Genomic DNA, 144179 nt, shown 5'->3' with positions numbered 1-144179 from the left:
AAAACAACTTCCCTGAGCAATTTAATGAAACAATAAATAAAAACACAGAATTACAAAGAAGTAAATAAAATATGAAGATGTTATTTACTTATAGCAGTCTTCATTTGCTTAAAAAGTTTTCCCAGAGCAACTGAGTAAAGAAATCAAATATGTAAGACACCAATATATTAATTAAAGATTTTTAACTTGGATATTACCTGCCATTCAAGGAGTAACTAGACATTAAATTTCCTTAGTCAAAGTTTTTTTAAATTAATCATTTAATTTAAATTCTGCCCTTCCCAACAAAGGCTCATAGTTAAGGTTTGTACGATGTAAATAAATGTATGCCTAATGTGTTTAAGCTAGCCCTAGGAATACTTGGATGAAATGGTAAAGCACATATTTGCCATAAATCAAATTTACCCAAGTATTTCAAGTCACATCTTCATCAGTCCTTTAACCTACAAACAAAGTAATATTTTTAAAAAGGTTAATGGCTTTAGATAATACTGTTTCAGGTCAAACCTTAGTCACCTTAGTTCGCTCCACTGAAACAAATGGGATGAGTTGTTAAGTGATCAGCATTTGACCCTTTCATATTCTACTCTGAAGAAGATATTTGAAATTGGAAAATGTAGTTAGCACTGAAAAGGATCAAAAGTATGACCTTACCTCTGAGCTTTTATGCCTCACTAGATACCCCTTGTACCAATCTAAAATTAAAACACAAAACAGTAAAACAAAACAAAACAAACACTGGCCTTAGTCACACAAAGTCCTCTATTTAGACATTCTGATTACATGCAATACGAATACGAATATTGGAAAGTACCACATAGGATGTCAAAAAATTAAATACAGCAATGGGAAAATATATAGATTTGCCTGGCAAAAGACCCCTGTAAAAGAACCTCCACTGGTACGAATCTAGGCCACTATCTACAAGTCTTAACAGAAGAACTGCATGCTAAATCATTAAATTTAAGTATAAATGGGGACAGATTATCTGTTTATGTAGAAATTGAAACATTAAAAACGTTTAGACACTGATCTCTGTACCTGAAAGTCTCAATCCCAGAAGTACAGGAATAGTATCATAGTTTTATTAATTATATATAAAGCTGTGACCACTTGACCAAAAGATTTCACTCCAAAAACAAAACACTACTGTGAGTTTTAACTTGACTGACAATAAAAGCTGCTCCTCTTCTCTTGGGAGTGGCCTTTCTTGTAGTCATGTAATAGAAAACCACAGTTCTTACACTCAACAAAAATTGCTAAATGTGTCAAATGAAAGATGATAAAATTAAAAGCTGTTTAGCTAATAGTTCACTTGGCCTTTTCACACGTTAAAGATGAAAGGCAAACAGGAAGAAAATCCAAAGGAAGGTAAAACAGCAAGCAGAGCCTATACACTAACCTATCAAGAAAAAAAGGTGTTTTTTTTTAAACAGTTAATAATCAATAGAAGCCAATAGGTATTTAAAATGCATAAAAGCAATAAATATGTAGTAATGCATAAATGGGAGAGCTTTGTAACAGAATATCTTACCATTTATGAGATGACCAGGGATCCTTGTTTTCTCTGATTTAAAACAATCCCCAATTTTTGGTTTAGAAAAAGTAACCCCAAATCCACATTTTTCCATGATTAAAATGAAACACCACTAATATATACATATTTATATAGCAGTTTATATAAATATAGATTTTTTTTTAATCAGAGAAAACCAGGATCCCTGGAGATGACACCAGAATTTCATATCAGATTTTTACCAAGATTCATATACAAAGAGGAATTTGATAACTTTAGGCCTGACCAGGTAACCTCAGTTTGGTAGGCAACTATAGAAATCTCAGAGGCTTTGATAATTCTATAGAGTATAACTCAAGAAGGTTGCATATGTATAGATCAAAAACTTTTCATCAGCTCCAGCACAGCTTAAAGAGGGATTTTGAACAGCTTAGCACAAGCAATAAATTCAGCTTTGTATGGTTCCGCTAAATTCTATTTTTATGTTCTTCCTTGGCCTCTTCCCATCCTATATAGTTGTAACTACCAACTTGGACAGGCAGTCTACTCATAATACATTTGTCTGTTTGAAGCAGCATATTTGGTGTTAATGAAGTGTGACTGCTTTTAATTTGGGCCATCAATGATTAGCGTATGATCATAGACATTATTTGGCATGGTTAAGTGGGTTGAGGCACATTGACTTCTAGAGTGCTTCCTCCAAGACAGCTTGTTCCGTCTTTCTGAAACATTGATTTGACAAATATTGTGTATGATGCAGTTCCATGCAGCAAGTGATTTCTCTAGCATATTCAGGGCATGTCTACACAAGACACTTACTGTGCATTAGCCTAATACCACTGCACAGTAGCATGGCAGTTAAAAACCATGCTAATAGCCTACTGTACAATGTTACTAGACTAATGCATGGTAAGCTTCACAAAAAACCATGTGCTGGTTCTACTGTGCAGTAATTTTAGTTACTGTGCATTTAGTTAATACATTATTTAGAAAGTACTAAACTAAATGTGCAGTATCTAAGGTGCAATAATGCATGTATAGACACACCCACTGTGACTTAATTACTGCTTATATATATCATCTAGAAGTGTACTTCTAAGAAGTTAGAAATAGGTCAGTAGTCAGTCTCCAAGAGAATTTTTCTTCCAGCTCATCATAGGATGCCTGCATGGGACCAGCTACCTCGATTATTTCTGCCTTGAGTGAGTGCTTTCCAAGAAAATGACATGCCCTTAAACACCTCTGATAAAGTCTCTACAAGAATGACTATGTTATAAACCAAAACAAACAAATTTAAATTAACTTTGTGTACAGTGGTGTTTAACTGCGTTTTGGCCTTTTGATGCTACATCAACAAAATGAACATGTTATTGGTTTTAAAAGATCTAGAAATATAGGGACAGCACTTGTATCTTGCTGACTTTCAGGACACTTAGAGTTTGATAAACAGCAGTATAAAGGGAAAAGAAGTTAAACAATCCTTCTCTCTGGGCCTGGTTAAACTGGTAAGTTTGCAAAATGAAACTTCTGAGGAGTGAATCAATTTTCTCACCCTCTTTCTCTCTCCCTCACCTTATGCATGAGCTGTAAATATAGATGTGCAGATATCACATTTGTATACAGAGAGAGAGCGAGAGAGAGTGAGAGAGAGAGAGAGAGAGAGAGAGGTGATTTAGCCTCGGCTACCTGGTAGGTTTTAGGTAGCATTTGTTTATTCACTCTGCAACTCATGTAATGAAGACAAATGTCCAATGAGCACTCTTTATGTTTGTTCCATATCTAATGGTCACTGTCTGAGGGTCAAATAGAAAACAGCTTACTTAAAATGGAGATTTAAGTCATTAATTTAATGAAATATTTTTAAAGTAATAAAGTTACTTATAAAAATAAACAGGCGCTTATTTTTTTTATGTAACACAGGCAAAAAGTAAAAAATTCATGATGCTAATAATGATACAAATGTCAAGTATTTATGCAAGTTATTAAGCAAGTACTTACCATCACAGGACTCCAATATATGGACTACATCACCAATCTGGAGGGTTAACTGTGGTACTCCAGTACCTTTAAAATTGTATATGGCTGTAAAGGACAAGCAGGTAAACAATTCAGGTAGAGTCAATCTTTCAACATGGAAAAATTATCTGTATTTGTTAAGGCTTTCAAACCAGATGAAAAGACAGACAAAGGAAGAAGAAAAATTATAAGCAGTATGATGGAATCATGACTCAATGAAAGGATTTTTTCATGTTAGCTAAATCTGAATCCAGTCTCAAACAAAAAACAAAAGGTAACAGTAAAAAACCTTCATTCTATACATTGTCAAAAAATATCTGAATTAACTAGAATTGAATTTCAAAGAAATAGTATTTGGGTTGTGATGAGCCCAATTCAGGCAGACATTTAAGCACTTGATTAATTTCTATCTTTCTGTGCTAGTATTTTTTTTTTTTGCCACCCATAAATATACCTATAAATACACAGGCAAACAAGGTTCTTTGGGTAAATGTTATATCTTTTGTTAGACCAAGTAAATAGTTGGAAAAATTGCTGTTTGCAAGCTTTCAAACACAAACACCCTTCTTCAGGCATAGGGAGAGCTTGTTGGTTCTCCTGGATGGAATAGAAGCCAATATACAAATGCAGGTCTGTGAAAATGCAAATGCAAATGAGGATCAGAGGCAATGGGAGACAATAGGTGCAAGACCGGTAGGTGGAGTGGGGTAAAGAAGGGAATATTGATCTGGTGATAGAATGTGGTTGGTAAAATGTACAGAGGTTACCTGTGTTTATCAGCTGGTGGGTAGGTTATAAGGTGCCATAAATCCAATATCTATATTTAGTCCATGATTTTTTGTATCCAGTAGATTTATGAAGTGAACTTTGTAGACTCATCTACAAGAGGTGTTTTGTAAATTCCCTTTGAGGATTAGAATTGAGAGTTTGGACAGAGAGTGGATGTCTTGTGAAAAATGTGCACCCACAGGTAATCAGGTATTTTTTGTCTTTGATAGATTTTCAGGGTGTGTTCATTCAGGTATGCAGCTGTTGTCTGGTTTCTCCTACATATTTTCCATCAGGGCATTTAGTGCACTGGATGAGATGTTACTAAATTTCTGGAGGTGTGGGTGTAAGAGCCACAAATGGTGATGGTTCTGTTGTGGGGTGTAGTTATTGTGCGAGTGGCTGAGAAATGTAATACATCTCATCCAGTGCTCTGATAGAAAATACATAAGGGAAACCACAGGGATCAAAGCATTTAGCCTGAGTTTACTAATTCTGCCAACTTCATTTTTTTTTCTTAGGTAAGAAGTACGATCTTAAAGCAAGAAGATGTTTAATACAGGATGCGGAACATCTGAAAGTTGCTGTTTTAGGTTGTGGAATATGTTAGCACACAATACATGATTCTAAGAATCATCTAACTAGAAGCAACTCATCTAAACAAGGTTCAAAACCAGAGAAAACAAGCTAAGAGGCAGAACATTATTCAAGAAAGTTACAGAACTCTGCTTAAACCACTTGTTCATAGTATTTAAGGGCTGTGGCAGGCAGGATGTGGGCAGGATAAGCATTTTGTTTTGATATACACTAATCTTGGGGATGAAAATCATGTGCTAAATACTTTGTAAGCAAGTAGTTAAGTAACTAAGCCAAACTGTGATATGTTCAATAGCTGTAATGTGAAAATTATATCAACATAAATTCTACAGTAAGTGTTTATTCTATAATTTCTCATCTGCAATTAAGATATACATACACTACTCAACAGATGCTTTTTTGTTCCATTCTCTTCTCCTACCAATAAAACATGAACTCCAGACATTTACTATGGGGTAACAATGGCCCAGAACGTACTTCCTCTTCAGCATACTTAGCTGCCTTTCCCTCCCATTTTTATCCTGTTTGAATCCATAGCAGAAAGGAATTGCATGCTTCTGTCCGGTTAACACATAACATTTATGTTGCCACTGGAAAGTATATTCTTTAATAAAAGATGGATTTTTAAAAATAAATGTGATTCTTTTCATTTTTCTGTTGAATGCATTTTCCTTTTTATTTTATAGTTTATTTAAATTTTAAATTATAACCCACAATACTGCCACTTAACTTTAGTTTAATCTGTTAATATCATTTACCTTTTAAAAAATAGTAATCAATTAGTATGTTTATTGACAATGTTTTAAGAACTCAAGTGAGTCACAGCTACGGTCCATCTAGCCCATTACTGGGCTATGCTGGAGACACAGGGTTGCAGGTTTCTGCGACTACAGCTCACATGAAGCCCACATGAAGCAGATAGTGTGCAAGTCACCACATGGCAAAGCGCCCTGCAAGCAGCTGGACACCATGGCAGCCCACAACAGTGCACCTACCACGAGTGATATAAATAAGTTGCACAACTTTCAGCCTGGTACCATGGTACAAGATCTGGTGCTCCCAGAAGTTGACAGAGCTGCTGATCTGCAAGCTGTTCTTCTAGCACCTGGTGTGCAAGATCGTACTTCAAAATGGACCTGTACTTTCAGAGCTCAGCCATCATGGCACTGCAGGAGGCCAGTGGAGCTTACTTTGTGGGGCTCTTCAAGGACACCAACCTGTGTCCCATCTATACCGGGTGAAACCATTATGCCCAAGGGCATCCAGCTGGCCTGCCACAGCCTGGGGAACTGCAGTATCTCCCATCTTGAGCACTAGGAAAGAACTAATTGAGCTGTTTCCAACAATGGCAAAGTGGAAGTAGGGACAGAGCTGAACCAGGTATCTCAAGAGTAATCTATCCCCTATTCAATGTCCTCCCTGGCATCCACCATTTAGTTTAGAGATGACAGTGGAAACATCTCCAACTATCCTGTTCAATAGCCTCTAATAGATGCATCTTCCAGGATTTTATTCAGGCCCTTTTTTAACCTAGGTATGCTACGCAATGAACTCCACAAGTTAACTATGCATTGCATTAAAAAAGTACTTTCCCTTGTTAATTTTGAAACCTATCACCTACTAATTTCAACTCACTTATTACAAATGTTTCTTTTGTTTAAATAAATGAGACATTTCCTTTGTTTAATGAGGTCAATGAAAACATTTCCCACCAGATATCTGATAGGTCAAAAATATTTAAAGGAATTCTAGTTTTGTGCATTGCAATCAGGTCCAAATGCATCTTGACACAATTGTTAGTAAGAAATAATCCAGTAAATAAAAAGTATCATTAATTTCATAAAGTAATACAATTTAAAAATTAAAAATAGTTAAAACAAACATATGGATACAGTATATCTCTCCAGTTAACAAAAGCTAATAAATGTAAATATATTTAGTTGTAAATCAACACTTTCTAATATCAGCATTTCTTTTAGAAGAAAACTAAACAGTATAAATGCAAATGAGATGTAAATTAAACTGCTGACTTAAAAATAATTTGGATTTAAATCAGCCTATGCTTTTTCTTGCAATTGTGTATGTAGAAACCCAGGCTCAGGTATCCAATACTTATTCTATGCTATAATCCATTTGATGTCCTCATTTATCACTTCAACCATGTCCCTCCCTGAAAACTTCTCATTTGTTTCCACATAGTTCTTAGCTTCCAAGATCTGTTAGTTGCAGACATTTCCAAATCTGTAGAAAATGACTATATCTGTCCAGGCTACTCAACATGAAACTGAAGTTTCTTCCCCAAGTAGCTCAAAAAGTTACTAATTGGTCCTAGAATGATGCACAATGTGTAACAAAAATATTAAGTGAAAAATATTTCTGTTTTATTTTTAATTGCTTTCTTCTTCTTCTTTTTGGTCTTCTTTTTAACATTGCAGCCCTGAGGATCATCTTACATTTTGGGGCAGGATTAGTAAAACATCTTCTACCTGTGACACTGTCAATGCAGGGAAGTATATTGTACAATGAAGTTTCCCAAGGGTAACACAAACATTTCAACAGATACAAGACTTCTAGATGGCATAGGTGCTGAGTATGTGGGGGCCTGAGGGCCCTGGCCCCCCTCAGGAAAAGTGCTGTCAGCTCAAAGATGTAAAATTTCCCATTTGCCCATCATCTTAAGCTCCCCTCTCCGCTAACCCTGGCAAAAATAACAATTGGCATCTATGCATAGGTGCCCAGTCTGTCAAAATGTACCCACACTAAGCCTTATGACAAGTTCACTTGTATGAAAATATACAACCTATTTCTGAAACTTCTTCTGGAGCTGAACAGTTATGCCAACAAAGTTACTTGGTCTTTCACTGATACTGCCATTGCCATACAAATCTATTGTCTTTGTAACTCATGAAGCCTAAACAAAACATCAATGTTTATGCATACCATATGAACCTGAGGTTTAACTTTTTACTATATTTCTCCTTAGATGAAAAAGCAATTCACTACACCAGTTTTGCTTCTCACCTGACTGTTCTTCCCAACATTGAGAAAGAGACAGAGAGAGAGTAAGTACACATGCTGACAAACATTAAGAATTACCATTTGAGAATAAATAAAAAAAAGGAGAAAATATCAGATATACAAAGTATTATAAGGAAAGTAACAATTAATTAATGAATATTTGTAAAGGAGCAATTAAAATTGTAACACTATAAGCACACATGTTTATAAACTATAGATTTATACATAGCTGCTGCTAATGGTAATTCATGGGTCTTATTATAGCCATCTGTTCAAACCAGAATATAAATGGCTAGTCTTCATGCAACGTGTACATGAAGTCCTACTCTCCCTCCCTGCCCCTCCATCCTACTAAATGGGTTTGTACTGATCAGAGAATTTTGGCATCCTCATAACTCACTTGCTATCTTTGATTAGCATCTCCTGGACAAAAGGAAAGCAGTGGATATCACTTTTCTGGACTTTAAAAAAGCCTTTGACCTTATGTCCCATGATGTCCTCATGGTAAAATTGGAAAACGGAAGCCTTGAATAACCTACAGTCCAATGGCTGGGGAAATGGCTCCAAAGTCAGACGCAAAGAGCGGTAGTTGATGGAACCAAATCACTACTGGTAGTGACTAGTGCCCCCTTCTCGGGCCTGTATGTCTTTAAAATGTCTGGCGTCAGAAGTGAACTGGCTAACTGGGGTAGCATTGGACATAGTCTTTCTGGACTTTCGGAAGGCCTTCGACACTGTCTCTCACCCTGTTCTCATTAAAAAAACTGAGGGACTGTGGTGTCGACACCTACACAGTCAAATGGGTTGCCAACTGGCTGGAGGGCCGCACCCAGAGAGTGGTGATGGATGGGTCATTTTCCACCTGGAGGGATGTGGGCAGGGGGGTTCTGCAAGGCTCGGTCCTTGGGCCTGGACTGTTCAACATCTTCATCAGTGATTTGCGTGAGGGGGTAAAAAGCACCCTGTTCAAATTTGCTGATGACACTAAGATATGGGGGGGGGTGAGGGCATGCTGGAAGGAAGGAAAAGGCGACAAGCAGACTTAGACAGGTTACAGGGGTGGGCGGATGAGAATAGGATGGGATTCAACACTGACAAGTGCAAGGTGCTGCACCTGGGGAGGAAGAACCAGCACCATACCTGCAGGCTGGGGAACTCCCTTCTTGTCAGTGCAGAGGCAGAAAAGGATCTTGGAGTCATCACTGATGTCAAGATGAACATGGGCCGGCAGTGTGGGGAGGCAGTCAGGAAGGCCAACTGCACCTTGCCATGCATCCACAGATGCATCTCAAGCAGATCCTCCCCCTCTATGCGACACTGGTCAGGCCGCAGCTGGAGTACTGCATCCAGTTCTGGGTGCTGCACTTCAAGAGGGATGTGGACAACATGGAAAGGGTCCAGAGGAGGGCCACTCACACGATCAGGGGGCAGCAGGGCAGGCCCTACAAGGAGAGGCTACAGGACCTGAACCTGTTCAGCCTCCACAAGAGAAGACTGAGGGGGGATCTAGTGGCCTGTTACAAACTAGTCAGAGGGGACCAGCAGGCACTGGGGGAGTCCCTGTTCCCCCAAGCACCTCCAGGAGTGACTAGGAATAACTGTCACAAGCTGGCAGAGGGTAAATTCAGATTAGGCATTAGAAGTCACTACTTCACGGTCAGGGCGGCTAGGATCTGGAATCAACTTCCAAGAGAAGTAGTGCTGGCTTCTACCCTGGGGGTCTTTAAGACAAGGCTAGCCAATCACCTTGCTGGGGTCGTTTGACCCCAGTACTCTTTCCTGCCATGGCAGGAGGTTGGACTTGATGATCTGCTCAGGTCCCTTCTGACCCTACTAACTATGAAACTATGACACCAAACTATGGGGAAGAGTGTCCGTGCTTGAGGATAGGCTGGTGATCGAGGCCAATCTAGATAGGCTCACAAAGTGGGTGGATGAAAACCTGAATGGCATTCAACACAGAAAAATGCAAGGTGCTCCACCTTGGGGAACAAACCCACATCAATCTTATAGGATTGGCAGTGATACACTTGCTAGCACCATGACCAAAAGAAACTTGGGGGTCATGATTGACCACAAGATGAACATGAGCCACCAATGTGATACCGCAGCTGGCAAAGCAGACAAAACTCTGGCTTGCAACTACTGATGTATCTCAAGCAAGACCCAGGAAGTCTTCTTCCCACTGTACTCTGCCTTGGTGAGGCCGCAGCTGGAGTACTGTGTCCAATTCCAGGCTTCACAATTCAGAAAGGATGTGGAGAAGCTTGAGAGAGAGTCCAGATGAGAGCCATGCACATGATCAGAGGGCAAGATAGCTGGCCTTATGAAGAGAGGCTGAGAGCCATGGGACTCTTCAGCCTGGAGAAGCATAGGCTCAGGGGTGATTTGATGGCTGCCTGTAAGTACATAAGGGGTGTACATCAGGATCTGGGGAATGTCTGTTCACCAGGGCACCCCAAGGGTAGAAAAGGTCCAACAGTCACAAACTCCTAGAAGACTGTTTTAGGCTGGACATAAGGCAAAACTTCTTGACCGTCCATGTCCAACCACCCTTCAGAGGTGGTGCAAGCACCTACTCTGGAAGCTTCCAAGAAACATTTGGATGTCTATCTTGCTGGGATCCTTTGACCCTAGCTGACTTCTTGCCCCTTGGGCAAGGGCTAGACTGATGATCTTCTGAGGTCCCTTCTAGCCCTAATGGCTATGAAATCTATTATTATAATCTCACCTATATTTTCTGTGTCCTATAAATATGAAGAGAGAATCATGTTTTTAAAAAGATACCTCAGAACTTAAACCATTTCAATACTCCAAATAAAATGAAATTTCACTCCTACAGTTTTTTTTAGTGTTGGAAGTTTAATTGCTCCTTTCTAAATATTCATTCATTCTTACTTTCCTTATAAATAACGTATATCTCTGCTTCTGATGTTTTCTCCTTTTTCATTTGTTCTCAAATGGTAATTTTTACTGTTTGTCAGCATTCCATTCCATTTATCATATAGCAGCTCTGTTATATACTAGTTCCAAAATCTATTGTATTTTGCTTTCTGCATGCTCTCCAGAAAGTATATTATGCTGATCTTGATAAAAAAAAACCCAGCAAGGTTATGGTATGCATTGTTCCTGTATCGTATCCAAAGTGCTGTGAACCAGAAGATACCAATGCTTGTTTCTGGTCATGTCACTACTTTAAAAAATTGGGAGGAGAGAAAAGGTATGGTAAAGAAAAAGGAGGCAAGGGGAGAGGGAGGGAGATTCCGAAGAAGAATCAATAGAAGACAGGAAGCAGAGTTAAGGTACAGCTTACAGTGTTATAAACAAAGCTTAAAACTAGACTTGCTAAATACTTCCAAAGGGGAGGACTCAGTATCTTGTATGCCATTACCTGATGTAAAGTGTAAAATAATCTGCATTCATATTCTTTGACATGGATCTTGGCAATTTTGGATGAATATACTGCTCATGTATTTTTTTTCTTTTGTCAAAACTATTCATTAAAGTTAATGTTACTGAACAGTTTCAGTGAAAAATATGCTAAATTCACAAAGCAGAAGGAGAGAATACAGTAGTTCACCCATTGTACCCATTAGTCTGGGCAGTCATCTAAGATAGTGGGGTCCAGGTTCAATTCTATCTTCTTTCTGAGGATATTCAAAGGCTACTATCTTCTGTAAGACTTTCCTCACTCTCATGTTGTAAGGTATTCTGGAGAGAGTATTCTTAAATGTCTCTTACTGGCCCATTCCTCTTTACGTGTAGTAATCAACTATTCATTGTGGGGAGGGGGAAGGGTGGAATCTACAGCCTAGCAGTTAGGACATTGACCTTACAGGTAGGAAATCTGCTTTCCAGTTCCTGCTCTGATGAATTTTTAGGTAATCCTTGACAAATGGATTTGTCAACACAAGTGATTATGAGCATCCTGCCACAGAATAACCTATAGGGTAATGTCTTTTATATTCTCCTAGAAGGTGACAGCTGCAGGCTCAAATCCTCTCATGCAAGGAGGGATTTTAACGTCATTTTCCTATTTCCAGATGAGTACCTTCCTTAGTGGGCTATTGGGTAGAAAGTGTACACAGATATAATCAGCTTCTCTTTTGTATTCTGAATGGCTTATATAGCTGTCCCTTTTGTGGTTAAAACTGCTGCAATTGTAATTGAACAAATGCTTGCCAGTCAAACCAGAAATTTTGCTTGAAACCAATTAAAAATCAGAAGTGCGTATGTGCACCACATACACCCATGCTCATTAAATGCTATGTATTTTTTTTTAAATGCACAGATAAAGTAACAACATTGAAAACAGTCACTATGAGCTAGGATTAATACCAATTACCTTTCACCCTTAACTAAAAATAAATGAATCATCCATTCATGTTCTGAATAGTGTTGCCTCATTTTAATTGCTTCCTTTAGTACCAGTTAATAACTTAGAACATACCCAGCAACTGTCAAAGGAAGTGGCTCAACTACACAAATGAAAAAAAAACAAACCATAACTAAATGAGTAAGTGGAAATCTACAGATAAAACCAATTCCTTTTAAAAGTTTTGATTGTCTTGTTTATGAAGAATTTATATTAAGAGTTTAAAACCTAAATGCAATAAAATATTTCATGGTATAAATAGAACTGAACCCCAAGTAAGTTTGCAAAAAGTATAAAATTCATCACTGAATGAGGAATGGAAATATAGAGAAAACAATTCTAAATATCTTACTCAATTTAACAGGCAAATCCAACAACTTAATAAGTTAATAAGCCCAGTTATTCAAGGAGGTACAGTTCACAGCAACCAGTCAAATGTTAATGCACCATACCACCCAGTTTTCCAATTATTAACTGAACAGTTAAAGTGTTTATTTAGCACAGTGGTTCTCAAAATCATAGGCTCAAGACACCCCTCAGGAAATGCTAGCTCTTGGTTTTCACTCATTTTTTTAATACAGAAACATGATAGAGGAATTATTCTGTTGCAAACAACTCAAAAAGACCAGAACAGGTCAAAATGGTTTTAATATTATTGATTTCTATCTAATATCTCTGGCTTTATCCTGTAAATCACATTTGCACACCTAACAGTCCTATCATTGCGCGATACCCCATAGCACCCTCAAATGGACCTTAGGAACTCCGCAGTGCTGTGGCACCCTGACTGAGAATTATTGGTTTAGCTATTTGTACTGGCCATGATAAAGAAGTGAGACCTGTATATTATGCTGATCTTGATAAAAAAGATAAAGAGTAGATAAAATAATACATGTGCAGCCACCATAAAACTTAGGGTGTCAGTGTAAATAACACTAAGTGAATGAGATATGAGCAAGAAAGCATGGTCTAAATATAGGCCACATGTTTAAACAAGTCATTTTTGAAGTAGGAGCACAGCTGCCACCAGTTCCTCAGCCAGTGAAATATGAAAAAAAAAACAACCCTGCTCTCAAGGCCCCTCTATAAACCCTTCACCTCAGTCTGCTCCTGAAGACTTGTTTCATAATGAGGGTTCCTTGCAGCTGACTAAGTCTTCCGTATTGTGGGAACAGCATTCCAGAAAAGGGTGTTTCAGCCTTACGACCCCTTTGGCACTTGTTCAGGGAGACTACCTAAGTAACTCAGTGGCAATTCAGGATCAGTAACAGGCATCTGTTAGATACCCACGGCTGCTGAAGGTTGAAAGAAACTACTTCATTACTGTAACCTTTTACCAGTGCTCCTCAACCCAAACCTCCAATATGCATACAGATTAATAAACTCAAATTGTGCCAATCTACCACCCAGGGTGGAAGCAGGGGAGGAAGGTGAGGGGGGAAATCAATCCCCCAATTATTCTGTAAGCTGCTAAGTACCCTCAAATGTTTACTGACTTTAATGGGAGTTGAAGGCACATTTTATTAGCTCAATCAGGCTGCAAGCCAGTAGTGAATGCCAGCTTTAATGCTGACCAACAGAAAGTTCATTCAGTCACAGGTCAGAAACACAGAAGAAATATATTTAAACTTTTTCTCTAAGAATCTCTTTGCTGTAGTTTTTGTTTAAGTCAGTCTCTCCTGCTTTTCAGATCAAATGTCATCTGTAGTGCCTGCCATTTCATCTTATGTCCTAAATTATTTGTCCTATTTGCTTTTTGCTGGTTTGATTTCTTTGCCCTCGCAAATGCAGAATTACCAAGGTACGATTCAAGCTCAGTACCTTGTGAAGTCTGTATTGGATTTACTGCCATGTTCTAATGAATAACTTGAGCAAGACTTGTGTTTGTTTTTGCACTAAAATACTGGTATCGTCTCACCAAACAGTCCTGTTGGAGAAACAAGACATATTAAAAACCTCTTGCTAGCCTGTATTTTTCAAAAGCTTCTCAAATGACTAAGCTATCACGTGGGAAGCCTGAAATTTGAACCTGGAAAACTATGCATTTTGTTATTTACCATTTCTCTCTCATAACATTTATCCAAGCTACTTAAAATGCAGATCTACTCTTAGGAATGCTAATATAAAATTGTACCTTCTAACTTGAGAGGCCACCACCTTACTTATAAGCATCAGTCCTATCTAATCATTAAGGACAAAAATAATATTTGGATCTTTTATTATCATTTGCCATGTGAATAGCATGCACTGAATTCTGCTCCCTTCTGCTCACCAGAAGCAGCATTATTAACTCCGATTTATTTAACCATGACTATTGCAAAGCGTGAAAGGCACAGCGCCAGCATATGACACTAAAAATCCCTTTGAATTCTCTACTCCTGGGCTTTGCTTTTCCACCATAATGGAATTTTATTGAGTTATATAAGTTATATATCCTGTGCAACTGCGGTGAAAATACTATGTTTCCAGTATGTCAGAGCTCAATTTGGCCTGTAGTTAGCAGTGTGGAAAAAAGGATAAAGACAGCTTGATTCTCATGTCAGAAGCTATAATTCGAAAGCTAGCAGATAAGCAAAAATTTCTCATTCTTAACTGATGGCCTTTTGAAGATCTACATGGTAATGCTTAGTCCCATTCTTAGGCAATTCTCAAAGTACAGCCATTTCATTACTAAGTTATTGTTTGCTTGTTTTTAACAGGGCACTCAAAAGTACGAACAAGAGTTATTTCTCAAAATGGAGCTGCAGCAGAACAACTTGATGTTGCACTGGTCTGTGTCAGCTCAGAATATAATGCAAGGCAGCTGTTACATGATTTAGGAATCCTAGATGAAGGGGTGAACACAAGAACTTCCACTCAGTCATCAGTTTTATTGGCCCTGCTATACCCAGTAATCATTTTCTATGGTCTTCCTTACAGAATAGCATTCTATGTACAAACTACTTATGTAAATACAGAGCACTCATGCAGCAGTGATTTTATTATATGCCCTCAGCTTCAAGGGAAGAATGTTGCATTTGCCTCTTTTACTTCTACTGTTTTTATATAAATTCTACCTTTAACCTGGAAATCCAGGGGGAAAAAAGGCAGCTAAACATTTTCCTCAGACAGGATTCAATACTACCTCTCAGTTTACCATTAGAATTGTCTTCTACTGGATAAATGCAAAAGAAACAAGTACAGAAAGAAGTAAACATGTTGCCTAACTACTAATTAATATCTTTATATGTAATAACTGCAACTCTCTAGAACTAAGTCCAGACAGTCAGAAAGTGCAAGGCTGAATCGATTTAGTCTTTCAGGTTAGTCTAAGCTGCACACATTAAACTGAGAAACCATTGCGCAGACATTCACTTTTGATTCAGGAAATGCAGCCATATGCCTGCAGAGGCTCAGGCCAGAAATTGGAGGATGCTAGAGCTCTCTACTCAGGGCCAGGGAACATTAATCCCCCTCCTTGGCCCCAAACCCCAGCTGAGGTTTGCTGGGGGAGTAGGGTGCAGTCCCTGCTTGCCCTTGGCCCCCAATCCTTCTCTACTGGAGCAGATAGCACAGCCCAGCCCAGGGCTGGTAAGCATGTTAGGATGCTGGGGGAATATAACTTGAACCAGAAAGGCATTTGAGACAGAAGTTTCATAAACTGGCTTGACCCAAATCCATTACATCTGATACTGAATTCAACCAGGTTTATCTTAAACTAGTTTTAGCCATTTTGAAACTGGTTTTTGTGCACTGAACTTCTGTTCTGTTCTGTTCCAGGTTTAAATCAGTTTCTGATTATTTAAACCAGTTTATATGCAACTTCTGTCCCTAGCTCAACTGGGTGTTAATAAGTTCTCTCTCTCTAAACTGTACTCCTATATTAAAATCTTCACCAACATAAATGTGTTCAGAGCTAGGAAAGTCCCCAACACGTCTGAATGTGGTGTGGTCCTACTGAGGTGACAAAACGTATAACCTTCAGAGACTTTATTATCTATGCTAACTTCTCTTCCCTCTCAGATTACCATCTACTTTTTCCATTTTTAAGATATTCACCGACAGTCTGCTCACAAATTGGACCCCAGAATGGACTCTTTTCTTAGAAAGCACAAAAAATAACTTCCCATCTTCCAGAGCAATTCAGGCTATCATCTCCTACAGGGAGAATTCAGAATCACCAGTCCAAAATCCTCTACATTCTTCACCCAAAAGCTCAAATCAATTTCCCTGCCCTTCCCTACCCTATCAATAGCTAAGAATAAAAAGATGTTTTCTTGTGTCCACTTCAGACATCCTCATATTAGATTACAAGACCCTGTAACTAAATGTTCCCACCACCTCTGCACATCTCTTCAGTTTAATAGCCTGTCAATGTCAAAGAGGCATGGAAAGAAGCATATTGGCAGAGGTGAACAAGTCTGCTAAGACAGACCTTAAGCCAACACTGAAGTGAGAAACGTTGTTTGTTTTTAACAGGGCACTCAAAAACATGAACAAAGATTTTAAAGACCTTTAGTCTCAAAGCTGTGGAAAAAGCCCCAAAAGGGTTACTTATCTTACTACAGCAACCTCCAAAATTTGCTCTGCATAACTTCTCTAGATCTCTAATTATTTGTAAACCTGGAATGTCTTTGTAGCTCCAAAACTCAGTAATATTCATAGCAGAAAGTTATTTTTTCTTATTTTTCATGGATTATAAAAATGTACTAGAAAAAGGGTCCTATATTTAAGTACTCATATAATTGGTATTTTACTGTTGTTGGGAAATTCCTTTTGGGTGGTGATCTGTAGCTTTTGTAAACTCAAGTTCACTTCACCAGATGCTATCTTATTTAGATAGTCTATAAAAGTGTACATCTACCCTGTCTAACCTTAGACTAATATGGTTAACTACACCTCTATCTGTTTTTGCCCTATTTAGAAAATTTGATGCGTCTCTGGGTTATGACCTATATTTCTGGATCACAACATGATAAGGGGTATTAGATTGGAAAGCCATCTGAATTACATTCCTAGCACTACTCCTGATCTGCTGTTATGCGTAGAGTAACACTTCCATTTTTCCCATTAGAATAGTCAGTGTTGTTCAATAACAGTCCTCTAGGCCCATTCTGAAAGGAATGCTTGACATAATTTTCAATTTGAGAAATTCTAGGCTCATCTACATGTGCCATTAGTGTGCAGCAATAAACTCAAGCTTATGGCTCCTCAGTTTATTGCTCCTGGGAAGCACCCAGGCACACAGTTTACATGTGTGCCCAGACCACAGTACACAGAGCAGGGTTGCAACAGCCTCAGCTGGCAGGAGGTCCAGGGGGTCAGCCTGCCAGCCTAGGGCTGCTCCAGCCAGATTGAATGTGCTGCAGAAGGAATGGCTGGGGTACAAGGGTTCTTCAGTACAGGACTAGCCAGCAGGCAGCCCATGCCTGAAGCACTTTCATGCCCCAGCCAGCTGGGTCACTGTGCACTGCTGCATATGAAAAAATTCCACAGCAGGGTAGTACATAGTACTTGTATTTACAAGTACTACCCTGTTGCAGGGTTTATTAGTTTCATGTGCCATAATAGGGGTGTATGTATAGATGCTAAGACATTTACTGCACAGTTAGTGAGTCAACTTCACAGTAAAGTCTGATGTAGACGTTCCCACAGCTAGCTATGTTAGTCCGAAGTCGAGTAGAAAGAAGCGTAGATTTGTACCTTACAAGCTAACCAAAGTAGATATCTATATAACCTGACCTGAATTCAGACAGGGTTTCCCAATGTATTGAATTTCAAAATAGATTGCAACATCTGCTCTTTAGGAAGAATGCGCTTCAGCATTCTCCTATAGTTCATTGCTCAGTGGGTTAAACGTAAGACTAAGGTTTGACAGGGCATTTCTCTAACAATGGATATGAACCCATTTGACATCCAGGTGGGCATGCACAGCTACATGGTCTTTCTACTATGCTTTACTATTTTATGCCTTACATAGAAGGGTCACTATTTTACCCACACTAATGCAGAGAGGAATACAGTGTTTGCAAATTATCACCAAGGAAAAGCACTGAACAGCACGTGTTACTCTGTATTTAATAACTGACTGCCTTATTTATCAAATAAGTATGCTATACCTACCCACATTGCTGCTTCCAATGGCACAGTGTATTAAAGATGCAGGCAGTAGCCCAAGACATTCCTGCCCTCAGATGCTTTATATGTCCTTTATTATTATTATTCACAGTGCTAGTTTCTCATAGTCAAAGGCAACAGTTTGCTCCTTTGAACAAATTTCAAATATAGTCGAGTGCTAACTGATTCACTCTGTTCCTAATTTAAAGCAGGAAATGGATTTGAGATGTTGTGAAGTATTAAATAGCTACTTTCAAAATGTTTTTCTTCTGTTATCTTTATCATATTCATGCAATTACAATTACTGCCTGTGGCAGGGCGGTCCCTAGGAGTGCCGTGACCTCCCCTAGTGCCCTTGTCTGCCGTGCCAACCTGGGCCTTGAATGCACCCTCTATCTCGCCCGCCACATCTTTGATCTTATATTGTTAATGGGAGGCTGCCTTCCTGCCCTTCTTGGCACGGGGCCGGTCTTGCTACACCGGGATTCCATTCTGTTCCTTGTGCTGGTCCTCTCCCAGGGCCTACTCGATATGCTCGCCCCCTCTCCCAGGCCTGCTCAATATATGCGCCCTCCTTCTGGGGCCCCTCTCAGACTGCGCCCACCCCGGGGCCCCTCTCAGACTCCGCCCTTTTGCCCAGCCCGGGCTTCTCAATGGGCTTACTCCCCTCTTGGGGCTTCTCAATCACAGGCAGTGCGCAACTCAGGCCTGCCTCCCGTACATCCCGCGGTCACTCACACTCAGGCCTGTGCTTCACGCTTCCCACGGTCTCTATGCCTCAATAGGCTTGCTCCCCTCTCGGGGTTTCTCAATTACAGGCAGTGCCCGACTCGGGCCTGCCTCCCGTATGTCCCACAGTCACTCGCACTCAGGCCCATACTCGGGCCTGTGCTTACGCCACTCACGCGCTTGCCCGCACCGGGGCCTGTGCTTGCACTCCTCGCGCTCCTCACCCGCACCTCTCGCGCACCCGCCCACACTGGGGCCTTCTATGCCCGATTCAGGCTTCCTGTGCTCGCGCTCCTCGCCCGCACTCGGGCCTGTGCTCGCGCTCCTCACCCGCACTCGGGCCTGTGCTCACGCCTTTTGAGCGCCTGCCCACACTGGGGCCTTCTATGCCCGATTCGGCCTTCCTGTGCTTGCGCTCCTCGCGCCCCTCGCCTGCACTCGGGCCTGTGCTTGCATTCCTCGCGCTCCTCACCCACACTCGGGCCTGTGTTCGCACCTTTCGAGCACTCGCCCACACTTGGGCCTTCTATGCCTGACTCGGACTTCCCAAGGTTGGGGCTCAGGCGGCCTTAGCCTCACCTGGCCCCCAGACCCGCCTTCTCAGGCCTATGCCCCACTGGGGCTCTTCCCAATTGGGGCTCGTCCTGATATCGCCTCCGCTGGGCTGGGGTTGGGATACCCCACTAGCTCAGACTCACCTTCCTGGGCCTACACCCCACTGGGCTTCTGCCTCTACCGAGCTCTTCCCGAAGCTGCCCACACTGGGCTGGGGTCGGGACACCCCCACAACGCAGCACCCTCCGTGGTGCCAGGAACTTCCCCTCTACCGGGGAGCTCCCTTGAGGCCTCCTCCACCCCTATAGCCTCGCCCAGTCCTCCAGTGTAATAATCACAACAACCAAACCAAACAGAAACACAAGGCCCCTAGGCCATAACACAAATCTTAGGCCAACCTGGCTATCCTTCTCTCATCCCTGTCAGGGTCCTCTCCACCCTGTATCCGCACACTGCTGCACAACACTGCCCTGCTCACTCTGGCAGAGCTCTTACTCCTTAGGCTGCCAGAAGGGAACAGCTTCCTCTGTTTATAAAGGCCAGGCCAGGCCCTCCCCCCTGGCGGTCAGCTGACCCAATTAGTTGCTTTGGCAACTCATAGCTGTGCTGCCCTATTGAGTGGCAGCTAGGCCTATGTCACCACCATCAGTAGCAGGCTCCTTAGTGCCCTGCTACACACCATTATCTAGTAGCAGGCACCCTGGTGTCCTGCTACACTGCCTTACTGCACACTAAGTGCAATGAATGAATACTTAAAACTATTCTGATATGCCCTCTCCCCAGTGCTTAAATTAGGGTTTATGCCTATAAATAGACCAAGTCCTGGAACACCTTACACATGAGCAAGTTATCTCATTGATTTGAATGAGGTGACTCACATGACTGCTGCAAATATGATCAGCAGTATAAGTATCTGTTACTCATCTTTCTAATATGATGGGCTGCTGTTTGAATATCTAACCCAGTCATGAGGCCAAGTTCCAGATTCAAGAAGGAACTAACTGCAATATCTGGGAACAGTGATAAAGTAACAAACAGTGAGTTTCAAAATAGATGAAAAGATTTTCTGTAATTTTTAGAGGCAGTGTTAGTAACTTAGATTGACACGCAATAAAATGTAAATAGTAACTTACACTGTTCTATTACCTCCTGTATTAGAGCTGCCTAACAATTGATTTGGTCAATTTTAAATCATGTACTAAAAACATAACTAAATGCAGAAGACTAAATTAAAAAATACTTAAAGTGTTTCTCTTGACCAGGGTATTATTACTAAAACCAGAAGTCCCAGCTGAGTAAATTCTTTTAAAACAAAATATAGTAAAATTTGGTATAGTATAGTATTTTGTAAAATATAATAATTTGGTAAATTAGTCACTAAAATCTTAATCAGTGCACTGAACCCCTACCAGACTTTCATTCACTTCCATACAAAACACTTTGGATAATTCATCGTCTGTTAGTATAATCAGTCACTTCCAAATATATAGGATTACTCAGTCACACTGGAATTTGTTCTGATCTATGCCCTCTGCAGCACCTGCAAAGCCAGGGGCTGCTTTCTGAGTGTTGGACACTCTTCAGTTTTTCCTGGATGAATATGGCAGACAGTTCTATACAGTACATTAGTTCATAGTCTATTCTGGGGATGACTGCATGCATCTCTTTCAAAATAATATAATTTATATTTAGCAATAAGACATCGTTACTAATAATCAACTTGCAGTAATGTGTTAATTACATTACAGGTTCAAATTGTCAAGTTGTTAGTAATTCAATGCATTATGAAAAAAATTCCATAGATAAATGGTGTGACTTTGTTATGGCTTTATAAAGCATGAGTAAGCAGAAAAATGCTACAAATTCTACAAAAATATATACACACATTAAAAATTAGTAAAAATATGTCAGAGAAGCATATTTTTTTAACTACAGTAGATCTGGTAACCATACTAACCTTTCCTACTGATACTAAATTATTATACTAATTTGACCGGTCAAGGTGCTGAGATTTTGTACACTGCTTAATGTATATTTATTTCATCAGACAACCTTTGCTGAAGAAAACATTAAATTAGTATTTTTCATGTAAAAAATAAACTACTTATTTCCTACACTAAAAATCATGTTTCATACTATCGTTTCTGCTAGAAAACGGTGCTTACAAATATCAAATGGCTTCTCTAGTACAGGTGGAAAATACCAAGACGACTCTCATATCTGCTTTCAAATGCACATCATGGTTTCAAAAGAATTCAAAAACCACATGGGTAAGACATTAAAACTAGACACACTCAAAATTTGGAACAACATTTTTGTAGTTGTTCAAAAACCAGAACCTACTATCAAGCGAAGCAGCAGATTCTTCACCTTCACCAATACCAAATAGGTCTAGTAGTTATAATTTAATCAAACAAGTTACTGGGATCAGAGCATCAGAAACTTGCAGAAATATATTGAATTGTGTCTTATAGGGGAAGTTAGACTAGATGATCTAAACATCACTACTTTAGCATACAACAATCAAAGAATTAGCAGCTTTTATTTACAGTGATGAGAACTACATAGAAAAATCTAAGCACATAGAAACTACAACGTTATCTCTATAAATAAATGCAGACCCTTAGATATTTGTTTTAATTAATAATTTTTTTTTTAAATCACTCATATACACTAGAGTAATTTTAGGTCATACAACTGATCAGCAGCATATAAACTGAAATATAGCATCTTACACAAAACCAAATGTAACAAGCCAGATAATTTTGAATTTCTGTGTTCTGGCAAACAGCTTAATTGAAACATGTTTCTGCTTTGCAGCCATATAAGACTGAAACAGAAAAAAAAGTAATCTTAGTTCATTAGTTCTGCAGTGCTTTGAACTGGTACAGGATACTTAGATTATATCATTTTGCCACTTCTGTGCTTGGAAAATGAAAATTATCATTACTGGGAGAAATAATAATTTGTTTTTATTAATTTCCTAAAATAAATATTAAAGCTTAAACATTTAATTCCATATAATTAAACAGGTCCTATGATATGAACCACTAAGAATGCTTTTTAAATGAAACATTCCTTTTATATTGTAGTGGTAAGTTAGGGCTCCTGACTACCAAACAGCAGACTACATAATGAAATGAGAAAAACAAATCTTGTTAAAGTTAAATGAATGTTCTTAAGTCACTATACATTTTTCAGTGTTCTGTTTCAGTTCCTAATTTTCAACATTCTTGACACAGCACAGTTTAAGACAATGATGAACATCATGTTCATTCCAGAAAACTGTAGAAACTAGAGTTGGAAGAGACTACCCTTCCAGCCAACACAAGCTTGTAAAGGTATCTTATTTGTTGGAGCTTTTACAGTATCACTATTAACAAATGAGGCAGTTCATCAAGGTTCAAGAAAAAAAACCCTGTATTTAACCCTTACTCCCAGCCAGTGTCCCAATAGTTATGCTTTACTGAGTGCTGAAATGGGGAGGCACACTGGAGATCCAGCATTTCAGGACTGCCAATCTGATTCTAGCACTAATAGCAAAGAGTATGGTAAGAAAAAGTTCAACACAACATTAAACTGATACTCAGAAGATTCATGTCCTTTTTCCTAGGACTCATTAGCTGTTCTGTAACAAACTACTGTTTTCTCTTAAAGCCGTTGCAGTAATGCAGGGGAAGAGGGCTTGTTGAACTACAAAATACGTGCCCACATCCTGCTCTAAAGCTGAGCCGGGATAAAACTCAAATGGCAGCTACATGTTACGTACCCACACCATTCTTTTCCTTGTCAGTCTTGCGCCATCGCGCCATTGCATGTGTGCTGGCAGGCTCCAGAGGATGCCAGCTAACAGGAAAGCCACTGGACGTGAGCAGGAAACTGCAGGAGTCGTGTGAGGGAGGCACTTGGAAGCAAGAGCTGATTCCCACCCACAGTCACCGATGAAATAGGGGAGGCTGGTTGGTGCAGCTGCTACTGCTGTGTGCTTTGCTGCTGCTCTCACAGTTTCCTGCCTTCCTTCCTCTTTTTTAAAACTCAAACTGAGAAACTTATAGTCAGAAGTGTCATGTGGGGGGAGGGGACATCTGATTTGGGTACTTTCATAACATGACTGCAACAGTGACATTAATACAAGGACTATCAATCACGTATAACCAAACCCAAGACTCTCCCTCCCAGATCCCTTCCAACTCTATGACTGGTCCCATATAGGCGAGAACACTTGAGTGCAAAACCTGGTTAAAATATTAAAGCTGTTAATGATAACCATTTAAAATCTTGTACTGCAAGATTGAACATTTTCTTCCAAATGTTCCCAAATTGTGTTATAGCCTTAAACTCCTCCAACTGACTGAAACATTCTGGTATGTTTGCCTAGTTTATAAAATGAACTTTTATAAATTGTACACACATTCCAAGTTTCAAAGGTCCCTCCACTGTGGTAATTAAATGCTATGATTTTCATTGTAAAGCTGCAAAACCACAATTCTAGAAAAATACAGCATACCCCCTGTAGTTACAACATGATCTTACATGATTTGATCTTTAAAACATACATACAATTACCTCCCTTATAAAAAAAAGGCTCCCTTTAAAAAATTCATAAAAACACAATTATATACAAAGACATCATCAAGGTGGTCAAAATGAGCTTGGAGAACAAGAAATTAAGGTCATCATAAATAACGTCACCTTAACCCATATCTTGGGATTTTATTTTCTTTTTTAAAGGTAACTGAAATTGAATTGAATCTTTTAGATGAAATTCTCCCTCTTTTGCCTTTGCCCCCTCTCAAAGAATTTGATCTTTAGTGTCTGAGGATTACATCAAACACCTAAACTCCTCCAGCCCACTACCCTATGCTCCTTATCCATGTGGGCACCAATGACATGGCTTGGAACCCTCCCAGCTGGGTCATGAAGTGCTACAGGGATTTGGGAGAGGGGCTTAAGGGGTTGGGTGTGCAGGGTGTTTTCCTCAATCCTTCTGGTCTCTGGCTATGGGCTGAGGAGAGAGAGAAGGATCTAGGTAGTGAACCAAAGACTGCGGCGCAGGTGTCATCAGGAAGGCTTCAGGTTCCATTACCACAGTCTGCTCTTTAGTGAGAGAGGCAGCGAGCTGCTGGGAAGGGACAGCCTCCACTTCTCTCTGCTGGGGAAGAGGGTCTTCTCAGCCAGACTGGCTGACCTGCTCCACCAGGCTTTAGTGACTTTGGCAGACTAAGCCTGCCAAAGGACGGGCGAAATACTGCCACTGCTGTCCTGCTGAGCAACTTGCAAAGCCAGCAGGCCAAGGCACTCTAGGAAGCCCACCTCTGCCCCAGTCCTGGAACAACTGGTAGGCAAAGCAAGGGCCCCCAAGGGGACACTTGCATGCCTGTACATGAATCCCAGGAACTTGGGGAATAAACAAGAGGAACTTGTCCTCCTGCTCAACAAAAACAATTACAATGTCATAGGGATAATGGAGACCTGGTGGGACTCCATTCATGACTGGACCACAGGTATAGATGGCTATACCCTGTTCAGGAGGGATCGAGTGGACAAAAGGGGTGGGGGTGTAGCTCTCTATGTCAAGGAGAGCTACGCGTCCCTACAAGTCAACACTGGTGCCAGGGTAGATGACTAGAGACCCCCTGGGTTAAAATCCATGGGGAACATGGCACAGGGTATACAATGGTGGGAGTCTACTACAGACCTCCCTCTCAGAATCACAAGCTTGACTAGGAGCTCACCAGGGAATTGACTGAGGCCACACGCTCCTGGTCCATGGCTGTTATCAGAGACTTCAACTATCCAGACATCTCGTGGTTAGAGCGCTCGGCCAAATCCGAACGGTCACAAAACTTCCTCACATGTGTGGATGAGCTTTATCTGACGCAAGAAGTCTATGGGCCAACAAAAGGTAAAGCACTGCTAAACCTGGTACTGGCAACTGAGGACAACCTAATCAGTGACATAACAATTAAAGGGAAGCTGGGTTACAGCAACCACAAGCTGGTCACCGTCACCATCCACCAAAAAGCTGGCAAGTCAGTTAGCAGTACAGAGGTCCTCGACTTCAGGAGGGCTCTCTTTGACAAGCTCAGGAGCCTCACTGACAAGTCCCTAAGGCACCATGACCTCAAAGAGAGGGGAGTCCAGGAAGAGTGGTTGCTCCTCAAGGGGGCAATCCTAGATGCACAAGCTAAGCCTATTCCATCTCAGAGAAAAGGCAGCAAACGGGCACACCAGCCCCCTTGGATCAACAAGGAACTAGCGGTCCTCCTGCATCTAAAAAGAAAGACCTACAAAGGATGGAGTACAGGCTCCACCTCCAAGAAGGAATATACTGCACTGGTCTGGACCTGCGGGGAGCAAATCAGGAAAGCCAAGACTGCGATGGAACTCTAACTGGCTAAAAGTATCAAAGACGATAAAAAGTCCTTTTTCAGATATGTGGGGAGCCCGAGGCAAAGCAAGGGCAACATTGGACCCCTGCCAGAAGGGACAACTGACAACTGACGCCTGGGAAAAAGCCAACTTACTAAATGGATACTTTGCATCGATCTTTCACAAATACCATGGGATGCCACTGCCCATTACGGGACAGGGACACCCAGGTGAGGGAGATTCCTTGCCCTCCATCAATGCTGACCTCGTCAAGGAACACCTTGACAGGCTGGACATCTTCAAGTCAGCCGGCCCTGACAATTTACACCCCAGGGTACTCAGGGAGCTGGCCAGCATCATAGCTCAGCCCCTGGCATGGATCTTCGAGAGCTCCTGGTGCTCTGGTGAAGTGCCCGATGATTGGAAGAAGGCCAATGTGGTGCCTATCAAAAAAAGGGGAGGAAAGTGGTTCCGGCAAACTACAGACCCATCAGCCTGACCTCTATCCAGGGGAAGGTCTTACAAAAGATTATCAAAGAGGCCATTATTAATGGACTGGCCAATGGCAACATCCTGAAGGGATAGCCAGCATGGGTTTGTTGTGGGTAGGTTGTGTTTGACCAATCTCAATTCCTTTTACAAACAGGTGACCTATCACCTGGACAAGGGAGAAGAGATTGATGTCATATCTCGACTTCAAAAAAGCCTTCGATCTGGTATCCCATGATCACCTCTGGGCGAAACTGGTCAACTGCGGCCTCGGGTCCACCACGATCCGCTGGCTCAGGAATTGGCTCTGTGGTCTGACCCAGAGGGTGCTGGTTGATGGAAGTCAATCGTCATGGTGCTCTGTGACCAGTGGGATCCCTCAAGGCTCTGTTCTTGGACCCATATTGTTCAACATCTTCACTAACAATGTGGACATTGGAGTCAGAAGCTGACTGGCAGGGTTCGTCAATGATACGAAACTTTGGGGTAAAGGATCCACACCTGAGGACAGGGTAGGTAATCCAGGCTGATCTTGACAGGCGCAGGAAATGGGTGGATGAGAACCTGATGGTATTTAACACCAAAAAAAATGCAAGGTTATCCACTTTGGGAGGAAAAATCTGAAACATGCTTATAGGCTCAGCAGTGCTAGGCTGGTTAGCACTATGGACGAAAGGGACTGAGGGGTCATGACTGACCACAAGATGAACATGAGCCTTCAGTGTGATGCTGTGGCTAGTAAAGCAAGCAAAACGCTGGCTTGCAGCCATAGATGCTTCTCAAGCATATCCCAGGACGTCATTCCCCCATTGTACTCGGCCTTGGTGAGGTCACAGCTGGAGTACCGTGTCCAGTTTTGGGCTCCACAATTCAAAAAGCATGTAGAGAAGCTTGAGAGAGTCTGGAGAAGAGCCACACACATGACCAGAGGTCAGGAAAACAGGCCTTATGACAAGAGGCTGAGAGCTATGGGACTCTTCAGCCTGGAAAAGTGCAGGCTCAGGGGTGATCTGGTGGCCACCTATAAGTTTATAAGGGGTGCTGACCAGGATCTGGGGGAACGTTTGTTCACCAGAGAACCTCAAGGGATGACAAGGTTGAATGGTTATAAACTCCTGCAAGACCATTTCAGGCTGGACGTAAGGAAGAACTTCTTTACTGTCTGAGCCTCCAAGATCTGGAATAGCCTGCTGCTGGAGGTGGTTCAAGCACATACTTTGAATGCCTTCAAAAGAAATCTGGATGTTTTTCTTGCTGGGATCCTATGACCATAGCTGACTTCCTGCCCCTCAGTAAAGGGACTAGACTTGATGATCTTCCAAGGTCCCTTCCAGCTCTAATGTCTATGAAATCTATTAAATCAATTAGCATGTAACCAAAGAAGGGCATTTTCTTAAAAAATGGAAAACACTCATTACAAAAATAAACTATTATATTGCTTAGGGCCCTATAATTGAGGTCAAGTCAGTGCAAGATAGTTCAAGAGAAGAGAAGGGTGAGATGAGGTAAGAAGCGAAGAGTTAAATGCTGACAATCCTGGCAACTCAAATATTCATTTTATCCATGGACCAGATTGCCACTCCAAACTAACTTTGTTGCAGGCAATGTGATATAAACATTAAGGGTGCACCGACAGAGATTTTGGGGGCTGATTTTTAAGGAGGCATGTTGGCTGATATGGATCTGATTTCTAATACAGCCGTATCTAGCTTTTAAGTCTGTTGTGGCAGAAGGTGAGGGGGGAGGGAAGGGGTGTGGGGGGGGGCAGATCAACACCCCTTGGGGTGAGAGGAGTCAGGCTGGGGTTGGGGCACACACTGCCCAGCCAGGGCAGGACAGGATGGGAGTGGGACAGAGCTGTGGACAGAGATCGTGGGGATGGGGAGCAGATCCCACTACTACGTACACCCCAGGACTGCACGGGGGGGCATGTGACCCCTGATCTGCATGAGGCGGGGTGGGCTGCAGTTGCAGGCTGGAGCTGGGGGCTGCGCTGGACTCAGGGTGGTGCTGGGAGGGGAGCTATGGGGGGGTACAGAAAAATTAGGGAAGACTGCAGCCTTTCTGCAGTCCCCCTCCCAGCGCCACTGCTGCCCACCCCAAACACAACATGGCTTAGTCCCTGCCAGAAATAGCTCAGTGCAGCCCCTGGCCCCAGCCCTCAGCTGCTGCCTGCCCTGCCCCACGCAGACCTAGAGCCACATGCTCCCCCTGTGGCGGAATGCCGGGCTTGTGATTCCGGCACCGCTTGGGGAGCTGCAGGCTTTACGGAGTGGGTGAGCGCGCGGCTTGTGGGGCAGGATTGGAGGTAGCTTTATGACCGCCTTCGAGGTTCGCTGAGTTGGCGCAAGTAGGTGACTTAGAGTAAGTTGTTAGTTTTCTACAGTAAGTTTGTAGGATGTCTGTTGGTTCACAGGGTTCCGGAGTAAGCCGTTGCGTTCTAACCTGATGGGCTAGGTGCGGCTGCCAACTCCTTAAGTCCCAGAACTGGTCAACAGCTCATTGAGATAAGGTGTTAGTGGTAGAAGTTATTACAGAGTAGATATAAGGTAAAGTAAAAATTTGTTTTATTCACTCACCTGGCCTCACCCTCTTACGAATAAGAGGGGAGACTGGCTGGAACGAAGTTGCAGTAACTATAAGTATAGGAAACGTAGATATGCTGTCTAAGCTACAAAGAGAGGCAGTCAAGAGGTGGAGTCTCCAATGTTTCTTCAGTTACAGTATGCCGAATTCAAAGGGGGTCTGTTGGCCCACAGGTTTCACTAGCAAGCCCTTGCTTTCCACCCCTGGCGGGGTGGGTGCAGCTGCTCACTAGTTAGTCCTAGGGCTGGTCAACAGCTCATAAATGGGATGGTAGATACAAAACTGTAACACGGTGAATCGTTGTCGATTGTCGGATTTTTGAGGCCTTGGTTTTCGCTGGGATATGCCCAGGCGGAGACCTGAAGACTGGCTACAGGGTGATCGAGCCTGAAGGGTCGTCCAGTCATCGTCTCTGCTACTTCCTGCCTCTTTATCTCTTTTATAGATGTTGGTTGGATTGCCTCTGTGACACTAACTATGATATAAGCTAAGCATACAGGGATAGGATAGTTTCTTTTACATAATAGTTACTAGGTAGATTTTCTACATAAGTTTCATTTCTGCAGGAATGACACTTACAGATAAGAAATGAAACTTACAGAATACGCACGTGCAGCTTAATACAAGCATGGAAAAGTACAAAGTTTTCATTTTGATTAGAAGCCAAAACTACAAGGTCATATAAATGTGAGAGTGCCATGCGGCAGTTATACAGAAATAAAATAAGACATTTACACCCCCCTCCCCCATGCCCTCCCCAAGGTACATGCAGCAGCAGGAGCCACCCCCCCCCAAGCCCCACCAGTGAACTACAGCTCTGTCCCATGCCCTGCCCTGCTCCAGCTGGGCAACACCTACCCCAGCCCCTGCTCCTCTCCCTCCATCGCTGCAGGGGATGCTGATCCGCTATGCCCCATCCCTCCCCCCTCCCCATCCACCACAACAGACTTACCAGCTGTGTCCAGCTCTCCAATAGTGCAGGATTACAGACAAAAGAATCACTTCCTTTGACTTATATTAATATCAGCCCAGTATGCGATTGTTTCTTGGTAAGCAAGAGCATACTGTTGACACACATCTAGCTTGTGGTCACCATAACCATGATTTGTTTTCTGTTCCAATGAAACTCAGCCAGTTTTGTGTCAATTCGTTTTTGCATTTGATGTTCCTATCCTAACCACAAAACATTGCGCTCATTCTAACTGAATTCTTTTCAATCAATTTTGAACCATATTTCCCATTTGTCAAGGTGATTTTGAATCTTATTCCAACCCTCCAGGGTGGAGATGCAGATGTCAAGTGTCATGAACAAGTCTTTGGCATCTGTCTTAAATATTTGCTTGTGTTTTATAGTACTGATATGGTATGTTCAGTCTCATTGCAAAGCCCATTTTATGCTGTATCCACTTATGTCACTTACCACTGTACAGGTTACATTATATTGTCTGTACATATTTTTATAACTTTGGAGAGTTTACAGTTTTCTATGGCACCAGGGTCCCTGGGCCCTCCTCCAGATGCATCAGGGTCTGTCCCCAGTGCTTCTGGCCCCTAAGGGCATACCCTGCCACCACAAATGAACATGAGATCAGCATCCACTGATAAGTCCCTGCAATCTTGCCTCCAGGGCCCTTCGTCCTGCTTGGGACTTCTTGGTTCCCATCTGCCTGATAATTGTCTGGGAGGTGTGGCAGTTCCCTGCCGGGCCCCTGCCAGCTGTCTTGGAAGGCCCTTCTTTTGGGCCCCACCCCTTCCCAACTCAGCGTGACCTGAGGCTGGTTTGTCTGGGTCCCACCAGCCGGTGCTGCCCGTCTCTCACTATCCCTGTACTCTATAATTTCATAGTTTCATAGCTGGTAGGGTCGGAAGGGACTTGAGCTGATCATCAAGTCCGACCCCCTGCCATGGCAGGAAAGAGTACTGGGGTCAAATGACCCTGGCTAGGTGTTCCTCCAGCCTCCTTTTCAAGACCCCCAGGGGTCTTAGTTCCAGATCCTAGTCGCCCTGACAGTGAAGTAGTGCCTCCTGATATCTAGCCTGAATCTACCCTCTGCCAGCTTGCGACTGTTATTCCTAATCAGTCTTGGTAGTGCTCAGGGGAACAGGGAGTCCCAATGCCTGCTGGTCCCCCCTGACTAGTTCGTAAACGGCCACTAATCCTTCCTCAGCCTTCTCTTGTGGAGGCTGAACAGGTTCAGGTCCCTTAGCCTCTCCTCATAGGGCCTGCCCTGCTGGCCCCTGATCATGCGAGTGGCCCTCCTCTGAACCCTCTCCATGTTATCCACATCCCTCCTGAAGTGCAGCACCCAAAACTGGATGCAGTACTCCAACTGTGGCTGGACCAGTGTCACATAGAAGGGGAGGATCACCTCCTTGGACCTGCTTGAGATGCATCTGTGGATGCATAACAAGATATGGTTGGCCTTCCTGACTGCATCCCCACACTATCAGCCCATGTTAATTTTGGCATCAATAATGACTCCAAGATCCTTTTCTGTCTCTGCACTGATGAAAAGGGAGTTCCCCAGCCTGTAGGTATGGTGCTGGTTCTTCCTCCCCAGGTGCAGCACCCATCCTGTTCTCAGCATGCCCACTTCTCCCCACAACTTAGTGTCACTGATGAAAATGTTGAACAGTGCAGGCCTGAGGACTGAGCCCTGCAGAACCCCACTGCCCACATCCCTCCAGGTCGAATAAGACCCGTCCACCACCTCTCTCTGGGTGTGGCCCTCCAGCCAACTAGTGACCCATTTGACTGTGTAGGTGTCGATGCCACATTCCCCTAGTTTTTTAATGAGAATGGGGTGAAAGACAGTGTCAAAGGCCTCCCTGAAGTCCAGAAAGACTACGCCCACTGCTACACCTGCGTCTAAGGACTTGTGACCTGGTCATAGAAGGCCACGTTTGGTCTGACAGGACCTGCCTCTAATGAACCCGTGTTGGTTGCCCCTAAGCAAAATCTCCGCTGCTGGCCCATTGTGGATAATTCCAGGATAATACCAGGATATTTCTCTCAGAAAGCTTACCCAGTATCAAGGTAAGAAAGATTGACCTAAAGTTTCCTGGGTCCTCCTTCCTCTTTTTTTTGAAAATGGGAACCACATTGGTCCTTTTCCATGCCAGAGCACCATGAGTGCTCATGAAGCCATACCAGGAGTCCCACAATGACCTCAGCTAATTCCCTCAGCACTCTGGGGTGGAGATCATCAGGACCTGCTGATTTAAATACATCCAGTCCCTCCACAAGTTCCCTGACTAGGTCCTCACTGACCCTAGGCCTGGGTGCGCCTCCCCGGGTCCTATGGGGGTCCCGGTGAGGGGGGTGACCCAGTCCCTGCTCAGAAAATGGAGGCAAAGAAGTCATTAAATAGGTTAGCTTTGCTGTCTGGGGCGACGACCAGATTTCCTAGCGTGTCCTGCAGAGGCCCCACGTTACCCGGTATCTTCTTTTTACCCCCTATGTATTTAAAAAAGGACTTCTTGTCCTTGATCCAGGTAGCTAGTCCCAGTTCCATCTCCGCCTTGGCCCTCTGACCACTCCTATACTCCTGACTGCCCCCTACAGCCCTGAGCAACCAAGGTATAGTCCTCCCTGGTGATGGCCCCTCCCTTCCATTGGTTGTATGCCTCCTTTTTAGCTAGGAGACGTTCCCATATGCTTCTGGTGAGCCATGAGGGCTTTTGTGCCCTCTTGCCCCCTTTGATTCATGTTAGGATTACCTCTCTTTGGGTTTGGAAGATTGTCTCCTTAAGGACCGACTCCTCTTGGTCACCCGACTCCCCTCCCTTCTGGGACCTCAGTGCCTCCCCAACTATTCTCCTTACCTCATTGAAATCTGCCCTTCTGATGTCCAGGGCTGTTGCCTTGCTGCAGGCCTTTGCCACCTTGTGCTGGATGGTGAATTCCAGCAGGCGGTGATTGCTGTCGCTCAGTTGGTTGAGCACCTACAGACCCTTCACCAGGTCATCGTCCATGGCCAGGACCAGATCCAACAAGGTTTCTCCCCTGGTGGGGCTGTGCACCTCCTGGGTTAGATGGAGGTCCTGTATTTCAGCTAGGAACCTACGTGAGCTGTCAGACCTGGCTGACCGCTCTTCCCAGCAGATGTCTGGAAAGTTTAGGTCACCCATGATGACCATGTCCTTTGACCTAACTACCTCTGTGAGCTGACTTAAGAATTCCCGATCTAGCTCTTCCCCTTGGTAGGGTGGTCTGTAGTAGACCCCCACCGTTAAGTCCCTTTCCCCTTGACTTCCTTGTATTCTAACTGAGGGCACTTCAGTGTGCCCCTCCTCTGACCCAGTGCTACTCATTGAGGATGTGTATTTCTCCTTGATGTAGAGTGCCACACCCCCACCCTGTCCTATCCCTCCTATACAGCCTATAGCCCTCGATATTCACCGTCCAGTCATGCGTTGGGTCCCACCATGTTTTGGTAAGCCCGTTTCTGGGTTGGTGTTAGCTAGCAGGAAAGTAAGTTCCTCCTGCTTGTTCCCCATACTACGAGCATTAGTGCAGAGGCATTTGAGGACTCCTGAAGATGCATGCACTGGCCCCACTAATGTCAGTACTACCCAGGCCTCTGTTGCTTACTTGGGTATTTGTTCTGCTCGTCGTCAGTCTAGTCTGGGCTGTTCTTGTGGGTGACGCTTGGGTTAGTAGTCCAAGGCTTCCTCCACCCTCATCTTCCCTTCCCCCAATGAGCCTAATTTAAAGCCCGCCGGAGATCAGCCAACCTAGAAGAGAACACACGCTTACCTTTTGTGGAAAGGTGGAGCCCATCCCACCCCAGCTTTTCTCTCTGGGGAGGGTATTGATTGAGCTGGATTCTCTCCCTCACTACACTCCATGGCACTCCGTAATCCTCTGCCTCACATGGTGCCCAAGTGTCAGCAGACCCTCAGTGCCGCCCTCCACAGCATCTCCTGATTCTCCCCTTGCAGCCCCAACTGCCGATGCTGGCATCCCAGTGAGCTGCTTCTCCCCAGCAGCGCTCCCTAGTGTCCCTCTGCTTCTGGGGCTTGGTTTCCATGGGTCTACAGCTGGCATCTCCCTGCTGGTGCTTGGCTCTCCCTCTCCATTCCTGGGGCTTGTATTCCCTCCAGGTTTCCTGCTAATGTCTGTCTGCCAGTGCTCAGCTCTCTCCCTCTGGCCCCCCAGCCGAGTCTTCAGCTTCCTTTTTTAGCAACCCGCATACCCCCTCACCCTGCTGAATTGCAGGCTCAGGCAGCTCCGAAACTGCCGCGCCTACTATCCCCATCCCAGTGTCTCTCCCCAGCTGTCACTCCTTGCTGCACCTGTGGTGTGTATTGGAGCACATTGGGAGGAGCCATTGGGCGAGTTGGGGTGGGGAATTTCTCCTCCCCTCTCACAACTTGCTTAATGAAGTACTAAACTAAATGCACAGTAACTGTAGTTAGCACAGTAGCCTAATAACACTGTGCAGTACCTTATTAGCATGATTTTTGACTGGCACGCTAATGCACAGTGTTATCACTATCAGGCTACCGCACAATGAGCGTCTCGTGTAGATGCACCAATAGACCTGAAATATGAAAGTGGTAGATCTAGAACAACCAAATCCTAGACAAATTTGAACATTTTATGAAGATAGACCAAGTTGAAGCAGAGAATTTTGGAAGCTGAAAAGCAAATTAATAGTCCTTGCTATACAACATTCTCTTTAGTTAAACACATGCCTTATTACCTGAGAGATGTTTAGTCTACCTTTGATTTCTACTTGCCTTGTTAGTATTCCACAAAAAAATATATTTTCCTTTGCTTCCTTGCTGAAACTCCTGACCTCCTCATGGGACAACTGAGATGTGAATAGGGTATTTATATACAATTACTGCCTTTGGTGAAGAGCCAGGACAATTTTCAGGTGTAAGGGAAAAAAGCAAGCATGTCAGAAAAGCTAAAGCTATCCAGTTTACCATTATAAACCATAACTTGAATACAGAACTATTTCTCCCCTACTTACCGGCAAAATTCAGAGTGCCTTCATAATTCTCTGGGATAAGACTTTAAGATCAGCATTGATCCTAAAGATTTAGGAGCAGCACTGAAGTAGCAAGCAAAGCTGAGCACGAGTGGTGTGGACAAAGAACTAGAACAGGGGTAGGCAAAACACAGACAGCCCGCAAGCTGGATCCAGCTCACCAGTTGATTGCATGTGGCCCATAGCTGTCCCCGTGGTACTCCACATGATGCAAAGCCCCACCCACTCCGGCACCATGCTCCTGCCTGCATCCAGTGATGGCATCACCCCAGTCAGCATGCACAGCTTCCAGCAGGACTGTCTTCCACCCACTCAGCCACCTACAAAGTGGCTACTCATCACACCAGGTGAGTGGAGCAGGAGGAGGGTGGCTCAGAGGTGGACCCCTTTGGAAATTTCACATACTTTTGATTGATTCCAGTCATCTTTCCTGAATTCTTTAGACAGTCTGTGGCTCCCCAGGGATCTGTAGACCACAGGTTGAAAACCACTTTTATTAAGGAGTATCACAATCTGACAGACCAATAAACAGAGAAAATCACTAGTATAAATGTATGCATGATTCCTGAGACTTGAAAAGAAAAAATATGAGTGAGTGAATAAGGTGAAGATACTTATGGGATGCTTTGGGACAAAGTTATTTGTCTTTTGATGATTTAGTCCCACAGGTGGTAGAAGCTGGGATAATTGGTATTACAAGAAGATGTTTGCAAGAAGCAAGAGAAGAGATGCATTTTAGTAACAAGTGCAAGGCAACATTCCAGTTGAATTTTTATGGATATTTTCTGCATTTTGTCTTTCAGGCTATAGTTATTGGTTGGCGTGATTCATTTTGCTTCTGTAATAATTCTTTTTTCTCTTCTATTTACTTTATACATGGTCTGTGGTAAAGGCAACTTTCAGAGAAATTAATAACTATGGGCCTTCCTCTTCTGTGAAAGAGGTGACCTATAAATTTATAAAAACCATAGGGGTATGTCTCAAAAGCTGGCAAAACACTTCCTCCATTGGAGCTTTAAGTCCCTAGATTGAAAGAAAGAGAACCGAGGTTTACTGGACTAAGACATTACCCCAGGGACAAATATCTTAGTTCTTTTTCAGTGGTCAAGTCATATGATAGTGGAAAGACAGAGCTAAAGCCCAAGAGTATAAGCCACACTGGTTTGCAACACTCCCTAATAAACCTCATGGGAAAAGCTTAGTGTCTCAGAATGGGATTCAAAATGGCCTGCAAGGTAAGGAGAAGTGCTACCTAACCTACTAGAAAACACAGAAGAGACAAACTGGAATTGAAATTGTTTCCTCAGATTTCAGAAACCTACCTTGGCTTATACAGCAGTGCCTCTCTCAAACTGGAATTTCACAGATTTCATAGACATCAGGGCTGGAAGGGACCTCAGGAGACCATCGACTCCAGCCCCCTGCCCAAAGGGCAGGAAGTCAGCTGGGGTCATAGGATCCCAGCAAGATAAGCATCCAATTTACTCTTGAAGGTGTTCAATGTAGGTGCTTGAACGCTGGCAGGCTGTTCCAGACCTTGGGGTCTCGGACAGTAAAGAAATTCTTCCTTCTCTCCAGCCTGAAACGGTCTTGCAGGAGTTTGTGACCGTTCGACCTCGTCATCCCTTGGGGCGCTCTGGTGAACAAACGTTCCCCCAGGTCCTGGTGGTCACCCCTCATAAACTTATAGGTAGCCATCAGACCACCCCCGAGCCTACGATTTTCCAGGCTAAAGAGTCCCATATTTCTCAGCCTATCATCGTAAGATCTGTTTTCCTGACCTCTGATCATGCACGTGGCTCTCCTCTGGACTCTCTCAAGCTTCTCCACATCCTTTTTGAATTGTGGAGCCCAAAACTGGATGCAGTACTCCAGCTGCGGCCTCACCAAGGCTGAGTACAAGGGGAGAATGACGTCCCGGGATTTGCTCGAGAAGCATCTATGGATGCAAGCCAGCGTTTTGGTCGCTTTATTAGCCACAGCATCGCATTGCAGGCTCACGTTCATCTTGTGGTCAATGATGACCCCCAAGTCTCTTTCTTCTGTAGTGCTAGCCAGCATAGCACTGCCAAGCCTATAAGGATGCTGCAGGTTTTTCCTCCCAAGGTGGAGAACCTTGCATTTTTTGGTGTTAAATACCATGAGGTTCTCGTCTGCCCGTTTGCTGAGCTTGTCCAGGTCAGCCTGGATCACCCGCCTATCTTCTGGCGTGGATGCTTTGCCCCAAAGTTTGGTGTCATTGGCGAACTTGGCCAGTCTACTCCTGACTCCAATGTCCGCGTCATTAATGAAGATGTTGAACAGTATGAGTCCCAGGACAGAGCCTTGAGGGACCCCACTGGTCACAGGGCACCACGATAAGTGACTGCCATCAATTACAACCCTCTGGGTCTGACCACGGAGCCAATTTCCCAGCCAGCGGATTGTGGTGGAGCCAAGGCCACAACTGGCCAGTTTGGCCAAGAGGTGATCATGGGATACCAGATCAAAAGCTTTTTTGAAGTCAAGATATATGACAGGTGATAGGTCACCTGGTCATAGAAGGAAATGAGGTTGGTTAAACAAGACCTACCCGCAACAAACTCATGGTGGCTATCCCTTAGGATGTTAGCCTGGGCCAGTCCATCAAGGATGGCCTCCTTAATAAACTTTTCTAAGATCTTCCCCAGGATAGAAGTCAGGCTAATGGGCCTGAAGTTAGCCGGATCCACTCTCCTCCCTTTCTTGAAGATCGGCACCACATTGGCCTTCTTCCAGTCTTCAGGCACTACACCAGAGCGCCAGGAGTTTTCAAAGATCCGTGCCAGGGGCTGGGCTATGACGTTCGTCAGCTCCTTGAGTACCCTGGGGTGCAGATTGTCAGGGCCGGCTGACTTGAAGGTATCCAGCTTCTCAAGATGTTCCTTCACGAGGTCAGCATTTATGGAGGGTAGGGGATCCCCATCACCCGGATCTCCCTGTCCCATAGCAGGCATGGGCATCCCATGGGACTGACGAAAGACTGACACAAAGTACCTATTTAATAGGTTGGCTTTTTCCTGGGCGTCAGTTGTCAGTTGCCCCATCTGGTTTAGCAGGGGTCCAACATTGCCCTTGCTTTTCCTCCGGCTCCCCACATATCTGAAAAAGGACTTTTTGTTGTCCTTGATGCTTGAAGCTAGTTGGAGTTCAGTTGCAGCCTTGTCTTTCCTGGTTTGCTCCCTGCAGGACCGGACCAGCGCAGAATAATTCTCCTTGGAGGTGAATCCCATCATCCATCCTTTGTAGGCTTTCCTTTTTAGCCGCAGGATATCCGCTAGTTCCCTGGAGAGCCAGGAGGGCTGCTGTGCCTTCTTGCTGCCTTTCCTCCATGTTGGAATAGATTTAGCTTGTGCATTGAGGATCGCTTTCTTGAGAAGGAACCACTCTTCTTGAACTCCCATCTCCCTGGGGTCATGGTCCCTAAGGGCCTGACCGACAACGCTCTTGAGCGTGTCAAAGTTGGCTTTTCTAAAGTCAAGGACTTCTGTGTTGCTGACTGACTTGCCAGCTTTACGGCAGATGTTGAAGGTGATCAGCTTGTGGTCGCTGTCACTCAGCTTCCCATCGATCACTAGGTCGCCGATTAGGTTGTCCCCCATAGCCAGTACCAGGTCGAGCAGCGCTTTGCCTCTCGTTGGCCCATATACTTCTTGAGTCAGGTAGAGGTCATCCATGCACGAGAGAAAGCTTTGCGACTGCTCGGATTTTGCTGAGTGATCTTCCCACGAGATGTCCGGGTAATTGAAGTCACCCATGACAACCAAGGTCCTGGAGCACGCAGCCTCAGTCAGTTCCTGGGCGAACTCCTGGTCAAGCTCAGGACTTTGAGTGGGAGGTCTGTAGTAGACTCCCACCGTTGTGTCCCCGTGCCGTTTTTCCCATGAATTTTTACCCAGAGGGTCTTCAGCTGTCCATGCCGGTCGCCAACATCAGCTTGCAGGGACATGTGGCTTTCCTTCACATAGAGAGCTACACCCCCACCCCTTTTGTCAACACGATCCCTCCTGTACAGGGTATAGCCCTCTTTACCCGTGGTCCAGTCATAGGTGGAGTCCCACCAGGTCTCCGTTATCCCAATGACGTTATCATTCTTTGCACTGAGCAGGAGGATGAGCTCCTCCTGCTTGTTGCCCAGGCTCCTGGCATTAGTGTACAGGCAGGCAAGTGTGCCCTTGGGGGCTCTTGCCTTGCCCACAGATTGTGCCAGGGCTGGGGAAGGGGTGGGCTCCCTTAAGTGCCTTGGTCTGCTGGCTTTGCAAGGGTTGCTCAGTGGGCCAGCAGTGGCAGTAGTCCCCCCATCCCCCAGTCCCAAACCCTCTCCCAGGATTTGATGTCTTGCAAAAATAGGTAAGGAATCCATCAATTTCAGAGAACATGACTAGGATGTCAAAGGCCTTGCTTTTAAGGCCCTCCTCAATCTAATAGTTCAAGTCCATATCTCACACTTCTCAAGAGTGACTAGGGAGAGGGCAATTTGCAAGCAATTTGCCAGGGACAAGAGGAGGAAGAAAAAGAAGAGCCAGACAACAGGAAGTACATCCTGGTCCTGGAAGGTAAGTGAGCTTGGTCTGTTTGGTTGGGCAAGTTTGCATTTGTTTGGTTTGACGAGTGTTTGGTTGTTTGGGCTATATGCTCTGAGCAGGTGGTGAGTTCTGCTAGCTGAGCAATTGCTGTCTGTGTCTGATAAAAGCCCTAGTAAGGGGACAGAGCCAATCCAGGCCCAGGAGAATTCAAAAGGAGATCATCTGAGCTATCAGGAGCAAGCCGGACAGTTTGCAAGCACTTCATAGTAGGATTGTACAAAGCTTCAGTAGCTAATTCAATTCAGAGGAGATTTAGCCAGTTTCGGGGACCAAATCTCTGAATCCAAATAGACTCGAGAGATCAAATAAGAGCACCAAATTGATTTGGGGCATCCGAATTGCTTCGGAAAAGCTTTGGAAAAGCTTCAGTCTATTCGACCATAGACTAAACAAACATCCGACACAGCTGGTAAGTCTGCTAGAATTGGGGGAGTGGGGAAGGAAAGGTGGAGCCCGGCACCACTCAGGCCCAGCTCCCAAAGAGCGCACAGTGACCTACTGAGTCACGCTGCACCCATGCAATGTGACAACTGTATGCAGGTATCAAGCGGGGCAGGTGATCCCTATTGTCCCCCACTCTCCCACTACACCATGCTGCGTGGGGGGGGGGGGACTCTGCCACAAGTGCCCAGAGGCTGCTGCAGCTGGTGAGCACAGGGCTTTTCCCCCCCCCGCCCCCCCCCCCAAGTGCTGGGACTAGGTTGGGGCAGGGGCCGGGAAGGGCAGCCAGGGGGGGCTTCTCCCTTGGCTCTCCCCGCCTGGGGAGATGCAGGCACAGCCGGAGAAGCCGCAGGAAAACCCGCAGTCACTCAGCTGTGCCTGCCTCTACCTGGCCAATCCAAATTGCCAAATCTCTCTAAATCAGTGCCAAATCTTCCAACGCCAATTCAGCCAAATATACTCGGGATAGTGATCCAAATCAAATCACTGTCCACTGAATTGGCTGAATCTAAATCCAAATCAAATACTTCCCTATTCTCATAGTCCTACTTCACAGGTCCATTTGCCCCCCGCTCCCACCCCACTCTTTGAAGGGGAGTCTTTAATGTAAGATATTTCTTTAATTAAGAGTAACTAACCTAGATAATTTAACCTAAGTAGCTAAAATTCTGCAATTAGACCAATACAGAAGGCCCTTGTTTAATACTTAGCTATAATTAGGGCAGAGTTAAGCTAAACAGAAGGTCAACCCTTACATTTAAATCTTCAAGTCCAAGAGAAACATATAAATCAAAAGGTTTTTTAAAGGAGAAACTGAGTTTTAACACTTTTGAAAAATATGCAGGTAGAAGTCCAGCAGCAGGGTGAGGGCTACTCAGTTTATCACACTGAGCACAGCAGGTTTCATGCATGTGCACCCAGTGCAAGGAACATCTGGCTCCAAGAACGCAAGTACATTCTCTCAGAGTTCGGGTAGCAGCACTGGAGGTGCTCCAGGAGGCAGAGTTTCATAGAGGACACTTTCCCATCTCCGTTGTAGCTGGTCCCATGCTGCCAAGGAAGATGAGAACCTCAGGGATGGAAGGCATCAAGCTGGGAAGGAAGGAAACTATCCTTTAGAATGTAATATCAACTGGAAGGTGGGTCCAATGTCCTCTGACACCAAGGATACTCCTGCAAGGGAGAGAACCCTACAGGATAGGAGACAGGTGGTTGTAGTTGGCAATTCAATTATTAGCAGGGATCTGGGTTTTCCGTTTCCCATGGAAAACCCCACGCATTCCCTATTTTTATCCGAAAAAATGCAATTTCCCTTTTTAGCAGATTCTCCACTTTTGCAAAGAGCTCTTGCAGGCTGGCACAGCTCCAGCCTACAAGAGCCAATTGCAGAAAGGGTGGGAAACCCCCAGCCCTGCTCAGAGGTGGAGGGAGAGGGGAAAATGAAGGGTCTGAGCCTGAGTCAGCCAAGGCTGGGCTCGGGCTCATACTTGCCTTTCGCCACTGAAGTGTAGAGGTAAGTGGGGCTTGGGGACTGTGGAGCAGGGCTGGGGAAGATGGTTGGGGGCTGAGGGAGCTGCCAGCCCCAGGCAGCACACCACAGTCGGGAGCAGGGCCAGGGGGTGAGGGCAGGGGTGCAGCGCCAGGGGGTGAAGGCAAGGGTACCCCTCTGAAGGCAGCTTTGCGGGCAAGAGATGCACAACACTGTGTGATGGTGCCCGCCATGTGCAGGTTGCACACATGCCACCCAGCCAGCTACCCAGGGAAGGAGGAAGCTTGCATGCGGCTAGCTGCACAGCTCCGTGGCTGGTTCTGCAGTGGTGGTGAGGGATGGGGGCAGGGGTGGGGACTTGCACACAGCAGCCACTGCCTCTTACCCATGGGGCTGTGACGGCGGTGACGGCAGTGACAGCTGCTGACTACCCTGCACCACTGTGGCAGAAGTGGCAGCACAGGGAGGTTCCGTACACAACAGCCGTCACCACTAGCACGGCCCTACAGGTAAGCAGCAGCACCCGCTGCATACAGAACCTCCCTGTGCTGCTGCAGAGCTGTGCCCGGAGCTGTGCAGCTGGCTGCATGGCGGCTGCAGCAATGTGGTGGCAGCTGTGGCCTTGGGGGTGGGGGAGATAGTGGTCGGAATGGCTGTATACCACCCAGCCACCACCAGTGCTGCTGCCGCCCTGCAGCTGGCCACACAGCTCTGGGCACTGTTCCATGGTGGTGCAGAGAGGTTTTGTAAGCAGCAGCTGTCACCGTTGACACGGCCCTACAGGTAAGTGGCAGCAGCCACTGCATACAAGCCCCTCCCTGCCCCCATCCCTCACCACCACTGGTGAGCTGGCCACGGAACTGGGCAGCCAGCTGCATGCAAGCCTCCCCCAGGCAGCCAGCTGGGCGGCATTTGCACAGCTTGCACATGGCGGGCACCACCACACTGCAGCCTACATTGCTTGCCTGCAAAGCCCCCCACAGAGGGGCACCCGTGCCCTCACCCCCTGGCCCTCCACCACTGCCTTCACTCCCAACTGTGGTGTGCCGCCTGGGGCTGGCAGCATCTCCAGCTCCCTCAGCCCCCAAACATCTTCCCCAGCTCTACCCCACACCTCCAAGCCCCACTTACCTCTAGGATCCAGGGGCAAAGGACATCCCCGTGATGGCAGTGCTTACCTGTATAGCCCCCCTGAGCCAGCACGCAGCTGCCACCACCCTGCACTGCTGCCGAGCTGTGCAGCCAGTTGCAAGGAATAAGCAGTGGTGCAGTGGCAGCCACTGCATGTTAAAGCCCCTTTCTATCCCCTAGCTGGGCAACACGTAGGTGGTTGCCACCGCACTGCTGCTGCCACGCCCTGCACCACTTGCCCACAAAGCCGTGTGAGGGGCCACAGGATGGTAGCACAGGGTTTAGTGGCAGAGTTGCAATGGCAGGCTCCGTGTGTGAACCCCATCAGGCTGACCAATACATGTGTGACCCTCAGAGTAGCACCCCTGCCCTCACCCCATGGCCCCACTCCTGGGAGAGGGCACAGAGGAATGCTCCCCCCCTCCCTGATCTACCCCCACTGCACCTTCCCTTTCCCCCGCCCCTTCCCCCTACACACACTTACCTGCTAGGGTGGGCGTCATGTTTATGGGTCCAGGGGGCTGTTGTGAGGGTCATCAGGAAGGCTGTCGAGGCTGTAGGGGGTGGAATTTCCATCATGGATTTTGGGTTTTTAAATCAGAGAATTTGCAATTTTTAATCAGAGAAAACCAGAATCACTGATTATTAGGTACATAGATAGCTGGCTTTCTGACATCTGAGGACCACATGGTGACTTGCTTGCCAAGTGCAAAAGTAGTGGACTTCATGACTCTTGAGATGTCAAGGAAGGCTGGGGAGGAGCTGGTGGTTGTAGTCCATGTGAATAACAATAACATGGGTAAAGGTAGCAGAGATTCTGGAAGCTATAATCTAGGTGACTAGGGAGGTTGAAGCCCAGGCATTCCACAGTAGCATTCTCCAAAATGTTTCAATGTGGCTTCCTGACAGGCACAGTTCCACAGTCTCAATATGTGGCTGAGATGATGACATAGGTAGGAAGGGTTTAAGTTTGTTAGCAACTGGGGGACCTTTTGTAATAGGGGCAGCCTGTCCAGAAGACTCCACCTATGCCAAAATGGTATGAAATTGGTACTTAATATTAAAAAGATGGTAGAGCTGTGTTTGAACTAAATACATGATGAAGATTAGAAGTGCAGAATAGTGCACAGTTCAGATTGACACATCCTATAGGGGTAAAGCTATAAAAATCCAGGCATAAGAAACAGAGTGAAGATGAGCACAAGTGGATACCTTTAATAAGTAAGAGGTCACACACAATTAGCCAACCAGGCACCAGTAAGAATTACATATGCTTTTATACTAATGCAAAAAGCCTAAGATCAAAGGTGGTGGAACTTGAATGCTTAGCAGTTAATTATATAGACAGGAATGATAGCCTAGGTAGTACTGGTTGGGGAGTGGTACTCTACAGAAGAGACTGCAGCAAATCCAACAGGGTAGATCAGTGGTCTCCAACTTTTTAAAACAGATCACCTTTGGCATTTAAAATCAGCCCAAGATCTACTGTGCGCCACCCCTCCCCACAGGTAAGTATGTGAGGAGGGAAAAGGGGGGTGCAGATAGAGACAGAGGGAAAAAAAAAATATTGTGGGGCATGCCTCCCCAGCAGGTAAGTCCTGCCCAACCAGGGCCCAACTGAACAACAGACTGGCAGAGGTGAGGGGGAGGGGCCAGTTTCCCCCTGCACCATCGCTGCTGCTCAGCCTGGAGAGGTGAGCCCAGAACAGGGACAGGACGCACAGGGTTGGGGCTGTGTGCACTGGTTCCCAAGGCTGCTGCAGGGGTGGGGCCCAGAGGCAGTGGCACCCAGAAAGAGCTTCCATCGCCCAAGCTACCTAGAAAGGCAGTTCAGCCATGGAGCCACCCCAGTCCTGCTGCGTGCCCAGGGGGCAGCAGGAGGCACCATGACCAAGCAGTGCTTCAGCCAGGCGGGACCAAGGGACCCACTCGCTGCAGGCCGGACAAAGCCCCTCCATGGACCGGATGCAGCCCATGAGCTGTATTTTGCCCAACCCTGATCTAACACCAGGCTGGGATGTAGAAACCAAATGTCTTGACATTATAAAAGACTGCTTTTTCAAGTAGTTAGCCCTGGAACCTCAAGAGGCAAGCTCATTCTTGAACTAGTCCTAAGCAGTGAACAGGATTTGGTGCAAAAGAGTCAGTGTTAGTGAGCTGTTTGGCAATAATGACCACAATGCAAATGGGTTTGACATTAATAAAGGAGCGGAGACAAGAAAATCTAGTACAGTAGCCTTTTATTTTCAAAAGGGAGACTACACCAAAATAAGGAAGCTAATTTGACAGAAGTTAAAAGGGACACCTAAGGAAGTGAGGGACTTGCAAAGAGCAAGGGAATGCTTAAGAGCACCATATTTGAAGCACAAAGCAAATGCATACCACTATTTTTTTAAAAATCCCTAAAGCAGACCAAAAGAGGAAAATAAAAAAAAAAGAACACAAACTCTGGCAAATCAAATGAAACCAACTAACTATAAAACTATGAAATGGAAAACTAATAAGACCAGCCACAGGAGAATATGAGAAGAAACTTCCTAAGGTACAAAAGATAACAATAGAAATTTCTTTAAGTACATTAGAAGCCAAAGACATGCCAGGGGGTCCATTGGGCCTTTGAATGATAGGGGTGTAAAGCAGGCACTAAAGGATGACAGGCCACTGATGGGAAACAAATGCATTTCTTGCATCTGTTTTTACTGTGGAAGACATTAAGGGAATAGTCCATAGCCCACAACATGACTAGATCCACTCCTCTACAGTTTGGGTCAGCTTCACTGACTTGTCCCTAAGGTTTCAACAGATGAGTTTATAGAGGAAATTGATAAACTAAAGAGTAGAAGAATCACCAGGACCTGATGGTATTCTGAAGGAGCTCAGAGCTGAAACTGCTTAGCTCTTAACTATAATATGCAGTCCCCATCACTAAAAACAGCCTTGGTACCAGAGGACTGAGGGGTTGCCACTATGACTTGCATATTTAAAGAGAGGCTCTAGAAGTAACGCAGGGAACTACAGGCTGATAAGCCCAACTTCAGTTCCTGAAAAACTGGTGGAAACAATAATAAAAATAAAAGAATTGTTCAGCATATAGATTAAAGCGACTTGTCAGGAAGGACTCAACACAGTTTTGTCAAAGGAAAATCATGCCTCACCAACCTACTAGAGTTCCTTGAGGGTGTCAATAAAGTAGATGGATAGGGTATGGTTGGTATAGTGTGACTTCCAAAAAGCCTTTGACGCGGTCTCCCATGATATTCTTAACTAAGTTAGGTAATGACAGCATTACAGGGAACATCCACTCATGGATTAGAAGCAGGTTCAAAAGGTAGAAAGCAAAGAGCACTCAATTTTCAGGATGGCAAGAGATAAACATCAGGATGCCTCGGGGATCTGTGTTGGGAGCAGTGCTGTTTAGCATATGCGTTAGTGCTCTGGCAAAGGGGTGAGTATCAAAGTGGCCAAATTTGCGGATAGGAAAATTATTCGAAATAGTAAAAATCAAGGCAGACTGTGATGACATACAGAAGGATTTGGCACTATTGAGTGAATGGGAAACTAAATGGCAAATGAAATTCAATTCAAATGCAGATAAGTGTAAAGCAATGCACCTAGGCAAAAATAACGCAAATTATACCTACACTTTGATGGGCTCTAAAGTAGCTGTTACCACACAGAAAAAAGATCTGGGAGTCATTGTGGACAGTTCACTAAAAACCATCAACGTTGTGCTCAGAAGCCATCAAAAAGGCAAACAAAATGTTAGGGATTATTAAGAAGGGAATTGTAAACTAAATGAAAGGCATCATCATGCCCCTTTAAAAATCTGTGATACCTCACATCTTGAATGCTGTGCCGTCTGTACAGTTCTGGTGCCCTCACCCCAAAAAAGGATATAGAAGAATCAGAGGTGGTCCAGAGAAAGACAACAAGGATAATTAATGGTATGGAGGGGCTTCCATACAACACTGGGGGGGGGGGCAGGACATGATAAGGGTTTAACAGAATACTAAACCAAACTCACATATTTGCTTTTTCTCAAGTTCAGTTGTATTACAGATGTTATATTCATGCACGTGGAACATTTCTTTGTTTCTGTCAACAGATCCCAAAGAAAGGTGACCTAGCTCAAGACATGCTTATTTTCAAGAGACGCCACTGAAAACAGTGGAAAGCACATATTGTAAGAGAAAATTAAGAGTTTTTCTATACTGATGTCACTATCAAAAATTAAAGAACTGGTTAAAGTACAATAGAAAACTACATCAACAGTGTTGCAGTTCTCTACCGCTTGCTAAGACTTACCTTGCATAGTATGTTTAATATCAATTCTAATCAGCAGCTTTTCTTGAGAACTGATTTTCAATAGATAAACTTAACATTATTCCAATTTAAGAAACTAATGAACATTTAGAGCTTCAAATTCAAACCTCTTTTTTAAATTGAATGTGGGACTCAGTGTCATGCTTGGAAGGTTCAGATGCTCAGCACCTTTGAAAATTACTAGGTTACAACTTCGCTTCAAGACTTACCCAAGAGAGATTTTTTTCATTTGGACAGCTTTTCCAACCAGGAATGCTTCAAGTATGATGTCTATTGGCATGGACCTGTAGAGGCTGCCTTAAGTCACTGAGTGAGCCAGACAGATTAGATCTTCAAGGATAAAACCTCTAGACATCTTCACTGGAACCACAAGAATCAGCTAAAGTAAAGCTGCCCACTATCTATATAATTATTCCAAGTACAATACAAGTTGCACACATTTTGTTTTGATTTGAAGATGTTTGACATGTTGTATTCTACAGACAGCCAAAAAAAGTTATATTAGAAATAGTAAATTTTATTTAATACATAGTTAAGTTTTTATACAAGACTAGACTACTTATTACAAAATAACTTACAAGTTTTTAAAATTTTACTACATTTATGACATTATACACTTTGTATACATTAATTTTGATACAGCATATTCTTTGAAAGTATAGGTGGGGGCACAGCATATTTGAAATACTGAATACTTATAAAATATACCAACAATTACCAGAAGCCATGGATTGCTCCTTTCTAAAATGCCAACAGATGTTCCATTTGTTTGCAAAGATCTAACACAAAAACAAAAACAAGACACCCAGGATCTGGAGGTAAGGGGGGGCAGTTTTGGAATGTGTTCCTTTGAAGTTATAAAAAATAATTTAGGAATGAGACATTTTCAGAGAAACTACCCATCTTCAACCTAGTAATGAAGCACACCCTGCTCTTAGTTTACATCCACATTGTTAATAGAATTGCTACGGCAATTTATAGTCATTCTGAAATGACTTTGTGAAAACCCTAGACCACTATTAACTATAGTCCCAATGAAAAAATTCAGGCTCCAAAGTTTCAGATCAAGGTACTACGACATTTAAATTTGGTGGCATTTCTGAGCATAAAATAAATACGAACAGCATAAGTCCTAGTTAATATAGCCGTAATTGCTTGTGAAACAAGATGCACTGCTTAAATCTAACATGTATGTACAGTAATAATTTACTTGCATCTTGTTTGCTGCATGATACAATCTTTAAGGCACAACATTAAATTATTCAGATTTGTTCTGGAAAAAAAAAAAGAGTTTTATTGCTGAGGACATTGCATTTCAGAAGATTCTTTAGAAGACACATATAGTGTAGTGTATGTCTTCTTTCGCATTTTCTTCTCAGACTTGATTGCATTTTCTTTCATGTCTTCATTTTCCACACTTTCAAGTCTGGATTCAGCTGTTAACCTACAGGCAAAGTAGCCATGCTAAATACATACTGAGTTAATAATAAAAATTAAAAGCAAAAAACACCACCACACACAAGACTGAGACAAACAATCTCAATAAGCAGCATCAATAAGCCCACTAGAATATCAGATTATCTATCCGCTAGAGAAAGAATTGATACTTAAAAAAATAATAATGATCAAATTTTAAGTTTTGAATTTGCATGACACTGTTTCCTATATTTTGCCATTCTCCAAATCTTACTCATCAGTTCAGGTCTCATATTCCTTCAGTTTGACCTGTTGTAGAGAATGGAAACTCGTTGTGAACAGCTTTGAAACTGTTAGTCATTTTTGCTCCATGCACAGCAGAAATCAAATGAAAAAAACCGTCAAGGGAAAGCTAGCTATTAGCTCTTAACCATTATTAGATTGTGAAGTCTGAGAAGAGCAATACAAGAACACTATTTGTATTGAGAAATAGAGAAAGTGTCAAATTCTGTGCAAACAAGCTTCAATTTAGACTCTCTTATTTATCATATGTATGAATTAGACTGATCATCCCATCAATTTTTATTTACTCAGACTCACTTTTATAATTCGCCAGTCCAATATTTAAGTCCAGGTGCACTCAAAGCAAGCTGTTGCCTGCAAGACTGATGTTCAAAAGCTAAGCAGAAACATGAATTTTCAGACTCTCAAGCTACAACGACATAGATTTTAGACTGCATAATATTAAATCATTAATCTGATGTTTATACAAATGCTCAGGTTATGATATTGTGTGGGGCAGGTGCTGGCTAAGTGCTATCTATAGAGTTTGCAATAAGTTCCAGAACCTACACTGGCAATTTATTGACTTGACTTGACTAGTACACATCAGTGCAGTCACAAAACTGGATGTAGGGAGGCCAAATCAAAAAAAGGTCTTCATTTAATGATTCACTTCATACTGGCTCCCCACTAACCCTTCATTACATACCAATTATCAACATCTTTATACAGTATAGGCTTCTATCAACTGTTTGGAGAGACCTTACTCCAATTGGTCATTTTCCACATCACAGCCATTTTCAACAAAAACAGCTTTCCTCACATTCCTTACTTCACACAAACTGAAGCTATTGAAGTTGCCAGTATAAAAAGTGTCACAGCAAGGGACAATCACCATAGGAGCCATACAGGTATGGCATTAAATCTGAAGGTCTGGCCAGTGCATAAACCCGATTTCTGGAATATTCATTCTCTATCCCATCTCTCTATCCTCAGCACCCCACTATATATTGGCATGATGCACATAAACATACCCCGCAACCTCAACTAGGATGAGAGCTCCCTCTTTGCATACTTGCCTCATGTCAAAGTTGATCAAAGAGTCCATTATACAGCCAAATTAACCTCAAATATAAGACCAGGTTTGTTTTCTTTTTCTTTTAGCCCTATAGAACAAGCATTTTCTTACTAATTAGATTTATATTACTCATTAGCTTTCCCTGCTAACTTCAGTTAATATCCTGTGGACCACCATTTTTGTAATTATGTCTGGAATAATTAAAAACCAGGATAAAAAAAATGTATAATGTAGATATATAATGTATATCATAGATATCTTCTATGGTTTAGATCATACGCACTTTGTTGTGTGTTAAGTTTTTCAACCCAAAATACAGTAGGCTGATTTTGTCAAGGTGGGACTATATATATTTACAGTATATCAGCCTACTGTATTTTCATTTTTGGTTGAAGAACTTTTTCTATCTGTATATAGAAATCTATCTATATATAGATATAAATAAATAAAAGCCAAGAAGTTTGTTCCTACAAAGTTGATTTTTTTTTAATTTAGATCTTCATGTCCTAGGATATAGAGGTTTTAAAATACACTGAAGAACAGCATGAACAGTGATGACAGTTGTCATTTGTCCCCGTAACATAGTACGCTGACAGGTACTTAAAATGTCCTAACTGGAAAACTAAGAACAATTTTTGGTTTCTTCAACTATTTTTAATTCTGCAGTTCCATAAATAAGGTGCCACAGAAGTACAAGTAGGATCATCCAGAAGAATGATCATTCATTGTAGACATTGCTATTCCAAATTATTCACAAGTAGTGTCATCTAAAAAGTTCCAGTTCTTCCAACAAGTGTTGGGATATTACAATACAAATAAGAACAAAGAAGGGTGATCGAGCAAATCAAGACTAAAGTGATACAGAACTTCAGTTAATACCTAACCCTTGCTTTTTCCTTCACAGAAGTTCCTCTGAGGGGCCCTGTTGTATGTACTATGTTGTGTAACAGTAACAAGCCTATTGGAGAGCTTAAGTGTAAAGTGAACAGGAACAGAAATATTGCCACAAAAAAATCCAATCTAGATCAAAAATAGGGAAAGATGATTCTCACAAAGGAATTATTTCTACCTCCAAGTACATTATCAATTTTTTTTATACACCAAGAAATATTTCCTTGCTATAACGGAGATGCAGATAAATTCACCTCTATAGGTTTCAGTATAAAATCTGACTGAATTTTGGAAGGTTTTAATGAAAGCCCTAGTTTTGTATTTCATCTTTTAGACCACAAAGTAAAGGAATTAAGTGAAGTGACAGATTTGCTTAGGATCAGGGTTTGGCCACCTAAAACCTGTGGGGCAGCACACAGCACTGAAGGTATCAGTAATATGCCTGACTTAGAGGGAATGCACCCAGCTCTACCCTGGAGCATCCCCTTTTCCTGCCCTGAGTTGTACATTAATATGCTCCTGAACTGTGACGACTGTTTTCTTTCACCCCAGCTACTGCAGCCACTGCATACTCTCACCCACAAATTAGATACCGACCATTGCCCCTAGCCATGGTAGGGGTGTGGGGAGGATGGTGCAGTCAACAGCACTTGGTGGTGTTATTAAAATGGAGGCTACAGTAGGAAGAGACAAGAACAAGGAAAGACTGGGGTGGCAGCAGGTAGCTGTGGCGCCTGCTGAGGGGAACACTGCAAAAAGTTGAATTGTGCTGCAGCAGACAAAGTAGACCAGTAGGGGGAAGCCTGGCTGGACCTACATATGAAATTTAAATTGCTAAATTGTAATAACAGTTGCAGCTTGCACAAGAATGCAAGAAAGATTGTTACTGGGGCCCACTTGAAAAAAAGCAATTACAACTGATATTATCTCCCATGCTGGTTTAGGATACACCTGATGTTTAACTATGATAAACTCTACATGGATAACTGCCCCTCCCTTGGTGATTGTCTCTTCCTTATTGACATGTCCTTCCCTGATCGATTCGTATTTCTCAGAGCAGACAGAGAATGTCTGTCTAGCACTTTGATCCATCTCCATAGATCCATACCAGTCAAGGATATTTTGGGCTCTGCCCCACATTAAAACAATTCCCTAAAGAGTGACTTCTGATCAATGTCTCAAGGTGTCCGATTCAGTCAATCAAGTCTCATCTCAGTTGATCAAATTGTAACCTCTGGACCGATCAAGAATTTGCGAAAGCAAGTTTCGTAACCAAACAGGATCTGAGGGACTAACAATTGTAACTTAACTAAAATATGACGGACCCCATCTTATCTGCTTTGTTGGGGCTTTGGTCATCAATCTATCGAGAAAGAATGCTTTGAAGGCATACACTTGAAGGGTATAAAGGAGAAATGGACTTGCTGGCAAGGTGTCCTCCAAGAGAGAGAAACCACTCACTGCAACATCATAATCTATACCAAGCTGATTACCCTCAGTGATGGATCAATGCCCAGTGAAGGGTGTAAAGACTGAGACCACTTTCTTGCCTGTATTGGTGAGATACACTACTACAGCTAAAATATACTGGACTTTAATAATAGTTTGTTTATTTGAATAATGAGAAAGAACCTTTCTTTCATTTTGTTTAAAGGTTGTTTTGTGGTATAGTTAATAAAAAAGACTTTTGCCATTCATTGAATGAGGTGTCGTGTGAATCCCTATATGCACTAGAGTCAAAATCCTATTCTTAAATGCAACAGTGCAAGAGTGCTCAGTAGGGTTTCATACACACATTTAGTTTCTCCTGGGACAGCTGCTGCTACCCCAGAAGAAATCATGAGCGTACAGGTGCTCAGGCCTTTTCTCCCAGAGTAAAAATGGTTGCTCCAAGAGAAAAATAACCTGGGAACAACTCGGGTTAAAACACTCCTCAGGGAGCAAATGTCTGTACGTGCTGCTCTGAGTAAGTTTTTCTACCAGGAGAACACACCTAGGAGAATTTTTCCCAATTATTTGAATGTGTATACACATGATTTGGGAAATGCATCTGCTCAGCATTTAGTTATACCTCTGCAAAGCATTGGAGAGGGGAACCTGGTAGGAAGGATGGAGGAGAGGCTGGAAATTGCCAGCCTGCAGTAACAGCCAAGTTGCCAGCAGCAGCCCACCACTGGTAAAAGGTTGCCTCCTCCTGCCTTTTACCAGAGGTATTAGAATAAAGACACTGTCTGTCATCCAAGTGAAGCTGCTTGCATTTAAAACATCTCCTGACCATAGTTCCATAGTACTCACTTTTAAAGCACAAATGAAAACTACCCCAGGACAAGATAGATTACATTATTTTAACTGTGTGCAGTCTAGGCATTTTATACCCATGGGTATAAATCAAAATCCATGGATAAGATAATCAAAAGCCAGTAACTTGTTAATTCTGAAGCAAGCAACAACTGGCTTCCCTTAACAGGAGGAACTAGCAATGCTCTGATCACCCTTTATCCAAGTTACAAAGATCACAACAGCTAGGCAATCACAGCAATTAAGTCTCAGCCTCTAGCTACGTTCTCTTATTATCCTTTCTGAACCACACCAGGCAGTAAGTTATTACTTCTGACAGTTATGAATTGTACATGTTGCCTTTTTAGTTCTCTGAAAAGTAATGCTATAGTGTCAAAGGTACAGATGAGAACTGTATTTCTTACAGCTAACAGCTATTCCAAAAACAAACAAAGAAAACACACCCTTCAGGCTCCAAGGCTGCCTTTTCCATTTTAGTTCAGAAGACCACGGTTTTTTTCTTGGATACCTTATTATACACATTTGCTTTTATACACATTACTCTGGTGTTCTTGCTTAAATCACTATTTTTTGTCTTAAGGCAGCTAAAACAAGTTGCAAATCTATTTATTTTGCATAGTTTAAGAACAAGTCTAAGTTTGCAAGTGCATCAACCTACATTTGTTCACTGAAAATTTGCATTGAAGAGACAATGATTTTTTTCACAAAAACAATTGAAAGCAGAGTGTCAAGTGTCTCTAAAAATAGATGCATTCATAACTGTATGTAAAGCTACAGGGTTATTGCTTTAGAACACTAGGCTGAACCTTCTTAATCCCAACATGTACCTGCACCTGACAAAACGCACACTGCTTTAGTTTTAAAGTCTTTTAAAGACTGTAGGTCCAGCTTTAAAACCTGCTCCATGTGAAGAGCTTCCACCAAACTATAAGCCTATGAAGTTGCCACTTCCTTTGCAAATGAAAAAGACAACCATATGGCTTCCCTAACTTGGAATAAGGAGCGATGGTGTAAATGACTGTACTTCTTTGTAGTTGCTTCTCCAAAATGAGAGAGATTGGAAGTGATCAATGCAATTATCTGGACTGGCCTCCTTTTAGGGTCTCCCCTTACACTTCAAGTCATTTTTGAATTGCACCCTTTTTTATTAATTTTTTTAAAGAGGGGTGGGGAGAGGAAAGGAAAAAACCATACACGCGATGTAACCAACCATGTTTCATCTTGATTTAAAGGGTCTACAAGAACTATCCCAATGTTTAGTTATGCTTACTCCAACCCCAAGGCCTCAATTTATCTAGCTTTGACTATTTAAATATTTTTGTTTGATTGAAGAGCTCTCCACAAAACTGTTGTTACTCTCATAGGTTCTTACACAGACAGATCACCCCATAATGTTTTCTAGAATAAGTTTAAAAACAAAAACAAAAAACCAGAATGGGCTTCAAGTTTTTCACTATGAAATATGTTTTCCAATTCTTTGCTCAATTCCATGGCTCTTCACTGAACCCTCTCTCACTTGTAACCATCTTTCATAAATTGGAAACACTTGAATTGAATGTGCCTTCCTAGATAGCACTGATATGATATCTGCAAAGGTACTGTATTTACTTGAATAGAAGATGACCCTGATTATAATACAACCTCCTAATACTTAAAGTCCATATATGGAAAAATTATAAATGTGTTATTATTTTCAAGTGTAGGATCTAAGAATCAGAGGGTTGTCTTGGATTTGTCCCCCTCCCACTGCTACAGCAAGGAAAATAAGCCTAGGGGGTCAGATAGGCCCTTTGTTCACTGCTTCCCCCCAACTTTTTCCCCTAGCAGCCCCTTCCCCCTCTCCTCACTGTCAGACCCTGCTCTCCCAGAGCTCACAGAAGTGAGAAACAAACTTTAGCACTGGTACTCCACAAGCACACTTTTAAGTAGCACTTCTGTACCTACTTGTGTATAATACAAACTATGCATGACATGAGTCCAAAACCAAGAGGCTCATGATTTGCCATATCGTTCACTGGGCTAGGCCCACCAGTCAACAGCATTTTAAGCCATGGTGACTGCATAGCTCAGCACTGCTCAGTATGTGTGTATATTCCAGATACCCCCAACAAAGGATCCAGGTGCTAATTGTGCCTTCACTCATGATCAGAACTGGGTGCTTTTGTCAGGAGTCCTGGGATACTCAAAAAATTTATATCCAGATGTGGGGCACAGCAACCTGGTCCAGCTTCACATCATGGAGGGCAAGACCACACTAATCTTGTGCCAGGCTGAGAGAGGGGGTGACAGAAGGATTCAGGGTGAACTGTTTGGGGCCCTGTTTGATGTCTGTCTGACACTTAAGGCATTTATGTCAAAACAAACAGGAATCATTAGAAAAGGAAACGAAAGGAACATCTCAGCTGTGGGAGTGAAGAGAAAGTAAAAATGTATGCAATGTTGGCTCACCATGACTTGAAAAGACTCAGTGCTGAGAGGGACTGCATGAAATGGGCACTAGAATATATCTTACTCAGATGGGCTGCACCAACCTATTCTTGTAGTAGGTTCCCATCAGCATAGTTGACCAATGTGAGCCATGCATTTTAAAATCATGGTCAGTGTTGGCCGCATTTAAATCAACTTCATAGTTGGTTTCCATTTCTGAGCACATACTGCTTTTGACAGCTATTTAATGACAGACAACGTATTTAATGAGATTTCCTTGCATGAGATAAGATGTGGGGCTTTATTCCCCCCATGCCAATTGGGGGAAAAACAACTCACCTTATATATATTTATACATTATGCATGCCCAAGATTGCATTGGCTTTTTTGACCATTGTTAACCAAAAGCTCATGTTTAACTAATTGTCTGTCTTCTCATTTCTCCACCTCCCTGCAAATTGAGTGGTTTTATAATTATTGCTTCCCAGGGTGGAGCCCTCCATCATTCAAGAATGGCAAATATTCCTGGCTTCTAGAATTGTAAATATTTTTTTTCCGTTTGACTATTGAGTACAAATGAAGTGTTTGAGCATGAGTGAACAGATGACTCCCAAGCTAGCCAACAGTGAACTGTTAAGGACCCCGATTGCTGCCATCACGAACACAGTCCAGGACAGAGCAAGGACTTTTCAAGTGGCAAGGTTAACTCCTACCCCTACCTACATGTTCCATGAATCAATTGATCAATAGAGTAGGCAAGCAGCATAGAGAGTAGGGGTAGGGTTAGAAAACAGGAATTCCTGCTGTTATTACAAGAGCTTTGGCAAGAGCTGCGGTTTTAGCAGTGGCACTGCTGGGGGTGGTGGAGCTAGGAAAGCAGTTCTTCTTGCCTTGCCATCCCTTCAGGGTAGGGGACTGTTTTGGGCAGCTACAGTTTTTCACGAACTGATCATAAATAGCTTGCCCCCTTCCCCAGCACAAGAGACCTGGCTCTCAGTGATCAGGCTCCACTGGGGACCTCAAGAGGATCCAAAGAACAGTTCCCTACTGCCTATGGCTGGAGAGCTTGCCTTTGTTCTAGAAAAGTACCTGGTTACTGTGGCGGGCCAGTAGGGGCGCTCCTGCATTGAGCCACCCACCTCACTGTGCCTGACCACCTTCCAGGTTCCAAGTGCCTCCCTAGGGGCGCCTCACATCCAGCTGACCCTCTTCCTGGAACACACTTGCTAGCCTGGGGGTAACATAAGCTGCCACCACCCCGAGAAGGGACATTCTCAGCCCTGTGTCCTCGGGGAAACACAGGCCTAATAGCCCTACGGGTACTCGACCCAGTACAGGCACTTGGGGCACTTCCCCAAATCGGGGGCCAAAAACGAAAGTCTCCCTTAGTCCGCAGACCTAAGGGGCCTCTTAGGCATAATTTAGACCCACCCCTCAATAAGTCTCCTACACCAGTCACAAAGGAGAACTTTATTGATTACAGGGGGTAGGGTAAAAATACCACAGCAATATCACAGAAATCCCATAGAGCAAAACAGTCTGGCTGAGGTAGCCTTTTGATCACGCATCTGTCAGTTATGCATCTAACCAGATCTCGAGTAGCTCACTCACAAGCATCATCCAGAGGCTGTTGGAAATTCTCTCTGGAGGCAGGCCATTCCTAGCTCATGAGTTATGGGGGAGAGAGTCAGTTTCAGACGGTAAAACTCTTCTCTAAGTCTGAGTTCCCCGCATGGCTGCTGCCCCCTCCTCCTGTGCATTCTTAACTTATATAGCCCCTGTGATCTCATTCACCTGTCCAATGGAGGCCAGCACCTGTTGGCTGTCAGCCAACCAATCTGAAATACATCACTAGTTGCTGGGTAGACTCTAGCCCACCAGGTAGCAGCCCCTCACCCAGGTAGCTGATACCACTCACATAGGCAGAGGGAGCAGGTTTCCCCCCTCCCTCAGGAATGTATCCATCTCAGGTTACCTAAAGAGATAGGGTAAAGGTGTGTCTCCTCTGCTAGGCCCATTCTAATCAAATTGTCACAGAGCAGAGATTTTGGGGAGAAACAAAGGTGGCTTCCTGCCACAGTTACCACTCTTAATGTTCAGGGCTTCTACAGCAAGACAGACAGCATCTTTGAAAATGATGGGAGTTTGGGGCCTGCTAGTACCATGATACCAACACATCTGCATCCTCAGTGAACCCTGATTTTTTACATTGGGATAAATGCACAGCCTTGGCACTGAAAAAAGGCGACACACTTAGAGTGAATTATATCACCTATCAGTTTTCCACAGTGGGTAAAGGGGGAAAGAAAACCTTTGGAGTTTATTGCAGTAACTACTTAACAAACACAGGGATGTTTCTCAAAAGATACAAGTTGAAGAAAACAAGTCAGAAGACTTCCTTCCTTATAATTACAAAACCCCGGAGAAGTAACACCCCTAAAATCACTATCTAGTTTTAAAATGTTTGGAAGTTTTAGTAATGGAAAAGTTGTCTTATGAAGTCAGTGCTCAACAGGGAAGGAAGGGAAAAATGCTTTGTTAAATTTCTTAAAAATTCTTGGAATTTGCTAAAAACAAATGTCTTTTCCTGCCTCCAAACCAGAAAGTTTAAGAAACATTTTTGAACACTGAAGGGAAGTGCAAGTTACAAGCTAACAATGACGAACAAGACTGAAATAAATTCAGCATTTAAAAGCAAAGATGAGTAGAAAATGACAAGATCTGCATTATGCAAAGTTCTTAGGAAAAAAGGAGTGAATTGTCAAACAGAGATGAAGCAGCACAAAAACTTAACATTGACTGAAACAAAGGAACTGTCATAACTAAAGGAAAAGAAAAAGAACAAAATAGTCCTGTAGACATCAACTTGGGTTAAGGGAGCATGGTTCATAGAAGACAAATATCTGCATTTATATATATTTTAAAATAATTGGATATAAAAGTTAAATTGTCATTTGATAAGTTGCATTTGTTAATAAAAAGGGTTTTGTAAATATTAAATAAAGAACACTTTCCTTAAGCTGGGAAAAATAGGAATGAGAGCATGCAATCTTCAAATAATAGAATAACAAATAAAAATTGTTTTGTAAAATTCTGTCTATTCCTCAAGACCATTTATCCAATATCTTCTCCTCCTTGACCAACCTCTCAAACCTGCCACCTACCTGTCTTAACCCTCCTTTTCACTACTAGAAATGTAGCACATTTAAACCACCTTCTGTCTGCACTGGAATTATCCATGCTCTGCTCTCCAAAGCTAGCAGTTGAAGCAACCTTCAACTGAGCACACATAGTAAGGCCCTGGACAAAGAGCTGCCAGGCATAGGATTTAAAGTCCCCAGGTAGAAAGCTCTGATCCCCTGTCTGCTCCCCTTGGAGCAGAGCAAAAAAAAAATTCCCCCCACAAAAATCAACTGATTATCAATCCAGGGACTTAGACCATGGGGAGTTCCAGGTCCTGTGCAAACCCAGCCCAGAAACTGTTAGCCCCAGCCACAAGTTCAAATTTGAGGAACCATATAAACAAGCTATAAAAAAAATACTTTTCATGGCCTCTCACACTTGTAGCACCCTTCCCATTTATGCCACAATTAACTTATTAATCATGGCATAAAGGTAATATGTAGGGGAGGCCTTAGTCAATAACCTTCACATCCAGTGTTGAAGGCTACCTGTCTGTTCTAGATAGTCAAAGCATTCTCATACAAGAACTGAGAAATAGCATCATTAACCAACTGAATTTACCCTTTCCAATCTTCAGTCTGACATCTGCTCTTTTCTCTTACCTTTCCCCTAGATTCTGCACATGAGTAAATGTTCCATCTCTGGTAATCGATTTATATTTCTACAATATCTTCACAAAAAATTGCTTTAGAGCAGTGGCTCTCAACGTTTTTCGCCTCCTTGCACTGTGGCACCTCGAGAACCTTGGAAGAACTGATATTGTGGCAGGGTGGGCAGACAGTATGGCCCTGCATCTACCAACCCACAGCAGACCATACTACTGAAAGCACACAGGACTGGGGGAAAAAGGGAAGGCAACAGAAGCTGCCATCATCCTTGTAAAACTTAAGGCTGCCTTGACTCTCTTTTGTCACTCATTACTTTCTCCTGCTTGTCACTTACATGCATATAGCTCCACAACCATGACTGTAAAGCCAATCACTCAAACGCTTCTGTATTCAAATCAAATACTTTTCTCAATCAAATGCTGATAATTCAAGCCTATGTAAATGTCTTCATTTTACTGTAAAAACTGTTCCCAAGACATTTAGTAGCTCTCAGTGTAATGCTAGTCATTCATATTTAAAATTAGATTACACATCTCCATAATTACACATTATATTCATTATAAAACTGTGTTTTTTAAACTATGGAAACACCCAGCTTCATCATATTTTCATGAGAGCGTGATAGCCTTTTATTGTATCTATACAGAAGAGACATGAAGACAAAAACAAGACAATTGTACTTCAATTTTGCCCTCAGCTTTCATTCTTTCCACTTAGTTATGCGCCTACATGTAACTAGTATCATTATGTCTGTCAGGGGCAATTAGTATTAGTATGATTATTAGTCTTATTATATTATTATTATCATCATATATGCAACTAGTATTATTTTCTACTAGCTGTTAACATAAAGCCAATAACTATATTACTAGGTGGCTTGGAAAAAGTGGCCAAGTGAAGCTTTAGGAGAATTTTTTTCATCCATGATAGGTTGGATGAATACCTCAAAGCAAAAAACTTTCCAAAACAAATTCACTGGCTTTTGCAAAACATTGTTCCATCCCTTCTCTCTGGATGTTTAATATTAGAATTGCCTTCATGAAACTGGAAGACTGTTAACCTCTACAATGTGCAGAAACAGACCTGAAAACCTGTAAATAGCTGTAAGTGGTTTTCTGTTTTACTTGATTTATTCAGCAAACATATCATAGTGTCATGTCAATATATCTGGGCCTTAAGTGTTTTCTAAATATTTAACATATGCATACTCCTGCGACAAGAAAATGGACAGACCAAACATCAGCAGGTGAGGGAGAGAAAAAGGCGTTCTATTTATCCAGGCAAAAGTTAGAGCTATTTAGAATATTAAGTTATTTATTTGACCCTCTCTCACATAACTTGCATTTTCACTTAGGAGGTGATAGTTCCATCTTGGTTCAGTAAATTCAGTTTGTTTTTCAAAATGTGATGCACACATTTGAAATGCAGCATTGAATGTTATTACATGTTCCAAAAAAGGTGTTACCAAAAATCTTAAAAATACATTTGAAAGATAATAGTTTTCTTTTTCTTTCTTTTTTTAAGATACAGGTTTTATTAATCCCAATGCTAAATTAAGAATATATTTTAAGCTACTCCTCCAGTTCCTTCTCACAAAAAACAGCCTTAGCGCTTTTCTACATATGGAAGCTATCTGGAATTAAATTAGTGAAAATCTGAAGCAAAACAGCTATTCTAGATAAATTCCTTACGTAGGGAAACTTTACTTTGTATGGCAGTCTCAAACTGAATGAATGACAAAAAACATTGAGAAAAAAATGAATTTGAGCTATTATGATTAGCATGTTATTTATACACCTTTCATTTATTTTAGATGATGTGGAAATTTAAGTAGTGCAGATGCAGTTCCATGATTCTAAGCATCTTTTTCATTAGCCATCATTTTCATCCTTCTAAACAACTTTGAGAAGTTGAATGTAGGCAGCTGAAACTGCGAAATAACACTGCATGCAACACTGAGAAGATAGATAAAGAAGTGGATAGCATAGTTCATGCAGCGAAAGAAAATAGATGCAGGTCTGTGCTGACTGCCTCGAGCATACACACAAGATGACACTGACCTGGAAGATGCTGAAGTAAGAGAATTATTTCCATCTCTTTCATTTGCAGTTTTGGTATCGCAATGGTCATCTCTGATTTTAACACTCTTCCTTTCCTTTTCATGTACAGTTACTTGTGCTGCTGGAAGAAGAACTATATTCACTGGTTCTGCCTCAACGGCATACTTCTTCACAAAACCACTACTTTGTTCAGAGTTCTTGGCACTTAACTTTGTTTCTTCCTTACTTGAAGACTGAATGAGAGCATTTTCCTTTACTGAAGCATTTTTACCATCTAAATATTCACAAGTTGTGCCTACTGGTATCTTCTCTCTCCTTGTTACACTTTTTGGGACTTTTACTAGTTCTAGAAAAGAAAGAAATATACTTGTATTTGCATGCAAAAAGAATACACTTAGGCTGAGTTCAACTACCAACTTACTCATGTATTTATACAAACTAACTAAATAGGTTTTTTTTAGTATTTAAGAGACAACAGGCTTCTCATTTGTGACTTTTTTTGTTTTTTTATTGCAGACAATATCAGTTCTTCCAAGTTATGCCTAGACTTTTAAGAGAACATACTGAACTGCAAAACATCCCATCAATTTTTCATCCTTCACTGGCTTCTTGGTTCACTGTCTTGATGACAAGAAAATAAAAAGGTAGAGCTCTAGCCAGTACCTCAGAAATTGGTTCTTTTCCATAAAATCTTGTCTAAGGGCACTTATATCTCCTGAGATCCTTTTCCTTTCCTCACAACCTTGCATTTTCCCAGATTTTTCATTAAGAATCTACCTATTATTTTTACAGTATTGTTCTGGTTGCAAAATAATCAAGATGGAGTTACTGTCTTCAGCTACTGGGGCTAAAGTCACCTCTTCCCTTTTAGGTGATGTGGAAATGCAAAATTTCCAAGTTAGGAAGATGTTTAATTTTATCAATCAATCTTTTGGGCATTGATACTTCTAAAATCAGGGGCAGGCAATTATTTCAGGTGGAGGACTGCTTTAAGCATTTTGACAAGCTGTGGAGGACTGCAGGGATAGCCCTGCTTCTTGAAAGGTACCCCACACCCTGGCTGCCATCTTGGTGCCGGAAGTCCCACCCCTTAGCCCCTGACCTTCGTCACCAGAAGTCCCTGCCCTTGCCCCAGAAGTACTCCTTTTGGGAAGGGGGTTTGCCATCTTAGAACCAGGGAAAAAACCACAAATTATATATTAAAAAAAATCAAACAATAACATTTTAATTTTATTTTAATAAGATTTTTTTTGCCTTGATGTGTGTGTGTGTGTTTGCATCAAGTATATAAATGTGATTGCATAATAGCTCAAAATGGAGCCTTACTCTGGTATATTGCGGGAGGGTGTGGAGGAGTATGGAGGGCTGTGCGGGACAGTGTGGGAGTATGGGTGGACATGGGTGCAGGGAACATGTGGGTGGGCATGGGGTTTGTGGGATGTGTGGAGGGGGAGGGTGGCTGGGGGTGTGTGTGCATGTGTGTGGTGGGGTGTGTGCAGGTAGTAGTGAGCCAGGGCTCTCTCCCCAGAGACCTGTGAGAGACTGTGTGGGGCTTCGTTTTTTGTGGGGCGTGAGGGATGGTGTGGTTGTAGGGTTTGTAGGTATGCTGAGATGTGCATGGGAGTCCCTGCACACTCCTCACTCAGCACCCGCCCCTGCCCCGTAACAGCTTGGAGCCCAAGCGGCCGTTGGCACTTCCCCACCGCCACCAGCAGCACATAGCCCCAGTGTGCCCTGCACTGTATTTTGCCCACCCCTGTATTAGAGTTTTGACCTTTTACCATTCTTTGTTCCTTGTCTCATTTTGGGAGAAGGGAAAAATTCAGTACTGTGCCTTGGGCACACAGTAGGGCTAGGACGGCTCCATGCTGGACTGCCTTTGTAGGCAGCTGCTGGTCCCAGTCCTGCAGTACTGGTGGGGAACTGCACACACCCGATCCCCGCCCTATGCCTGCTGCAGACTCGCCTGCTCATGCTGGACAGCAGCAGCAACAGCAGTGCCAGTGAGGCAGAAGTGTGCTCAGCATGATGGAAAAGCAGATTCTCTCCCTCAGCACTGCCCAGCACTTCCTGCAGCAGCTGCGGAGAACCTGCACTGGGCTGCCCTGTAGCTCCTCTGTGCTGCCCCACAGGGCAGCCTGGAGGCAACAGTGAGAGTGCAGGGCAGCCCAGCACAGCTTCCGTGAGGTTCTTGCAGGAAGTGCTGGGAAGTGCTGAGGGGGAGAAGCCGCTTTTCCCCCAAGCCGAGCTTATTTCTGCCTGCCTCGTGATCTAGTGAAATTAAATTGAATATATTCATCATTGTAATAATGATTTTAGATAACGTTCTTGTCCCAGCAATTCATGGTCTATGTTAAAGGGAGATTTTAAACATAATTACCAAGCAGTATGTTTATGATCAGGACAAAGATGTCTCTTGAACTGACTGAATGAAGCTTTTTGCCATGGCAAGAATTGATGATCACATATTTATCTGTTCTATTCAGTCTTAGTTATCAGAGATATTTACCTTCAGGTTCATACTTCATTTTCAGCTCATCCAGCAAAACACGCAAGTTCATGTTCTCACTCTGGCATATCTGCAAATGCCTCTCATGTGTAAAAAGTTTCCTTTCTACCTCCAAAACTCTCTGGCTCTCATACAAAGCTTTCATCCTTTGCAATGATAGTTCATTTCTTAAAGTTTCTGTCTCCTTACTGGAGTGGGAACAGGGATGGGGAAGAAACAACATCAACACACACATACAGTAATTAAGCCTTTCATAAAGTTACGTAAAAAGAATTGAGACTGTTTTTACACATGACCACAGATCTTGGATAGTAAAAAGTCCTGATAGAATCCAATAAATTATTAACATAATGCAGACTACTTGAAATTAGCAGATATTTAAAAACTGATTTAAGTTTGTAGTAAAATGGTGCCTTGAAAATTCCCTTAACATGGACTTGTGTATGGACAAAATTACTTAACTTGGCCACCAAAATCTAGGAAACACTTGAGTTGTTTCCTAAGTATGGACTGGAAGTACATCATTTGAGCTAAAATGTTGAGAACTCAGGGGCAGATTCCTGATATAAACCCAACCCAAAGCTGAGTTTCTTCAGTAAAATGCTGTTCTGTAAAAACAAAGATGGATTACAGATCTGAAGAGTCGCTTGTAATTTTAGGTACCTCCAATTTTCTTTTTATTTTGAATTAGTATAACTATCCTGCATGACTCTTGCACAGCTGAACGGGAACCAGCTGCAATTTTAGCATGCACTCTTCACAGCCCTTCATGGTCCAACCCCACACAAAATACAGAGGCATGCTGGGCAGGTGGGATTATCCCATGCTTCTGTTTCTGGGAGAAGTATGCAGTGTCAGACCACAAAAGGCTGTGGAAAGAGCTTGCACTCCAGCCACAGCCCTTTGCTTTTCCCAGAAGGGTAGGCTGAAGCAGCCTCTTGTAGTATCTGTCAGAGGAGCGAAGTACAAGGACCCCAGGAGCAAGTAAAACCACACTTCTTCTCAACACCCCTGTGGCCCTGGGCAGAGGGGATAGGGTTAAGTGTTGCCCAGGGAACAAAACTCATTTATGCCTCTGCTTCTGCCTGCTTTAGGGTTGCCAGATAACCCTAAAACAGGCAGAAGTGTTAGGCAACACTATGGTTGAGAACTAGTGAGGCAAGATGCACAAAAGTGGTTCTCAACCAGGGAGCCAAAATCAAAAAAGGTTTTGAAGGAGTGCCCTAAGCCAGCAGTTTTCAGCCTTTTAAACCAGAAACAGAAGGCCGCTATCCTTTTTCTTGAACAGGGCTCAAGGGACTAAAAGTAAGTCATCTTTTCTCAGTTGCCAAACTAGTTTTTGCTAGATTTTTGTAGATTAACATAAATATGGATGGAGCATTTTACTTGTTAGGTGCAGGATATCCTGCAGCTCATGTACACAGCCTCCTCCTTCTCTTCCTGCAGCAATTCATCTTCATTACACACAAAGCAGCATTCAGAACTTTTTAATTAGCTAGTTAAGGAGACATACTAGCAATTGGGTAGCTTGAGGTACAGGTAGTTAGCTGTATTAGTCTGAAGTCAGTCAGAAGGTAGTCAGCCAAATATCAAAAAGAAAAAGAAAGAGAAAAAGAAAAAGAAAAAGAATCATACAGTCAGTATCTGGGCCCTGAAAGAGAAGATCTTTCATGGACACTTGCATAGATCTCAGATTGCAGAAATTTATAAGGACATCCTGGCAACTGAGAGACACTGTCACAGGTCATTATGCAGTTAACATTTAGAAGTAGCTAGAACAGGGGTGTCAAACTCACCTTATGCCCCATGCCCCAGGCTGGAACATCCATGTTCCAAAATGGGGCACATGGCAGTGGTAGCTCCAGTGTAGGGCGCCAGAATCAACAGCCAAGGAGAAAGAGCCACTAGTGGTGGCAACAGGCAAACCACCAGAGGGCGACTGGGGCTATATAAACCCTTACTTCAATCCCAGGCCCACTGGAGCCAAAAGTTCCAAATTATGCAACAGGCTACTCAGTGTACCCTATAACTTCCAACTGCCTGCCAAGCCAGACAGAGGAGCTCCATGAGCCACATCTGGCCTTCAGGCCATGTTTGATAGCTCTGGCCTAGAGATATCCTAGCAATTCAGAATTTGTAAGGTTCAGGGTAGTGCCATGCAAAGATGCACGCACATCTAACTCCATATGTTGAAAATGGAAATAATACAACTGCAATACTGCAACACTGACATGGCTCAGAACAGCACTTTGCCTGGGCTGATAATGTAATTGGATTGACTACATTCAGAAACCACAAACACAGCTAAGCTTGAGGTACCTCTGCATGATGCTCACTTAACCTGCATAGACATAACCTAACTGCCTCCTTGGAATGAAGGACATCAGCTCTGCCCTGTCAGTGTTGAGAATTTAAATTTTAACTAAGTCAAATTACATCTCGTAGTTTACTAACCCCCCCGTTCTAAATTGTAGAGTAATATTTCTAATCCAAGTGAGGAAAGAGATCCTCACCCGTTGTTTGCATCTGGGGATACAGACCAACCTAAAATAATCCCACACAAACCTCTGTATAGATATTGTAAGATTGATATCATCTGTCAGGACATAAGTGTCATCTCTGCAAGTGCCTGTAGCAATACAGTTATAACAGAACCAGTGCAAAGTTAATCCTATTTCACTCAGGGTCAATTTTTATGACTTTTATTGCTACAGGAGCACATGGGTAACAAGCACATTATAGCTGCCACATTCTCCTGAGAGACAAGCTCCCCCAAGTTTTATATCAATTAAAGCTACCTCTGTCCATAGCCTGCTTAGTCACTATAACTACAACCAGGTAGTTAGGACCCGTGTAGACATTGCTTCAATAGAAAATAGTTAGTACTACTTCTCCCCCTCCCCTATTTTTAAGTGGTAAAGGTAAATTGTACAAGGAGTTTGCCATAAATAATTAATATGGCCCATAACAGCCTCATTAACAAGATGTGCCAAAGTAGAGGCATGGGTGGTTTCTGAATATTTGTAAGGAACCTTGTGCCTCTTCAGCCAATATCTTCAGGTATTTGGCTCAACACATCTCCAAAGTCCTCCCCCATCCCACATCTAGGTCACAGTTGTCTTTCACAGGCAAGACAACTTCCTTCATTATTGCCAATCAGCCACATTAGCTGTATTCCATTAAAAAAAATTGCATGAGGCTCAGATTATGCTTAAGGCAGACACTTCTAGCATGGAGTAAGGGAGGTAGTACCCCTGACTTAAGGGATATGGCATATTAGTGAAGATGCCAAGGACTCCAAGGTACCTACATTCAGCAACACTGAATGGAAGGAGGTGGGAGACAAGGAGGTGTACCAGAACTTATGCCTACTCTTTTATGCCCATTACACCAAGACAGAAATCAAGCTCTGTGTTACTGCAGATACATATCCATAAAAAGGTACACTGGAGATTAAGTAGGGTGCTGTCCCTCTTGTGAGAAAAGCTTAAAAAACAGAAGAGCATTTTAAGTCTAAAAAGGGCACTGTTAGACTTGAAAATGGTGTGGTGATTCTAGAAGACCCTGACCTTGGGGAAACTTCAATAGCTGTAAGGTAAAAAGCACCAGTACTGTGGAAAAAATATTTAGCTTTGTTAACAGCTGAGGCTACTAGCTTCTCATACTTGTAGACTGCTTTGTACTGAATACTTCTTTGGTTTCACAGGGAAAGCAAAACTGTCAGAGGAAAAAAAAAGTACAGGGCCAATACACTTAGCGTATATACCAATACAGTGATTGGTACAAACAGACTATTCCCACAGTGACTGGGGGAAATATTCATAATGATGGTAATTAGATATTCTAGCTTCAATACAAAAAGAAGTTAGCTTTCATTCTTAAGATGGTACCAGTTCAGACAGTGAAGTATCTGAATGGGGCTCTTTGGAGTCTGACCCAGCTTAAATGGCTCGCCATTAATTATCACTGGGCATCAATGCTTGCTCTTCCAAGACGAGCACATTTTCCATTTCTGAAGAGCAAGGTTTAAACTGTCCTAAGAAAAACTAAAGCCACCCCAATTTTTGAAGAGAAAGTTGATGCATCTAACGGATGCTCTCCTGAACCAAAACTGGACTTCCCCGGGTTTGTCCAGCCTGGAGTTCAGTAGCTCCATACATCCTGCCTTTTGCACATGGCCCATCCTAATGGTTCTTTGTTTTGGGAAAGCACTTGGTTTAACATCAGAGATAAACCTGTTAGAAACCATCTCACGTGAGCATCACAGAAAGTAAGAGTAGGAAGGAACCTCAGGAGGTAATTTAGTCCAACCCACTGCTCAAAGCAGGACCATCCCAACTAGATCATCCCAGCTGAGGCTTTGTCTAGTCAGTCTTTAAAACCTTCAAGGATGGAGATTCTACAACCTCCCTGAGTAACCTGTTCCAGTGCTTTACTACCCTCCTAGTGAGAAGGTGTTTCCTCATATCTAACCTAAACTTCACTTGCTGCAGCTGGAGACCATTACTCTTTAGTTTTGTCATCTACCACCACTGAGAACAGTCTAGCTCCATCCTCTTTGAAACCACCCTTCAGGTAATTGAAAGTTGTTACTAAATCTCCTCTTAGTCTTCTCTTCTCCAAACTAAATAAGCCCAGGTTCCTCAGCCTCTGCTCAGAAGTCACATTCCCCACCCCTCTAACCATTTTTATTGCCCTTCACTCAACTTTCTCATATTTGTCCACATCCTTTCTGTAGTGGGGGACCCAAAACTGGACACAATACTCCAGATGTAGCCTCACCAGTGCTGAATAGAGGGGAAGAATCACTTCCCTTGATGTACTGGCAACACTCCTGCTAATGCAGCCCAGCATGCTGTTAGCCACCTTCACAACATGGGCACACAATTCGTTCATATTCAGCTTATTGTGCAATGTAACCTCTGGGTCTTTCTGCAGAATTGCTGTTTAACCAGTCAGACTCCAGTCATACCAGTGCATGGGATTGTTTTGTTCCAAGTGCAGGACTGTACTTGTCCTTATTGAACTTCATGAGATTTATTTTGGTCCAGTCCTACCAATTTGTCTAACATGTATTGAAACTGCTACCTCACAAGAGCCAATAGACTTAAGCCATTAACATCCCTGGGAAAGAGGGAATGGGACCAAAAAAGAGAGGAGAGAATGCAACAAGGTAAGAGACAGAGGGAAGGGGAGAAGAGGAGGGAGGGGAGATTGAGAAAGAGACAGAGAGTTAAGGCTATTGAAGAGTTTGTGAGCAGACCTTAAAGATCTTCAGCTAACATTATTGTGCATACAATTACAGTTAAGAAAAAAATGGAGGCATAAAGATGCAGGTATAGAAGAGCTTTATTTATTAGCTGTGGTCTGAAAGAAACTTAGTGGTAGGCTGGGCTGCTCTTTTTTTTGCATTTTTCACACAAGCACACACGGACACCAAAGGTGGTGGACACAGCCCCAGATAGACACTCAGGACACCTACACCAAAAATGGAACACACACCACACACAAACAACTAAGAAAACCGAAAATTAATTCTACAACAAAATTATAGCCAAACACTAATTTCTAGGCTTCACACCCCCACCACATACTTACTTTGAGTTCTCAAGCTTCATTTGAAGTAAATCTATGTAACAGCCATCCTCAAATTCTCCACCTTTTGAACTACTACTGGATCTAAATTCCTCTGTCTGATACAAGGAAAGAGCAAAAAAAAGTCAACCAATGCAAATACAGTTGTAGAGTTTTACTTTAGTTCCAATTTTAACATTCAAAATTTTCAGGAATTTCCAAGCATGAAATCAATACATTTTTCTACAAAATTAAGAAAAGAAGCCTCCTTGCTGATCATACAGCTTTGTTATTGGTCTTCAAAACAATGGGATGCAGAAGTGAACAACTGATCCTGGCCCTAAAGGGCCAGCTTTCAGGAAGAAAAAGCAGCTCTGAATCCAACTGCCACCTGATCTTCAGGACACACACTTTACTGCTTCAAATCTTACTCTAAAGTTACTTTGCAGCCTCTTCATCATACCTAAAGCCTTACAAAAAAGGCCATGTTTTACTTTCAGCAAGTCAAAGGCATGACTTGTGAATGTTTTCAAGCAACAAGGATTACTTAGTCCAGCTTGATGCAATGTTATGTTTCACTGAGTTCTTAGAAACCTTTTCCAAATATTGGATCTCAAATTGATTTGGGGGCCAATTTAAATTTTAATGGAAATTGGACATCTAGATTTCCTAAAGAGCTTTAGGAAATATACAGCTAAAAGGATCTTGTGTTTCCTTTGCCAGTGAGTTGCTGAAGTCCATCCCACATGGCATGCATTTTTAGTGGCAATTTTTATTGTTCTTTAGGCTGATTCCTCATGTATGATGAAGCACAGCTTCTATTTCACCACCTACAAAATGTTACACATGTCTATACTAGTTGGCTCCATTAGTCTGAAGTCAGGTAGAAGGCAGGGCAGGGTAGGGTGACACCTTAGAGACCAAGTACCTCTCTCTACTCATGCTTTTTACCTTCCCTCGAGTAAAGCTGCCATCTATATATAATGAAAACTATTTAATGGGTAATATGCCATGAGCCATAGATGGAACTTGTTTTAAAGTATTTTACACAATATGAGAAATTGAAAGGGAAGACCTACTGTTTCTTTTTAACATACTGAAATACTTGATTCCTCAAGTTCCGTTATCCCAGTACAAATATGGACCTGGAGTTAAAAAGCAAATAGGGCTGTGCGAAGTTTCAGTAGCCGATTCAATTCAGTATAGATTTGGTCCAATTCAGAGACCAAATCTCCAAATCCAAATCAAATCGGGAGCCCAATTAAGAGCTCCGAATCCATTCGGAAAAGCTTCGGCCGTATCAGCGATTTGGTCATAGACTAAACAGGCAGCAGCCCGTACCATGCTGGACACAGCTGACTCCAGCTGCTAAGTCTATTGGGATGGGGGTGGGGTGGACTGAGACAAACTGCTCAGCCAGGGCAGGAGGCACGTTACTTAGGGAGGGGGGGCACAGGATGTGGGTGCAGAAGCGCTGGGAGCAGGGGCTCTGCCCTGCTGCCGTCTGCCCATTCATAGATTGGTTAATGGTTACTTTATTGGTATCTCTCTAATGAAGTAACCATTAAATGGGCTGTGAATGTTTATAATGGGGTCCGACGGTAATCATTAGGCCTGATGCTAATCGGTTACCTGGAAGTAACCAAAAACATGACTGTTGGTAGTTTGTGCAGGGGAAAAAGACTAATGAAAAAGTAAACAGTGAGAAAAATCAAGAGACTTGGAGTACTATTAATTACTTGCTAGGCAGAATCAGGTCTAACAGTCAGCTAAAGCCAAATGCAGGCCATATCTAAAGAAAGCAAGGGGCAATGTACACAAGGAACCTTAACAAAGTCCCAGTGCTGTGCTGGGACTGGTCAAGGAAAATGTTCCTATAACATGTAATACTGTGAAGCAAAGAAACAATTTTCATATACATCACTGACAACACCCATTTTCTATTTTTAAACTAATATTAGAGAAGATTCTGACAATCCAGTAAGTTATTTGAGGGCCAGAAAATTGCTTTACAACAAGAGTAAATTCTATGCGGTATCTATTTTTGGGGCAGAACCAACATGAGGCAGGCAACACAGCAGATCCCTGTGAAGAGAATACAAGGCAGGGAACAAAGCAGAAGATTGAGCAGGCAGTAAAGGGCAGGAAACAAAGCAGGGCAAATTATTTAGTAAGGGAAGGGGGGGGTCAGAGTGACATGTTGACAGGGTGAAGGGCTTACTTTGCTCTTTGCCTGCCGAAAAGGTTAGTCTCCACTGAGGTACAGTATCAGAACGCTTCATTAATGTATTTCAAGAACAGCACCGCTGTTTGACTCTTCAGACTAGTGAAGTGTCCACCAACCCCATATAAAAAGAGTACTATTATCTGAAACAAACTGACGCCACTCCTTGAGATCATTAGTAGAGATTAGTTCCACACCAGAAGCCTCTCCCTGTATTTTAGTCATCAGCTTCCCCAAGGAGTTTATCAGTTCAATTTGCTACTTACATACCCTGAATTTCTCCAGTTGTCTCACTTTCATTATAAGATTTTCTATTTCACCATTCTTTTGTTCTAACATGGATTGCAAACGTTCCAGCTGCTCAATTTCTGCTTGAGAACCTTTTATCTGTAGCAGCGTAACCATCTGTAGCTAAAATATCAAGCAGAAACACAAAGTAAAGCCAGTCTGAGAATTCTTAGTTAAAAAGGGAATTTAAGGCACTACAGCACTAGCTAAGCGTATTCCAGTGTCTACAGTTCTTTAAATTACTCTGGAATCGATCGGCACTGGATACTTATCTTACTCTTCCGATAAGGGATAACGATTTAAGTAACAAGGCCTTTTCATAACTGTTAACTGGTCCAACTCAACTTGGCCTTTCATATACCAGTTTTTTTGTGCATCACCTAGTAATTTCTGCTCTGAGACAACTCCATTAACAATTACATAGATTGCACTTAAGAAAAACTAAAAACCAAGTGTAGAATATAACTTGATATCAGAAGGAACCTTGTGTATTAAAACTGCTTGCCACTAGAGGCAAAAACCTAAGGCAGTCAGCAGATCAAAGTAGATGCTTATGCAGTCTTCTTCCTAGAGACAGGTCCTATTGATTAAGACCTCATGCAATGTTCACTACACTTTAAACATATGGTTATCAAGCACATTTTTATTAAATGTAGAAGTAGCATTAAACAGATTTTCAATGTTACTTTAACAAAGCAGAGACCATTTAAATGTCAGTTCAAGTCTATTAGCACATTTACTTTTGCCATCATTTTCAAGTAACATTTACCAAAATAGAAAAGAAAATTTTAAATTTTATTTTATAGCTTGTTTTCTGGCCTGCACCATCCAAGAAACCCTTTACTACATAAAAGTTGAAGTGACAGATCGAATCCTCTACCTTAAGATGTAACGAATTCATTAAATTAAACTAAAGTACATTAAGAGCCAACATAACATTACGCTTAAGTGGTCAGCAATATACATCTATTTAATAGTGTAACCTCTAAATGACGCTGCAGCAAGAAAACTGAGTTACAGTTTACTAGCCAAGAAGAAAAACATACGCATGCTCAGTAGCATTATATTAACTTATATTTACACAGAGCTAAACTGCCATGGGTTCACTTTCATCTACAGTGAAATATGAGTTTGCAACTGAGCAATCAGAGTAGCTGGCATTTAAGTCAAACCCTTGTTTATTTGCAAGAGGTTGCTCACACACTCACATCCTTTACTGCTGCTCAAATTCTTATAACATCCATCATCATTGTTCATGTTGTATTTGATCCATCTCCAGCTACTGCCCTTCCAATTACAAAATATAATTATGGCCATACCTTCATTCTTTGCAATTCACCTCTAGTGAATGCATGCTGCTTGTGTAGAGACTGGTATTTCACTTTAAAACTGATGAGTTGCCGTTCCATTTCTGCTCTACGGTCCTCCACCTACAAAAGAAATATCTAATGATTGTAAAAAAATTGTTACTCCAAAAGCCAATTTTCAAAATTTTAGCTAACCGATAGCAAATTACCAATGACATTCTGGAAGCATGGCATTTTTAACAAAAGGAAGCTTCGGTTCATAAACCTCAAAAGATGTCTAACTCAGAATGTATACTGGCATTCTTTTTAAATCTTCAGCGGAGATTTTACCTTTAATATAGCATGAAAAGCTAACGCTATAAGTTTCTTGAACCAACCTGGATTTGCCTAATGTACACTTTGCCAATTTCGATATCTTTATGTGGAAATTTACCAGACTAGAGGCGGCGGCCAGCCAATTTCACGGGCAAATCCTGGGAATGGCCACCATGTTTTTGTGCTGAGTGTAGTGTCCCCCCTGCCCCTCAATTGGCCAAGGAACCCTGGCATTCCCACCCTTCCCTGCAAATTGCCACAATTTCATGCCATCCCCAAACTGGACCATGGCTCCGGGGCAAGCTGTGGCAGGCAGCTGGAAGACTTCAAGAAGCTGCATAGGGTCCAAGTCCCAGCATGGCTTATAGTCAGTGGCACATGCCAGCATGCAATAAGTGCTGGGGCTCCGTGGATCCCAGTACAACTGCTTTCAGGCTTCCAACTACCTGCCCCAGCCAGCCCATAACCATGGTCCAGCTGCCTGTGCAGCCTCCCCACCACCACTCCCCCATGCCCCACCCAGCTCCCACCTACTCCAAGACTGCACCCCTTTCTCTGCTTGCAGTTAAGTTTTTTATGGTTTTGTTTTGCAGCAAGCCTGCCATTTTTCAGAGCCCAATATTTTTCATGGAGCCTGCCCAAATCTCATGGTTTCCATGAAAATCCACAATCATGAATTTGGTAGGTCCCTATCTATATGAAGTCCCTTAACTAAAACTGGTTTACAGGAAAGAGTCAAAATTAGAACCAGAACTAGGTGTCCAATTGAAATCTGACCTCCATTACCTGAACCACTTATATACCAAGTCCATATACCTTCCACCCCATCCCAGATTTGTAACACAGAACTACTTAAATCTCCAAACAGAATACACAGAGACAGCCAACTACATAATATTCCTTACCACCTGACTCACAATACTGATATAGCTTAAGATACCACCCATGTTAGGAGGGGAGGAGGTGGGGAAAATAGTCTACCATAAATTCCATGCAACATTAAACTTCCCCCACCTCATTTTCTATGCCAAAAATAAAGCAATTAAAACCAAGGTGTACTGATCACTCCCCTCACACAGTGGAATAGTTATTTTTGATAAAGAAGAATCATACTTAATTCTTCAGGAACACGATACTTAAAGTGCAAGTACAAGTATTTCTTGTTCTCGTCAATGAATACAACCTGCATTTAATAATGACGTAAAGAATTATTACCTCAGCAAACAGAGAATTGCCCTTACTAGTAGGGTCCAAGGAATCCTGCAGTGCATGATCCAGCTGAACTTGAAGGTCCTGGTTAACTTCATGAGCTTTCTACATTATAACCAGAAGAACAGTAGTCACCATGTGTCAGTTTATATAGAAAGAGCTAAAGTACGAAAGTAAAAGACAGTACCATAGGACCTATTTTCCACACCTTGAACTTGGGTATTATTCTTTAGCATAGTGCTTAACTGTGCATGTATTTCCAGCCACAGACAGTTGATATTTATTGTGTGATGCTGGATACAATTTAGCCAATATCAGGATTTAGACTGCCGTTGTACAAGGAACGTGGATTCATACTGTTTAGACTAGTCTATTTAAACTATTTCAATACTCGATATTTAAGCCCTAATTCCAACCACTTGTCTCCTTCTCTTCCCAACACATTAAGGTTATCTGAGACATTAAACAAAAGCCATAATGAAAATTTACATTGGTGACCTGATAAGTGCTCAGGTTCACGCACTGTGAAAATTGCTGCCCCATTATTTCCATACTTTTACCTATCAGAATTTTTCAACAGCTCTAATGGAATATCCCAACATAAGACTATTCAGCAATGAGGGATCTAGATCCAATAAATACAAAGTAACCTAGGTCTTTCCCTCCTGCTCTCTTCTTTCATCACGAATCAGCTAGCACCCCCATTTATACAACTCAAAAGGTCCTCTAATATTCTTACTGGAAGCTCCTAGGCTGAACCAAGCTCCCTAAACAGTTCTTCTAAAACTCCTGCAATCAATTAGCATTGGGACCAACTTTGTAAATTATGCCAGCTAAAGACAAATTCATTTAACTTTTGCTTTAGGAGAAAGTTTTCCATTTGTTAAATTGCAGTTTATCAAGCTTCCAGGATAGGCTGAATGAAAGATGTTGGGAAGATACCCGGCAATCAACTTCTCCTCTTAAGCAGATTTTACCCTAACAGAAGGTAAGAAGCAGTTGGGGGGCAGGGGAGAGAAATAACCCAGGCATTACAGAAAAAACATTAACTGGAAGTGGAGATGCCCTCCATACCATCCCAGAGGTTTGTAACATAGAATTATTTGGATTCCCAATTGATAGGACCTCACTATGAAATGATACCTCTACAAACAAATGGAAGCCTACTTTATTAACCCTCCTCATAAGGCTCAGAACACCTTCTGCAATGTCTCTAAGTATCATATTTTCTCGCATGCAACATGCCCTGGTATAAAATATGCACCTTGTCTTCTCAAAGGGAGAAAAAAGCAGGGGAGAGTAGTAACAGCTAGGGAGCTGAGCCTGTTCACTGTTCTCCCCACAAGCCATGTGCAGATTTTAGTTCTGCTTTTGCTCAGTACCCAGCAGAAACTGCTTTTACCATACACTTCTGGCATATGACATAGATGGCAACTTCTCGCATGTAGGGTTTTTGTTTTGTTTGGGGGAAGGGGGAGCGGGAAGGGACATGGCTTGTTGTATCCAATAAAAAGACAATACACCTAATAGCTTTTACCCTCTTTAAAAAGTTTTCTAACTGCCTAGCACAAACCGGTAGAATTTTAAATGACTTTTTATCTACAGCAGACTGCAACCTTAATTCTTCAAATGGAATCCTGAAATGAGCACCTGGATGGAATGGGCACCTAGATGGAACGGGAATCCTGAAATGAGCACCCACCCCACCTTAAGTACAGCTTTTGGGAGGAGACGGTTGCTATCTCAGAACCAGAAATCATATATTAGAAGTCAAATGACTACTATAACATATTTTAAATTACAAAAAAACATTTTTGTCATGACTTGTGTTTGCGTAGTGTACATAGAGGCGATTGCATAACAACTCAAAAAAAGTCTTACTCTTGTATGGTGGGTGGGTAAGTAAAATAGGCTGTGTGGGGGTATGTACATGTAGGGGGTTGTGGGGGTAGGGTGTGGGTGTGTGGTGGCATTTGTGGTGTGGAGGAGGGTGGGGACACCCCACACACACACCCCATATGGCGCACAGCCCCTGCTGCCAATGGCAGCAACAGAACATGGTGGGTGCTCATGGCCTGCTCAGGCACTGTTGCATGGTGGTGCACAGCTCCAGCCAGCGCTGCACATCATGACAAGAAGCACAGACAGGCCAGCCTACCTGTATCACAAGGGGCTCCATGCAGTGCACGTGCAGCTCCCAGCACTCAGGCACCACCGGGGGAAGTCTCACACAATGGAGCAATCTCCCTGCTTTGCAGATCTCAGGACTCCTCTGAGAAGCAGGGAGCGGGGCTCCCCTCCACTTCTGCACAGAGTCCCAGGGCCTGCACAGAAGAAAGCAGGGAAGGCATCCAGCTCCATTCTGCAGGGCTTCCCCCAGTGAGGCACAAGTGCTAGGAGCTGCACATGTACTGTGGAGAGTCTCATGCAAGGCAGGCTGGCCTAGCTGCACTCCTCACCACCACATGCAGCGCTGGCTGGAGCCGTGCACCACTAGGCAGCAGTGCCTGAGAAGACCACAAGCATCCTGTGCACCTGCCATCTGCTGGCAGCAGAGGCTATATGCCATGCCAGGGAATGTGTGGGGGGTCCCCACACCCCTCTTCCCTCCCACACCCACACCCTGCCCACCCGAGCTCCGTGCTCCTGTCAGCCCCCTGGGCACGGGCTCTGCGCTGCCACTAGCCCCAGCTACAGGCTCTGCCCCTCTGGCCAGCTGCAGCTCCCCCTCTGCCCTACCTGCTGTCTGGAGTGAGCAGGATGACAGGGAAGCCAAGGAGGTCCCCTGGCAGCTACAGCCTTGCCTGGAAGCTGCGTGCTGGCTGGGCTGGGCTGGGCCGGGCCCAGGTCCCTAGCTGGGGACCTCCTCCAAGAGGACAGGGAGTGAGGGGCACAATTAGGGGGTAGGGACAAGGGCACGGGTAGGCCACCAATACGTCAGGGCTGCTCAGCACCACAAAGCAGGGGGATGGATGAATGGATGCACACACACATACACACTGTGGCTTTTCATTTTCATCACAAAACGTGGGTTGGGGTTTTAAAATCAGAGAATTTGTAATTTTTAAAACAGAAAACCAAGATTCCTGGTATTCATATATGGATTTGAGTGGTGTAAGTCTTTAAGCAGAGTACCTCTAATGCACTATAGTAATAAACTATTTCTTTTTCTCTGTCTTCTTTTTCTCCTTGAAGACGTTCCAACTGGTTACGTAAGTTGCTATTTGCAAGTTCCAGTTTTTCTTTATTGCATTGCAATTCATTCACCTTTTCTTCAAGATTAGCCTGGCCGAAAAAAAAAAAAGTAAATAAAAGGGTAGCCAACAATTAGTTTTTTGGTATCTGTATTTCTGCTTCTCAATAGTAGCTCTAGAGTCCCCTGTGGTTCAGTGGTAGAATCTGTGTCTGCCACACAGGGTTTGATTCCCTGATGCTTATAAAAACTACAGCCATGGAAGCACCAAACATCTGGCCTTTGGATTCTGTCTCAATGACCTAAAGGGGAGATGAAAGTTCTGGGCAGCCTCCACTCCTCCATACTTCTGCCTAGGCATATGCGTCAAACGTCTGGGTGACCTCTCACACATACAGTATGATCCAGCAACATCAGTCGTTGCCATCCACCAATAATAGCTCTGGCATAGTAAACTGCTTCTTTAGAGTAATATTAACTATGTGTGTGTGTGTTTGGGGGGGGGGGGGTTACTAAAAGGTGAAAGCCTAACCTACCAAGAAGCACCCCATCCATTATTGCTAGCTTGTTAGAGGACTTTTATCATCAAGCCAATCTGTCCAAAGAGCAAGGCATAATGATCTGTTTTCTTCAAACTGGTTAAATCAATCAGAAAACTGAAAAGACAAAAATTAAATCTTGTTCATACCATTTTCTGCTGATTTCCAAGTATTAATCACTTACCTTCATGTTTTCAAGTTCTGTTAATTCAATCTGAAGATTTAACATTTCAGAAGACATAGTTTCATGTACACGTTCAGACATCATACGCAATTCTTCTACTTTAGCAGTTATTATCTCCTTCTGATGTTCTACTTTATGCCTTAGTTGCTTCTCACTTAATCGGGTTTCATCTAGTTCTGCCTTCAGAGTCTCCAACTTAAAAAAAGATTGAACAAGTTATAACAAACTATCAGTTCCAACTATACAGTGCTTTTATGATTTAAATATAGATGACAGCAGAGTTAGGAATACTATTTAGCTCCTAGCCATTTAGGGCGCTGACACGTGAGGGGGGACAAACAGCCCCCCAAAAAACAGCGCTTTCCCGGAAGACGAAGCACATTAGTTCGACCTAACTCCCCAGTGTCTATAGATAGGGCACTTCAGCAGGGCTTTTTCGAGCTTTTATCTAAAGTTGATTCAATCAGCTACTACATGAAAGCTTCAAAAAGCCCCACTGAAGCATGTGATCTATAAAGATGTTGGGCAAGCCAGGTCAGACTAACGCAATGCCTCTTCTGGGCACATGCTACGCTCAACACGGGTACGTGCTGAGCTGAAAGTAAACCACCGCCATTTTTTCGTTTTTTTCCATGTCTTGAAGCAAACTTGAAGTCATTTCTTAAACTGATTCTTAAGCTATCAGAAACCTAGGTTGTTTTGTTTTTTTCCTGTGAACAATGAATTCCTCCTGCAATAAAACAAAATTGTACATTACTAAAGAACAGCTAGCTTCATTTAATTGCATAACATGCACACATTATCTCAGAAAGCACAGTATCACTTGGTTCCACAGCAATTACAGTTTTACCCTGTTGTCCATTTAATTTACCAGTTATTATTGCTACAATACTAGAAAGCTTAAATCTAAAATGAATGGTCAGAAAAACTAATGGTAGCTATATTATTTCAGAAATCAAACCAGCCAAATGCAAGTGAAAATAGAAGTGAAAAACAGGAGAAACTTGCCTGCATGCTTTAACTGCTCATTTGGTTTGCCTGAATGTTAAGTGTGCAATTATTTCTCTCTCTCTATGCCTGGAAAAAAAACCCATTATTTAACACATACATCTGCAACACTTAAGTACCAAACCTTGTTCTTGAAGTCACCAATTTCTTGTGCATGACTTCGTTCCAATTGTTCTCGTTGTTTCTCCAGCTGCACATTTTGCTGCTGCTTAAGAGCGTCACATTCAAAACTCAAACTTTCCAACATTCTGTTCTTGAGTTCAATTTCTCTCTGAAGTGAAAATTTCTCTTGTTCAAATGTCTGAAAGAAATAAGTCCACATTTTTTGTTGTTCTTCAAGCATTTTAAAAATATTTTACTGCCTCTGATCTCTTGAGCCTCAGTACCAATTAATTGCCAGAACCACCACTTCCTTTCCTATTTCGTGCCCTTGGGACAAGGTATTTAGCAGAATTCACTGATGTGTTAGAATCTGACAGGGCCACTCGCTGCCATGGCTTCACACTTGCTATCTCTGGGCTGTCAACCACATTCCTTAGCACCCACACCACCTCAGCCCCCAAACCTGCACTGACAAGTCTTTTGTATTAGCAAAAGTCCTCAGGTGCTCAACTGCTTAATAACAGCGTCATATCATTGTCACAGTTAACAGCCATCCACCCAGAGCTAAAGCTTATTTTGATGCGCAACTTTCATCCACTTCCCTAGACAGCCTACATAATTTCCCCAAAAATGTTCATTTGCTGAAACATGTGACATAATGCCTGGAGTTATCAGTCACAAATCAGGCGATATGACCAATCATGTTTCCAGTAACATGGGAACCACAAATTCAGCCAAGTGCTTAAGTTCTCCCCACCTCCCTGCTTGTGATAGAAACTTGTAAACTTACACACACTGTTAGCCATTAAAGAAGTGGCATTACAATCATTTATTATAAATTAAATATTTTCAAGACCACTGAATAGTTTGACCTACAAGCCTGGAAGAAATCCTTCCAGATAGAAATGAGTGGCAGGCTCATTTTAACCAGCTGCATTTCAAATACTTATTGCATATTTTGTTAACATTATACAAAACAGAGCCTGATTTTCCTGTGCATTTTAGACTGGCAGTTTAGGAAAAAAGTGGCTACCTGAAGGCAAAACATAGTATAAATGCATAAATTAAAAGAATCAAATATTACTGCCTTGATAGTGATTACATAAACCTATAAAAACCTTTGTTTTGTTTTAGGTTTTTAAGTACTCATCCACTTCAAATTGGTTTGATACTATTCAATTTAAACAAACATCTTACTTCTGGAGTAGTCTAGATTCCTCGTGATCCTCTGCAAGCCTCTTGTCCTCTAAGGGTGCCTATTATACACAAGCAGGGAGGCTGCTCTGACGCGTGTCGAAGCAGACACGATAAATCAAGTCTGCTAGAGCATGGCAATTACTGTGCTCTAATAGCCTCTCGCACCTCATGTCTTAGCAGGTGCGCATTTCAAAATGGCAGCAGGGGTGCTTGGCCCAAAGCTCATTCAACGCTGCCATTTTGAAATGCAGGGACACTGATACATGAGAAGCTCCAGGAGCTTTAATTAGAACAGTTCTCAGAGCCACTCTAATTAAAGCACTTCCCTCTGCTCACCCCACCTTCCCAAATCCCAAAGTACACATATAAACATCCTAAAGCCACATTCAGATGAGCATAGCCATGCAATGTGGCACTGCAGACATGCCTATGGTGCCACATACAGCACGTTCAGTTGGATATCCAGGGGTCAAAATATCTGCGGAGAAAAAAACTGAGTGGCGCATTCATGGGCAGCACACGTTGCGCAAAAGCAGAGTTGAACAGCACAGAGCCACACTGTGGCTGCCAGCCAAGCTCAGTGCAGCAGAATTGCACTGGTGCAGCCCCAGGAGGCCCCAAGTTAAGACTGCTGGGCCTGGTCCAATGCTGGCCCCAGCACCCCCTACCACCCCAGGAGTAACTTGCAGCATGCCAAAGTACTCCCGCCCCGGGAGTAACTTGCAGCATGCCAAAGTGCACATGGCACGGCATTCCCCAGGGACAACTAGTGGCAGCGCAAAGTCTGCCACTACTAGTTGTCCTGAGGAACCAAACATCCACATCACATGTGGAAGCATTCTAAATCTTCAAAGGCAGGACCCTATTAGAGGTGCACCAATACATCAGTCCATATATTATTGGCACCGACAAAAGGAAAATTTACATTATTGGCATTCAGCTTTTTTTGGGTGATGTAGCCAATAATGTTGCCAATAAAGATCAGCAGCTTGCAGAGTGGTGTCTGGCTGGTAAGTCTTTTGGTGGGGGGGAAGGAAGGGCTATGGGTAGGAGGCGTAGAAGTGAAGGAGGGAGTGGGGCTGCGGCTGGGCATCCAGGGCAGGGTGCAGGATGTAGCTCTGTGTAGGGTAAGGTCAGGCTGCCACTACGGGCTGAGGCCTGGGGCAGTGCCAGGCTCAGGGGCAATGTGTAGAAGGTGCACATGCACCTGCTGAGAATGCTGGTGCACCCCTTGTCAGGCCACACTCCCTGTGTAGCCAGCGGGTAGGCGGGAACACCAGCGCCACCCCTGTGAGCACCAGCCAGGGAGCACGGCCACCAGCAAAAGCAGCTCTGCCGCTTCCAGAAGTGGCACAGCCACTTTTACTGTGAGCGGAATCAGCTGCCAGGGGCCCCTCCTGGGCACTGACGTGTGTGTGTGTGTGTGGGGCAGTACATGCCCCTCCTGACTCGAGGCACCAGATATCCATGGCCAGGCTCTTCCTGGCATGGGGTGGCTGTAGCCCACCCCACAGTACCCCCTCACTCCCACCACCCAGCCCTAGCACAGCTCCAGCCCAACCCCCCTGCTGGGAAGAGCCCAGCGCTGCCCTTGGACCCAGCTACAGTGGCACCCAACCCTCACCCCGCACACAGATCTGGGGGCATGCGCCCCCCGCATGGGTCCCATAGGGATGCACGTAACAGAAGGATCTGCCATGTCCCCCCACCGCAGATAGCCCTCTCACAGTTCCATTCCAGACCTCACCCCAGACAGGTAATGCCTGCCCCTGCCCCAGCCCCAGCCCCAGCCCCACTCCCTCTCTCACCACAAAGGCCTTATGTGCCCCGCCCCCCACGCCCCTTTCCCAACAGACTTATCAGCTGGACTAGGGGCAGGCAATTATTTTGGGCACAGGGCTGCTTGATGACTTTTGGCAAGCTGTCGAGAGCCACATGGGTAGCCCTGCCCCTTCAGCTGCCCCACCCCCTGGTCACCATCTTCGGACTAGATGTCCCGCCCCTTGACCTTTGCCACTGGAAGCCTTGCCCCTTCCCCCTTACCACTGGAACCCTGGCCCCTGACCCCTGCCACTGGAAGTCCCTCCCCTTGCACAACTTACCAGGTAGCAAGGGGTTGTGATCCCTCTAACATCCTGCCCCAGCAGTGGGGCTTCAGGGGCATCAGACCTCCCTCAGAAGTTTCCCCCTACCTGTGCCAGCTGGTCCCAAAAGGAGGCTCCGCTGCTGCTTCTGCTGGCCAGTACTGACCCAGTCAGTCTCGCCCAATCCCCAGCAGCTGGGAAGCTGGCTTCAGCCGCATGCTGCTCCGGATGGGATGGACCCAGCTGGGTCTGCTCTGGACAGGAAAGGTGGCATGCAGCTGAAGTCAGCTCCTCATGTTCTGCTGGGAATGGGAGGAGCCTGCCTGGGTCTGCACTGGCCAGCAGAAGTGGCAGTGGAGCCATGATGCCACTCAGGATGGGACAAGCCCAGCCAGAGCAGCAGGGGCTCTGCTGCGCTTTCCCCCTGCCTGTGCCAGTCAGTCCCAAGAAGCACATGACTCTACCTCGGCTTCTGCTGGCCAGTGCAGACCGAGCTAGGCTCCTCCCATCCCCAGCAGTATGTGTGGAGCTGACTTCAGCTGCACGCCGTCTTTCCTAGCTGGTACAGACCAAGATGGGCTCCTCCCATCCCCAGCAGCATGCGGCTGAGACAGGCCCACTTGGGCCTGCACCAGCCAACAGAAGCAGCGGCAGAGCAGTGTGCTGCTCAGGACTGACTGGTACAGGCAAGGGGAAAGTGCAGCTGAGCCCCTGCTGCTCCGGCCAGGCTTGTCCCATCCCGAACGGCACACGGCTCCACCACCACTTCTGTTGGCCAGTGCAGACCTGGTCGGGCTCTTCTCGCCCTCAACAGCAGCTGAAGCCAGCTTCTCACGTGCTGCTGGGGACAGGGCGAGCCCAGCCAGGTCTGCACCAGCCAGAAGCGGCAGTGGAGCTATGTGCCACTTGAGACTAATCAGCGCAGGTAGGAGGAAAATACAGCTGAGCCCCTGCCAGCCCGGCTGGACTCATCCTGTCCTGAGTGGCACACGGCTCTGCTGCCACTGCTCCTCCCTGGAGCTGACTGGGCAGGAGCTGAGGCCCAGCTGCTGCTTCCCCTCCTCAGTGCCGGCCTAGCCCAACCCTGCATGGCCCGAGTGACATAGCACAGGGAAAGCCTGCCCAGCAGCCACTTTCCTGGGCTTACCTGCAAGGCAGGGCCCTTCCCAGTCCCATGCAGCAAAGCAGAACCAAGCCCAGACGCTGTTTCCCCTCACCGACACCACAGGTTCTGGCCCAGCCCCACCCCCACCCCTCTCAAGCTGCAAAGGTGGCCTGAACCAGGGGTGGGGCAAGGCCAGCTGGGTCAGGGTTGGTTGCCTCACAACCAGAACTCAAGGAAACAGCCTGAGGTCCTGCAGCTGGCACCGCCGGAGGCTTTTAGAGGCAGCCACCATTAGTGGGTTATTAAGGGGTTCCACGGGCTGGAGGGAAGCGCTTGGCGGGCCACATCCAGCCTGTGGGCTGTATTTTGCCCACCCCTGAGCTGAACACTGCTCTTCAAGCTGCCAGGGTGCATATTTGGATAAGTTACAGGAGTGGGCTAACATAAACAGGATGCGTTTCAATACAGACAAGTGCAGGGTGCTGCACTTAGGCAGTAGAAACCAGCAGCACACTTACAGAATGGGAAACTCCCTTCTTGAGAGCACGGAGGCAAAAAGGGATCTTGGAGTCATTATTGACTCCAAGATGAACATGGGCCAACAATGCGAGATCACGGTTGGCAGGGCTAACCGGACCTTGTCGTGCATCCACAGGTGCATCTCAAGTAGAGCCAAGGAGGTGATCCTTCCCCTCTGTGCGACGCTAGTCAGGCCACGGCTGGAGTAGTGCGTTCAGTTCTGTGTGCCCCACTTCAGGAGGGATGTGGACAACACTGAAAAGGTCCAGAGGAAGGCCACCTGCATGATCCGGGGACAACAGGGCAGACCCTACAATGAAAGACTGTGGGACCTAAACCTGTTCAGCCTTCACAAGCGAAGGCTGAGGGGGGACCTGCTGACTGTCTATAAACTCACTAGGGGGGACCAGAAGGGTTTGGGGGAGACACTGTTTCCCCTAGCGCCCCCTGGCATAACAAGGAATAATGGACACAAATTATTGGAGAGTAGGTTTATATTAGATATCCGCAAGAACTACTTCACAGTTAGGGCAGCTAGGAGCCGGAACCAACTTCCAAGGGAAGTGGTGCTGGCTCCTACCCTGGGGGTCTTTAAGAAGAGGCTTGGTGCCTACCTGGCTGGACTCATTTTGAGTCCAATTTTTCTCCCGCCCAGGCAGGGGGGTTGGACTTGTAGGGTCGGAAGGGACCTTGTAGATCTTCTTCTATGATATCCGCAATTAGATCAGTATCAGCTGATATGGCTCATTACTAATTGGCCATTGGTATCTGCCCAAAACATCTTTATTGGTGCACCCCTAGACCCTATTATATTTTCATCATTCCCTGTGGTAAGACAGTCTGGCCTCAAGAATATTTCTCGAGTCTAGTTAGCATATTCATTTCAAGCAGAGTTTTAAGATTGAGACCATAGATGCTGCATAGTTAGTTACAGAAATGAAAATTAAGAGAAGGATTAAAATCACTATACAAAATATATAATGTGGCATCTGCAGAGTTACAGCTGGTCAAAGACATTTAGAGTTAAGAGTATAAGTAGCACTAGATGGGCAAAAAAGTTTGGCTGATTTGACCTACCTGAAATGGATAAACATTTTGCTTGGGTCAGGTTAGAGTTTGTTATGTACCTATTTTGAATTATGTCACTTGCACTCACAAAATGGAGCTTTTGGCAGGGCAGGAATAGGAGGCATCCTAGTATCATTTATGCATTACTGGAGTACTTTTGCAAATAAAAATCTTATGATTTGAATTCTCTCCTCACCTGCTAGGTTACCGGCAGCAATTTACCCAAACATGGTAAAATACAGAACAAAAACCAGACCTTTTATTTTAACAGCAAGAGTTGCCAACAAGACATCCTGACCCAGCCGTAGCAAAAAAAAATGCACATTTCCAACTATTCTGAAGGCTTCTGATGTCTCTACCTACTGTAAAAACTAACACTTTAATTTCACAAAGGCTGTTTTGGGACCCCAGAGCAGCAGCTGTCAAAAACCAGATCCCTGTTGGGATAGCAGGAGGCAAGAACATCTAAAACAAGATAATCAAGATCACACCTACTCAATATCTACTAATTATACACACAGGTATAAGTGTATTTACTTCCCCAAGAAGCTTATTTTAGCCCCTCCTAGTAGAAATTTTAGGGTTGGTCTCCATGCCTTACATTTTAGTTTATTTGAAAAAGTTGCAACCCATTTCTGTTTACATTCAACTAAATATGCTGTAACGTGCAAATCAGATGACGTCTATGGAGATTCAAACAACTGTGTAAAGCTAATCATTGAGCTATGTTCTACGGTCACCTGCAGCAACATGTAATATAGAATGAAACCGAAAAAAACCCCGTAAGGGTACAAGCTTAAAAAGTTTCTGCACTTACAAATAATGTACTTCAAAAGCTACTTAAAAACAGATATTTCAAATCACTGAATTAGTAGCTAGAAACTCAGTGTTCTTTAGCATTTTCTATATTTAGCCAGAATTTAAAACTTCACCTCAGTTTTTTCAGTCAATTCACTGCGCATTTGATCCAACTGATTCTGAACCTCATTCTGTGATTCCAGTAAATGCAAACCATACTGTGCTGCCTTCCTCCGCTCATTCTCTGCTTCCTTGAGTTGACGACGAAGATTCAAAATCTCTTCTGTCTCCATTTTCTTTTTTCCAACTTCTTGAATGCAGGTCAGTTGAACAAGCTAAAAGTCAACATGAAACCATAACCTGTTAAATACCAACTAGACAATGTCATTATTTTCTGAAAGGTAAGATCCCTTAATAATTTAACAACATAAAGGACCAAGATGAACAGAGGAGTGTTAAACTTGCGAGATTTAGTCACTTTACTCCACAGCTGATTATTCTATAAGTCAGCCCTCATTTTCAATGTAAGGTCTATAATTTATGCCATATATGACTGGACAGGTATATAACTGCAATAAATCAACTCTGTGGAGTGCTACTGAGGAACTGGCCAGATTTCTGATACTGCCACAGGATATTAAGCAACCCACAGAGATCCTGTTTAAGACAGGACTTAATGTCCGATTCTACCCTTCAAACTCATAGGTATTTAAGCTACCTATAAAGCCAAATAAACTCACTTAGTTTAAAAAAAAAAAAAATCACCAGATTTGGTATTGGGTTCATTCTGGCTTTTTCCAACTTACATCTCCATTCTAATCAGAATACAGGTGCCCATGGAGAAAATTCATACTCCAGTTCCTGCAATTTTAAATGCTATATTCAGTAAAATATTATTGAGATATAACCATGTTTGGCCTCATATAAGATGCTGGAAACCCTTCAAGTCTGGGAGCTGCAAACCTTGAAGCTCAATACCACAGCAAATACCAGTATGAAATTTGGTCACTGAAGAAAACTTTTGTGGTAGATTTTAGATAACAGAGCTCAAGAAGTAGAAGCTGAAGTTTCCATGCTCAACTAGGTCAATTCTTATGCCATTACTGCTTTAAACTGCTTCTTATCTTGGTGACAACCTTCTATTGAGACTGCATGGAGACTGCACAGGATAGGAAACTTGGTTACTTTGAATCACACCACTTACCAGACTCCAAACAAAAGATGTCTAGACATCTCAGAACTAGAGACATAGAAGGATTCAAAGCATTACTTGCAATTTTTTTGCATCAGAGGTGAACAGTTTTGAGCTGGGAGAAATAACTTAGAGTGAATTTAAATCACAATTTAAACCATCAAATGTAAACTCACAATTATAATAAAAAATGTTCCATTTGTACTTCAATTATTTTCTAAATAAAGCTAAAATTTTATTTAACATAACCATTAAATCATGTAGATTTGCAACTAAAGATTGTTTATTACTTAGTCATCTATTATAAGGTTTTTCACATATTTTACATTTTTTGCTTATAAAACTTAAAGATAGGATGCTGGACTAGACGAACCACTAATCTGCTTGCTTGCAATTCCCATGTTGCTCCATTTTTGTGAAGAATGCACAATAACAGTTGGTATGCATCACTTGGTAAAATTTAAAATAAAAAACTTCACCATGCAACACATAGTAACCTAAATTTATGAAACAAGGAAACTTTTCAGTAAACAAACTAACTCTTAGCAACCTGAAAAATATATTTTAGTACTATATTCTTTTTTCCGTTTGAGATAACAGAATCTTACTTAGATGTGAAGTATAATTTGATAGTCCTTACTCTACTTCTACAAATTAATGCTGTGGGGGGGGGAGAAATGTTCATAACTCACCCTCAGGAGTTCATTCAATTCAGGATTTTATCTTCAAGGTACAATTTTCGTTTAAGGTTTATTTAATCTAAACAAACAGAAAATCTCTTCAGAGCTCTTCATATCATGCACCTCTAACAAAGTGTCTGTTGCTGCATAGTGATTTGCATTTTTAAAAGCTGAGATCCCATAGAAATGCAAATTCTATTGAAATCCCATCCAAAACAGCTGCCAGCTGGCTCAAAAGCAGCCAATCCATACAAGGCTGCCAAGGAACAGTGAACCAGCAGGAGACTTGGAAGAAAATAAAGGGGGGTTCAGAAGGGGAGGAAGGAGATGTCAGGGCCAGAATCAAAACCACATACACCCCACAATAGGGTCACAGCTAGGACCCTCTTGTATTTGTATTAACTGCACTGAAGTTGATTGTTAATTTCAACTCAGTCTCTTCCCCAGTTCTCACAACTTCCTCTTCTCAAACACACAGAGCTATTAAGACGGTTTACTATCTACTTGCTTACCAAAACAGAGAACCAAAGAAAACAAAGGGAAGGAAAGTGAAAGTTCCATAGCACGTCAAACATAACATTTTAACAAGGCCCGTTACCAATTTCATTTAACGATGAGATTTTATCCTCAATAAACAATTTTGGGGAAAAAAAAAAGTGTATTTAATCTAAACAAGCAGGAACTTCAGAGGTCTTCATATCCTGCACCTTTTGTGGAAGGAAGGATAGCGACATATAGCCACTATGTGGGGCAAAGGGCAGAAGAGCGTTTATGTTTAATATCATTTAGATTGGCCCTAATAAAGAACAATCATCCCAGGAACTTTACTCGTGAACTACCAACATGGCATTACAAATGAAAAATTCATAGCCTACACTAACTGCAGAATCCTATTTAATTTCAGGTTAAAATAAACTATCAGTCACCTAGTAAACACGCTCAAGATTCTGAGCAGAAGTGACTAGTCTTATCCTCACTCAGCTCCTGGTCAACATTTTTTTTTTTTACTGCTCAAAAAGAGAGAGAGAGATATAAAGAGAAAGAGACTATAGCTCTGTTCCTGCACTTCCTGAGAACAGGAGAGCCCCGTAGGTCACTTCCAAACAAAAGTGAGGAATCTGCATCACTTCATGTCAAATGTGATCTAAACAGGCCATATGTGTGAGAGCCAGTGATGCATATACTTCTTCACACCATCCTCCAAGCACAAACTTTTTCAGCTACCCATGGGAATTTCAAAGGCTATTTACTTTGAAGCATTTAATGCAAGGTTCTTACATGAGATTCTTAAAGCCCCCGTACCAGGGGTGTTAACACTTGACAGTCGAGCACGCCCAAGTCACTCAGCTTGCATCCCCTCCTGTTCAGTCCCTATCCTCATAGCAGGAAGAGTTGAGAGTAAAAGATGGCTTTATTCCAATGAGCCAGGTAGGACTTCTGCTCTCCAGCGTTGCACTACCCAGCTGCTTCTGGCCACAAAAGAAACCTTTGCAGTCTTGTAACTATCTCTGCTCTTGGGATAACAGAGAGGATGCAGTAGGCCCCACGCCACTTGGACTGAACACAACACTCAATGCTTCAGGAGTGTTGCCAGGTGTATGATTATGATTGTATTTATACAATAATTTCAACCCCTGGATGATGTGCAATCAATAACAGAAGAAGCGTTCAACATGTACAACAAATTTGGGGGCAACTAATTGGATGCAGCCCATGCTAGACTCAAGCTCCATTCAGAGAGCCTCAATGGACTTTTAGGCCTGCCGTCAGCATTTTTACTCCTGCTGGCCTCGGAATAGAGAAACGCTTCAATTTTTGATGACCCAGTTCTCACTCCCTCCCTGGCTCGTTACACGAGCGATATAAAGTAAATAAGACGACAGCTTTGCACACCTATGTACATCTCTTTCAGAGTAAGATCGTTTTCCAGTAAATACGATTCTTTGGCGGGTCCGATATGATCCGCTCAGGGACGGGTGCGGCTCCTGTCAAGCCAGCCCAGCACCGCGGCCTCCTGCCACCCCTCGCCCGGGCTGTCCCGGCCGCCTCCCCACGCGCTCAGTACAGGGGTCCCGCGCCCCAGCCCTGAGGCGCCCGGCCGGATAGGATAGGGTCCGGTCCGGTCCGGTCCGGTCCGGTCCTGCCCCGCCTCATCAGCCTCACCAGCCCCACTCCTCGTACGTTGGTCTCCACCGCCTCTCCACAGCGCGTTTAAATTCGGCTCCGGGAGTTGACGCGCAAAACTCGCGAGAGCAACATTCCCCGCCCCCGCGCTCGGCTCGGCTCCTTGCCTCGGCGGGCTGCCGCACATGCGCAATGAGCGAATTTTCACCCGAGAACTGCGCGTGCGCCATCGGACAGAGGGGGTTGCAGGTATCGGTGGCTGCGGCTGCGGCTGCCTTGAGCGTACACGTGTGGCGGTGCCGGGCTGCGCGGGGGAGGCAGTGCACGGTCCTGTGTGTGTTTCCACGCGCACGGGCTCCCCACAGTGCATCCGCCGGGGGCTCTGCCCGGACCAGAGGAGAGGTGCCGCCGCCCCGGTGCGTCTCTCTGGGGCCACGAGCCGCCTCTTGTAACACACTGAGCCCCGCGCAAGGAAGAGCGCCTGGCCGGCAGAAGCTTGTCTCCCTATCCCTTGGTCCCACGAAAGCTCTCCCTAAGAAATCCCTGCCTCTTGCTTACTGCTAGGCCACACCATGGCTTACACTACAGAGACACCCCCGTGTTGAAGCAAAGTGGAAAAGCCAAAAGATGCCAGCGATGACCTTTGCCTTTTACGTGATGAAACTGCAAGTCCAAAAGGGAAGTCAGCCGAGCCCAAAACAGCCTGCGGCTGGGGGCTCTCCTGAGACCTCAGTCCTGGTTTGGCCAAGGACTCTGTTTTTTTTACAGCGCTTCATACATTCAAAACCCGGTTCCAAAGAAGTGTGGCTCTCGGCGTTCAGCCTTTCTGCACACTAGCTCCTGCCAGCTTCTTGCAGACCAGGCTGAGGGAGGAAACTAATTGGTGAACTCTAGTTAAATATTTGATCGTGGCAGACATGCTGAGCACTGCATCGGCACTTGGCAGGACTGGCAGAATCCCATTCTCCACGGTGTCGTTTAAAAGGTCTAAAACTTGGGAGTATCTCTTGAGAGAAGGCCTTGCTTCCTTACCTACTGTCCTATGCTAGAGGCCAGCCCCTTTGTTACTACTGCCCCAGTCACAGTGCAAGGGCAAGAAAGGCACCAGCCGCAGGTTCTGACTTAGATGGGGCACCAGGAGTCTTTCCCATAGCAGGCACAGAGCTGAACAGCACAACAGAGCAGGTGCCAGCACCAAGCTCAGCAGTGATCTGGATTGCGAGTGGAGTGGAGTGATGTTCCCCTCGGAGGCTTTGCCATGGGAGTTTCAACCTTAAGGGGCAAACAGGGCACCAGGAGCCTGTACTGCAGTATCCCAAGCTCATTGCTAGGAGACAAGCAGCAGGAAGAGCAGCTCCTGCTCTAATGAGGAGAGGTGCAGGTAACACTTCCCAAATCTGGCACTGTTGTAAACCAGGAATTAAATAAACAACTCTGCAGCAGTTATCTGTGATATACTGGGCAAAAATAAAGTCCTAATACTGACAGACCACAAACCTGTTTGCAAAACATTACTAATATATGGTTAGAAATACTAGGGGGAAAGCCAATAAGCCATGTTTCAGCATGTATGTCATGATCAATTTTTTAGAAAGAACCAGAACTTAAATGTTTTTCAGTTTGTATAAGATAACAGATTTGGTTCTTGTTGGTAGTAATTGGATTCACAAATTAAATTTGGACTGGACTAGATAAACATAACCAAGGTGATTAAAATTAGGGCTATGAATCAGGACATCCTGGATTCTAGTCCTGTTTTTGCCACATATAATCTGACTACCTACCATGAACACCTTGAGCTCAGCAGCATTGCTGTAAAATAAGGTTAACAGTTCTCTAATTCTCTGTGAAAGGAATTATAAAGATGTGTTGCTGTTGGTACGGCTCAGAAAATATAAAGTAGTTTGTAAATGCTAAATATCATCACTAGCCTCATATATCAACTGTAGGCTAAGTGTCTTGTTAAAACATGAAGCATTTAAAATGACTGAGGTAAAAACACATATTTCAGGAAGAGCCATTAAAAAGATTTTAAGACCAACCCATTACTTTGAACTTTAGCTAGAATCACAAATCAAATTTATGCAGCTGGAAAACTTTCTCAAGATTATATTTTATGCTGCATGAAATGTCTGAGTAAACTGCTAAACAAAACCAATTCTTTTTGCCAGTTGCAAGATACATTGGTTACAACTCTTTAGCCCATTCTTGATTTCTAAAGTAGGGCTTCTTAACCCCCTGTAGGGCAGATCAGGCGCCTGCAGCCCTGTCATCTTGCCCTGTGGGGCTCCCCATGGGTCTGTGAAAAGCCCTATGGGTCAGAAGTCTGCACATTAGATTGGGCACATCTAATAGGGCTCAATCAGATGGGATCTCAATTAGATGGACTCAATCGTGGTGAATGGAGCTGGATTGAGGTGGCAGAGCCCTGATCCAGGGGCATAGGCTGGATGGAGGCAGCATGGGACCCCAGAGCTAGAGCTGGAGCTGGAAAGGGGTAGTGCAGAGCCCCGGGGTCTGATCCTGATATCCAGAGTCATGTGGGAGGAGCACAAGGCCCTGGCTTCTGATCCTTGCACTCGGGTTGCGTATAGGCCAGCTGAGGCCATGTGGGGCCTCATCCCATGGACCAGCCCTACCCCACTCATGTGGCATAGGCAAAAGTTTGAGCACCACTCTTCTGAAGTATTGACTCTTACTTGAAAATATGATGTCTGTAGAAATAAAAAGGTTGGGGTTTGTTTTATTGTTCACAGATAACTTCTTTATTACTTAGTGAAACTGTCGAACACTGTAAATGTGTGTAATGAAATAAGCATGAATGAAAGTGTTTATTGTTTTTTGCAATTTGCTGTGTACAGTAGCCTTCATTCTGTGATCAACTTCTTGCTAGACTTTAGCAGCTTATGTTTCAGCAACCTACATTTAATTATCTCTTTTTTTTCCATTTTAAATTGTGCTTCACCTCAGTAGCCTGTGTCTATAACTGAATTAGTATCATAGCTTCTGCTAATGCATCCCTCTGTTTGCCCTCTATCACCTATAGTGCAGTTTGTGTATTTATTTCAGTGCAGAGAGAGAGAAATCCTGACTTCAGTTCTGTTCAAACATTTTGATTAAGTTTTTGTGCTCTTGACCCTCCAGAGAGTGTAAATGCATGCATTTGTCTTGTCCCCTCAGTTTTAGCAGGGTCAATAAGCAAACATTCTTTATCACCAATTATGCTGAGGATTTGCCCTGAAGTAGAGGGATTGTTTCCTTTATGTAGGTCAGGGCTACCCAAGTGGCAGTCCATAGGCCAAAACCAGCTCATTATGTGGTTGAATCAAGTTTACATAGCACAGCATAGATATATATCCAGGGTAGCTTTGCATGTATTAGCTCTGGAAACAAAATAACTGCAGTTGTATTGTGCAGGACCTAAAGAAGTTAACTTCTTTCAGAAGTTTCCAGAAGCAACTAATTGCTAGGTGCTTCAAGTATTGTACCAGAGTTAATTCAGTCCTAGTCATCCTGTGTTCTGGAGCATTCAAATTACCAATACTCTTGCTCATAGCATGAGCTATATGCAGTAAAGTGACAGATTTAGTAGAAATTTACATTCTTGTACTGACATTGAAGCTTCAGACAAAATCCTGACACAGTGAAAGTCCAAAAATTCAGCTTCTGTGCTTACACCAAATATATCGGAAGTTCTGCTCCTTACATAAGGCAGTTTTAGTTTTATTTAAATATGATTCCAGATACAGTTGTTCACCGCAGTTCTGTCTGAATTTTTTGAGTACTAATATAGTTTCCTCTTAAGGAGTTCGAGTAGTCTAATCTGTAAAGCAACAGACTGAAAGCCATAATGATGTTGTTTCTAATCCTTGGTGACCTACCTAGTAACTCCATGACCTTTTCAAAGGATGTGGGCACGGGAGCAGAGGCAAAGTTGGCAGCAAACTGCATCATAGCATGAATAAGCAGCCTCTGTGTTTGAAGATCCAGGAAATATAGAAGGCTCAACATTGAAGAAAGGTGTTTGAAAATTAAGAATTTATTGTTCATAGGTAAATGTGGCACTGTTGAAGAAGTGCTATGCTGCTTTCAACAGTTTTTCTATCTGCAACAACCTGATTTATCCTGAATTAACCTACTCCTACATCAGTGGCTCAGGTTTCAAATCTCACTGCATGTCAGTCATCCCAAAATAAAGCAGGAAAAATGGAGCTGAAACAAATTTTCAGCAAAAATGATGATCAGCTCTGCAAAATACAGGTAATGTAATATATGTCAAGTTTTTCTTCCCATTTATTACCTTATAAAAGGACTGTATTAAAATTACTTTTTCCCCAAAAGTAGCAATATCCTCACTATTAGAATCTAGCCTCTCCAAAGCAGTTGGACAGTTGGAAAGAATGTATATGCTGTGGAGTAGTGGCAAGGGAGGTGGAAGGAAGTCCTTTTTGGTTATTCTGAAGGGCAACAGTCCCACACTGTTTCAGACCAAAAGGCAGAAGCTTTGCAACAGAGGACCTTCCACTTCAAATATAAAACACAAGCATTCAAATAAGAAAGACAAGCATAATCCACCATTGGTATTGGCTATACTGTAATTGTGTAATCAGATTGGAGGGATTTTTGTTTTGTTTTTCTTCAGTTCAGCCAGTTCCATGTACAGCTTGAATGGGACAGAAGGTAAAATACTATCTTATTTAACTTTGCATGGTAACACTGCATCTATAGTATACAGCAGTACACAATTTTGGAGATTTCAGGGAATAGTTTGAGACTCTGTGGGCATGTCTACAATACGGGTAGAAAAAACCCAACGCCACCCGAATTTTTTCCCACACTACTGTACAATAGTGTCAGCATCACAGTTTGTGCCCACCAATCCTATCTCACCATAGCACCAAGCTACAACAACATAGGTCATTACTATGGCGACATAGTGTCTCATGTAGATACACCCTGTAACACATAAATATGGTAGGAAAACACCTTATTGTCAGCTGATAATGATCTGTTTGCGCTTTGGAAGGGAGTGGCGGAGCTGGTATTTGCATTCTTTATGTTATTTTATACGCACACAAGGGATTCTAATATTACATATACAGACACCAGTGTACTGTGTGAGTGTGCAGTAAGTGTGGATGCTATCTTAAAGGTTACCTAACTAAAAGTGTTTTCTCAATTTTGTTTCTGCCTTTTCCTTGCATTCTGAGGAACTGTTCACAAGTGTATCTGATGCCTTGGTTTATATCACTGATTACTTTATATAACTAATTTGTATATGAACATACAAATCTCATCCTCACAACAAACAAACAAACAAAAAAAATCAAGCCATACCCCGCTCCCCATTCTAATAACAAATACAGTTTTCATTAACAAGACTGAATTTCATGCATCCAAAATCGAGGCCAGGTACCAGGAGTGATGCGTAGGGGGTGCATGTGGGTCCGTGTGCATGCCCTGTGTATGGCGGTACACGCCCTGTAAAAAGGCACCGCCAACACTCAGTGGCGCCTGTGGGCAGTCCCTGATCGCCCCTGGCTGCTGCTGCCAGCAACACCTGCAGGTGGTTACCAACCTGCTCGCCACCCACCATCGACAGTGCCGGAGGCATTTGCAGGAGCTCACCACCTCTGGGCTGCTGCCATGCTCCTGCCACCACCAGCACAGCCATGCCCCTCCAGCTGCTGGGGGACATGCCATTCATGCCAAGTACAAATATTATACTTTTACTGATATAAGTGAACAGAAGTTGGGCACATAGACTGTTTTAAAAATGACAGAACCCAATCTGATGGCAGAACCCAGTTTTGCCCCTTCTCCCTCCCCTCCACACACCACAGGGTGAATGCATGTTCTGTTCACTACTGCTCTAAACTATACATTAACAGAAAATTGCGTAACTTATATCAATTACAACTTGGGTTTATGAATGTCTGCTCCTAGCCCCAGTCACTTAACAAAAAGATTTTAACATTCTAACTTGTATTTATTAAACACTAAAAGGAACAACTAATAGATCTAACTAGGACAACAAATTAAATCGAGGTCATTGAAAGTGAGGACTGTAGCAATTTTGCCTCCAAATTATTTACTGAACAAATTTGGTATCTTTAACAGAAATTAAACCATATCTGGTAGTGCAGAATAGGGCACAGTTTGTTTAAAAGACATCTTTATCCTGAGTTTAGAAATGTATTTAAAATAAGCCATAGTTTTTCCCTACACATTATTCTTTGAAGATGAAGTTACAGTATTTTTTAAAAAGTCAGCATTTGCGTTGCTTTCCAGGAGCAGTAGTTCAATTTAGGCTGAAACCCTATGCATCTAGAATAGGTCATTTTTTTTTATATTTAATAGCTCACCAGTTCTTCTGTTGCCTATTTTGATGATTTATGCTAAAACACCATGGTTACGATTTGTTTCTGTGATGATTTATAATTTTTCTATAATTGTACTCCATGTGTCTACATATGCTCAGATAATTGCAAAAATAAAGTACTTACCACTGTAATTACGCTACTACTACACTAATAATACTCTTAATTATTTAGTTAAATATTTAAGCATTAATCTTGAATTAATAATTAATAAGCCCCTAACAAGTTTGAGCCCAATTACACAATCCTTATGCTCCATAATCCCTCATGCCTAAATTGCATTGGGTGGAATGGTTACTAGATCACCAAAAATATTTAACTTAAATATATATTTAAAATCCACTCCAGTTCCTCATGACTCTAGTCTGTTTGCTCTCTATCCATATATCAACCCCTTTGTTTCAGATTCCCAAGAAATTTCTTAAAATTCAGAAAATGTTTAAAATGGCACTTAGCTGTGTCCATATGAGTGCATATCTGTTTCAGTACTTCTAAGCTGCTGCTGTGAGTGACATTATTCTGCCCTTAAATGGCCAAAATAGATGACTACAAGGCAAGTTACCCCATTCCATATATACAGAGAAGGGAGATAAATTAAAAGATAGAGCAGTCCCTGGGAAAGTGGAAGCTTATCTCAGGAGAAGACTGTCAAGACGAGGGAGTACAAAAAACTAGAACTCTTGGTTCCAAAATGATACCCTTTATTAGACCAACTGGAAAATGGCAAGAAAATTGTTCTTTGCTGCAGGCTTTCGGGATCAAAGTCCCTTCATCAGGCTCTGGGAAAAGTGTAGATGGTACAAGATGGTAAAAAGTCCCCATAGGTAGGAAATAAACATTTTTGCACAGAGGGAGCTGAAGATGGAAGTCTGTCCCTCTGGGTCCATGAGTGTCTTTGTGAGCTGTGTTGAGTAGCTCTTTGATGTGTTGATCAGATAAAATTCCTTCCCTGGAGGTGTCAGATGGCAGGCAGGGAGGCAAAAAAACTTCCTTATTGTTCTGCAATGACGTTTAAAATCCAAAATCAGCTGAAATTTGGCATCTTCCATGTTTCAGGGGTGTACACCCCTGAAGACCAAGGAAGGTATTTAAAAGAGATGTCATTTTAAAAATTACATAACCCAGAAATCTTGTTAAAGGGGGAAGGGGAAGTGCATGGAAGACTTTCTTTTTCTCTTATGGGCTAAAGCAGATATTAGGTGTTACTAGCTAAACCTTAATCTATAAATTGCAGATACTAAAACTCTGAATTCATTGTATGTTAAATCGGTTGTAGGGTACTGCTCAAATCTCCTCTTATAGGACTAGTAGGTAATTGGATACATGGAACAACACATATAACAATATTTATGAGATCATCTACTTTGTCCTAGATACTAATTCTAATACCACCTGTTTTGACACAGGCCAACAAGTCACCTTACAGGATATTTTTCATAAAGTATAGTATATGCCACATCCATATTTGCTAAGGAGCTGTTTAATCCACCAAACCACCATTATATCTCAAGATATCTCACTTATATCATTTTCCTAAGGAGTCGGAGTGTCACCTCCACAGGTCAAAGTAACCAGTACAATCATCTGACAGAAATTCACAATCAGGATGGCACACTGGCTGCCTTGAGATCCTTTAAGGGTGCCACAGGATGCCACTCAAGTTTATCACTGTTAAGTGTGCAAACATTCACAAAATAAACCCAAAGATAAAAGTATGACATTATGAAACTGGAGAGAGGCCTGTTAGATGTGGGAAGGGGTCAGAGGGAAGGGCAACAAGGTTCATGTGGGTGTCTGCTATAAACCACAGGAGGATAAGGCAGATGAGGCTTTCTTCAAACAGCTAGCAGAAGTTTTCTGATCACAGGCCCTGGTTCTTATGAGGGACAGCGGTGCACAGGCTATCCAGGAAGTTTTTGGAGTGTTAGAGACAACTTCCTGATGCAAGTGGTGGAGAGGCCAACTATGGGCCATACTCTTCTTGACCTGTTGCTGACAGACAGGGAAGAATTGGTGGTGAATGTAGAAATGGATGGCAACTTGGGCAGGAGCAACCGTGAGGTGACTGAGTTCAGGATGGAGGAAAGGAAGGAAGGAGAGCAGAAGTCCTTTTCTGAAGGACCCTGGACTACAGAAAAACAGACGGACTTACACAGGGAACTGATGGGAAGGATCCCCTGAGAAACCAGTCTGAGAGGAAAAGAAGTCCAGGAAAGCTGGTTGTACTTCCAAGAAACTTACAGGAGAGCATAGGAACAAACCATCCCGATGTGCAGGAAAACTAGCAAGCATGGCAGAAGACCATCTTGGCTTACCAGGGAACACTTCAATAAGCTAAAACACTAAAAGGAAGCTTACAAAAAGTGGAAACTTGGACAAACAACTAGGGAGGAGCGTATGAGTATTTCTTGGACATAGATGAGATCAGGAAGGTCAAAGCACAATTGGAGTTACAGCTATCAAGAGAAGTGAAGGGTAACAAGAAGAGTTTCAACAAGTGTGTCAGCAGCAAAAGGAAGATCAGGGAAAGTATGGGTCCCTTACTGATGGGGGGAGGTAACCTAGTGACAGATGATCCAGAAGAGGCCAACTACTTAATGCCTTTTTTACCTCAGTATTCAAAAGCAAGATCCGCTACCAGACAACTGCACCAGGTAGCTCAGTTTGGGGAGAAGGTGAGCAGCCAACAGAGGTGAAAGAACAGGTAAGGCAACTACTTAGAAAACCTGGATGTATACAAGCCCATGGGCCAGATGCAATGCCCCCGAGGATGCTGAGAGAGTTGGCTGATGTGATTGCAGAGCCGCTTGGCCACTACCTTTCAAAACTCATGGCAATCAGGAGAGGATCCGTATAATTGGAAAATAGAAAATGTAGTACCATATTTAAGAAAGGGAAGAAGGAGGATCCGAGGAACCACAGACTGGTCACCCTCACCTCAGCCCCTGGTAAAATCATGGAGCAGCTCCTCAAGAAATCCATTTCTAAGCACTTGCAGGAAAAGAAGGTGATTAGGAATAGTCAGCATAGATTCACCATAGGGAAGTCATGCCCAAACAACCTGATTGCCTGGCTGTCGATGCAAAGAGAGCAGTGGATGTAAGGTACCTTGACTTTAGCAACACTTTTGATATGACCTGCCACAACATTCTCACCAGCAAGCTAAGGTAGTACTGGTTGAATGAATCTATTTTTTCCCCCCAGCAGAGCCTGCCTGCATTTCCCATGGTGGAGGGTGGGGGGAGGTAGGTGGCTCAGCAAGATGCCAGCAGGCCCAGTGGCCCCTGAGCTGCCGGGGGGGTTCTGGTCCTTCCCTCTGTGGCAGCGGTGCCCCCCCATGGGGCCACCTGGGTGGGAAGCTAGCTGGTGGGTGCTGCCCCAGCTTGGATCAGGCTGGGTGGTGCCTCCGAGTTAGGGCAGCACCCGCCCACTAGCCACACATCCAGGTGGCCCCAAAGGGAAGGACTGGGGTCCCCTGCAACTTAGAGCCCACCAGCAGTTCACCTTTCAGCTGTGGGAGAGGCAGGCAGACTTCTCAGGGGGAAAAAAAAGGATCAGGCCCCTCGCCACTTTTTTTTTCTGGTAGAGCTGGCCTGCATGAGCTGCCAGCAGGTCACACAGCCCCTGAGTTGCAGGAGGGCCTAGTCCTTCTCTCTATGATGGCAGCGCAACCCAGGGCCACCCAGGTGGGGTGCTAGAGGGCTGGATGCTGCTCTAGCTTGGAAGCAGCAGCCCCTGCATCCAACTCTTCCCTGAGCCCACCTCCATCACATGTACAAGTGCACATGGACTTTAGTCCTGGCTTGTGGCAGAACTCACCACAATCCCACATATCACCCTTGGCCCTGTCTCGTGCCACTCTCTAAACTGTTTAATCAATTTAATTAGAGAAGGTTAAATGGGTTATTTTTTAAATGATATTTACATCTCTTTAGTTGACAGTTTGTTATTGTTCCAGGCTCTGGCTGCTTTGCTGATTTTACTTTGGTATTTTGCAAGACACAACCTGGAACAATGACAAACTGTCAACTGAAGTGAAAATTCATATTTATAAGATATGTTTTATCCACTTTTCTACATGGGCAACCTACATCAAACATACCAAAAGACAGCTTTCTTATCAGATGCCTGTGTAAAATTCTTCAAATAAGATGGCAAGACAGGGTGACAAATGTAGAAGTCTTAATTGTGTTGGTATGTCATTCATGGGAGAGTTGATTAGTAAGAAACGACTGGGGTGGCTTGGTCATATTAAGTGAATGCTGGATCACACAATCCCAAAGAATGTGCTGTACTCTTAAAACTTACAAAGGGTCCAGAAAGAGAGGCAGACTTGTGCAGAATTTGGGATGCTTGCAAAGATGATTTAGCATGCTTTGTAATCTCTGTGTATAGTTGGAAAAGGAATGCAGGATGCCACTCTGGTTAGCAGAGTCAGCTTGCTAATGGAGCAAGGCACCGTGAGGTAGACTAGATCAAGTTTTGTGGTGCTTGCATCAGAGGAAGAAAGAATCTGCTGCTCCGATTCAGAGCGCTGCTAGTGCATGGCTGTGTCACTCACACATCAAGACTCAGCAGCCACAGAACTCATCGGCACATACACCATGGTCTGTGAAGAACAATGGTGCCAACTGTATTTGCTTGAAGAAGTTAATTTTTTACATTGCAGTTTTCAGAAGTTATTAATAGACACTGTGCGCTAAGCTGGATGCATTCAGCCAGTGAACATTCCAATGATGATTTACTTAAATATGCTGTCAATGTATTTTGGTGACTTTTTAATTGGGTCGTTGAAGCAATCTAGAAATGTTCTACTCCATTTTTTTTAAACTAATAAATTTGCTCTTAAATAGTTTTTTCCTCACTCAAGATGAATACATTATCTACTTTTCTTTTCTTTTTTAAAGTAAAAAAGGTCATTTTAAAATAGACTAACAAATCTTAGGCTTTAAAAAATGAAGGAAGATTAATAAAAGTAGTAAGTTATAACAAAGTCAGAGACCCCTGCCCTTTTAAATAATCTACTTTAGCATCTGGCAAGAAGATAATAACAATGGCATGACCTTGGAGTGCTAAATGTAGAAAGATTAGATTTTTATATTGCTTTACAAAACACACAGGGGATTCTGAAGAAATGTAGCATTTGAATTCCAGCAGGTCCTAATCCTATTAGTTGATTGATTAAAGAATGAAAGCTTGAGAGAGAGAGACATGTAATGGTAAAAGTTGAAATGTAAAACACTGAGTGAATTCCAACAGCATAACTTAAAATACTAGGGAAAGTAATTATTTTTTATTGTGTAATTAAGTATTAGTTTCATCTCATTTAAATAGGTCATGTTAGAAAACCAGATCTGTTTTTCAGCCCACATTTTCCTGTCAGCAAATTATGACTGTAAATCACTTAAAAAAACCCACCTCTCTTTCATGTGTTATTTTCAACACCTGTTAAGTTCCCTCATGGTGTTGCAAAGTTGTTCCCTTTCAGGCAAGGGTTACCTCCTAACCACATACTAAGTGAAATATATATAGGCTTGGTGGAATTCAATGTTATTTTTAAATAATTTTGACAGCTAAAATCAATGTTTATTTTTAAGCATTTATTTCAATCTTTATCAATTTAAATTTTCAGGATTTCATGAAATTAGGAGTGTAGGGGCAGAGAATTTAGTAATGACCATATACCATTCAAAGTTTTATAAAAGCACATGTCAAAATATATGCGGCAGGGGCAGGGAGTTGCCAAGCGATGGGGACCTAGCAGCAACACGGATGCCCACGCCACAAATCTCACTGGCGTAGCACACTGAGCCATGGGAACAGGGAAGCAACAGTGGGACTGCAATGCTGCACGCCCTGCTGGCAGCACTGTGGCATGCCAGGCCACAGGAGCGTGGCGGCAGTGGTGGGTTCACCGTGCACAGGACTTACTGGTGCCACTATGGGGCAAGGATTCCTGAAGAAAAAAAGTTGACACTGCTGTGGACGTGCCTTATACGCACATGCCAATGCCGATTCACCAGCGGAGGCAGTGGGGCAGAGCTAAAAGCGCCACGCTTTAGTCCAACGGGGGACTGGAAGGAAGTTCTCAGCAGCCAAGGGTACCTTGTCATGCATCCACAGATGCATCTCAAGCAGATCCAAGGAGGTGATACTCCCCCTCTATGCGGCACTGGTCAGGCCACAGCTGGAGTACTGTGTCCAGTTCTGGGCACCGCACTTGAAGAGGGATGTGGACAACATGGAGAGGTTCCAGAGGAGGGCCACTCACATGTTCAGGGGGCAGCAGGGCAGGCGTTATGAGGAGAGGCTACAGGACCTGAACCTGTTCAGCCCCCACAAGAGTAGGCTGAGTGGGGATCTAGTGGCCTGTTACAAACTAGTCAGAGGGGACCAGCAGGCACTGGGGAAATCCCTGTTCCCCCGAGCATTGCCAGGAGTGACCAGGAATAACGGTCACAAGCTGGCAGAGGGTAGATTTAGGCTAGATATCAGGAGGCGCTACTTCACAGTCAGGGCGGCTAGGATCTGGAACCAACTTCCAAGAGAAGTGGTGCTGGCTCCTACCCTGGGGGTCTTTAAGAGGAGGCTAGATGTACACCTTGCTGGGGTTGTTTGACCCCAGTACTCTTTCCTGCCATGGCAGGGGGTCTGACTAGATGATCTACTCAGGTCCCTTCCAACCCTAGAAACTATGAAACTATGAAACAAGGGAAAGCTGCAGCCAAGACTTAGGTCCCAGGAGGGATGAATGGTGGCAGCCTCCGAACGAGGAGCTGCCCCTACGGGCCAACTCAGTGGAGTCAGATCGCTTACCTGGAGAGGTGATGTGGAAGTCCAGCCATAGAGAGTGCAGCAAAGACAGCGGCGAACCTACAAGACAAGATGAGAGAGAAGACTGGTAAAAAAAACTGTGTCCGTGCAGCATCAGAGTAACAACGAGTTGGCACTAGGTGGGGTGTAGGGGAGGTGAAGCCCCAGTGTCCTCGCGCTAATGAGTAGACCTAGCAAGGTACCACTGAGCCGGGATTAACAACATTCCCCAAGATTAAAATTTCATCAAAGACACGGCCGGCGAGAAGCATTAGTGGTCTTGGTAACTGGTGCCAGGGGCCAAACTGTTAGGCAACAAGACCACGGTTGGCTCTGGGTGGCTAGAAAAACCTAAGTGGGGAGCTCAGGACAGGCACAGCAAGTTACAATATAAAAGGTGAATATTAGGACTGTCAATTAATTGTCATTAATGGGTGATTAATGTGCTAATTAGTTCTTGCATTATTTTTTTTTAACATGTTAATCATATGCATGGTTTTGGAGCCCATGCCTGGGCTCCATTATGCTGCCTTTAGGCTACGCAGCGGAGGAAGTGCAAAGGACTGCAGGGCAGCCCGGGAATGGGCTCCAGGTGGCTGTAGCAAGAGGGTGGGATGCATGCAGAGACACATACAGACACACACAAGCAGCTGCGCCTGTACGTGGCATGTAGAGCAGCGCCACACAGGTAAGTTTGTGGAGGGAGGAGGAGAAGCCCTGCGAGGGAGGGAGGGCAGGGCCAGGCGCTGGTGTGAATGGGGCCCTGAGGCCAGGGTAGGTCGTGGAATGGAGCCACAGGAAGTTCATTCAGCGGTGCAGGGGTGTGTGGCTCCCCATGACTCCAGGGAGGCATGGGGGGTATATGCCCCCTGGATTTGTGCATGGGGCAAAGGCAGGCTCCCACTGTGTGCTGGGACTCTGTTGCTCTGCTGCCTTTGCCCTGGGAACCGCATGCTGGCCTTGCCATGGATCCCCTGCCTGCCTGGCAGCAGGAGGCACATAGTGTTGCTGCCTTTGCCTTGGAAGCCATGCAACACTATGTGCCTCCTGCTGCCAGACAGGCATGGGATTCATGGCAAGGCCAACATGTGGTACCCAGGGCAAAGGCAGCAAGATACAGAGTCCTAGCCTACAGCAGGCAGCCTGCCTCTGCCCCATGCATAAATCCAGGGTCACGTGCCCCTCATGCCTCTCCTCAGGGTGTGTGCAGTGGCAGGGAACTGCACCCCCATACAACCCCCGCAACTCCATCCCATAACCCATCCCAGCCCCAATGTCCCATTCACTCCAGTGCCTGCCCCTGCCCCACTCCCTCCCTTACCATGGGCACCTCAATCTGAACCCCACCCTTCCCCCTCCATGGACTTACCTGTTGGGCACTCTCTGTGAGAGAGTGTGTCTGCCCCTCACTCCCAAACCACAGCCCCTCCTCCCCGCTATAGTCCCTCTCACTCCTGACGCACAGTACCCTGCATCATAGACTCATAGGTGCTAGGGTTGGAAGGGACCTCTAGATCACTGAGTCTGACCCCTGCCTAGGCAGGAAAGAGTGCTGGGGACCTCAGCTAGATGTCTATCCAGACTTCTGAAAGACCCCCAGGGTGAGGGAGAGCACCACCTCCCTTGTAAGGCCATTCCAAATTCTGGTCACCTTTACCATGAAGAAGTTTTTCCTGATATCTAGCTTAAATCTGCTCTTTCTCCGTTTGTGACCATTGTTCGTTGGCACCCTGCTGGAGCATACAGTGACCCTGCCTTCTTGGGCTCCAAACCCCACAAACATACCCACAGCCCCCCAAACTTTCACAAATCTCCTCCCCACACACACACACCCCATATCCACTCCCTAACCATATAAAGTACCTGCATAATTTTGCATAATTTTGAGTTTTTCTGCACATAATTATGAGGTTTTTAGCTGTGTAATTAAAATCATGATTAATTGTAACTAATTTTTTAACTGTGCAGCTAAATATGATCAATGTTTTAAATTGTTTGACAGCCCTAGTAAATATCCATAAATCATTAAAGCATACCTGCTTTAAATCATTCTGTTAATTTAGTAGTACATTCATACCATGCTGGAGCCTTCCATTTCACAGAGTGGAGCACTGGGCCAGGGGCTAGGCCAGGCTCGGTGGGAGTTTGGTGCTCTGCCCTGAGCTTTCAGGGGCCAGACTTGGCAAGAGTTTTGCACCCAATCCCCAGCTGGGACGTGGCAGAGTGAGTGGCCAGTGACACCAGGCTCCCAGCTGCCAACAGCCCTGCTCCTTTGGTGGCAGGACCATTCAGCAGCGTCCCTGCTTCCAGGTCTTGTTGCTATCAGGGGGCTTCCAACCAGCTGCCCCTCCTAGTATAGCCTTCCCAGCACAGCCCCAGCTCCTGCAGTAGCTTCCCAAGCCACTGCCAAAGAAGCAGTATGTAGGCAACGCAACCAGGGTTCCCTGCAGCCCACCTGCAGTGACCGCCGTGTGTGTGCACATGTGCACAGTGCCCCCAGTTCCAGCTTTCCTTACCCCGTCCTCTATCTCCTTTCTATAGATTCAATCATTGCTGATGGAAATATTTTTCGTTGGTCAGTGAATGTGAGGTGAATTCAATTACTATCAACACTTAGCAATAAAAATTGAATGCTGCCAACCCAAAAATATAGCATTCCAATGATTTGCAGCTATTGCAAATAAATGAGTGTGTGACAAGGCCCAGTGAATCCTGTGAAGTGTCTTAAAATTATTTGCACATTTACAAGTCTCAACTGCTTTTGTATGCCAGTCTCCCCCTCTACATCAGAAAGGCGTTACTCCAAGTTTGTTGAGTTTAAAGTAAAATGCATTTCTATCTGGTTGATATTCTCAACAATTGCGCCTCATTGAGACCAACTGCAATGGCTGGTTCAGGTATACTATATTATGTTGCTGCCTAGAAATGAATGAACAAATGATTAATTGGAAGGAAAACTTCAGCAACTACAGTTTTCTCACACATTATATACATACATACATATATGTATAACACGTGAGGAAACTAGTTGCTGAAGTTTTATTTATAGATATAGATATAACTTCAACAAGATATAAGTGAATGTATATATATAGATATATATATATATTCACTTAGTAGTAAAAATCTTTTGGACAAATGATCTGTAGTATTATGGTGGTGTAGGTCATTCTAGTCTGGAATAAAACTACCAATCAGAAAGTGAGGATTCACTATACTGGCTAACTAATCTGTCATCTGGTTGCCTAGTCAACCTATACCAAGAAAGTCATTTGCTTAGTGCCAGAAGACTCCCCTGCCACCTACCAGCCAGTTGCTTTAGTAGTGCCTAATGTGGGCAGCCAGTTTTAAGAAAGAGAGAGTTGTGTATCTAATTTTATTATTGACTCAGCCGGAGGCTCAGGCCTCATTAGGGTGACTGGAAAAGGTTACCTGCTAAAATTTCTCTAAAATAGAGAAGAACTGAGAGGATCGGGAATTATCCAAATGATCTGAGTGAGCAGAAGGAAAGCATTTTGCTTACAGCAAAATAAGGTTGTGCTGCTATGTGCCCATTTCAAGTTGTGTCATGTTCTGTGCTTTGGTGTAAAATAAGATCTCATAGGGATATATGTGAAATGAGGGTACCAAATCAATAATTAATATCCAATTACACATCTGTGGTTTTGATATAATTAAATCAATATAAATACATCATTTTTGTGTGAGAAATTCTTTGGAATTAGTGTACCCTACCACCAGCAGTTTGATCAGACACTGACTAAAGGATATTTTGGTAAGTAAGTCACAACTCAAGCTTTGTGTATTCAAACGTAGAGACAGAAGGATGTGCAGGCCACATTTACTATGGACTACATTTATTACAGAGGAAAATCTTTGGTAAATTACATGAGTAATCATGTCATGTTTGCACGTATGAACATGTAACATTTCAAGCTTGACTGCTGAAGAAACTAAACAGTTTGACTGTGCACCTGGGAGCAATTAACTCCAGAGCAATAAACTCTGGAGTTTACTCAGGCACAGCATGTGGGCCCAAGCAGAGCAGCCCTGGCTGGCAGAGAGCCCTGGGGGTCAGCCTGCCAGCCTAGGGCTGGTCCCCCCAGCTCAATGTGCTGTGGAGGACCTGGATCGGGCACGAGAGAGCTTCAGTTCAGGGGCTTGCCAGCAGGCAACCCCCACACTGAAACACAGCTATCAGGAGAAAATATTATTTCGGGTGGCCTGGGGGTGTGGGAAGAGGTGTATGTCGGGGGTGAGGGGTAGTGCAAGGCCAGCCCTCCCTCCTGCAGGGCCATTGCAGGGTCAGTGCACAGCAGGGGCCCCATTAGCCCCAGCCTTTCACCACCTATGCTGAAGCACCCTCATGCCCCATTAAGCTGGGCAGCACCTACACGTGCCCTGCTTTGGAGTTTTGCACTCCACAGCAGGATAATGCAGTATTTACAAGCACTATCCTGCTGTGGAGTTAATTAGTTTAGTCCAGCCTAATAATGATGCACATGTAGATGCCAAGATGTTTATTGTGCAGCTAATTAGTCAACTGTGCAGTAAACATCTCATAGATATGCCTACGGGTAACAAAGCTACCAGAAAAGAAAGCTAAACAGAGCATATGAAACCTCTGGAAAATAGCCAGAAAAAAGCTAGAGACATTAATCTAAGTCTTATGCAAAAGCAAGGTCAGCTTTTTAAACTTCTGCTCATTTATAAGGCATGATTAAGAAGTTAACCCAACTCTAGTTTCAAAATTATAGGATTGTTTTACTCATGGGGAATCTATTCCTTTTGCTTGCATTTTATAACAAATGGTGTGAACGCCAGCAAGTAAAGAATTCAGGAAATCAATGCCATTAAGGACACTAAAATGCTTATTCTACTAAATGAAAAAAGGCTTAGTTCACTTATATCCGTGGCCCTTATTTTGCTGCTCCAAGTAATAGCCATTTAGTCTTAAATTCCTTTTCACAGGGCACACCCTGTTGAAAATATCTGACTCTTGTGTTTTTTTCATTTGGCTGGCTGTTGTTGGGCTAAATCTTTCAATCTTTTCTTAGACAAAAAACATTACTAAATGAACAAATGTGGTCAGATATGAATGTCAGAAGTTTGATTTATTTGTTTCTTTAAAGTTTGGAAGTTTTAGGAGTTTATTTATAAATAATTTCATCCAACCACTTTTGTATGTTAGTAGCAGTGGATGGAAGCGTAGTTTTCTTATTTGTGAAACTACTTTAGAACAAAACTGAACCAATGCTCGGCCTGACTCACTATCTATCGATACTGATTCAGTACTGATTCATTATCTACTGAAGTCAATGAACTTCTACCTTTGACTCGTTCATTTCTGCAGTAGGATTTGGCCTTCTGTAAGTCAAATGCAGGTTTCTCCTGACAGCGCAGGAGCCCTGTCTAGCAACAAGATAGTCCCTGGCACACGTTCTTTTAAAAGATGCCACAGGATATGATACCTGATCCCAACAATCATACCTTCTGCCATACCAGACATTCGTGGCAGGAGGCACAACTTTCGGATTGGGGATCAGATTCCAAACATTACCCTTCTACTTGCCAATGCAAGGAGAGCCTGGGATCATGACTCCAGGCTCCCCCTGCACTGGCAAGTTGAAAGCAGGTACCTGCAGATCTGGGTTTTGGGTCAGGGCTGGAAATCAGCTGATTGTTGGTCTCAGTCTGGCCCCAGTGCAGTGCTGTGGCCAGAGCTGAGAGCTCTTTTTTGGCCTTGGACGTCCCACATTTTATGACTGTTTGCCATTTTATGGTACCTTAATTTCAATGCACATGTAGGAACCTAGACATTTATGCCATCCATTGAAAAGTTAATTATGACATAAATGTGATATGTAGAGGGGGCCTTAGACGCCCAATAAATCAATGAAGGTATTTACATAACTACTTAAACTTCTGCTGAGAAACTATCCTCCTTTTCCATATTATTTATGCTCTGTGTGTGGCATGCTGAAAAGAGTCAAATGGATATGTCAGAGGCATGTTCCTGAGAGTAGTACTGGATGCCGCTGCTTTAATGTCAGCTGCACATTTTTTCACTGTGCAGTACATGGAGCAGAAGCTTGTGGTTCAGGTTGCTCACTCAGTGGCAAATCTCAGTAGAGACATAGCCAGAGAGAACATTGTATATGTATTTTATTATTAAGAATCTCAGCTTTTTCTAATGACGTTTTTGGTCACTATTAAGTGACTTTCCACTCAATACTCTCTTTCTAGCCAGCCAGCATTACAAACTTCCCTAGTTCCTTTTCCCCTTTTTTGTTGTTGCAGCTAAAGATCACATCATATCCTTATAGGATTTTTTTTTTCTGTATAAAGGACATCAAGTGAAGGAGTGTCCCAAACAAGTTAAAGACTATTGGTTACCCATGAAATGAGTTACTTTATTTGCTATAGTGAGACTGCTTGTTTTCAATTACAATGTATGCTTTAATGTACATTAATTACTACATGCACATGTTGGTTTACATATCCTAGTAATGTTCATGTTCACTGTCTTTCCTAAAGATGGGTTTTTAAGAAAATATTAAGAGCGTGTTTACATTGATTCTACCCATGCTCTGGCTAAAGAAGAAAAAATGCCCTGCCTACTTGCTCATGTGGGCCAAATGTAAAAAACCCCCCCTCAAAATAGCTGCTGTTTAATGCATGTGCAAGAAGTGTTTGCCATCACTCAGGTCCTCAGTTTTTGATCTGCTTACCAGTACATACCTAGTGCAACTCTATCAGAGAGAGTAGAGGTAGCAACAACAGCCATGCTTACAAAACCACGCCATCAACAGAGGTAGATCATCCAGCCCACAAGAAGCCCCATGGTCTGGATCTGGTTCATGAAGCCAAATAAGTTGAACAGCCCTGCCATAAATGGCTCAGGGAAGTAGTAATAGAATATGAAGCCTTTTAATGCCAGATCTTTTGGCACCTATACATGAGTGCGGAGTTTGCTCCAACATGCTGGAATTCCACCATTTTTAAGCACATGGGCTACATGAGACGTAATGGCGCTTTAATTATGGTGGTTCTCGGAGCCACTCTAATTAAAACCCCGCCCCCTACCCCCAGAGCATGTGTAAAAGTGTCCTTTGATTTTATTTTAATCTTGACAAACCTACGTACATTACTTTATCACTGCTATTATTAGTAACTTTTTGAAAATTTCAATTTCACTCTGTCACCTTGATAATTAGAAATTAGCTGGGAGCTCTGTTAGCAGTCTGTCCTTAGTCTGTTAGCCTAAAATTAATAGGGTGAAGAGGTTAACTGAGTCTATCATCCAAAGGTCAAGTGAAATGGAGCATCATTCAGTTCTGCTGTCCTGTAATTTAAATATGCTGAAGTGAGAGAAAGATCTTGGTTCATAGATTTCATAGACATTAGGGCTGGAAGGGACCTTGGGAGATCATCGAGTCCAGCCCCCTGCCCAAAGGGCAGCAAGTCAGCTGGGGTCATAGGATCCCAGCAAGATAAGCATCCAATTTACTCTTGAAGGTGTTCAATGTAGGTGCTTGAACCACCCCCGCTGGCAGACTGTTCCAGACCTTGGGGGCTCGGACAGTAAAGAAATTCTTCCTTATGTCCAGCCTGAAACGGTCTTGCAGGAGTTTGTGACCATTCGACCTCGTCATCCCTTGGGGCGCTCTGGTGAACAGACGTTCCCCCAGATCCTGGTGGTCACCCCTGATAAACTTATAGGTGGCCATCAGATCACCCCTGAGCCTGCGCTTTTCCAGGCTAAAGAGTCCCATGGCTCTCAGCCTGTCATTGTAAGATCTGTTTTCCTGACCTCTGAAGATCTGTTTTCCTGACCTCTCCATTACTATATGTCTGTCTGTCATGGGACGGGGACCCAGGAGCGGTCGTGATCTCTCCTAGCACCCCCTACCGTGCCAAGTTGGTATAAATGCACCCTCGTTCTTGCCCGCCACGTCTTTGATGGTATTAGTGTTATGGGAGGCTGCCTTGTCAACCCCTTGGACACAGTACCCCTGATGTATCCTGGTCAGTGCCCCATCTCAGCTGACCCCGTGCACTAAAGCCTTAAGGGCTACACGTGGTTCCTACCACCCCGATACCACGCCCCAAGCCTCACAGATGTTCTGGCCGTTGTCTAAGCAAATCCCTTCCTGTGCCCTCACGGCAGCCCCTTGCTTGCCTCGCTATAGCCCACATCCTCACAGACGTCCTCTGGGCTCGTCTTAGGCCAGGGAACCCGCAAGGGTGCGGGCAACTTTCTTGTGGCTGTTTAACCTGTGCTCTCTCACAAGCGCTCCCTGGTATCTATCCTCTCACCGATGCCTGCGTTCCCTGTGGATGCTCTCTGGCCTCTCTTGTGGCCATGCCCCACCGGGGCATTCTCACGATCCCGCCCGCACTGGGGCCCTGCCTCACGAACAGGGCTCAGGTGGCCGTAGCCATGTCTGGCCCCCAAATCCCCTCCCTGGGGCTTCTAGTCCTGTGTGCCCTCCCTGGGGCTTCGCCCACACTAGGGCCTTTCTCCATGCTTGGGCTCAGGTGGCTGTAGCTGTGCCTGGCCCCCTTCTCAGGGCTGGGGTCAGTGCACCCCCTCTTCTGGTCTACAACCCCCACCAAGGCTCAGGTGGCCATAGCCGTGCCTGGCCCCCAGACCTGCCTTCTCGGGTCTTACACCCCACTGGGGCTTCTTGCCTGTCCCCACGCTGGGGCTTTTCCCTCACGACACTGCCCCACTGGGGCTGGGGTCAATACACCCCAAAACATGGCACCCTCTCTGGCGTCAGGAACCCCCATGCTACTGGGGAGCTCCTATGGGGCCTCCTCCAACCCCTTATAGCCTCACCCGGTCCTCTGGTGTAACAACAAAGCAAAATCATAAGCCAGTTGGCTACAACTCAAAACCAAGCCTCCTGGCTAAAACACAAACTCTAGCCCTCTGGCTAAACCTCACTCAAATCTCTACCAGGGGTTTCTCCTCCCAGTCTCTGTGAACCAAAGCTGTTCAGGCCACCAAGCTGCTCTAGGCTGCATACTCCAGCAGAGCTCCTTCTCCCTGGGATATTAGTGGGGAACTACCTGCTTGGCCTCAGCCTAGGCTGTTTATATAGGCCAGGCCCTACCCCCTTCCGGTCAGCTAACCGACTGTGGTTGCCCTGGCAAACGGCACCTGTACCTTTTCCTAGAAGCAGGGCACTTCAGTGCCCTGTGACACACCTCCCCACCCTAAGTTCACAACTCACTCAGAGCAGGGCACGGGAGTGTCCTGCGACACTGTCATTTTTTCCTTACGGCCTTTAAACATACCAGCAGGAAACAAGACTTAAAGACATGCTTTCTTTATGAACTCCTTCATAATGCAGGGGTCACAGCTAAAATTCCAGGGCATTTTGTTAATATTGCCAATGTGTAACCTGTATCAGCTATTCTAAGCGTAAATGTGAAATAAATGCCAAATACACAGAGGACTTCTAACCTAAGACATAGACCATCTCACACCCAATCTGTTTATATGATGAGATCTTAAACAGTCACATGCTGAAAAGAGCTTAGATACTTTCTCAGAGTTAAAAGGTGGCTAAGCTAAATTGCTGTTGGGTAGAGTCTGAGTAATCTGTTTTAAATGTAGCTGACGTGAAACAAAAAGGTCCTGTCTACAGTACTCATGGGGCACTGACAGAAGTGACATACATTGTGTGATCAGTCCCCTGAAAGCTTTCTAAAGCTGCACTGTGACAGAAGTGCATGGCTTCTGAGTGCTTTAAAAATGGCAAATAGCACAATAAATTAACCTTCAGGTCACAAAGGATCAGATGAAAGTGCTCCAAAGTGGCACTGACCCACCCCTGGTGCTGTCTGCAGGAAGGGAGGGCAGATGAAGGAAGAGGAGTACACTGTGGGATGGGGTTTGCCCAGCCTGAGCTGGGGGAGAGGGGTGGATTAGAGCCTCCCCACCTGTGACCCCACCTCCCCGTGTCCCTCCCCAATTCAAGATGGAGAAACTGCAGCCCACAACATGCTCCTCCTCCCTCATCCCCCCCACTCCTTTCTTGAAGACAGCACCAGAGCTGGGAAGGGAAGGTGGGACCAGGAGAGAGAGGCTTCAGGCAGCTTTAATGCATGGCGCTTTCTGTGAAGTCATGGTTTTATAACTGAGAGTTGTTAAGAGTTGTCTCCAAAGATGCTACCTAATGCTTTCAATATTTTAAAGCCATATTTCTAGCAATGGAAAGAAAGGTCTAGAATGCTGCCCTAGAAGAAACGCATGCAACATCAGTGGAGAAGTGCTCACTTCAACTTTGTTATTACTTTTATTTGAAGCCCTCTTTGTATACGGGGAAAGTTCTAACCTGGCTGCAGTGCCAGTTTATGCATTAAAAATGGCAAAGGTAGAATGTTTATATAGCTGGTTTGTATGGCACCTTAAATAGAGCATGTAGCATGCCCAGTTCTCACAGGCTTAGTATCCCACAGAGGACAATCACTTTTTTCATTAATTACAATTAATCACAATTCTCATTAAGAAACTGGGGGACTGTGGTGTCGACACCCACACAGTCAATTGGGTTGCCAACTGGCTGGAGGGCCGCACCCAGAGAGTGGTGGTGGGTGAGTCATTTTCAGTCTGGAGGGATGTGGGCAGTGGGGTTCCGCAGAGCTCCATCCTCAGGCCCGCACTGTTCAACATCTTCATCAGCGACTTGAACGAGGGGGTAAAAAGCACCCTGTTCAAATTTGCTGATGACACTAAGATGTGGGGGGATGTGGGCACGCTAGAAAGGCTACAATCAGACCTAGACAGGTTACAAGGGTGGGCAGATGAGAACAGGATGGGATTCAACACTGACAAGTGCGAAGGGATGCACCTGGGGAGGAACAACCAGCACCATACCTACAGGTTGGGGAACTCCCTTCTTGTCAGTACAGAGGCAGAAAAGGATTTTGGAATCATCATTGACTACAAGATGAACATGGGTCGGCAGTGTGGGGAAGCAGTCAGGAAGGCCAACCGTACCTTGTCATGCATCCACAGATGCATCTTGAGCAGGTCCAAGGAGGTCATCCTCCCCCTCTATGCGGTACTGGTCAGGCCACAGCTGGAGTACTGCATCCAGTTCTGGGCGCCGCACTTGAAGAGGGATGTGGACAACATGGAGAGGGTCTAGAGGCGAGCCACTCGTATGATCAGGGGGCGGCAGGGCAGGTCCTATGAGGAGAGGCTATGGGACCTGAACCTGTTCAGCCTCCACAAGAGAAGGCTGAGGGGGCATCTAGTGGCCTGTTACAAACTAGTCAGGGGGGATCAGCAGGCACTGAGGGAGTCCCTGTTCCCCCGAGTACTGCTAGGAGTGACCAGGAATAACGGTCACAAGCTGGTAGAGGGTAGATTTAGGCTAGATATCAGGAGGTGCTACTTCACGGTCAGAGCGGCTAGGATGTGGAACCAACTTCCAAGAGAAGTGCTGGCTCCTACCCTGGGGGTCTTTAAGAGGAGGTTAGATGAACACCTTGCTGGGGTCGTTTGACCCCAGTACTCTTTCCTGCCATGGCAGGGGGTCGGACTAGATGATCTACTCAGGCCCCTTTCGACCCTAGAAACTATGAAACTATGAAACTTGTTACTACCATATTTATTAGAATATAAGATGAGGTTTATACCATCCTGCCCTCAGCATGGGGAAAAACGCCCCATGTCTTCTATTTGCATATGAAGGGTATCAAGAAGTACATGGATCCAGTTGATGTAGTGTATCATAACATTCACAAAGTTTACCACATCAAAGGCAGGCTCTTAGTGAAATTAGGCTGCCATGGAATTAGAGGAGAAGTCAACTTGTGGATCAACAACTCGCTAAAACCAAGAAACAAAGTAGGTATAGCCTTCCTGTTCTCCCAGTAGAGGGAGGTAACTTAGTGGTGTCTCCTAAATGTTTATCCTGGGGCCTGTGCAATTTTAAACCCCCTCTACATGTTGCATTTATTAAACAATTACACAGTTAATAGCACAATTAAGTTATGACAACTACATTCAAATGATCTATCACACTTAAGCTGGTCCAGTCAGTTACAAAATTACAGCTGGAAAATCTGTAATAACTTTAGTTTCTATCCAGCTTTAATTTACACATGTAAGACTGGGTATGCCAGTCCCTGGAGGAAAAGACATGCAAGCAAAATGCATAGAATCATAGAAGTAGGGTCGGAAGAGACCCTGTAGATCTTCAAGTCCGAACCCCTGCCTGGGCAGGAGAAAAAAATGGGCTCAAATGATCCCAGCTAGGTAGGCATCAAGCCTCCTCTTAAAGACCCCCACGGTAGGAGGCAGCACCACTTCCCTTGGAAGTTGGTTCCAGATCCTAGCCACCCTAACTGTGAAGTAGTTCTTACGGATGTCTAATCTAAACCTACTCTCTAACAATTTGTGTCTGTTATTCCTTGTTATGCCAGGGGGCGCTAGGGGAAACAAGGTCTCTCCCAAACCCTTCTGGTCCCCCCAGTGAGTTTATAGACTGTCACCAGGTCCCCCCTCAGCCTTCGCTTGTGAAGGCTAAACAGGTTCAGGTCCTGCAGTCTCTCATTGTAGGGTCTGCCCTGTTGTCCCTGGATCATGCGGGTGGCCCTCCTCTGGACCATCTCAATGTTGTCCACATCCCTCCTGAAGTGGGGCACACAGAACTGGACACAGTACTCCAGCTGTGGCCTGACCAGTGTTGCATAAAGGGGGAGGATCACCTCCTTGCCCCTGCTAGAGATGCACCTGTGGATGCACGACAAAGTCCGGTTACCCCTTCCAACCGTGACCTCACATTGTCAGCCCATGTTCATCTTGGAGTCAATAATGACTCCAAAATCCCTTTCTGCTTCCATGCTCTCAAGAAGGGAGTTTCCCATCTTATAAGTATGCTGCTGGTTACTACTGCCCAAGTGCAGCACCCTGCACTTGTCAGTACTGAAGCGCATCCTGTTTTTTCTAGCCCACCCCTGTAACCTATCCAAGTCTTACCACAGTCTTTCCCTCCCATGTTTTATATGGAGGATGTTAATGTCTTAGGAAGAGACAGCATGTCTGTAACAGGGGACCTTCTCGGGGCTGATTTTCCTGTGGCCCACCCACCTGTTTCTGGGCTAACTGCCCACCTTCTCGCCCACCATGCCTTGTTGTTAATTAATTAATTGATGTTAATTAAGCAGGAGGCTGCCCATTTGTTGCCCCGATGCCAGGGGCACTATCTGCAGCTCCGTTCCTCCCCTATACCATAGCCCAAGCCTCGCAGATGGCAACCAGCTGTTATGCACATCCAGCCCCACACTGGGCCCCAGAAACCTGCTCCTTGAACTCCACCTGGTTCCCTCCATTCGGGCGGCCTATTCTGCCTTCAGTCGAGGCTGCATAGCTCCCTGAGCTGCTTCCCCATTGTCCCGGGGGCCGAGGTAGCCAGGGACACTTACCTGGAGCCCAGGACAGGAGAGACGCAGAGATGGAGGGAGAACCTGCGCAGCTCGTTAGCTGCCTCTATGTACAGCTGCGGCCAGCAGCTGACAGTGACGTCAGATGCTAGCCAGCGGATTTAAAAATGGCAGCTGCCGCTCCAGAGGCGGCGGATAACACGGAGAGCAGACAGCTGTCAGGGCCATCCACGGCACGGGCCCTGCTGGACAAACAAAGAAGAGCCAGCATGCCGGAGGGAGCAGTGGCTCGGAGAGGAAGCTTGACAACTGCGGCACCGGCGGGTCAACCCCAAAGCGATGGACCGGGTGAGCGAATGAAGATTGAGACAACCCAGGAGGATTCAGAGGACCCCGAAGTAAGTGCTGAGGCGGTGGGTGTGGGCTTCGCTGAAGAGGGGCGACAGACCGAAGGACCACCTGGCTGGAGGGAGATCAGGGCGGGATCGCCGCCGAGAACAGAAGACGCCGATTAAGAGAACGAGTGTGCAACTAGAAAGCAGCCGAGAGGTGCCACTCCCGTTCATGATAATAGGGAGCTGGTACGTTAGAACCTCTTAGAGGAGGTGCATAGCACGGGGTGCACAGGGTGACGGGTTTGTGGTGTGGGACCTATTGGAGTTCAGGCTGGTGTGAAGGGGCAACATCAGGTCAAGAGTATCCCAATGATTTTGGGGAACTCAAAGACAAGAGCCACGTTAAAAGCCTGCAGAACCATCACTGAGTGGGCACATGGAAGTGGAGTCCACAGGCGGTGTGAGGCCAGGGTGTAGGGGTGGCAGAGCCCCGTGTGCAACCGGCAGGCCATCCCTGGGCCACCGAGGGACCCGTGAACTAGCCCCACCCCACTGTTGTAAACAACAAGTCGTGGCAGGTGAGAGCAGGGTTGGGGACATGGGAGGACGAACAACCACGGTAACACTCAAGTCCAGAAGGAGAGTAGCCAATGACCAGGAGAGCAGAGCTCCCAGAAACGACTCATGAAGGCCCATCGGGGACACCCATTATGGGTGTGGTCTCCCCCAAGACCTTTGGCTCTACTGGCCCTGGCCCACGTCCAGCCAGTCAGAACCTCAGGCCCTCAGCTCTGGGCGTTCCTTGTGGTGGGCCCCTGGCCCTTCGACCCTTCCAGTCCTGGCCCCAGCATGGGCCAGTCGGGGGATGTCAAGACAGGTTTGAGTCTATGGCCCCACTCTCTCGCTGGGGTCCACCTTCCAGACCCTACAAGGGGGTAACCCACCCGGTTGTGAGAGCTGGGCTTAAGGCGCCCCGACCCACCTTTCACCGGGGTGGTAACTGGCCTGGCATTTCCTGGGGGCTCCCACACCACTGAGAGCCCCACCAGGCCACCCACTCCTGGCAGGGTGCAGCTTTAGGTCATGCGCAGGATCAGGAGCCTCCTGACCATCCCTTACAGCTCCTCCCTTACATCCAGATGATACCAGCAGCCCTGCAGCCAGGCGATGTTATTGCCTGGCCTTCCAGCAGCAAAGTGCCCTATTTATATAGGCAGCCCTGAATCCAAAATTGCTGCTCTAATCAGGCACCTGCTGGCTGCTGTCTTCAGGCCCTTGAAGTGGCAGGCACAAACAGTGCCCTGCCACAATGTCCCTAAAATAGGTGATAAGACTTACAAATGAATATAAAAACACACTGGGGGCAAAACTAAAAGTACACAGAAGGAAGTGCCTGGTGGTAGAAATATGAGAGGCATGGGAAACACTGGTGTCACAGGTCACAATGGGCCAAATCAAGATATTAGGTGTGGAGGTGTATATGCTGTTGACAAGTGAAGTGGCCTGGGAGAAGATGAATGGGAAGGTGAGACAAAAACTGGGGAGCTGGTACAACTACAAGCTGCCTGTAGTAAAGGAGATGGTATTCTAATCAAATTGTATATATGCATGGTGTTCCCTATGTCATGGACCGCTACACGTAGCATTCAACAAGAATGGATAATATTCTTCTGAAAAACCAATAAGGAAAGGCTTAAGAGGATGACACTATACAAGGAGAAAGTGAATGGAGGATGAGGCTTCCCAGGTGTGTTATTGTTTCTTTATGCAAAGTATGACAGTCTATGCTGCACAGAAGGGGTGAAAAGGGGTACCCAATTGGCTGGGTTTGTTCAGTACTATGCAGGGAAATTATTTCATAAATGTAATGTATGTAAAAGATCACTCTCATGGCCCTGGGTCTGAATAATGCCACCAATGTATGAGAAGATTGTAAAATTTGTGAATGGGTACAGGAGATGGACAGTAGCTACATGAGAGTTGGTGGACCATAAAAGAATCAAGGCCTGGGTTAGGTGAAAGCAGACTACATTTCCATCAGTGAAGCTTACAGGGGAAGAAACATGGGCAATTTGGAAGGGGGTGTTTGACAAAAGCTTACAGAAGCAGCACCAGGACTGGTTGGCTGCTAACATAGCAGCTGGTGTGGGTACTACATTATAGTTGGGGATTGTGTAAAACATCAGAATGTCACAGACAGACCTGCCACAGGGAAAAAAGTATATGGCATGTGACGTAGTAGCATCTAGGGCTGTGTGAGGCTTTGGATCGCACTTCAGATCTGGGGACGCTTCGGCACCAGCTCATTTAGGCTGTCCGAAGTGATTCAGAGCTCCTGAAGCACTTCGGAAAAACTTTGGATGCTTCGGACAAGTTTCAGAGGCTGAAAGTGAAAGTGAGAAAAGGGAAGGGGAATGGGGGAGGGAGGGAGAATGGGGAGGGAGGAGGAGCATGGGGGGAAGACTGACATGTGTAGGTGGCCAGTGACGATTTATCTCTGGCTGCCTTTTCAAGGACAGTGGCTGGTGGGAGGGACCTAGAAATAGCATAAAAGCCTGTTTGGAGGCATGCTGTGCCTTTTGCAAGCTTGTTCCCTCTCAGGAACTGTGTGAGAAAGGTACCCTAGCAGACAGCCTGGTTGCTTTACTCAGTAGCTGAACTTGCCTGCTTCTTTTTGTTGTTAGAAAGGATTGGGTAGGATTTAGCTTAGCTTATCTACTTAGCTTAGTTACCTAGCTTAGTACTATTCAATTCATTTCTTTCAATTTATATTTGCTTTTTTTTGTTGTTGTAAACTTTGAAAAAAGAAAGCTGTGTTTTCCCTGCCAGCGTGATCCATCACTATGTAGGCGGCACACAGATTGTATGCACCCACGCATGCGCGCGTGCACACGCACACACACACACACACACACACTAAAAAGAAGAAAAATTAGATATTCATAGGAGGAGAAGACAGACAGCACACAATTTTTACATAGCGCTTAACACTGAAGCAAACAATCAAAGAAGAGTCCAGTACATGCATGCAACAGAAGGAATAAAACACACAACACAAAAGGAGTGAGATACACACAGAGACCTTTTGCAGCACAGGAAAGATTAATATGAAGCGAGATGGACAGGAAGGTGCCAGGTCTTCCGGCAGGGGAGGGAGAGGGGGCAGGGGAAGAGCTGGAGCTGCAAGCCCCTCCCTGTCCCAAACACAGCCGCATTCTCTTCCCAAGCAGCCATGACATCAGTGCTGCCAGTGGAAGCAAAGAGATGGGAGCAGTGTCTGCACCTGACATCCCTGCACCCGCACCACCTCCCCTCAGTCCAGAAGTGGGCACCAGCAGTGGAATCACTGTCTCCTCCACCCCAATTTCAGCTCTCAGCGTGAGCCTCCCACTGCCAGAGGAGGAGCTGGTGCTGGAACCAGGGATGCTGAGCGTACTGGCTCAAACAATTCTGGGGACTGAGGGAGAATCAGAGTTTGTGCTCCACACCCCTCAAATTTCCCCTAGACCCAGGACTCCTCTGGAAAGCAGCACCTCGGAGGAGGCTGAGGTTGTGGAGGCAAGTGGCTCAGTTGAGGAGTGGACCCTGAAGTGGGGGAGTTGTGTAGTGTGGGAGCATTTTGAGCCAGCAGATGATCCCAGGTTTGCCATGTGTCAGCACTACCAAAGGCACATTAGCTGTGGCAAGGATGTGAGACACTTTTCCACCATGGCGATGCTGATGCAGCCGAGAAGGCAGCACCCCCTTGCCCTTCTTCCTGCTCAGCCTGGCACCAGTGTGAGCATGTTGAAAGGCAAGTCCCTTGCTTGCTCCAAAGCCCCCTCCCCCCAAAGCAGAGGCAGGCCACCCTGGACCAGTAGGGAAAAGGTGGACAGAAAGGGGGGCGCGTTTCCAAGGTGCGTGAGATCACCCAGAGCATCGGGGAGATGCTTGCATTGGATAGCCAGACCTTATCCCTAGTTGAGCGGCCAGAGTTCAGGCAGTTCATAGCACTTCTGGCCCCATCTTACAAAGTGCCCGCATGCACCACCTTTAGCAGGACGGTGGTGCCCTCCCTGTATGAGGCATGCAGGGAGTACTTGAGAGAGGGGCTGCACAAGGCAGGGCCACAGGTAGCCGTGCACTTCACCTCCGACATCTGGAGCAGCTGGGGTGGTGGTCATGATTACCTCTCCCTCATGGGGCACTGGTGCGCTCAGTCAGGCCACTGGTGGGCTCTACTGCAAGCCAACATGCTGGATGAGTCCCACATGGCAAGGGAGATCAGGGTGCCCATTAACTGCATGGTACAGAGGCGGCTTGTTAAGCAGGTCAAGCTCTCCTGCGGGTTCATATTCACCGACAACAGGGCCAATTTAGTGAAGGTTGTCCATGATGCCAACTTTGTTGACATCTGCTGTGTGGCACACAGGCTTCACCTCATAGTGAGGGATGCCTTGGAAGGGGACAGGGCTGGCAGTGATGGTGCCACCACCACTACTGCTACAAGCCAGCTGATTTCAAAATGCAGGAAGGTGGCAGGCTACTTCCACCATAGCATCAAGGGTTTGCATTGTAATTTGTTCCCTCTCAAGATCAGGCCTGAGAGACTGGAGGCAAAGTGTTTTTTCATGAGGAATGTGCCCCCACCAGTAGTTGGGTTTTGTTGTCTTTGATCAATTCTGGTGTGCAGTTTGTGGGGGTACTGCAGATAGCTGTCAGGTTTTGTGTTTTGAGCTCTAGGAAGTTGGCTTCAGTTCTGGTGATGAGGTTGGGTGCTTGTTTGAATGTACAAACCACTTTTCAGAGCTGGGCCTATGAACTGCACTTCATCAGCCCCCTAGGTAGTAAGTACATAAACTCATGGACTCAATATACACAATGGAATTGTGCCTTGCCTCTGGCACACTGCGACCTGCTGGACATCTGACTCCCCAGGCACCTCTGCACTTTTACCTGCGCTGCTACATCCCCCTTTGCCCCTACCCCCCACCCCAGCCTGTCCCTCACCCCCTGACACCTCCATTTCCATTTTCACTGACTGGTTTTCTTGCCTGCATTGTGGGCCAGGCCAGCCTCTGGCTTCTTTACTATTCCTTCCATCCAAAACCAACTGCAGCTACTTCCTCAGCCTGACAAAGGGGTTTTCAACCCTAAAGCTTCCAAAGATACATTTTTTATGTACTCCTTTTTTTTCATAATAAATATATAGACATAAAAACACAAGATGAGCCATCACACACCGTGAGTAACATCATATGTCCAACACAACACAACATCTTTACTTCTTGTTGTCAATTCCTTTATAAAACAACAAGCTTTGTGACAGTCCATTTGGGTACCTTTGATGCTGCTGCTGCTGCTACTGGGGTTGAGCCAGCTAAGTTATTTTACCTGTTGTCACGTAAAGTGGTGGACCGGGCCTGAGGCTGTAGGGAAGGAGGAGACCACATTGGAGCACACTGCCGTGTTGTGCAGAGGCCCCAGTACCAGGAAGGGTGCACCTTAACACACACACACACACACACACACACACACACACACACACACACATCATGAGTTTTGCCAGTTAGCAGCCAGAGATACAGGGCCCCAGAAGACAGACTCTCTCACTGAGACACACACACACACAGCTGAAAGGCTTTGTGGCTTCAGCAGGGGCCACCACCCCTGCAGTTTTCACCTCCCTGTGGTGTAACACATTCATCTGACATGAGTTCTGCTTTCAAGAATTTGGAGTGCAGTTCCCCCCCAGTCCCCTGCACCTACCTTCTTGAAGCTTGGTAAGCATTGTGGCCTCACCAGCGGCTACCACTCCTGCAAGTTTCACCCAAATCAGACAAAAAACAACAAAGTGATAGATATTTCATTGTTCCCCCATTATACCCTATGGCCGGATCTCTGAGGTGGCCCTGAAGCTTTGGAGCTGCTTCGGCCGAATCAAAGCAGAAAACTGATCTGAAGCAGCCATATCCAAAGCTGGATTGAATACCTACCAACTCACACAGGCCTTGTAACATCAGTTTGTCAGAACGGTCTGAAGGAAAGCAGAAAATCTCCTATGGTGGCTGGCTGCTAAGATCCAAGTCTCACAGGAAGTTGGGTTGTATTTCATCTTGCAGTTTTGAAATCTTGAAACTATTTCAGCTCTGATTTATGTAAGCAGTCATTCCCAATCCAAACTTACTCAATGGGAGTTCAATACTGAATATCAAAGTTTGGAACTTCTGTTGTTATCCAAGCCAAAGGGAGGCAGGCTTTTCTAAGGGCTACATGTTTTGGGTGACAGGACAAACTAAAACACCCAAACCAGTTTTGTACAGAACTTTACAAGACAACATAGTGTCTCCCATTTTAAACTGGACATTTTAAAATAAACCATAAGTAAGACGTGTATCCTTGACCCTAGGGAAGTTTACCATTCAAGTTTTTCCAGCTGTGCCTTAGAATCCTAGAAAAGTAGGACTGGAAAGGACTTCAGGAGATCATATAGTCTAACACACTGCTCAAGGCAGAATCATCCCTAATAAAGCCATCCCACACAAATGTTCTTCAAACCTGCTTCCAAGGAAGATTTTAAAGGATAAAGATTCCACAGCCTTTCTAGGTCTTCGTTCCAATGCTTAACCACCTCAATATTAGGAAGAATACTCCTATTATTCAGCCTACGTTTCCCTTGCTACAATTTGAGAGAGTTACTCCATGTCCTGTCCCCTGTGTCCACAATGAATGGTCCATCTCTATCTTCTTTAAACAGAGTCCTTTAGGTATTTGAAGGCTGTTACCAAGTTCCCTACAGTCTTCTCTTTTGTCCAAACTAAATGATCTCAGTTCTTTCAACCCATCCATAGAAGTCACACTGCCAGAGCACCCTTGTTGAGAATCACTAGGTTAGTTCTTAACCTCCAATGTGAAACCTTTCCACTGCCAAACCTTTCCACTTTTCCAAAAACTTAGCTTTCGAAGTACATGGTTTTACTTAGTTTTCATGGCAGTGAAGTCTTTCAAGAGCTTCAGCAGAGCCATAGATACCATTGCAAGCTGCAAAGTAGAAACTAATACCCCATGATACAGCTGCACAGAAGATCTGGTTTATAGTGCAGCATGTAGAATTCTTTACTGATTAAAACAGAACAAGAACACTAGCAGTAGCCAACTAACATAAATACCTTGTGGAAATGTGCATACTTCCACCCATTTTTTTAAAAGGACCAAAATCTTGTTTCACCAGATTCTCTTTCTGAGAAAGGCCTTGATAGCTGGTTTCTATCCAGCTTTTAATTACACATGTAACAGGGTCTATTTCCCTGCAGCTGGGACTGGGTATATGCCCATGCACTGCTGTGGCTGGGAGTCCCACTGGTAAGACTTCTGACCACAGGAGCACCCTGAAGGCTGCTTTGGCTGAAACTCTCAACAAGTGAAAGGCCCCCAGTCACAGCAGCCTCTGGGATGCAGCTGCTGCTGGGAGTCTTGTCAGCTGAGGGATTTACAGCTACGGGAGCTTGCTACTAGTATACTGGTGCAGGGGGAGCCTGGGATCACAATCCTGGGCTCCCTCCGCACTGCCAATAAGGCTGATAGGATCTGATGCTGGATTCTACCATCACACCCCTTGTCACACATGTGGCATAGCAGGAGGCATGACTGTGTGGATTTCACATCAGAATTTGTAACACCTTTATCTTAACATCTACAAGGGTCCTTACATACCTAAATGCCCAATTAGGACTTCCTAGGCATTTGAATGGCTAAAAGCTTCAAAAGAAAAAGGGGCTAGGAATAGATCACTCTACACAGGTCCTACATAAATGCTCTTTCATTAACATCTTCTAATACTAAGAAATATAGTATGCTGGCCTGGATGGACTTTTTAAAATTCTTCACATGGATGACAAGACGTTTTCCTGGCACCAGTGAAATGGCTGCACCAATTTTCGTGATCATCCATCAAAGCAGTTTCCAGAAATTGTCAATTCAACTTCTGAAGCTTTTGTGTTATTTATTCGTTTATTAATCATGGCCTGTATTTTCTGTTCTCCAAACTTGTTTTCAGAACTGGCTCAGTCATTTCAGCTGAAAGTTTCCTAAGTGGGGGAAACTTTATAGCATGAAAAGCTTTACAGCAAATGCTAGAGTTAAAGATACAAAAAAAAGCTCAGCAGCTGAAGAGAAGTCTTAGGCAGGAAATGCAAAGTATTATTGCATTTTCAGCTATAGGTGGGACTGTCAGCAATGCTGGTAAATTCATTGATTTCCATGGACTTGTTGCAAATTTCCCTTGGTGTAGCCAGTTCAGAAAGTGGCTGCTGTTATGTTGTAAAACACTCTACAAAACACTGGAAAAATCAACACCATCTGAATTCAGGCTGCCAGTGTTTTGTATAAGAACAACAGAAATAGAACAGCTAGTTGCCAGTAATTGTGTTTTGAAGTCCAAGATCAATAAAAATAAACAAAATGCTTATGAGCTAACATCACTGCTGACTATTGTTTTATGTAACCTTGTGTCTCATATGCTGTAATTTATGCATGTCTTCCATAGTACACATCTTTCAACTTCCCTTTAACTCATAAAAGTGATTTTGGGATTCTGAACTGATTATCATGTTCCTTCGGACTTCCGCAAGTATCCCATCCACAAGAATTAGTTAAAAAAACGGTGCTTCCACTTTGTTTTAACTTGTTCTTTTAGTATAGGCACCATTTTACATAGACACAAAAATGCCTATCTGACTTGAATTCCCTACAGGAAAAATAAAACATTCATCACAGACTATAAACATATACAGTATCATGGTTCATAATGTAATGGTATATTGCATTAGTAGAGTTCATATTCAGGCATTAATAAGTGACGTATAAAAACCCTCCCCATGTTGAAAGACAACGCACTTTTTAGCTAAAGTTTTACTTATTTTTAAAAAAATATCATCTGTCTGAGTCACAAGTTATAAGTAGAACACTCTTACTATGTCCCCTAAAAAAAAAGAAAACCAGTTTGTTCATTGGAGGCTTCCATTCTGCAGTGAATAGTAAGGACTTATCTCCCCTTTACTGTTTGGAATAAATGAAAAGTAGAGCTATGTATGAAGCTGCTTACTTGACATGCTCATCAGCTGTGATGAAGAACTAGACTTATTTCATTTTACTCTTTTAATAAGGGTAATCAGAGAGAGGCCAGTCAGTTTGTTGGTTGGCTGACAATATAGAAAATCCCCACCTGCCTCTCCTTGAGAGAGAGGAGCTTGACTCCCAAACAGGATTCCTGCCCTGTGGAAGTCAAGGCTTATTTGCAGGGTACCTTTGAGGCATGAGAATGACCTTGATGATTGACACATCAGCAGCTGCTTTTTCAGGCTGTGTTTCCTTAAGATTTTTCCATAGATTTAATTCAGCACAAGTGGTTTTCTGTTATATAATGTTAGAGTTATTAGGGCATTCACCTGAGAATCAGGGCTTTAAACCCCAAATATATGACTGACTCCCATCAACATGGTAAATTATTGTTCTTTAGGCATTTGAGCATTTGTTGAATTCCAGCTTAAGTCATTGGTCCTACTGGAGCCAGTGAAATTGCACAGTTGGCATTGAGGACTTGCTTTGTCCTGCAGAATCTTTAGTTTCCATGAGTAGCAACTGTGCAGTGTCATTTTACAATCTGTTTACACAGGAGACAAATGCAGTTATATATTCATATTGAAAGCAAATAGGTAAGAATTAAACCCAGGAAATTCTTAATAAACTTTTCTAAGATCTTCCCCAGGATAGAAGTCAGGCTAATGGGCCTGTAGTTAGCCGGATCCACTCTTCTCCCTTTCTTGAAGATCGGCACCACATTGGCCTTCTTCCAGTCTTCGGGCACTACACCAGAGCGCCAGGAGTTTTCAAAGATCCGTGCCAGGGGCTGGGCTATGACGCTCGCCAGCTCCTTGAGTACCCTGGGGTGCAGATTGTCAGGGCCGGCTGACTTGAAGGTATCCAGCTTCTCAAGGTGTTCCTTCACGAGGTCAGCATTTATGGAGGGTAGGGGATCCCCATCACCCGGATCTCCCTGTCCCATAGCAGGCATGGGCGTCCCATGGGACTGATGAAAGACTGACACAAAGTACCTATTTAATAGGTTGGCTTTTTCCTGGGCGTCAGTTGTCAGTTGCCCCATCTGGTTTAGCAGGGGTCCAGCGTTGCCCTTGCTTTTCCTCCGGCTCCCCACATATCTGAAAAAGGACTTTTTGTTGTCCTTGATGCCTGAAGCTAGTTGGAGTTCAGTTGCAGCTTTGGCTTTCCTGGTTTGCTCCCTGCAGGACTGGACCAGTGCAGAATAATCCTCCTTGGAGGTGAATCTCATCCTCCATCCTTTGTAGGCTTTCCTTTTTAGCTGCAGGAGGTCCGCTAGGTCCCTGGAGAGCCAGGGGGGCTGCTGTGCCTTCTTGCTGCCTTTCCTCCATGTTGGAATAGATTTAGCTTGTGCATTGAGGATCGCTTCCTTGAGAAGCAACCACTCTTCTTGAACTCCCATCTCCCTGGGGTCATGGTCCCTAAGGGCCTGACTGACAAGCTTCCTGAGCTTGTCAAAGTCGGCTTTTCTGAAGTCAAGGACTTCTGTGTTGCTGACTGACTTGCCAACTTTACGGCGGATGGTGAAGGTGATCAGCTCGTGGTCGCTATCACCCAGCTTCCCATCGATCACTAGGTCGCCAATTAGGTCGTCCCCTGTAGCCAGTACCAGGTCGAGCAGTGCTTTGCCTCTCATTGGCCCATAGACTTCTTGAGTCAGGTCGAGGTCATCCACGCAGGAGAGAAAGCTTTGCGACCGCTCGGATTTTGCTGAGTGATCTTCCCAGGAGATGTCCGGGTAATTGAAGTCACCCATGACAACCAAGGTCCTGGAGCAAGCGGTCTCAGTCAGTTTCCGGGCGAGCTCCTGGTCAAGCTCAGGACTTTGATTTGTGTCTTTGTATATGTGCAACTGTGTCACACCCTCCTGTCTAACAGCGCAATATTGAGATCCTAAGAGTTGGCTTGACCCCACAGGGCAACAGCAATAGAATCACTATAACACTGGATGTTAGACTTACATACTACAGTGAGCTACTTTTATTTAGTTCAAGTTGTATCAGTATTCCTTTTCATGTTGCCATCTAGTGGTTACTGAGCTCACAGCAAAAAATGTTACAATAGTTTGTGGTGTATGTGCACTCTAGATAAAGTATCAATAACAGAAAAAACACTGTTCATGTACTTATTTAATCAAATAGAAAATGTGGAAAAAGAACACCCTACTTAAAATGGAGGTTTTGTAAAATCATTAAAATATAAGACAGTCTTGTTTATACTACCAGCATAGCAAGGAATTCTGCTCTTGGTTTCAGGCATCATGCTTAATGGAGTCAAAGGGAATCCATGCACGAAGCAGAGAAAAATATAGGTTTAATAGTGTAAATTTCATAGAACTCATTGTCATTTTATAAATGTAGAAATTAGTTCTTTGTAACATGTTTATGTACCCCTTGAGAAGCATTTATGTTCAGCTGGAAATGTAGTATAACAGTTCTCAAATGTGCTATGTAGGCACATCTACATGAAACTAATTCTACTGCACATTAGCATGGTGGGAAGAGCCCTTGCTGATGCACAGTAGATTTAGCCTGGTCAGTAGCATCCAAAAATCCCGTGGATGTGTGCTAATGCACAGTTGTGCCAATTACAATCCATTAAGTTAGTAGCTGTCATTACAGGTACTAAACTTGATGTGCCCTAATTATGACACATTAATGAACATGTAGACATGCCCTATATGTATTAGTGTGAATATCTTTCAGCAACAGTTGTTTCATTGCTTACTGTATTTACTCAAATGTAAAGACAACCATGAATATAAGATGACCCACAAATAATTAGATTCTATATATGGAAAATGTATGAATTGGTTATAGTTTTCTAGGTGTAGGATCTAATTATGGAGAGTTGTCTTGAAGTCTACCTCCTTCTGATACAGCAGACAAGGAGAATAGTGGCTAAGGGGGTGCAACAGGGAGCCTAGGGCTCCTGTTACTTCAAAGGAGAAACACCAGCAGAGAGATCCTCAAGTGGGGAAGGCTACCCATTATGGACTTAAAAGAACTGGTCCCCAGGGATTTATAGACTAAGAGTGCCTATTACAGAGTGAGCTATGCCACTGCACAATGAAATAGAGCCTGCATGAGCAGCAAAGTGCTTATGGCAGTGCTAGCTGCTCAGTAACAGTACAGTATGGCAGAACACAGCATATGAAACATGACACTGCTACAGCAGCAAGACCAACAGCAGAAGGCTTCCCTAAGGATCAGTAAGCAAGCCTAACTAGGGAACACCTGCAGCCAGCCCAGGGAAGTCACCTGACTGGAAAGGGGCAGGGCCTGGGAGTAGGGCCGGGCACAGGCATGGGCAAACCAGGCAGCTGCTCAGAGCCCAGAAAATGGTTGTTTTTTTTCCCATTGTCTGATTATTATTATCATTATCTCTGGTGAAGGGAGGCCTGATACTAAAAGTTCACCCTGGGCCATCAGGACTCTAGGTACAGTGCTGCCTGGGAAACATTTAAATAAATGCAGGGCTGGAGCCAGGGTGGGCAGTCTAGCCCCAGAGGCCAAAGAGGAAGGAGCCTTCCTGTGAGATGGCTGGCTGAATGACTGACTGAGACCCTTCCAACCTTGGGAGCTGGGTGCTCCAAGGGAACTGAGACCCAGAATGAAGAGAGAGTTTAAGAAACGCCAGGGTACTCAAGGAGCTAGCAAACATTATAACTCACTCCCTGGCACAGATCTTCAAGAACTCCTGGTGCTCTGGTGAAGTTCCCGAGGACTGGAAGAAGGCCAGCTTAGTGCCTATCTTCAAGAAGGGGAGAAAAATGGATCTGGCAAACTGCAGGCCCATCAACCTGACCTCTATTCTGGGAAAGGTCTTAGAAAAGATTATCAAAGAGGCCATTCTTAACACACTGCCCAATGGCAGCATCCTGAGGGATAGCCAGAACAGGTTTGTTGTGAGTAGGTCTTGCTAGATCAATCTTATCTCCTTTTACAACCAGGTGACCTATCACCTGGACAAGGAAGAGGTGATTGATGTCATATATCTTGGCTTTAAAAAAGCCTTTGATCTGGTATCCCTTGATCACCTCTTGGAAAAACTGGACAACCAAAGCCTCAACTTCACCACAATCTGCTAGCTGGGGAATTGGCTCCATGGTCGGACCCAGAGGGTGGTGGTTGACAGAAGTTAATTGTCATGGTGCGCTATGACTAGTGGGGTCCCTCAAGGCTCTGTCCTTGAGCCAACACTATTCAACATCTTCATTCATGCTGTGGACATTTGTATCAGAAGTGGACTGGCCAAATTCGCTGACAACACCAAACTCTGGGGTAAAGCATCCACACCTGAAGATAGGAGGGTGATCCAGGCTGACCTTGACAGGCTCAGGAAATGGGTGGATAAGAACCTAATGGTATTTAACACTGAAAATGCAAGGTTCTCCACCTTGGGAAGAAAATCCCGCAGCATGCATATAGGCTCAGCAGTGCTACACTGGCTAGCAATATGGATGAAAAGGACTTGGGGGTCATGATTGACCACAAGATGAACATGACCAGCCAGTAAAGTGAGCAAAATGCTGGCTTGCATCCATAGATGCTTCTTAGCAAATCGCAGAATGTCATTCTCCCATTGTACTTAGCCTTGGTGAGGCTGCAGCTGGAGTACTGTGTCCAGTTTTGGGCTCCGCAATTCAAAAAAGATGTGGATAAGGTTGAGAGAGTCCAGATGAAAGCCACGTGCATGATCAGAGGTCAGGAAAACAGACCTTATGATGACAGGCTGAGAGGCTGGAAAAGCGCAGGCTGAGGGGTGATCTGGTGGCTGCCTATAAGTTTATCAGGAGTGCTCACCAGGATCTGGGGGAATGTCTGTTCACCAGAGCACCCCAGGGGTTCACAAGGTCAAACGGTCATAAATTCCTCCAAGACCATTTCATGCTGGACATAAGGAAGAATTTCTTTACAGTCTGAACCCCCAAGGTCTGAAATAGACTGCCGCCAGAGGTGATTCAAACACCTACTTTGAACATCTTCCAGAGAAATGTGGATGTTTGTATTGGTGGGATTCTATGACCCCAGCTGACTTCCTGCCCCTGGGGCAGGGGGCTGGACTCGATGATCTTCCAAGGTCCGTTCCAGCCCAAATGTCTATGAAACCTATGAAACTGGCTATGAAACAGTTAGTGGGTTTAGAGTTTGTGTTGGAGTATGTTTTTGTGTTTGAGTTTTAACTGGCAGCTTGAGTTTATGACTACTAGGGGTGAGAGCAGGTCCCAGAGTGCCAAGGGAGGCATGTGAGGCTGGAGCTTGCTGAACAGGGTGCACACTGCAGCATAGCCAGAGAGAGGGAGACTCAGGGCTGGGGGCCCAGCAGTAGAGAAAGATAAAGATGCAGATACAGGGCCAAAGTGTTGAGTGTTGTGGTGAGGTGAAGCAAGGGTCAGAGATCCACAGTCTGAACAAGGGCAGAGACAGAGATCCCACAGCTCAGAGGGGCTAATATGTGCCTGCTCCTTTAAGGCTGAAGCAGCCTAGCCATCACAGCTCCCCAGGTGCAGGTTGCTGCAGTAACAGCATAAGGAGGTGTAGCAGGTGCACCTTTCAGAGCTTGAGTCCCAGGCTTGAGATCCTGCTGTTTTGATTGGTGGACACCATCCTTGCAGGAGGCAGCAAGAGTAATAATGTTACGCCCCTTTCCTGAGGGGAGGGGGGGATAAGAGCTCCCCCGGACCTGATTGAAGACTGTAAACTGTCAGGTCTGGAAGACTTCGGAGGCAGAGCCCTGGAGCGTATAAAAGGAGCTGTGTGCCCAGCATGAGGGGCAGATGCAATGAGGGACTCAAGAAGAGTGGAGCCAAGAAAAGCTGGGGAGCTTTCCCTCAGCAGGCAATAGGCCCAAGGCTCCTGAAAATAACTGGAGGAGCAGCCTTGGGGGCAGTGCGAAACCACTCGTGCTGTTGATGGCTCACAGGGACAGAGACCTGGCCCTGGGAGCAGTATGAGACTGCACGGGCCCATCACAGTGCACAGTTTGGTGCGTGGAGCCCAGGATTTGGGAGCTGCAAGCAGTGGCTCAGTTCTGCAGGCCAAACGGTGCACAGGGCATTGCACAAGGGAGCAGAGTCAGGGAGCAGCAGGGGCTGTCTGAGTTAGCCACCTGGTGTAAGGACAGACAGCCAGAGCCTGAAGGGCCCGGCCTGCGCTAAAAGAGCCATATAACACAACAAAATGTTTGGGACAACTAAGGCAAAAACAGGTCGGGGGTGTTGCATGGGTCAAAGTGTCAAAATGCAAAAAATAAGTGTGCCTGAGGAAAACATGGAGCAGAGCCCCCCAGCTCACACCCACCAGTCCTCAGAGGCATCCAAGGAGCCGGTGGATGCCACCCACTAGTGCTTTGCCTGGAATCGTGGATGAGTGACAGGAAAGTGGTCCCACAGTCCCTAGGCACCTTCCCCCCCAGAGGCTCCTTCCTGGTCATGTACAGGGCCCACTTGGCCAGGGCCAGGAGGAGATCCCAGGACCTGGTAGGGCCATGGATAGGCTGCCCAAACATAAAAAGATGGGGGGGTGAAGTTCTGGAGGTGGAGGTGGAGGGGTTGCAGCCTGGCACACTCAAGTGTCATGTGCACCAGGGTCTCCCTCTGCCCGCAGAAGGGGCAGGAGACGGCGGTGTCTGTGAAGCTCACCACATCCATGCCCGTGGTGATGGCTCTATGGAGGAGCTGCCAGCTGAGGTCCACAGTGGCTCGTTGGATAAGGATGGAGTATAGGCTCAGCCACTGAGGTGCCCCAGCTGCGCCCTCGCTGAGCAGGTCCCGCCACTTAGTATCTGGGTGGAACGTGAGGGCAGCATGATGGGTCGTGTGGTGCAAGACCATGTAGAGGTGATGGCGATGGATAGTGGAAAAGTGGACTGGTTTAGTGTCCTCCAGCTGGCTCTTGAAAACTACTCAAGTGCTGCAAGAATCCAGAAGCCTCTCAGGTACCTAGGGCTAAGGGCATGCTGCCTAAAAGTTGGAAGTTAGTTCCCTTAAGGGAACGTAACACTGTTGTTACTGATATTTTTAAAGTTATAGCCTAGATGCTTATGCTTGTGTTTTTGTTTACACCAGAGGACCAGGATGATGCTAAGGGGAGGTTTGGAGGCCTCATTAGTGCCTTGAGAAAAGGTCCCAGAATTTGGGTAGAGTTACTGACAGGCACACAAAAAGTGAGTTGCCCTAGGGGCACAGCTGTGAGGACATGGAGTGCCCTAGTGACAGAGGGGCATGGATACAAGGGCTCAGAGAGCCGTAGAGCCAGAAGGGCATGGATACAGGGGTGCAGAGAGCCCTAGCACTTGATGGGCTTGGATATAGGGACGTAGAGAGCCCTAGAGCCAGCAGAACACAGATACGAGGATGCAGAGAGTCTAATACCAGCAAGGAGTACAGGGGTGTAGAGCCTAGCATCAGAGGGGCTCAGAAGTAATAGATGGTAGTAACACCTGCAAGATTTGGGACATGATAAAGGAGAGGTTGGAGTCATATGTAAACCCTAGATGGCGGGATATTAAATTAGCAGCCTCTCATCTAGAAATAATTTATTCATTAAATCAAAGGCATAGCAGGCAAGATAAGTGGGCAGACTGCCCAGACAGGGCCATTATGACGACTGGCCTTGAGAAACCCATCAGTTAAATACCTGCTTTGTCTCTCTTGAAGGCTATCCCACATACACCCCCCTTTCCAACCTCCCAAGCAGAATACATACCACATTTTCCAGTTTGTTTTTCCTTTGTGACTTGTAAAGTATCTGTGAGCAGGTCACTTACTCAGCTTTCTTATCAAGGCCAGCCAACTCTTTGCTTAGGGTTTCCAGTCAATTTATTTCACATGGGCTAACCCTGTCTTCACAATCAAAAAAAACAAATAACAAAACAAGCATAAAAACAAACCCCAAAACCTGCTCTTTCTTCAGACGGTGAGGAGATGCAGAAGCAGGGGCAGACTCTACTTCTCCAATGCTACAGCAACCACCACCTTCCCATGGGCTCTGTTCCTGGGGCTTTTAAATCTTTGTGGCTCCACCCTCATTTCCTGGTCATCAGTTGCAATTAATCACTTGTTGCTGGGTTTTAGCCATTGAAGGCTGAGCACCTCTTTCCAGTATCCTTCAGTTATCAGTTGTTCACTACCAATGTTAGAAGCGAACTCCACTGTTTGGCACTTCTGGACACACAGAGTTTTTTTTAACAAAACCAAGACAAGGCTATTATGTAACTAGTAATGAACCATTGTTTATTTTATTTGTTTTAGAAGTTATTTAATTGCAGATAAAAACACTTGGGCAGGCAAATTCATGTGCCACTAATGTATGATATTTTTAACAAGAATACCAAATAGAAACTAATAATTTGCCTAACAGATCTTTTCCCAAATCTCTCAATTGGCCATAATTTTACCTGGATGAAGAATACTTAAAAAAAAAAAAAGCCAAAGTGGCATTCACAAAACCAAAGTATTATCATATTATTCAAATATATCTCTTCCTCTGATTTGGCTTAGCCATATTTAAGAAGCAAATGAACTCTATCAATTGTCTGTTTAAAATGCAAGGATAAATGAGGTAGGATTTTGGCAGTTGTAACACGTTCTTTTATGAGCATACCTATATAAACATTTTGACTTGGGAGACCTCAAAATCTTTAAGCACACCACCAGTAATGCTAGTAATCAAATTTTTAGGCTTGAGACACACCCCAGAAAAAGCCTGCTCTTTGTTTTCACTTGTGTTAGACTATGGAAAATGACAGAAAAATAAATAAGATAATTAGTCATTTGTCACTTACATGTAGTAATTAATATATTCCAAAAATCACAGACAATAACAATCAAGATATACATGTCCGGGCTGAATAAACACATTGATTGTTATCTAATCTAAAATTAATTTACTCCAGCCTAATAAAAGTACATGTTTAGATGCCAAGTTGTTTACTGCACAGCTTATTAGTTAACTGTGCAGTAAACATCACATGCAGACATACCCACTGTTCTTTAAAGTTGGTGACATTATGAAGGAAAAAATAACGTTCTTTACTCCTAGCTTTATTTTGCTCTCCAGAAGGCTTTTTAATGTATAGGAAACATTATTATTTAAAATAGCCAACCTTAGCTACGCTGGGCATATCTACATGAGATGCTACTGTGTGGTAGCTCATTGCTACTGTGCAGTAGCATTGGTGGACACTAACCATGACATAGACACTACTGTAAAGTAGCTGAGAAAAAACGTGGGTGTTGGCACTGGATTTATAACCCAGATACCTTGTTCCAGATGGACCCAAACCCTAAAAATGACCACAACCTTGCTATTCAATAATAGGCAAATTTATTGGTACATAGTGATAGCAGGTAAGAATAATACAAGCAGTTCTATATCTACCAATCCCAGGACTGTCATCAGACTCAAGGTAGGATGTGAGCTTCACTCTGAGGATCTTTGAATATCAGATGTCAGCAGCCTGGAGGTTGGAGGCCGAGGCCCACCACACCCTCCAATGTGGTGGATGAGATGGGCTGGTGGTACGACCTCTGTCCATGGTGCCTCAGGTTCCCCTCTCAGGAACCCTTTGTTGCCCTGAAATCCTTCTTTTGTATTCTTTTCCCCTCCTGATGACTTTTTACCTGTGGGCATCACTAATTTGTCTCTCAGTGGTCATCATACTGCCCATGTTCTGTTCTGTTAGTATATTCCTTTGTTTCACAAGCTCATCACGTGCACACATCCTAATCTGGACTTTCCCAGTGTCCTCCTAATTTGATTTGTTCTCCCAAACTGGAAAGCCCAAGGGCACTGTGACGTAGTGCCACCTTATCTCATGTTATGGAACAGTGTGGAACATGCCTACAATACCCCAGCCTATGCATCTTTCCCTGCCTGCCATGAAGGCTGTGAAACTGTAACAACCAAGCTTTTAGAAATCACTTAAACCTTGCCATTGCCCTGAACCATTTACCTATAAGCCAATTTCCAAAAGCAAACCTCTAAATACCATTTTCTAACCATCAGTGAGGAGGCTACCGCACAGTAACACTGGTTACTCTGCAGTCATTTAGTACTTGCTTATGCATTTAGTACTAAATGACTGCACAGTAACAACAGGGGAATCCGTGAGGCAGAGGAGGAAATTGATAGGTATTTTCTTTCTCTGCAGGGTGGTACGACTGAGGAGAGGGCAGCCTGGGATGAGCCCTCCACTGCTGAGTGGCAGACGGTCTCCCGTGCCAGGGCTATTAACCATGTTGCGGCACCAGTTCCTCCTGTCCATCTGGAGAACAGGTATGAGGCCCTGGCAGCCCTGGAGGAGGAGGGAGCAGTGGAAGATACCAGGGAGGAGACTCTGCGCACACAATGTCCTGTGCGGGCGGCGAGAGTCAAGAGGCCTAAGAGGAGGAAGCGTCGCGTCATCGTGATTGGTGACTCCATCCTGAGAGGTACGGAGGGCCCCATCTGTCGCCAGGATCCCTCAGCACGTGAGGTCTACTGCCTGCCCAGAGCGAAGATTCAGGATGTGAAGGGGATGCTCCAGTCCATCATCCAGCCCACCGATTATTACCCCATGGTCCTTGTCCATGTGGGTACTAACGATGCGGCCAGGAGAGCCCCTGATCGCCTGATGGAGGACTACCATGCTCTGGGAGGCGTGCTGAGGGAGATGGGCGCACAGGCGGTCTTCTCTTCCATCCTGCCAGTGAGCGGTCGAGGCAGACGCCACGAGATGTGCATAGCGGAGACCAACTGGAGGCTACAGGAATGGTGCTTCGAGGCGGGCTTTGGCTTCCTCAGCCATGACCGGCACATCGTGATGAGAGACATGCTGGGATGGGATGGGCTCCATCTTTCCCCTAAAGGTAAGCGTGTGTTCTCTTCCAGGTTGGTGAACCTCCTTCGGCGGGCTTTAAACTAGGCTCATCGGGGGAGGGGGAAGATGAGGGTGGAGGAAACGATGAACTACCAGGCCGAGCAACAGCCAGCGAGCCCAGACCAATGGTCAAAAGGGAGAAACAGGTAAGTGATGGGGGACGGGGCATTGCTGAGACTAGGGGGTCAGTGGGCACAACCGTTGGAGGCCTCAAATGCCTCTACACGAATGCTCGAAGTATGGGGAAGAAGCAGGAGGAACTTGCCCTCCTCCTAGCTGTCACCAGCCCTGACATAGTGGGGATCACAGAAACGTGGTGGGACTCATTGCATGACTGGGCGGTGAGTGTCAAGGGCTATAGGCTATACAGGAGGGACAGGATAGGAAGGAAAGGTGGAGGAGTAGCACTCTACATCAAGGAGGAATATACTTCCTCGTTAATTAGCAAGGGGGTAGAGGGGGGGCACTCTGAGGTGCTCTGGGTTAGAGTAAAAGGCAGTCCAGGGGATAGAGACTTAACGGTGGGAGTCTACTATAGACCTCCCAACCAGGGAGAAGAGCTCGACCAGGAATTCTTAGGTCAGCTCGCAGAGGCAGTGAGGGCTAAGGATGTGGTCATCATGGGGGACCTGAACTTCCCAGACATCTGCTGGGAAGAGCAGTCAGCCAAGTCTGATCGCTTACGTCGGTTCTTAGCCAGAGTGCAGGACCTCCGTCTAACCCAGGAGGTGCACAGCCCCACCAGGGGAGACGCCTTGTTGGACCTGGTGCTGGCCACGGGTGATGACCTGGTGAGGGGGCTGCGGGTGATGGGCCACCTGGGAGACAGTGATCATCGCTTGCTGGAATTCACCATCCAGCGTAAGGTGGCAAAGGGCTGCAGCAAGGCAACAGCCCTAGACTTTAGGAGGGCTGACTTCAACAAGCTAAGGAGGATCGTTGGGGAAGCGCTGAGGACCCAGAGGGGAAGGGAACCAGATGTCGAAGGTGAGTGGTTGCTCCTTAAGGAGACGATCCTCCATGCCCAAAGGGAGGTAATCCCAACAAGGGTCAAAGGGAGCAGGAGGGCACATAAACCCCCATGGCTCACTAGGAGCATCCGGGAATGTCTCCTTGCTAAAAGGGAGGCATACACCCAATGGAGGGATGGGGTCATCACCAAGAAGGACTATGTTACAGTCGCCCGAGGATGTAGGGGGGCAGTCAGGAAGGCCAAGGCAGAGATGGAGATAGGACTAGCTTCCCGGATTAAGGACAATAAGAAGTCCTTCTTCAAATACATAGGGGGTAAAAAGAGGGTCCCGGGTAATGTGGGGCCCTTGCAGGACACGATGGGCAACTTAGTCGTCACGCCAGATGACAAAGCTAACATATTTAACAATTTCTTTGCCTCTGTCTTCCTAAGTAGGGACCAGTTCAGCCACCTCCCTGCTGGGCCCCCCTCGGGCCCCGGGAGAGACACGCCTGGGCCAGGGGTTAGCGAGGAGTTAGTTAGGGTACTTCTGGAGAGGCTGGACGTGTTCAAGTCTGCTGGTCCGGACGATCTTCACCCTAGGGTTCTACAGGAACTGGCCGAGGTCATTGCGGGACCCCTGGCACGGCTCTATGAGCACTCGTGGTGCTCTGGTGAGGTGCCGCAGGACTGGAAGAGGGCCAATGTGGTCCCTATCTTCAAAAAGGGAAAAAAAGAGGACCCGGGAAATTACAGGCCAGTTAGTCTTACCTCAATCCCGGGTAAGCTCTTTGAAAAAATTATCCTGGCACACATCCAGGAGGGCCTTGCGGGGGAATGCATGCTCAGGGGCAACCAACATGGGTTCATCAGTGGCAGGTCTTGTCAGACCAACCTGGTGGCCTTTTACGATCAGGTCACCAAATCATTAGACGCAGGGGTTGCTGTGGATGTAGTCTTTCTGGACTTCCGGAAGGCTTTCGACACTGTTTCTCACCCTGTCCTCATCAAAAAGCTGGGAGACTGTGGTGTCGATGCCCACACAGTCAAATGGGTCGCCAACTGGTTGGAGGGCTGCACCCAGAGGGTGGTAGTGGATGGGTTCTTCTCGACCTGGAAGGACGTGGGCAGTGGGGTTCCGCAGGGCTCGGTCCTCGGGCCCGCACTGTTCAACATCTTCATCAGTGACTTGGATGAGGGGGTAGAAAGCACCCTGTTCAAGTTTGCTGATGACACTAAGATGTGGGGGGATGTGGGTGCACTAGAAGGGTGCAATAGGCTACAAGCTGACCTTGACAGGTTGCAACGGTGGGCGGATGAGAATAGGATGGGGTTTAACACTGATAAGTGCAAGGTGTTGCACATGGGGAGGAAGAACCGGCACCACACTTACAGGTTGGGGAACTCCCCTCTTGCCAGCACGGAGACGGAAAAGGATCTTGGAGTCGTCATTGACTCCACGATGAACGTGGGCTGGCAGTGTGGGGAGGCAGTCAAGAAGGCCAACCGTACCCTGTCATGCATCTCGAGCAGGTCCAGGGAGGTGATCCTCCCCCTCTATGCGGCACTGGTCAGGCCGCAGCTGGAGTACTGCGTCCAGTTCTGGGCGCCACACTTCAAGAGGGACGTGGACGATATGGAAAGAGTTCAGAGGAGGGCCACTCGTATGATCAGGGGTCAGCAGGGCAGGCCTTATGAGGAGAGGCTACGGGACCTGAACCTGTTTAGCCTCCACAAGAGAAGGTTAAGGGGGGACCTTGTGGCCTGCTACAAACTGGTCAGGGGGGATCAGCAGGTATTGGGGGAGTCCCTGTTCCCCCGTGCGCTCCCAGGAGTGACCAGGAATAACGGTTACAAGCTGGCGGAGGGTAAGTTTAGATTAGATATTAGGAGGCGCTACTTCACAGTCAGGGCGGCTAGGGCCTGGAACTGGCTTCCAGGGGAAGTGGTGCAGGCTCCTAGCCTGGGGATTTTTAAAAGGAAGTTAGATGAGCACCTTGCCGGGGTCATCTGACCCCGGTGCTCTTTCCTGCCAAGGCAGGGGGTCGGACTAGATGATCTACCTAGGTCCCTTCCGACTCTAGCTACTATGAAACTATGAAACTATGAAACTGTGCAGTCTGCTGCTCATGTAGATATGGCCAGTAATGGATTGCTCAAGGCTACTTTTTCAACAGGATTTAAGTTTCCAAGAGGTGTCACATCTTCCCTTGGGTCAGGACTTGCTACAAGGTGGTACAAATGCTTGAGTTGAAAGCTTGATTGATATAGCACTGTCTATTCTGGCACCACATTGTACCTTAAATATCATCCAGAGCATTCCATAGGCTTGGTTATTTCATAGATTTCATAGACATTAAGGCTGGAAGGGAACTTGTAAGATCATCAGGTCCAGCCCCCTGCCCAAAGGGCAGGAATTCAGCTACGGTCAAAGGATCCCAGCAAGATAATCATCAAATGTTTCTTAAAAGGGTCCAGAGTAGGTGACTGCACCACATCTGGGGGGAGTCTGTTCCAGGCCTTTGGGGCTCAGACAGTAAACAAGTTTTTCCTTATGTCCAGCCTAAAATGGTCTTGCAGGAGTTTGTGAACATTGGTTCTGGCCATCCCTTGGGGTGCTCTGGTGAATAGGCATTCCCCCAGATCCTAATGTATACCTCTTATGTACTTTAAGCTGCTACCAAGTCAACCCCAGAGCCTGCGCCTCTCCAGGCTGAAGAGTCCCATGGCTCTCAGCCTTTCTTCATAAGGCCTGTTCTCTTGCCCTCTGATCAGATGTGTGGCTCTCCTCTGGACTCTTTCAAGGTTCTCCACATCCTTCCTAAATTGTGGAGCCCAGAATTGGATGCCTCATCAAGGCCAAGTACAGTGAGAGGATGACATCATGGGTCTTGCTTGAGAAGCATCGGTAGATGCAAGCCAGAGCTTTGTTCACTTTGCCAGCTGCAGTATTGCATTGGTGGCTCATGTTCATCCTGTGGTCAGTCATGGCCCCCAAGTCTCTTACATGGTGCTAGTGAGTGTAGCATTGCTGAGATGATAAGTATGATGCAGAGTCCCCACCCTGCCCCTGAGGTGGAGCACCTTGCATTTCTCTGTAGTGAATTCCATCAGGTTTTCATACACCCACCTTGCAAGCCTATTGAGGTCGGCCTGGATCACCAGCTTATCCTCAAGCATGGAAACTCTTTTCCAAAGTGTGGTGTCATCAGTGAACTTAGGCAGTCTGCTTCTGACACCAGTGCCCAGTTAATTAATGAAATCATTAAAGAGTACAGGTCCGAGAACAGAACCTTGGGGGATACCACTAGTCACTGCGTGCCATGCTGACTCAGTTCTGTCAACTACCACTCTCTGTGTCCAACCTTGGAGTCAGTTCCCCAGCCATTGGACTGTGGAGTAGTCAAAACCGCCATTGCCCAATTTTTCCATAAGGACATCATGGGACACCAGGTCAAAGGCTTTTTTGTCAGATAACTTAATCCTCAAAAGGATCATAAGGCTAAAGTCTTAGGATGTGTCAAGAGCAGCCTAAAAGCTGCTTAACCTTTATCTTGTTAACAAGATAACACAAGCTTCAACTACATTCACAGTGGTCAAAACAATAAGATAGGTTTTGTCCATTGTTTACCTTGTCTTCTCATGTTACGTGGAAAGTTATATCCTCTGAGTACCTTTTCAGACACTCCCAGAGGGCTTCTGTCAGCTAGCCTGAAAGGCTCTGCAGCTTGCATAAAATGCACAGACTTACCTCTTACTAAGGGATAAGAACCTCATTCTGTTGCCTCTCAGCTCCGTGTTCTTGGGGAACCCTGACACAGGACACAGACTGTCTGACTCACAAAGAATCCCCACCCCCCTCCCCTCTTCTACCTAAACAGAAACTGATTAAGATGCAGTGAGAGACACCCTAAAACCCTCCAGATAAGGGTGACAAGAGTGAAACAACTGCCCTAGGTCTCATTTGCATCCGAGATGGAACCAAATGACCATTCATTTACATGAGAGACAGAGAACAGAAAGCCTGAAGCAGAGTCTGCAGTGAATTCTGGGATCGGAGAAGCAGGGGAGCACTGCATGATGGGGAATCTGTGCTCCAAATGCTAATCAACCCACACACCCAGGTCAGCATTTATCAGGCCCGTTCTAATCCGGATTTACAAAGGGCTCCCCCCCCCACACACACACCTCTAAGCAGAAGTAAAGTTTAATAGGCATCTCAGGCCGTACACTCCTCGGTCCCACTATGGGAGGCCTATTTAAACTTAATTGGCTACAACTCAGTTGCCAGGCTAGGGAATGCTGAGGCAAGACACCGAGTCAGGGAGTATGGGCAACGTTTGAACAATGGTAAAGGGTTCATCACAGCTTCCAGCCCATTGGAGCCCTGACCACAAGTGCTGTCATACTTTTCCCAGGACGACTGGTGGAAGTCCTCTCCACAACAGGTTATGAACACTCCAATAATTGCCTTAAGTCTGTTAAAAGACTATAGTAAGATCTGGAAAAGTCATGCTAAGCTGAGGCTTGTTCACAAGTAAAAATCCAAAACCCTGATGCTGCAAGCTATCTATTATTTCTGAAAACACCAGGAGATATCCCATCAGTATATCTGCTATCCATAGGAATTGCAAGCTGGCTCCTAAGTATCTGGTTACTGCCTAACCTTATGCGTTTCCTGAGTATCAATCAGTTTCCTGAGGTGTTCCAAACCAGATAACCCCTTGTCAATAGAAAAGCCAGTTTGATTTACACTATTGAGAATGCTTGAAAGAAGCTGAACTGAGGGTATAAAAACCTGTAAAAGAAGCAGTAGTGCGTGTGCTGACACTACCCGCTTTCTTCTCGAGAGGCTGAAGGAGGCAGATTGTCTCCCTTCAAGGATCGCGCTGAGAACTTTGACCTGTCAGCTTTGCAACCCGAGTGCCTTGGACTGGTGAGATCCCAGCTCTCTCTCTTTTCTCTTCTCTCTCTAAGCATAGATTTCTGAACCTGAACTGCATTAGTTAAGCTTGAGCTAAGTTTCCCCAAATTCTTAGTGAAACCAGGGTAATACTGTAACTATTTATGTTTGTTTTTCCTTTGCATGTCTGTTACTACTAGTGTCATTATATATTTCATATACTTAGCAATAAATAACATTTATAGTCAACCTGGTGGTAACTGGGTATATTTTTGCTTCTCTACTTCTCCTTCCCCACTTGCTCTGAAGCAACACTTCTTTTACCTTAGCTAAAGATCCCTGTGAAGCCCAAAAATACTGTGGGGTCTGCTCACCAAGAGGCTAAAAGGTTGGGATGTGCTGAGTTTGAAACACATAAGGGGATCAGCTTGTACAGGCTAATTGGCCCAGTTTGGCTCAGACATGCCCTAATGAACTGAATGCTGGCCCATGAGGGTGTCATCTGGACACCCAGCCAGATTCAGAGGTATTCTGTTTAACCATGTGCTTGTGTCTGACTGTAGTTTATTGTTGCTCTGATGAACTGATTCTTGGCATATGAGGGTGTCGGCCTGTCCATGCTGATCAACCTGGCCAGGTCAGGCGTGTCACGTTAATCTGTGTGTGTTTGTGTGTATGACTGATTTGGTGACTGGAGGAACCCAGCCCCACTGAAACTGAGTCCTGCAAGATAGCTCCACTGGGGGTGAGGGCTTGCAGAAGGGAGAGAAACAGCTCTGTATAGAAACACAAGTAACACAAGCAGCACATTAATAGAATTACCAAGACCCTAGAAACATATCCCAAATAAATGAGCACACC

The 144179-nt window shown here is 44.6% G+C and overlaps 2 protein-coding genes across 10 annotated transcripts in view; both read right to left on the bottom strand.

The window, feature by feature from the left end:
- The window catches only part of DOCK2 (dedicator of cytokinesis 2), a 514744-nt gene extending 491097 nt beyond the window's left edge, over window positions 1-23647 (bottom strand). Inside the window, exons 1-3 of the mRNA XM_090064272.1 lie at window positions 23440-23647; window positions 3515-3598; window positions 655-695 (exon numbers count right to left, since the gene is read on the bottom strand). Coding sequence (XP_089920398.1) covers window positions 655-695; window positions 3515-3598; window positions 23440-23482 — 168 coding nt within the window. The 5' untranslated portion in view covers window positions 23483-23647. The remainder of the gene's footprint in view (window positions 1-654; window positions 696-3514; window positions 3599-23439) is intronic.
- Window positions 23648-47614: 23967 nt separating this feature from the next.
- SPDL1 (spindle apparatus coiled-coil protein 1) lies at window positions 47615-90693 on the bottom strand. Of its 9 annotated transcripts, none has more exons than XM_090064777.1 (13): window positions 90609-90681; window positions 88458-88524; window positions 86708-86908; window positions 79825-80001; window positions 78693-78887; window positions 77912-78061; window positions 74783-74881; window positions 73265-73375; window positions 71928-72068; window positions 69458-69552; window positions 63860-64047; window positions 61351-61696; window positions 47615-48551 (listed from the first exon to the last, which is right to left on the bottom strand). In XM_090064777.1, the coding sequence occupies exons 3-13, from the start codon at window positions 86864-86866 to the stop codon at window positions 48401-48403; spliced, it is 1812 nt and encodes a 603-aa protein (XP_089920903.1). In that variant the 5' UTR covers window positions 86867-86908; window positions 88458-88524; window positions 90609-90681; the 3' UTR covers window positions 47615-48400. The 9 variants fall into 9 exon arrangements, with proteins under 9 accessions (XP_089920903.1, XP_089920895.1, XP_089920897.1 ...); XM_090064769.1 differs by lacking the exon at window positions 90609-90681 and adding exons at window positions 89724-89816; window positions 90339-90602 and having other exon boundaries at window positions 48409-61696; XM_090064771.1 differs by having other exon boundaries at window positions 48409-61696; window positions 90627-90693.
- Between the last annotated feature and the right edge of the window lie 53486 nt (window positions 90694-144179).

The sequence above is a fragment of the Crocodylus siamensis genome, chromosome 10 (genome assembly GCF_052110815.1).
Source record: "Crocodylus siamensis isolate JL-2025a chromosome 10, ASM5211081v1, whole genome shotgun sequence".
NCBI lineage: Eukaryota > Metazoa > Chordata > Crocodylia > Crocodylidae > Crocodylus > Crocodylus siamensis.
Note: the sequence above shows the minus strand (reverse complement) of the source record. Positions and strands in the feature narration are given on the sequence as shown.

Bases quoted from the DNA above. Each gene is read 5' to 3' on its own strand.
- SPDL1 (XM_090064771.1), bottom strand. From the start codon at position 86,866: ATGGAGACAGAAGAGATTTTGAATCTTCGTCGTCAACTCAAGGAAGCA. The intron at 78,888-79,824 runs GTTTGGTACTTA...TCTTTTTTTAAG, and splicing joins TTGGTGACTTCAAGAACAAG to TTGGAGACTCTGAAGGCAGA. The intron at 64,048-69,457 runs GTAAGTATGTGG...TTCCCACTCCAG, and splicing joins ATGAAGCTTGAGAACTCAAA to TAAGGAGACAGAAACTTTAA.